The sequence below is a fragment of the Papio anubis genome, chromosome 9 (assembly GCF_008728515.1).
Source record: "Papio anubis isolate 15944 chromosome 9, Panubis1.0, whole genome shotgun sequence".
Classification (NCBI taxonomy): Eukaryota; Metazoa; Chordata; class Mammalia; order Primates; family Cercopithecidae; genus Papio; species Papio anubis.
This window is the reverse complement of record NC_044984.1, coordinates 64,520,741-64,644,107: the sequence shown is the minus strand read 5'-3', so window position 1 is coordinate 64,644,107 and position 123,367 is coordinate 64,520,741. Positions and strand designations below refer to the sequence as shown.

The 123,367-nt window shown below is 34.9% G+C and overlaps 1 protein-coding gene across 7 annotated transcripts; it reads right to left on the bottom strand.

Annotated features, from left to right (window-relative positions):
• Positions 1-10,442: 10,442 nt before the first annotated feature.
• On the bottom strand, positions 10,443-120,194 carry CNOT2 (CCR4-NOT transcription complex subunit 2). 7 transcript variants are annotated; one of them, XM_017946000.3, is made up of 16 exons: positions 119,613-120,194; positions 81,618-81,760; positions 54,661-54,783; positions 46,322-46,388; positions 35,829-35,976; positions 34,936-35,118; positions 32,547-32,626; positions 29,848-29,973; positions 27,895-28,019; positions 26,852-26,972; positions 26,588-26,744; positions 23,262-23,323; positions 23,123-23,172; positions 21,234-21,334; positions 19,139-19,283; positions 10,443-11,592 (listed from the first exon to the last, which is right to left on the bottom strand). In XM_017946000.3, the coding sequence occupies exons 2-16, from the start codon at positions 81,663-81,665 to the stop codon at positions 11,506-11,508; spliced, it is 1,623 nt and encodes a 540-aa protein (XP_017801489.2). In that variant the 5' UTR covers positions 81,666-81,760; positions 119,613-120,194; the 3' UTR covers positions 10,443-11,505. The 7 variants fall into 7 exon arrangements, 5 of the variants coding, with proteins under 5 accessions (XP_017801489.2, XP_021778287.1, XP_021778290.1 ...); XM_021922595.1 differs by lacking the exon at positions 119,613-120,194 and adding an exon at positions 82,291-82,307; XR_002515703.2 differs by having other exon boundaries at positions 11,507-11,592; positions 21,234-21,351; positions 119,613-119,717.
• Between the last annotated feature and the right edge of the window lie 3,173 nt (positions 120,195-123,367).

The following is a 123,367-nucleotide window of genomic DNA, read 5'->3' as shown; positions in this document are numbered from 1 at the left end:
ATAAAATCAAACTTGAGACCTATTTATATCTACATTTCGAAGAATAAAATCAGAATATTGACTTCCTTGCAAACGACATAAACTTTTTGTGTTTGTAAGTCGCAAATGAATAAACTCTTAATTATGTTCCTGATGAATACGGAAACATGGAATCATGGAATTCTTGATTTCTCTTTCCTGGACTTCAAATGTTACTTAACTGGTATTGAGTACCTTTCGACTGCAGTTCTGATACGTTATTTGGAAACACTACATTATGATAGGTAACAAGTATTTCCCAGAAATGGGCAAATTAGTTACAGGAAGATCCTAAGTGTCTTTTTTCTCAATAAATTAAGAAGATGTAGGGTTTGAAAAACTTCCAAATTAGGAAGATGCTTTGTTCTCTAATACCTTTTAGGTTTTGAGAGAGATTTTCTTTTTTTAATTTAAATGTAAGAATTGTATTCTTTTTCTGTTAGCATAAAGACAATTGTGATTACATTACTTAAAAGTGAGTTTAATAGTTGAAATAGCATAACCCAAAATCACAAATCTTCAATCTGAATATTTTTCCTATTGCAGGAAAAATTTAAAAAATAGGAAATTTTTTTTCTATTGTTATAATCTTCTTTTCCAAGAAAGCAAAAGCCATGTCTAAGATCTGAAACAATGATGAACAAACAAGATCCAATTATTCTAGCTCAGTATGATGAGGAACTGAAACTTGAGGCAGAATTAATTCCTATTAATGCATAGCAGTTGGGGGACTACCAATAATTAAATGAATATGATTCATTTTTCAATGATTCCAGAGCTCAAAGTCTTCTGTGAATGAAACCTCTGCCTCAAAACTGAAGTACGGTGGTCTAAGTCTAGGGAACAAAATCAGAAAATTCTATCTTATTTTAACTGAAATTCTTGAAATTTTAAAATCCATTTTCTTTTAGTTCTGCATTTAGTCAATTTCTTTCCTGGCAATTATTCGTAAAGTATTTGAAGAAACTTGTGTCTTCTGTTTTTTAGACATTTTTCTCCTGTTTCCTGTTTTTAATTTAGCTTGTTTTCTCTGAACACATTATCTTCACATCTTTATTGAAAGTCAAACGTATTAAGACTTCACAAATTAAATCAATTTCTATTTTATTCTTAATGAAACACTGGAAATGTTTATTAGTTTTACTTACTTGAAGCGGAGCTGCTTTATCACATTCCCAAGGAAGATTGCATATGTCAGCCCCTCAGTTTCAGAATACAGGTCACCGCTTACTAAGTCAGAATGGTAGTAAGAACTCCCCCAGGAAAGCTCAGAAATGCTAAGCTCTGAGGTCACTTAAAATCTCTGTTCCCTGTGGAAGGTGGAAGTAGCACAGAGAAAGCAGCTAGTCCTTTCTTTGAATAGTGTTCCACCAATTAAGATTAAAAATGTATTTTTTTTTTTTTTTTTTGAGACGGAGTCTCGCTCTGTTGCCCAGGCTGGAGTGCAGTGGCGCGATTTCGGCTCACTGCAAGCTCCGCCTCCCGGGTTCACGCCATTCTCCTGCCTCAGACTCCCGAGTAGCTGGGACTACAGGCGCCGCCACCAAGCCCGGCTAGTTTTTTGTATTTTTTAGTAGAGACGGGGTTTCACCGTGTTAGCCAGGATGATCTTGATCTCCTGACCTCGTGATCCGCCCGTCTCGGCCTCCCAAAGTGCTGGGATTACAGGGTTGAGCCACTGCGCCTGGCCTAAAAATGTATTATTAAGAACCAGACTGACTTATTTGATGTACATCATCTGCAGTAGTTTTTCCAGTACGATCATGGCCAGGTCTTGATAAAGTTCAATTTAAAAGAAAAAGCCTATCTAAACAAGAGCATTTAAAGCTATGTTATTTATAATTTGTTCTCATGATCAATATTCAAAAAGTCCTGTGGCTGATGCTAAAGTTGCAACGTATGATATCATATCATATATATTTTTATTAAAAGATTCTAAAAAGAATTATAAGGCAGGCTTTTGTATCCTAGGAATAGAAGGGAATTTAGAGCAGGTGGGAAATTTTTTTCAAAAATTGGCACATTATGAAGTTTTTTGATAACTGCCACTAAACACTTGAAAAGCTAAAGTACATAGGAAAATAATGTATAATCACCTTTTTTTCTATTAAAATTTACATTCTAGAGTTTAGACCTTTTTAACTAATTAGATATTAAACATGATGAAAGTATGAGTGATCCAACAAAGAAAACCATATAAAACAATTTTATATTTTCTTCTTGATTCAGCAGCTATAATTATAGATTTTGTTAATGTCATAGGAAATTGAGTTCCAGCTTGCCAATACCAAAAAATTAATTTTCTTGCCATGCTCCATTATGAGTGTTAAATATTGGTTATTAGCCTCAGAATTTTAAATTCAAAATACATTTCCTATGTGGTCACTATTTTTTCTGATTGTTTTTTTCCTGGCCATAAACTTCACCTATTAAAATGAGCATATAATTATTACTAAGAACACTACTTACATTTCTATTTCTAATCACAGTAAATTAGAACAGGAAGGGATTTTAACCATTGCCTAGTTCAACATTAATGAAGAAGCTCCCAGACTTTACATTTTGCTTGTAATAGTAATTATTTAAAATATTTTTTAAAAGCTCAAATTTATGTTTCTGTATAGCCTTTATGTTTGCAATTGAGGAAAGCAAAACACAGCTAATTCACATTTTTTCCCATTAAAATTTACATTCTGGATTAGCAAATTTTTCATACCATACTGGTAGTGCTCTAGAGTTCCTAAAATCTCACCAACTGTTGAGTCTTTCATGTTAACTGCAGTAAATCTCTATGGGAGAGATATACACAGGTATGTAATAAAAGGGAAATCAGCTTTGGAACTTGAAACATAGAGGCCAAGAGGTTTTGGTCCTAGCTTTAATAGTAAATAATTTGACATAAGGTAAATAATCCTCTTAGTCTATTTTCTGTTGCTATAACTGAATACCTGAGACTGGGTAATTTATAAAGAAACTTATTTCTTACAATTCTAGATGCTGGGAGGTCCAAGAGCATGACAGTAGCATCTCGTCAGGTTCTTGTGTGCCATAACATGGCAGAAGGCAGTTGCATAGCAAGAGAGCAAGAGTGCCTATTAACTCAGAACACCGTCCATATAACCCATCAGGCCCCACACCCTGATGACCTTATTTAATCCTAATTATCTCCCAAAGGCCCCATCACCAATACCATCAAAAATATGAATTTGGGGAATACGTTCAAACACATTAAATTTGGGGGACACTTTTAAACCATAGCAATAATTTAGTATTAGTTTCCTCCTTGTCATACGAAAAAGGGTTGGTCTAGAAGACAGTTTTAGTATTCCAGTATCTAATTCCCCATTTTTGTTTTGCTATGCACTTTAGAAAATTGGGTATTGCTATATAACAGTATCTAGTGAAGTTAAAAGGTCTTTAACAGAATCCCAAAACATGGAGAGCATGTCCTAGCATGACGGCTAATAGGAAGAGTGTTTGTCTTTCAAGAAATGGACCTACGTCGATGTAACACCTAATATAAGCTAGGTTATTTACAAATGCCCTAATTTAACCCTCCCACGAGAAGAGGGAAAAACATTCAGAGATCAGGTAATTTTTGCAAGGCTGCACACATATTGTGACAGGGCCAGGGGATTTTATATTTGCATTTTATGTAGTATCTTATATTTAAGAAATATTAACCAAAGATAATTACTTAAAACAATTTTTCTACTATACTATGCCACTTCTAAGAAATTTGTTATTTAACAAAAATGAAGTGTAGATAATATAAAAGCATTTACAAATGGATTTAAAATGTGTTTCTATACTTACATTTAAGTAGTTAGGCTTAATCAAAATCTCTCCTGTGAAACCTGATTATGAAGGGGACAGTGAGTAGAGGCTGAAGGAATTAATAATTTAATCTGGTCCCCCTGCTTAATTTTACTCTGAATCACATTTGTGTTGAAAATAGCCTCTTCAGATCCGTAGCAAATAGTAGTAGTACTGTTTTATGTGGAACAGAGAGATTAAGTTAGGTTTCTAGTGGCTTGCTAAAAATTCAAGGTAAATTCAAGGTAGAAGTAAATACACGGAATAATTAGATGTGCAATAGTTATAAGGCAGATGGAAATCCTATCCTCTGCAGACTGAAAAGCATCGAATGCTTCTAATAATAGCTTTTTTTTTTTTGCCTTTGCTTGGACACTTCCAGTGATGGAAAGATCATTCACTCCTAATGATTTCTGGAGCTTCTGAAAAATTATAAAGTGGTACTTTATTACTGTAGATGGAAATTTGCCTTGCCATAACAGCCATGTAATGGTCCTTATTCTGCCATTATGTCCTTATTCTGGCATTATGTAGGATAAACATATTTTTAAGAATAAAGCCTTACAAGAGGCAGGAGAATGGTGTGAACCCGGGAGGCAGAGCTTGCAGTGAGCCGAGATTGCGCCACTGCATTCCAGCCTGGGCAACACAGCGAGACTCCGTCTCAAAAAACGCAAAAAACAAACAAAAAGAATAAAGCCTTACAAATGACTCTACCTCAGATATGAGAAGACAGCCATTTGTCCCTCCTAAGCCTTTTGTTATGCGCATCTTCCAGTTTCTTCAGATTCTCTTTGGATATGATTTAGGAAACTAAGGTTTTACCCTTAGTCCAAAATGCTAAGAATGGTAAGTCAAAGTTGGAAAGGATGCCCCACTTTAACATTTGAAAGTCTGAACTTTGCTTTTCCATGATATCCAATGTACAAACACTCCTAGGATAACGGATTTTGTTGTTCAATTACAGTGTCATTGCAAATGTAGAGAGAATTTAGATTCATAAGTGATATACAAGTCAACTAATATTCAAATTTTAGACCTATATGAAATCATTTAGATTGAACTGAAAAAAATTACACACAACTTTAGATAAAAAAGGGAAATCTGGAAATAACTTTTTGAGCAGAGGAGTAACATGACTTGCATTTTTTAAAACTGAGATATAACTCATGCAATGGAGAGCATGTTATATTTGAAGACTATTAACCACTTGAAGACAATAAATTAAAACATTAAAAATAAACAAATATATCTTTCTCTTAAAAGGGGAAATATTTAACAACTCAAAGACAGCCCATTTTTCATGCACTGTTACATATGGTAATTAAAACTCCATCTTAAAATAAATGTTCAGTATGTAACAGATTTAAAGGTAGCTTTGAAACATTCTGGCTGCCCCAAATCTTTATTTTTATACATAAGAAGATGAAACTATTTATATCATTCCCTCATGTAATGTTTTCTCATTCAGATGTATAATTTTGAAGAATAAATGTTTAATTTAAAATAGTTTTCTCATTATAAATTAGTATCAAGAGGCCTGATTCTAAAAAGAATCAAGCAGACTCAGCGATTTGTGGACATCATACCACCTTTGAAATTTGAAGCATTTCTTCCAAAATGTTTGAAGAACTCATGTATTATCATCAAAATTATCTTCATTATGCACTAGTAAATAGTTTGGTCTGGAAGAAAAAAGCATTTATTGTAAATTTTAAAAGTAAATTATGTGGTCAAAATGTCACTTAGGCCAAAAATAAATGCAAATCACAAAAACATTACATTTCAGGAAACACATACAAATTAGAGACCAGCTCGGATTGATAGTAAAGATTTGTTTTCCTCAGCTAATGCCCCCAATTATTGTCTAAAAGAACTAACACTTTTGGTATAAAGCCAGTTTTATTTCATCTTCTCTAAGAAAAATGTCAAAACATTTTTGTGGTATGGTATGGCTTTCAGGCCTAGAAATGAAAAGTAAGATAAATCTCAAAAAGAATGAAAAATTGGCTTTGCTATGTAGAAGATAATTTAACTGAAGTATTTTAGCTCATGTCAACTGGTTATCATATGCTATTTGACTATGCAATAATCTGGATTTTCAAGATAGGGAATTATGACAATTATGACCTTGTGAATTTTGACACTTTCAAGAAGTCATTTAAATAATTGAGGGAAAACTGTATAATAAACATGGAAATGACTAGCTTTTTAAAAAGCCTTAAAAATCTTGAGTTCTTATGATAAAGAGACACGTCACTAATATCTTGTCACAGTGTTTATACAACTGTTTAACTGTATTTAAAAAACCTTCAATTAATGCACATGTAACTGATAATGCATGTAATTCCCATTACCAGTTTTTATACATACAAACTGAAGAGGAAATCTTAAGATCAGCAGAAATATTCCCAGGAAATAACTGAGATAAAAGCACTTTTGCTGTTTTGTATTTATGTATGGATTCAACTTTCCTCTTGTTTTGCTAACAAATACTATTGTAGTAACATGGTTTCTGCCCTAGAACACTGGATGTTATAGGAAAAAGTAAATGAATGCCCCTGATACACAGGGATTACAAGATTTTGTGGGATTTCATCAGAAATTTAATATTTTATTCTACTTAGTACTTGTACACAGGAGATTGCACACTAATGCAACGTACGTACAATTTCAGACTAAACATTTACGACAAAACTTAAAAACTGTTTTTCCTCTTTCAAATGTAGGACTAAAATATACACATAAATAAATCTGATGAATACACACACATATATATGATTACTATTTGTTGTGCTTTTTTAATGTTTCACATTCCTATTCCTAACATCAAAAGAAAGCAACTCTACAGGTAAGTTCGATTAAAGTTGCCTTTTGTAATTTTTTTGATTTAAATTTCTTTCCAAAGATACAGCAGTGATTTTAAGTATACCTTATCCATGATTCACAGAACAGCATATTCTTATGTACTTAAAGGTCAATGCTTTAATTATATACCTTTTAGCCCTGATGACATCATAGTCTCCAACTTCAAATCAAGAAAAGGGTATCAGCCCCTTAAAGAGCTGAAGAGAGGCCTGGAAGTAATCACATTCGACTTTTTATTTAAAAAGGCAGTCCTGTCAATTGAGTCATTCAGTTTCTGTTTGCACATTGACTGAACCTTTACTTCATGAAGCAGCTAGTACTGTGTAGCACCTTAACATTGAAAAAGTCTGTTTCATTCAACTTCTCCCTATTGGTTTGAGACTTGCTGTGTTCCAGTTCTTCCTGTGTTTGATGACAACTGTCATGCCTCCCCTTAGTATTTTTTAGTTGTCTCTTCTCCAAGCCCTACATCTCATCAATTCTAAGGTGCATGTTCTTTCCTCACATAATAGAAACACTTTGTAATTGGTGGCTTGTCATAGTTGGAGCTTTTTTTTTCTTAGTGGTACATAAAATGGTGTACCTTACAATTGATGGCAATTAGATTTCTGAAATACAGTAATTATATCACTTACTTTAACACTTTTTCCATGAGCCACTGGAACATTAAGACATTCAACTCCTTACCTTATGCACAGAACACCGTCCAGCTTGTCTCTCCTAGGTTATGTTCTATGAGGTTAAATTTAATGTTTTACAAAACAACTGATTTGAAAATCTTAATTAACTCAGTTACTTTTTAATATTGCACTGAAATCTATTATTTGTCCTACTTCTTCTCTTCCAGTCACAAGAATGAGCTTAACTGCCTTTCATTGACAGCTCTTGAATTTGATACCTGAAGACAAATATCATGTTTCCAAAATTTGATTCCTATTTGTTGTTTTGTGTACTTAAAATCTACTCTAAAATGGGAATACTAAATTTCACCTCTTGATGCTATTCTTCAAACAAGATACAACAATGTATATAAAAACACACAGCATTTGCTGGGCAGCTAGAAGGCATGCTACTTCTCCCTCCCCTTCTCCTTCCCCAGGCATGGTAGCTCTTATAATACGGCATTCAAACAGAACGTGACATTTCAGATGCGTGATTACTTCCGGTACAGTGGGCTTCCTATCTTTTCCTGAGTGCTGTATTTTCCTTAATGTAGCTTAAGATTACATTAGTATTTTTGGCAACAGGATCACAGTTCTTATTGATCTATATATGAACCACTCAAATCATTATGATATATTCCACCATCCTTTATTAAGAACCAAAGTGCAAAACTAAGTAATTTTCTTGATTGAATGTATCTTGATTCAACTCTACACACCAAACTCCTGGGTTAGATTTAGGTCCCAATTTTAACCTTCAATGTGTTTATTTGCTTCATCTTCCACATCTGTCACGTATTCATGGTATAATCAAAGTCACTGGTAATGCCAGTGGCAAGGAGACAACCTTGTGACCTGCCATTAAGATCCAACTTTTAGAAAGTAAAGGCATCTTAATGTCTGGCTTAGTTCATTCTCCAGAGACTATCTTAATGGAACCTAGTAGATATTTCTAGATCTTATTAACTACATAGACAAACCATGGTTAACATATTATACAATCCTGTTTCCACACACACGTTTAGGTTTTCAGCAACTTTTTGCAAAATTGAGCTATTAAATCTAAGTTAAATGCCATGTATTTTATGAGCAATGGATGTACCAAAGTGGAAGATCTATGGCTTGTGAATAGAAAAGGATTTATCAACTAGAGAGGCTATAGACTGGAAAAATTTGAAAGATTTAAAAGTTATTGAAAATGCTTAAAAAGATTCTTGTGAAAATGAAATTATAGCAAATGATAATTGAGTAAACTATCTCAAAGCCCAATGCTTTAAATTATACACTTTATTTTCAAATTGAAGTATCAACTTTTATCATTCGATCAACTATTTATCAAGCACCTGCTTTGTCCCAATTTCAGTGTCAAAAAGAAACAGACTAGTTAAGTGGCTGGCTTTATATATACTTTAAGAATTTAGATAAACTTTCAGTTCTTAATATGTATTATATCTAAGGAAAACTATTTGTGAAGTCTCTGAAAATAGAGCTTTAGCATATAAATTATAGTACCACTTAAACAATTATATCTGAAACCAAATAAAGGATTTCCCTTTACAATTAAATACCTTTTATTCCCAGAAAGCCAATCATAGTTTAATCTAAAAAATTTATTTAACATAGTGTACACATCTATTTCACTAACTATATAGGGGGAAATTAACAGAATTAAAGCTTTGAAAGAAAATGTGAAATATAATTAGTTGGGGTCAGTACATGTATAACCACAAGTTATAAAATCAAGGAGTATTATAACTGTTATATTTAAAAAGTTTAAAGTAGTATTTTAAATATTTCAAATAGAGTAATTTGCATTTTGAAGTCCATAGCATGGTAATTTCTGATATTAACAAGTTATAAAAAGTTGGCTAACATGCAAGAGTTTCTTCATTTTGGTAATTCAGGATAAAAATAACTCAGAAAAATGGAAAAGTGTGCATTTAAAACTCTGTATATGGCAGTTAACAAAAAAAGAGAAAAAAGATTAGAGCCAAGACAACAAACCACTTGATATGAGCTATCTTACTTTTCTGAGTCATTCATCAGTACCAGTCATGATCACGCTTCAGTTGAGACTTCAATCTATATTGTTGTTTATATTCATCAGAATAAAGATCCCCTTCCACATTTTTCTTCCTACTTGTTTTTTGTGGTTATGTAGGAAAAGTTACATTTTATTTTACAAAGTGAATTACTAGGAAAAAAATCTACTTTTTTTTTTAGACTCATTTCTATGTTTTGACTCTGGTTTATGTCAAATTAGGTATGGTGTTCTGTGAAGGTTTCTGTACAATAGATAAAATGATAATTACATAGTGCTATCTTACTGAGGAGATGCTTTGGTTTAATTCTGAAAGACAGAAAATCCTGTTTTTTTAAATGTTTCTCATATCTCAAAATGCATAGAAAAAGGTAAATTTTAAGCCACTTTATATTCCTGGTACACAAACACAACAATGTTATAAATGTTTCATTTTCTAAAGATTTGGTTAATGCCAACAGACTTTTATTCTTCATAGAAAAATAGGTTAAAAATGAAAATTTAAAGGATCAAAACTCATTGCCTTTTTTCTACTCTCTAGTTCTGCTTTTGGTAGCTTCAATCTTCAGAGTTTTTAAATGCAGTATTTGTATATAGATGGGAAAAGAATCCATTAACTTGTAAATATGAGGTATCTAGGCCAGCAAACTGAAGGTAAAGTCTACCCATTCCCACCTTATGGCTTACCTTAATTTGCACATTACTTCTTAGAGATAAATTTAAAGGTCTATCAATAAATTTCTAATAAATTTTTCACAGAAGTACTTTGGTTGGGTTCCAAGAGTATTTAGAACGTTTTATTTCTAATGCTGCCACAATCCATTTAAAAAAATAGTTTTCTCTTATTAATACTGTCTACATTTTTAACCTACAAGTGAAATGGTTCACTACATTTCCATTAAATTACTTGTTTGAAGCTGAAAAAGACATTTGAGTCACACCATTCAGTTTGATATCTGTAAAACTTCAGTTTGTTTCCTCTATTTTTCATGTTCAAGAAATAATTTCGCAATTTCAAATCAAAGCCAACACTGCAGTGAGGAGAGCTTTTCTACTTTATTACAAAGAGAAGAAGCCTTTATGTGGTCAGAAAATACAAGATTGATCTTTTTTTCTCTTCCTATGAAACGCTGCTGTTCAAACAGCCAGAGTGAATTGTCTCAGTTCACTTCTTTAAGTCCCATCACATTCACTTGGGTATGGATGTCCTTGGCTGCTGAAAATCTGGCCCTTTTAGTGCACAGGGCGACAAAGTCCCCTGACCAGCAGTTCCAGAATGTCCCATTTTCATATATTGCATCCATGCACACCTCCTAAAAATGAGGTACAGCAGGGCAAACATTTTCCAAAATAGATGTCATATATATAATATATACACATTCGTACATACATACCTTTATTCATGTGATGTCCAAAAATTTAAAAAAAATGTACACATTTATTACAAAATCGTAACAAAGACTGGACAGTGTTTTGCTCATTCTGGAAAGATGAAGCTCAGTAATAACACAACCCTGGAAAACCATCCAGAGATTGTGGCAATATCTTTCTTCTAAACAGTCAGATATTCTTGCATTAAGCTTGGCGAAACTGCCTTTCAAAAACAGAAGGGGAAGTAAAATGAAGGAAGCAGACCTTGCTCATCTTTCCAAATGAAATACGAGAAGGATCCTCACATAAAAATGCACAAACATTTGTTATTTTATTACCAATAGTGCTACAATGAACAATGCAAAATTTGTGGTCTAATTCTGTTGAGTCTTTTGTGGGTTTTCTTTTTTACATTTTAGAAACTATGGTAAACTTCTGTCAGTGTATTTGCTTGTCTTTACAGACTCAAGTCTGTCTGCTGGCAAAAAAAGGAAATAAATGAAAAAATTCAGACCCTGCTCAAACTAGAGAAAAACAAATTACAAATTTAGTTGTTGGGCAGCACATAATTAGTAAGGCAGGACCTCAAATGGTGACCCTTTGCGTAAGCCAATTGCCAGATCCTCAAGGAATTAAAACCAGGGTGCCTGAGCCACATCAGTTCTGCAGTTATGTTGAGTATTGTGCTGAGACAGCCATACCCCAAGAAAAGGGAAGTCTTTTTTTTTTTTAGAAGGCTTGCTGAGCAGGGTTGTAGTTGAAGGTGGATGGCAGGTGAGGCCGTTCTTCTAATTTGTCATACTCCAGATGGAACTCCTATAAAAACAAATTCAAGAATTTAGATATCTTCCCCTTTTCATCTTATTGTCAAAATATATTTACTATACACATAAATAAAATACCCAATATATATGAATCAACGTCAACACAGATATACCAACTCTTTTTCCTGTACATAAAATACAGCTTGAAGAAAAATAATGTGCTGTAGTTTCCAACCGATGAGTACAAAAATACAGACAGGCTCTCTGTGTGTAAGTCAAGAGACTACTAATGGAACATTTGACACTGAAATGTTGTGTATTGTTTTTAACTTAAAAAAAGAGGGGGGCAATTACTATATCTCTAAATCACTGGAAATTACAGGATATTTAAAATAACGCCCCCTTCAATGAAGTATAAAAACTTAACGATTTATTTTGTCCATGAAAAAAGTTTAGAAATAATTTTCCAATTTGTCTTTATTATATTTATATTAAAAAATAAGCAAGGCCGGGTGAGGTGGCTCACGTTTGTAATCCCAGCACTCTGGGAGGCTGAGGCGGGCGGATCACGAGGTCAAGAGATCGAGACCATCCTCGCCAATCAACATGGTGAAACCCCGTCTGTACTAAAAATACAAAAACTAGCTGGGCGTACTGGTGCACGCCTGTAGTCCCAGCTACTCAGAAGGCTGAGGCAGGATAATCGCTTGAACCCGGGAGGTGGAGGTTGCAGTGAGCTGAGATTGCGCCACTGCACTCCAGCCCAGATGATAGAGCGAGACTCCATCTCAAAAATAAAATAAAATAAAATAAATTAAAAAAAAAGCAAACACATAAAATTATTCTAACCTCATTAAAATCTGGGGAAAACAACGAACTTAAAACTCACACATCGCTAGATTTTCATTTCACAAATCCAAAACCCTGTCTCAAATATAAATCAACTGCCACCGAAAACTAGACAATGGTTCTGCTGTAGGAACATTTGAAGACTAACTAGATACCAGGTCATTTTAATCGAACTTTCAAAATACTATATTAACTTCATGAGTTTTAACATTTAAGAATGGTGAAATTAATTTCTTCATACTTCCCACCCAAGATCAAGATAGATAGAGACACAGAATAGCTATGTATATTAGAAAAAAAATGCAAACAACAAAAAATACCTCTGCAACCCCAAAAAGCAAGAGGCTCTAAAAGCCTCTTACCAATTCTACAATCTGAATTAGCACAAATTACTGCACAATTCAACTTAAAGAATTATGAAGCTTAATATGTATTATGTATTAAAGATTAAGCCAACAAGTGACATTAGATACCATGGGTTAACATATTTTGCCTTATCTGTCTGGTTTCAAACTGATTCCATGATGAGTATTTCCATTATTAAATTAAAATGAAAACCTAGACTATAATGATCAAATTTTAAGATGGAACACCAAGTATTTAAAATTTAAAGATATTACATTACATTTAAATAAATTTAAAGATATTACAGACCTAACAGCAGAATTTATTGAAAGCCTAATATGTGCTAAAATTAGAGACACAGCTAATTTTATTCTAATCTTTATAATAATTCTGTAAAGCAGATATCATTATTTTCATTTTGTGCCCGAAGAAAATGAGGCTTACAAGTAACTTGGCCAAGTCATACAGTAAGTGACACACATAGCATTAGGATCCAGACCTATGTGACAAAAAGCCTGTGTCTTTTGTAGTGTAACACATCGTTTTTAATAGTTTCAGTCCAAGATCCAAAACATATTCATTTACTTCATTACACGGCAATCCAGAAATGCTGGAAAAATTCAGTCCCCTTCTCTCTTGGTATAAGGTGAAGAAAAAGGAAAAAAAAAAAAAAAAAAAATTCAGTCTCCTGACAGAAGTTTATAAAGAAGGTACACCTTGGTGACTTTAGCCTGAAAAGATTGACTTCATGTGACTGGTACAGTAATTAAGGCACAGAGGTTATCTGCTTATCAGTAAAAATTAGCAAACACCAGAATCACCACCACAACCACGACATCCTGCCCTAATGCACTGTGTAGCTACTACTCTCCCTCTCCCAGCCCTAGCTAGGAATTAAAATAATTTTATTGCTTGGTTCAAGTTGAGTATCTGAATTCGTGAAGAAGAAAATTTATTCTTATTATTCTTCTGAAATTAAAATTGGCATTTTTGTTTTCAAAATGTGCAGTTACAGGGAAAAAAAGTCTAATTGTAACTTCCACAATGTGGTAAGTGACACTGAATAAGTTAACCAAAATTTTTCACATTGGTGAACTACAATGTATTACTTGGAATTCAAACTAGATTAACTTTATCAATGTACATTTTCCCCTAGAAAAATATAGTTTAAACATAAGGAGCATAAATAATTTTGATATAATTTTAAAAAATCTTCAAAGACTCTAGTGTATCAGAGATTTAGAAATTATATAGGTCAAATTTTGCCTTCCAAATTTTAAAATCTTGTTTTCCACATATTTTTATTCTTCTTGAAATACATAAAAGTTACTTTAACTTGATTACTGGTAACGTCATTTACATGTTTATGTTATACACACACACACACACACACTACACACATGCACATCCTCCTACATTCTGTAGGATCAAGTGTCTATCTACTTTGTATACTACTACCTACAACTTGGAATAATGCCAAGCCCATAGCAGGTGTGTAATTAACATACGATGAATTAATAAACATAAGCTTTCTTTGTTTTAGAAACAAAACATTTAATTTTTCTAATATTATCAAATGATACATTAGAGGGTCTATTATCTATTTGCTTTTAGTGAAAAAAAAGGATTTCTAGATTATAATACAATGATTGCAAAGCCTAGAAAGAGTTCCAAATACTTTTTAGACAACTTTTTAATACCTTAGTTCTTCTATTAATAAAATTAGGTTATGTATTCTCCAAACATTACTTGTTCAATTCAAGCAAAACTGAATGCAATGGATTCATATAGTCAAATATTATAAAAACATTAATGTAATCACTGATCTACTTATGTAGAGAAACATACACCGCAGAAGTGTTTTCTCAAATTCTCATGAAATGTTAGCTTTCTCTTACCTACATGTTGAGTATCTCTTATCTGAGATTTTGCTTATTCTGGGAACAGAACTGTTTGGAATTTTGGAATATTTATACATATAAAATGAGATATCTTGGGGATGGGACCCAAGTCTAAACATGAAATTAATTTGTTTTATATATACTTTATTCACATAGCCTGAGGGCAATTTTATACAATGTTACTAATATTTTGTGCATAAAATGAGGTTTGTTTACACTGTACACTGAACCATCAGAAAGCAAAGGTGTAGGGTATGGAATTTTCCACTTGTGACACCATGTTAGTGTTCAGAAGTTACAGATTTTGGAGTATTCAGGTTTTAAATTTTTGAATCAGAATGCTAAACCTGTATAATAAATCCACATTAACTTAAATTTTACGAAGTAGCATACTATCTTAAATACAGTTATTAGAAATAATCTTTGAAGAAAAGTACGTATTACTAAAGTATAAGGACGTACTAATATGTAACAGTGAAATTAATGAAAAATCACATTTATATCAGACTGACATAAAAAATCTTAATTGTTAGAAATTCCGATAGATCTACGAGGTCAAATTAGGCCAAAAGAATTCTTAAATTTTAAGTCTTTGAGAAAGCTACTAATAATAAGGCAGCCTCTATCACCTAAAAATTCACTGTAGAAGAAATTATTTTAAAAAAATTATGCATGAAGATTATATATACTATCTGAATTACTGCAAATTTAAAATTAGTGAAATATGAGTAATTCCAGCAAAATGACACAGGAGAACATGGCCTGCTAAAAAGTTATGAGTATCTAAAAGGAAAGAATAAGCAAAATACAATGTTAAATTAAAAAAAAAAAATAGAGATAGCATCTGGCTCTGTCACCTAGGCTGGAGTATAGTGATGCAATCACAGCTCACTCACTGCAACCTTGAACTCCTGGGCTCAAGCAATCCTCCCACCTCAGCCTCCCAAGTAGCTAGGACTATAGGAGCACACTACCACACCTGGCTATGTCTCTCTCTCTCTCTCTCTTTTTTGTAGAGACAGAGTCTTGCTATGTTGCCCAGTCTGATCGTGAACTCCCGGCCTCAAGTGATGGTCCTGCCTCATTCTCCCAAAGTGCTGGCATTACAGGCATGAGCCACCATGCCCACCCAATATCAACATTTTAATGTATATATTATTGATTTACAGGCAATTCCGTAAATAAATAATGGATTGGATTCTAGAACTCAGGGTCACAAAATTTTTAGAGGATAAGAAATACTTCTGGTTTAGATTATCTATTCCCTTAATAAATATTACAATTACCTGAAAATAGTAAGTGATTTGGGGAAAATGCTCATACAAAATATTATGAATGGACATAAAGTATTATGAACAGACTCCAGGATTATGGTGTAGAGCAGTTCAGTACCTTTCAAGAACACCATATCAGCTATTATTAAAATATTAATTCATACTGCAGGCTTCTTACAATGAATTGAGGTTATTTAATATACATTCTTTAACTGTGAATAGTAAGGCACACCCACTTTACAGATGGGGACTCAAGTTAATTTGGACATGACATATTAATGGATTTTCTATAATTTGATGAAGGCTGTTAATAAATATACTCATGAACAGGTCCCAGATTTCTTAATTCCTAATCAATATTCTGGGAAAGCACTGAACACATCCTTTAAAAAAATTTTTGAAAAATCTATTCTGTGAATATAATGTAACTTCAAAATGTTAAGTGCATGAATTTGTATTTTAATATAACCAAGAGTGAGCTGCTTATTAATATCTTAGTACCAACAATTCTGCCTGTTTTCATTACTATGAAAATAATTTTAAAGCGTGTCGTGCAAGGGACCAACAAACTATTACCTTGAAAGAGATTTCTGAGGGAGTAACTTGATGATATTATTTCTCACATTTTTCACAGTTAAAACATTTAAAAAGACAAAAGCTTAATTGTACATGAGATAGATAAAACTGAGCTAAATTATGTTTTATATATAATGTATATAAAATATGTAAATCCATTTAGATAGATACAATTTTCTTTAAAATGACATTAACCTGATTGAGGAATTGCTTTTGCGGGAAATTAAAGGGGTCCTACATTAATGTTAACATTGTTTTCTAAATATTTAACATTATGAGGAGAACTTAATTCTGGAAAGCTGACTTTCTCACAAGTTGATTTCCTCACACATATATCTAACTAAAATTTAACTAAAATTAGGTAGCTGTTTACTGCAAATATCCACCCCTTTTTACATATGTAAGTTTGGAATAATTTACAATAATATTGAGCAAAAATGTTCAAATTGAATGGAGAAAACTTCAGTTATTTCCTAATAATTTTTTTTTCTTCTTCCAAAGATGTTTTTGACTCCTGTAGCATCACCTAATCCACAGGTTCTTTAAATATAGTTCTGGACAAGGACCAGCATGTCATCACTGGTGTCACTTAGGAGCTTGTTAGAAATGCATTTCTCAGGCCTCACCCACAGACTCACTAAATCATAAACGATGGAGGTATGGTCCAGAAATTTGCGTTTTAACAAGTTTTCCAGGTAATTCTGATACAAGCTATAGTCTGAGAACCAATGACTTAACCTAATTAACAATCAGCTCTAATTTTTTCATCCTTGCAAGAACAGTAGCTACAATCACGATGATAAAAACAATAGCAGTAAACTTCTACAACTACCAAGATGTATCAGATACCCAACATGTGCCAAGCACTGTACTCAGTATGTGTGTGTGTATATAAATATATACGAAATTTAATCTTCATAAAAACTTAGAGCAAAATCTCACCTCAATTTTACAAAAGAGGAAACAGGCATGAAAAAGAAAATTGTAGAAGGTCAAAGCATAAATAACAGCAACAGGAGTTAAATTCAAATCCATGATATAAATGCTATAGCTTTCTACTATATACTATATATCTTAAAAAGCAGGTAACGTACATAATATCTCAGGCACTATTTTTAATTAATGTGATTATGTAACTAAAAGGTTAACTCATAAATATGCTTTTTGAAAACACAATATTCACATAAATTGGAACTGTTAGAATAATTCAAATATAAAATACAGTATGTGGACTTGGTCTGAGAAGTAAAGACATTTACTACTGAGACACATCTGAAAAAAAATGAAATATTTAATTTCTTATGTGGATCTTATTTGGTGTTGTCTGTTAGGGGACATCTGTTTTTATTTCTTTTTTTGATTTGTTTTTTTTTGAGACAGAGTCTCACTCTGTCACCCAGGCAGTGGTGTGAACTCAATTCACTGCAAGCTCCGCCTCCCGGGTTCACACCATTCTTCTGCCTCAGCCTCCTGAGTAGCTGGGACTACAGGCAGCCTCCACCATGTCCAGCTGATTTTTTTTGTATTTTCAGTAGAGACGGGGTTTCACCATGTTGGCCAGGATGGTCTTGATCTCCTGACCTCGTGATCCACCCGCCTCAGCCTCCCAAAGTGCTGGGATTACAGGTGTGAGCCACCGCGCCCGGCCTTTTTTTGAGTTTTACATGAACTCTTGGGATGTAAAAATTTTTGTGATAAATATCTCTGGTAAGCATTTTACATTGTCTTCTTAAAATGTTTTACCTTTTTTAATAATAATTTTAGTAAAGCAGATTCAAACCTACAAACAAAAAAACAAATCGACAACTAAAAAATTGTCCAAAGAACTGTCAGAAACATTTTTCTTCTGTTTAAATTTATTTAAAACAAACAAATTTAACTCTTTAATTTATAGTCCTAAGAATCATTGATGGAAAATGTATCAGAAAAATCATGGAGTTGTGAAATCAGATAATGTGGGTTATATTCTCTACTAGGCAGACTAAATAAACACAAGGTACTAAATAAACACAAGGTACTAAATAAACACAAATATGAAACATGAATTGACACTGATGAAAATTTTGCACATGGGTCAGTTAGAAAGGTGTTTAAGTGAGGAAAAGTTGCAAAACCAAAATAAAATAATCAACATTTCTCCACATCTGATTTCTCCCCAATATTTAGCAAAACAGTCACAGAAATAGTCATGGTTAACTTTAAGCCTGTAATTTTCTTTCTTAAAATTACTCGCAAATAAACATTCAGATGTATTTCCTGCAATTAGTCCAAGTGTAAAAAGCCTGTTCATATACTGCTTTTAGAAAAATCTCATCCTTGCTTAAAGTTGCAAAAATATAAAAATATATGACTGGGGTTGCAAGAGAGTATCTTTATTTTACAATGCAATAGACACAAAAAATATTTCGAATGTTACCAAGGCTTGTGCAAAATTACAAAATCTCTTACCAAATTCAATAATGGAACTATCAGTGAAATGAACTGTTTTGGGACACTCTTCTAAGAGTGTCAAGCCAAGGAGATGGAGCGAAAGAGTTGGCAAATATGTGGCACATTATTGGAATTGGATGTATTGGTACTTACAAACAGATAAAAGAGGATGCTTCTTTTTTCAAGTTTAGATTTATACATTTGCACATGGAAAAAAATATACCTTAGCTACTTTCCTCCAGTTAAGACAGTCAAAGAAGTAATATGTTCCCCTCTCATAGGTATTGGTTTTCATTGTTGGCTCCATGCCTGGTGCCCTGGTAATCCATACTCGTTCTTCTTTGTGGTATCTCCAATCACGGTTAAAACTTCAATTTTTAAAAGAAAAGATAATTAACTTTTCCCTGTGGCTTACATCAAACATGTTCTACATTTTGTAAAGCTTTCCTCAGGGGGAAAAAAAAATTACACATAAAATAAATAAATATGAATGCTTCCTACTCATTTATTATGTTATTAAATACAACCCTATTGAAATACAGAAAAATTATTTCTTAATTTGTCCAGAAGGCACACTAATTAATACACACACCTTTATTTAACTAAAACTTTTTATACAAACAAGGATTTTAAAAGTTTTATAAGCAATGTGATAAAAGCATAGGCAGACCAAATAAAGACACAATGTTACAAAAACTTCACTCCTTTCTTGCTCTTAACACTCAAAAGAAATTGAGGTATCTCCAACTATTCGCATTATTTGATAAGAAACTAAATACAAAGTATATCTGAATTAACTATGTAAATTCCACATAATTTTTTAAGTAACTTGAAAATAGAGTATTTTGAAAAATTATACTGAATATATTTAATTCAAATTTCAGATTCTAAATTCTCAAAACCTAAGAGAAAATCCATTACAATTCATACAAGAGTCAATGAGAATTTACACTACTTGTAAACTGAGGAAGTAGCATCCAAAGGAGGTAATGTCCCACAAAATAAACCTCCATGTAAAGAAATGCTTTCCTACCAACATAATGAGGTAGTTTTTAAGACATAAATATGAAAACAGAACTGCCAGTGATAGATGAATGAGTGCCTGAATGTATTTATTTACTCATGAACAATGAAAAGGAACAAGTAATAATCTCTATTCTCACAAAAATGAAGGAAAAACATAAAGGAAAAATCCTCTCAGTTGTGAAATGAAACAATTCATTATCAACATAGTGAATTTTATACTTTACACTATTTGATCGAAAGCCATTTATAGAAATGTTATTAGAAATGCTATGAAATACTTAAATTTGAGAAAAGTTCTCCCAATCATAAGGTCATAAATAATTACTAATAATTTACAGTAAACATGATAAACAGAATTGTCTATTGATAACAAAATGTGTTACCAACTATATGTATGAGTAACGACAGAAAACTTATTTTTAGAGCATCAGGTAAATACAGAACTGCTCAGGGAAAAAGTTATCAATGAACCAATTTCTTTACATTAATATTTGTTTATATTGGCCAATAGGCTGCTGATAATGAAAATGTGTACTTTATTTAATCAGCACTTCAAAACATACAACAAATATGCAGTGCCTTGCTTATAAGTAATAATGTTTATGAAATGATGAAATTCAATATCTAATTATTTATACATATGGTTCCACAAGGAGTAAAAACTATAGTCTTGAATCATATCGTATAACTCACATGTTTACAAAAATTAGATTCACCAAACCCATGAGTTATGTCAATTCTATGTTCTTACAAAATCTGGCATTTATTAATTATTTTTAGAGACAGGGTCTTGCACCATCAGCCACACTAGAAAGAGTGCAATGGCACAATCACAGCTCACTGAAACCTCAAACTCCTGGGCTCAAGCAATCCTCCTGTTGTAGCCTCCCAAGTAGCTAGGATTATATAGATGTGTGCCACCACACCTCGCTAATATTTTTCTTTATTTTTTGTAGAGATGTGGTCTTGCTATGCTGCCCAGGCTGTCCCTAACTTCTGGCCTCAAGTGATCTGTCCACCTCAGCCTCCCAAAGTGCTGGGTATTACAAGTGTGAGCCACTGCACCTAGCTTCAGCATTAAGTTTGACATTCTTTTTATGTATATAGATTATGAAGCCATGGTAAGATATGGTTTTAATCTAAATTAAATTCACTTTAATGAATGTAAAAATAAATTTCTTGATGGAGAAATAGTTCCATTTAAAGATAGCCATCAACACTTAAAGAAAGACGTTTTCGGCATAGTCAAGATCCACTATAATACAAAAGTGATTAAAATACTTTGAACATACAGCTCCACTGCTGCTAAAAGTTGTAATACGTCTCCTCCATTCATGTAATAGAGATAGAAGAGAAGGTCTTCACCATATCGGCCAAGTTTTATCGCAGCCAGCTGAAAAAGAAAAATAACTTATTCTGAAATATAAAACAAATCTACAAATCCTAACATATAGTTGCTACTACTGAAGTAAAAATGGAGAGATAAACAGAAACTCCCCACTTTGTAGTTGATAACTGTTATTACATGATTACACAGATAGGTAGTTATGACTCTAAAAGGCAATTTCCTCATTTAAATGACTCAAGTCATTTAAACAATTATTTCTGATACATCTATTTGATATGCTGATTGGAAGAAAAGCTCAATAAAAACTTCCAAGCAAGATCCACTACAAGGATTTAATACCCAATGGGGAAATGATGCTAACAATAGCATTGTGCTCAGAGATCTAGGACTTGTATTCAAGTCCTGGTTTTATTATTCATTAATATGACTGTGTCCTAGTTATTTAACATCTCTTAGCTTTACTTGTCAAATGTGGACAATGACACCTATGAGGGTTACTAAGAAAGTAAATAAAATGAGTGAAGGTAAATGAAAGCACCTTGTAGAGTACCAAATATATAGAAGGCTTATAAAAAATGTTAACTGAATCTATATCTGACAGTGATTCACAAGTCAGTTGTATGCTTCCAGCAAATCACAGATGATGAATACAAAACCCAGAAAGAAATGACTTTTTAGTTTGTTTAAATAGATGCCTGAAAGATAACTGCTTTACATTTCTCTCCACAAGGTAGAAACATAACTGCCTACCAAGAAATTTTCACATTTAAATAAACCTTAAAAGTGTACCAAAACAACATTTTTACCTTGTTATTTGATCCTATATCTAAATACTTATTTGGCTATTACAGATTATCTGAATGTAATTTTTCTTTCCATTCATGCTATCCCTATTCAGGCAGCAGCCCCCACGTGACAAATTCTCCTAAACTAGTATTTCTCGAATTGGCAATAAGAAAAGGTTCTGGAACGCTTAGGTAACTGGAGCAAAAGAGCTCTATAGTGGGGGTGAGAGCAAATCACACAATCCACAAATAGAAAATAGGAGACCTCTCCATCTCATACTTCTTGCCTTCCATCTACTGAAGTATTAAAAGACATTGAGAAAGGTATCCCTTTTACTTGCCTGGCCACAACATCAACATCCACTTGACCACAGAACTGTAAGGCACCCTCAGAATGCTGTCATATATATATACATACACATACATATTTATACACAAATATATAACAAAAATGTATTATTTTTTCACTAAATTGTTGTTTCCCAAGGCTAAAATTTAGATATCATTGTGAATTTTTTTTGGTAATAGAAACACTCAGTTCTAAAGCAAAAAGTGCCACCATTTTCTTTCTTAGATTGAAAAAAGAGAGATTAAGCTGTAATTTGTTGTTAATAATTACTTTAGAATTAGAATTTTAGGTGATTTAAAAAAATGGAAATGAAAAAATACAGAGAAAAGTCAAGGTCATAAATAGTTTTTAAAGATACAGATCATCTCATTAAAAACACTGTATCTGTAATACTTGTAAAGAAAATCTTTTTACTGCTAAGATCATAAAATAAGATTATCAGAAGGAAATTTATCAAATGTTCCAATCTAGTTTATTCCCATCAACTGTGGTTATGGTTGTAACCTGTTGTTAAATATAAGAATTTTTATTTTTTACCAGTCCTAACATTTACCATTTAACAAGTTAACATGGACATATGAAAGCATATCCCTGAGACCATTACTAATTATTTCAAAAAAAGTATGCTGCCTGAACTGAAAAACACGTGAAAAATAGATAAATTCGTGCTGACTGAGTAGAATAATAAACTACACTCACCTTATCCCTAATGTGAATGTTCGTTAAGTACTCAGATGGAACATGGAAGTCTGGATAATAAAATGAAAAAAGCCTTATTAACTGATTCTCAGTTGTAAATTTCTTTTTAAAAGGCCTAAACACAAATAGATTCTCCTACCTATGTCTTGAGGTCGACAAGGTGAAGATGCCCAGGGTGATGCAAATTTGGGGTAGAGATTTCTGAATAAGGAGGAAAAGAAAACATTTTGAAATCCAAAGCAGAAAAACAGATTTCTAATTTTATTTCAGGAAAAACTAAGACTCCAAATGTAAAATGACCATCTTTACTTCTAATTCCCTTACTTGGGTTTACTGACTTATACAGAAGCAGACGAAGAATGCGTGTGTGTGTGTGGGGGGGGAGGTGTGTGTGTGTGTGTAAAATATGATAAGACTCTTTCCCTCAGTATTCTTGCAACACAGTACAAATAACACAACTATCACAATATACAAAACATATGATTAAAAATTTTCTACTTTTACTTGATTTCAACTCAAGATGCTTTAAATTCTTTGATACCATGCTCCCAATTTAAATTACTTTCCCACTTATTTATGTGGCAAGAAGAAAAATGAGTAACTATTTGTAAAAGTTTAAATTCATCAAATATTTACTGAGTGCCTATTATACGCCTGGCACTGTTCCAGGAGCTTATGACATGTCAGTGAACAAAACAAGATCACTAACATGAAACTTACTTTCTGGTTGAGGAATGGTGGATTGGAGGGAGGCAGACAAAAATCAATTAACAGAATAAATAAACAATGGCCCATGTTAGAGGGAACTGGGAGGGGAGACTGGACAGATAATTATTAAATAGGGTGGTCAATTAGGTTTCATTAAGGTGGTCAGATCTGAAGATTTGAAGGCTATGAGGGAGATAATCATATTAATTATCTGGCAGAAGACTCTTCTAGTCTGAGGGAACTGCTAAAGCAACTAAGGCAGGGACATGACTGACATGTCTGAGATACAAGGTGGCCAGTGAAGCTGGAATACAGTGAACAAAGGGAAAAGCTGTTGAGGTGGGGTTAGGGGACAAACAACAATCATGTAAGACCTTGTAGGCCTGTAAAGATTTGGGGTTTCTGGTCAGGTGCAGTGGCTCACACCTGTAATTCTAACACTTTGGAAGGCCAAGGTGGGCAGATCACTTGAAGTGATGAATTTGAGACCAGCCTAGCCAACACGGTGAAACCCTGTCTCTACTAAAAATACAGAAATTAACTGGGCATGGTGGCACATGCCTGTAATCCCAGCTACTCAGGAGGCTGAGGCAGGAGAATCGCTTGGACCTGGGAGGCAGAGGTTGTAGTAAGCCAAGATAGAACCACTGCACTCCAGCCTGAGCAACAAGAGCAAGACCCTGTCTCAAAAAAAAAAAAAAAAAAAAAGATTTGGGGTTTTTAATCATAATGAAACCACAAACTTTTTCTGGGTGTTGAGCAGAGGAGTAATTTATTTAAAAAGGACTCTCTTGGCTGTTATATGAAGAGATTGTATGAGAAGGGGGATAAGGACAATCAGGGACCCCCAGGGACTGGCTAATGGAGTATTCAGGCAAGAGAGAATGATTCAAACAAGGGTGGTAGCAGTTAAAAAGTAGCGAACTTTGGTCAGATTCTGTATATATTTTGGCAAAAGCCTGATTATGGGGTATAAAAGAAAGAGGAGTTAAGAATAATGTCAAGCTTCTGGAAGTACAGAGTTACCACTGACTGAGATTGGAAAGGCTGTAGACAGAGTAAGTTGGGGGGTGATAATTCAAGAAATATTTAATTAGCAATTGAATGTAGAAATCTCACACTCAGAAGTATGGAATGGAAACATATGTTTGGGATTCCTTAATATATATGGTATTTAAAACAATAAGACTAGAAAAGACCATCAAGGATATAAATGCAGAGAAGAGGAATGACACAAAGAGGTCAAGAAGAAAAGGAGGAGGTACCAGCAAAGGAAATTGAAAAAGACCAACCAGTGAGGATGATGTAAAAAATGGTGCTCTCAAATTCAAGGATGAGAATGTGTATTAAGGAGCAAGAGTTCCTCCAAGTGATCACTGAATTTAATAACATAGAGGTCATTTGGTGACCTGAATAAAAGCAGCTTTAGTGAAGTGGCAGGGACAAAATCCTGACTGAAATGGGCTTACCAGAGAATGGAGAAGACCAAGTTGGAGGAATTGAGATGATTCTTTGAAAAGTTTTGCTTCAAAGGGAAATAAAGAAATGGGAAAGTAACTTACAGAGGAGATTGGATCAAAGGAAGATTTTAAGATGAGAGAAGTAACAATGTATTTCTGTGTTGATGAAAATGACCCAACAAAGTGTGAAAATCTGTTGTTAAGTAGAACGCATGGGTCAATTGCAGTAATAGGGTGGAAGACAAGAATAACGTAGATGTAGATGGCTGTAGGTAGTCAGATTTGGTGGCTAGATTGTGCTAAATGTGCTCTTCTAATTGCTTCCAACTTTCTTAGGACAGTAAAAGTAAAAAGCAAGGTCATCATTTGATAGTAAGAACAAGGAGAAAAGGTATTAGGGGTGTGCAGAAGTGTGCGTAATTGCGTAAGAGAGAAAAGAGTAAATGGACTAAGCATGCAAGGTATAATTATCCCTGGTAGAATTAAGAGCCTACTTTTGAGGTTCCTGGGTACGAAAATAAAGGAAGCCCAGGCAGTGATACCATGTGTTTTTCTCTAGCAGGGCTCAGTAGCACAGGTCAGGAATGAAATAGGCAGAAACAACCAGTACTGTAGCTTTGGCCATGCAAGTATAACAACATGAGAAAATGGCAAAGTAGTCATGGGATATGTAAATGAACAATTACGACTGACCACAGAATTTCATGGGTAAGAAGGGAGTTGATTACAGAGGAAGAGAGACAGGGATATGGAAGAACAGTTAAAACACAGAAGAATCAATAGATTGAAGGCCCCGGTGGAGTGAAATGATTACAGGAATTACAGTACCAGAAGAAGATAAACAGAAAATAGAAAGTGGAAATCGGAAAGCATGTGAGCACAGATTTTAAAATTGAGAGACTGCAGTTACTAACAATGACTAGGTCAAAAGGATAACTAAAGGAGTGGCTGAAGGATACTACAGGACAAAAATTCCTGGAGGAAAGAAATTCAAGGAGCTGAGATTTCAGGATTGTGGAAGGTGTGTGTATATATATACACATACATACACACACACATATACATACTTGCACACGCACGCACATGCACACACACACACAGACATATAAAATGCCAAATTATAAAAGGAATACTGCAGAGTGCCAGTGATCTAAGAGCTAATATGAAAGGGAATGACCCAGAGAAAAAACAGATTACAATGAGTAGCAGTAGGTGAGATAATTTGATGACATGATATTAAAAACTGGAAGTCTGAAGAGGTATTATATACAGACATGGAAAAACAGAAAAAACTTACTCAGGAGAGTTCAGATTGAGGCCTAATGTTGTTAAGTCACTTCCTAATGCAAGATGTACCATTCCTGGGTCTGTCTCTGCTGCCCTGATAAATGTTAACAGGCCAATCATTCCAAATTGGTCCGTCACCATCCCTTGAGGAATGTTAGTAACCCGACCTGGGTAGAAAAAACACAGTTGCTTTTATTTTCAAGGAAAAGTTAAAAAAAAAAAAAAAAAAAAAAGCATTCTATAACATCTTTGACATAGATTTCTAGAGTCCCACCATCAGGTAACACCTGGATCCCTTTTTTCTGCTGGTTATTATTTTGTGTTGTTGAACTTTTATCTCCAGGGAATTTGGGTCCATCTGTACTTGAAGTTGTCTTGCCAGATGTATTCAAATTCTAGCATGAAAAAAATTAAATCTGACATTAAAATTTGTTAAGTATACAAATTAAAGTTCACATATTAATACCTTGCTATTCATTATTATATTTAAATTGGTAGTAAATTATTACCTGTTTTTCAAGTTCTATAGAAAATTGTTTCCATCATTGTTCCATGGTATACAAATAAATCCTATATCATCCACATTTGAGTATTTAAAGAAAAAGAAATCAAGGAAAAATATTCTTATTTATCTCAGATCTTCAGTCACAGAAAAAAAAAAATCTATCTCTTTCTCAGGTCTTTATGCTTTGGGATACACTTGAAGTTACACTCCTCAATGCTTTCATGTAAAAGAGAAACTAAATACAGTACATTACCTAAAATCACCAAAGCTACCTCGAAGATAAGTTAGAACATATAAGCTTTAAAACTTTGTACTTATTCTAATTCTTACCAATCTTCTTTATCAATTATTTTAATAATATATAAACTCCCATCACACAGAAAAGCTATTTTCAGTGAAATGTGGAAGAAATAAACATATTTGTTAAGTCAGAAAGAAGAAGCTGAGTTGGCTGAATCAACACAGGTATAAAAATGTGTATAAATTCTTCAAGGAGAAAACTTACTCAAGAAAAACACAGCTCCTTAGAAGGCTATATTATCAAACTTCATGGGATCCAGCTGACAGGGACTACAATAAAAGTCTAAATTAACTCTGAGAAGTTCAACAGAAATTTGCAAACCTATATGAAATAGGAAAAAAATAGGCTATCTTCTAAGTTATAAAGCTTTTCCACATTCTTCAGAAGTTAGATTATTACAGATATCAAGATAAAACAGTTTTGTAACAGTATTTAGTAAGTAACTGTTAATATAAGAGAAATCTGAAGGGAAAAACTACATCACTCACTCACATAGTTCTCAGTTACTTACAGATTTACTGTCATCATTACTTGATGTTGGATCTTTATAGCTGGAGCCTGGTAATGCTGGAAAATCTTCATTGTGTATTGAGAAGTCCTGGGATTGTTCATTTGCTGGTTTTGTTACCATTCCAACTATGTAATGAAAATAATCCGGAGAATTGCAATTGATACTTATGATATTTTGCTACAGATTATAAAGTTAACTTTCCTCATGATAATACACCAAAAGTTTTCTTTTTTTTAATGCTATGAAAGCGTACTTCAAAAAATTAGTATCCAGGGTAACAATGAAGAACTAAATTTTCATTTACTGATTAATAACTCAACATACAAAATAATACAAGGGAAATCAATAGTAATCCTGTACATCTACTGTCATGCGTAGGTGCTTAAAAATTTAATTTGATATTGGATTAATTATTAACAATTTTGGTTTAAAAGCTTGTTTTATTTAAATATTTGACTAGATATAAATACCAGTTAACTGTCAAATACAAATGAACAAAATAAAATTTAAAAGAATATGTCAGTATTCTACTTGAAAGCGACTTACAGAGTGAGCAAATTGCAATCAATTATAAAACAACTCCATATTATTTCAGATTTTCTTGGACTCCATGTTATAGATGTAAAACATGCAAGAACTGGGAAATAATCTTCCCACTATACTTGGCATTAGTCGGGCCCTTATTGGAGAACAATATCCAGTTTGGGGCTCCACAATTCAAGAACGATATGGAGAAACTAGAGATGGTCCAAGGAGAGCAACGGGAATGATTAAAGGGATGAAAAAATGGACCTATGAGGAAAGGTTAAAAACATTAGAGTCTGAACTGAGAATCAAGTAGCTAGGTACTCAACTTCCAGGGCAGATCATTTTTTTTTTAAATTTTGGGGAGACTAATTTGGAAACTTTAGAATATAAACAATACATTTTTCCCTTCTTCATATACTGTTATTTGTATTCATATCTGAATAGCACAGAAATCTTTCTTGGTTGAAAATGTGATCAAATATTAATTCTATCTTAAAATAATGGATGAACTGATTCTTTTAAATTCACCGTTTTGTTACTGGTCTCTATCAGGTTTTCCCAAAAGAAAAAAACTATGTGATAAAAACAGTATAGCCACATTGCTGTCACAGAATTTTCATGCCCAAATTGTTACACTGTTATTGCATATGTTTCCCCTCCTTTATTTCTGTTTATCCCTGATTAGCCAAATCTCTTATCTATTAGAGACAGTGAAAAAGGGTGATGAAGGATATTAATGGAGACCAAGAGTCTGCATAAGCTATACATGACCCATGAGCAATGGTTTTCAACAGGGGACAATTTTTTTTCCCCAGGTGACATCTGTCAATGTCTGAAAACATTTGTGTCTGTCACAATAGAGGCTGTGGGGGTTGGAAACAGAGAGTGCTACTGGCATCTTGTAGGCCCAGGCCAGGAATGTTGCTCAGCATTCTATATAAACACCACAGCCCCCCAGATCTCCTCTCTACAAAGAATTACCTGGCCCAAATGTCAACAGTGTGGAGGTTGAGAAACCTTGGCTCAGAAAAACATCTTCAATGTATAGTCAGTCATTATTAATCACCAGGAATATATTCTTTTGAAAAAATGTGTGATCAATTAAGGAGAGAAAAGGCAGACCATAAAAATAAATCACCTAAGGTAAACTAAGGCAGGGATAACAGAAGAAAATAACTTCTGAATACCAATGAGGACTTCCTCTTGGGTTTTTGTACAAAGTTTTCCCATTTAACTTTGCTACCATGGTATTCTGGGAAGAAAAATCACTTTTAATATATCAATTCTGAAAAAATTACACTAACCTGATTAAAAAATGCAAACATATACGTATACACAAACATATGTATATGTACATGTAAATGCATGTGTGTGTGCACATACAATGGAAACTTCCCACTGGTCATCATTAAAAAGCTTAATTACCATAAGGAGCTCTTCCAGCCAAGGGGTTTATTAATGGAGTTGGGTTACCACTTCCTTCCCTTCTGTTTCGGTCTGCTAATGCTGGGAAATCTGAAAGGTCCAATCCTGTCACATTTTCACTTCCGTCTAAATAATAAGAAAGAACACTGGTTACTGATTCTACAAATATTTTTAAGAGACTATAAAAACCAACTATAATATAATTAGAAATGATTGTGCTTTCTTCCTAAATAATGCACGGCACTGTACAAGGTGTATGTAGCTGCTCAAAAGATACTTGCAGATTGATTTCATGTCAAAGAATTTCATGAACAATTTAGCAAAGCAATACGCAACCAGCAAAATAAAAACCCCCAAATCCTAGAGATATAACAAAGAGAAGAAAAAGCATATATTTCCCCCGTGGAAGATGGTAACCTAAAATTATAGCTAACAAGAGGGAGATTGTTACGATATAACTGGTCTTTTCATTATGCTCAGATGGAGGTTGTATCTAGAATGCTTGAAGCTTCGGTTACACACAAATGGTGACAATGATAGTGCCTCCTGCAAATGGCCAGAAAGATAGCTGAGACACAGGCGGTGACGCAGAAGCCCTGAGGACTTCCACCTGTAATTGACTGCGTTCATATACAAATGTGTGTGCACACGGGTGCGGTACAAAAGGGTAGCAGTAGGGTTCCCATATATGGTAAATGGGTTGGAAATATAGAAATACGATACAAAGCCCAGAAGTTTATATTACCTATTACACAGTAGGCGCTCAATAAATATATATAGAATAAATTAAATGTATTTTTTTTCATTTTAAGTTAAAACAATCAGCTGGCTTCCTTTAAAAATTAAAATTTAACCCAACTTCTCTACTTTGTCTATTTTAAGCATCTCAATTTCTTAACTTTTTAGTATTCTTATAACCTTGTGTTCTTAATTTTTGAAGAAAACTTTCTACCTTCCTTTTAGCCTGCGCTATAGCTTTTCTTTAATTTTTGTTTCACCATTTTCAGTTTATTTTGCCATTTCCCAATTAATTTTTAGTTTTCTCCAAATTTCACAATTGTAAGAATCTCAAACAGCAAATGTTATCTCAAGATTACTTTGTTGACAGAAAAACAACAGACACCATTAATTTATTAACATTCAAAGACAGGTGACAATTTCAAATTACAAGGGTAAAGGATAAATCATTCATACCTGCTGTTTACAAAAACTGCAGTTTATAAATTTATTTCTGCAGTTTAAGAACTTCGAATTAAAAAATTATCATTAAGACAATAGAAATTAACAATTTCTATCCTGCTTCAATTTATAATTTCTCAAATTCTTTGATTATAAATTAATTATACATTTTGAATATATATTAACTTTTAATACATATCTTTAGGTCCTCCAAGATGGAATTTAAATTTGCCATATATTATTTGAGACTATGTTTTAACCTAAAAAAGTTAATCAACCCCCAATCTATATTTTTAGGAAAGAACTGGGCATTTTCCTAGCATAAAATACGCTTAGTTAAAACAGAATTTAAAAAATAATTCTCGTTTTACAGCACTGTATAAAACCATAATGCAGAATCTAAGATGGCACTGTCAGACATCTTTACTTGTTACTTTACGTCACATTTAGGAAAAAAAAACTACAACTAAATTACCATATGCAGATGCAGCCTGATTTCAAAGACATTAAAGTATGAAGAAATGTACATTTTAGAAACAATGGAATATACTATTTCATTCTACATCTTGAACACAAGCTACCACTTACAAATGCTAAAATTTGGAATCTTTTTTCAAAGCTTTTAATCTTGTGTGATTAATCTGTGCTGCTGAGCATACATTAACATTTAGAAATTAAAAGCTCATAGCTACAAATGACATTTCCTTATTAAATCTTCTCTCCCCTCTACAAGCGCTCCATTTCAGTGAGCATTCTTTTACCTTTCACTTCCTTTACACTTAATTCTCTCCCAATTATGCTGTTCATTTTTGCTCCTATGATCATAACATCCTTTATTTCCTTTCTCAGGAAAGGGTCAGTAGGGTGGAGAGGGTAAAACCTAAAGCAAAATAGCAACAAAGCTTCCTGTTCTCTTCTATCTGAAGCAGTTGATAAAAGAAATAAATCAAAAGACTGCAGGAATATTTTACTGTCAAAATCAGAGTTGGTTTTCCATGTAACTAAATTTTATATATAAAACTGGATCAACAATTCATAAAGGTTAAATGCCAACATTAGTATTATTAAAACTATTAAGAAAAAATGTAAGTGTTCTATACAATTTTAAAGGTTCTCTTCAATTTGGATCTCCATAGCCAGAATGTCATACCACCCAACGTAGTCTAAGCTATAGTTCTCACAGTTGCAGGGCTGAGGACAGTAAAAGCTATGAAGCAAAATACTTTGAGGCATAAATACGAACTAAGTTAATGTGTAGGCGCTCTCTAGGTGTTAAGGAAATAATCCTGATGTTATAACACAAATTACTATGTTCCCATGCCAGGTAAAAAATATATATATTTACATATCTCTCAACTATTCACTGTATTGAATTCTATTCCTATTTCTCACTGAATTAAAATCTACCATCTAGCACAATAAAAAATCCTACAGTATTTAAAGACCAGTGTGTTGAATTGTTTTGTATTTCATAAATCTATCATATTTTTTGTAGGGTACTAGCTCCAGAATACGCTTACCTGTTCCATTAAAAATGTTACTTGATAAGGAGTTATTCATTCCAAATGCCTGATTCCTGTTCATTCCAAATCCAGACATACTGGGTACATAGAAAATAGTTTTAGATATACAGTAAGAACACTAACTTTCAGATGAAGAAAAACAGAAGTGTATATTTTTGGTCTCTTCATATAAAATAACAATATGTTTCAAAACCAACACTAGTATTATTTTTCTGAATCTATTCTTTATCTTTACTTGAAAACTTCTCTAAAGTCCTTCCATGAACAAATGAGAACCAGAACATTTTAGGCAGATTAGTTAAAAAACAAAATCTCAAGAATTTATTGAGGAACAGAGAACCTTGAGGAAAACAGATTCAGGGCACATTTTGTGTACTTGAAGAGTCAACTTACTGGATACCTGAAATTACCTAACCTCAAAAATATGCAGGTTAGTGTTAAGATTATTCTTGCTAAATAGTTGTTTTTCTTCTTTATTGGTAAAAGCTTGCAATTATTACTTTTCATAATAGATCTTCTCTCATACAGTATCCATCTTTCCCAACTAGAATATAAACTCCTCATGGACAGAGTTTATGTCATACTCCTCCCATGTCAAACTCCTCCCTGCGTCCTCTGCCCTTTAGTGTTCAGGAAGACATAACAGACATTCAATAAATATATAGTTGACCTGAACAGAATGGTGCGTTTTAAAACTGAATTCAGTGCTCAAAAATACATCATTCTTATCTAAATATAGTTTTATCTTTCATATACTTAAAAGAAAACACAGTCTATGGTGTCCCTAATTTTAAACTAACGCACAACTGGTATTTCGTAAATAGTTACAAATTCCTCCCTCCCTTTTTTGTAAAAGACTAAGCATGTGAAGAAAAAAAAAAATAAGGCTGAACTTGGAGCAAGGCCAAATAATTAAGAGTGTCAATAGGAATTGTTAATGCAGATTCTATAGTGAAACCACATGTCTTTAACGTCATATATTCTTCTGATAAAAGGCACTTAGTGTATCAATGTTGTAAGTGGGGTTAATCTGTATGAAGATGACAGGCGTTTTTGGGTTTTGACTAAATCTATAAACCTATAATGAAACAATTTTTGGATAAAACATGCAGCTGACAAAACAACAAACACTCTAGAGAAGAGCCAGAAAGTCAATGGAAATTTTTGTTTAATAGCATATTAGAATTGCTGATGCTATTACAGGTACCATCAAACATGGAATAAGTGCTCAGAGATGAAAACAATTTATAATAAATACAATCTGCCAATAGTAGAAATAAGCAGGGTTTTAGAGATCCATGTTACATTGACAATTTAAGCAAAGTATATTTTAAAAACAGAATGTGAAACAATACTGAAAGGCAAAATTTTAAATATACATTCAATGCCCAATATTATGAGAATGCACAAAGATAGGATAAAGTTACGATAAAGATATAAGGTTAGAAAGCTATCAAGGAGATGAGAATTTTGATAACCTTTCACAAATAACTTTTTTAAAATTTAAAAGAGCAGTAAAATTATAGATATCTAAATAAAAGCAAAACCCGGAGTTTATGGAATGAAGATTAAACAGTAAATGTGCTAAACCTATTTTAATTCAGATTTTACTAGACAGAAGAAAGTGAACCAAATAGGTATGATAATAACAACTAGATCAAGGTCATTTTGCCCCTACATTTCTCCATTTAAAAAATATACATATACATGTAGGCAATCAAGCTTAAATACCACTTTTGCAAGAAAGTGTTGTATTTCAGACATAATTCTCATACAAATTACCCAAACAGCTTGAAAATCCTAACAAAACGAGTAACTCCTCTTATTTGCAAAGTATATGCAAGACTATGCAAAGAGAAGTGAAAAAGTACAAAACCCATCTTTTTGTTTTGAATCCCTAAACATGATACCGTTTTCAAATACTATAGATGTGATCTTAAAAAGTCTTTGGTTGGTAAGTCTCCAATGCACAAAACCAAATCTTACTTGAGAAGGTATTCAAAGTATAACTAAAGCAAAGTAGTAACAGTCACACATGTCTCCAGTTCTATTCATAAGCCTAGAACTCTTACCACACAGGTAATCAACTTATTTTATAAAGAGAGGACATATCAACTAAAATTTGCCTGGTGGTGAATCCAAGAACAATCCTTTTCTAACAACAACAACAACAACAACAAAAAGTTTTAATGTGCTTTCCAAAATCAACCTGATTTTCAAGAAAACGTATTGTTTTGTGATGGTAACAGAATCTTTGGACATAAATGTATGATGAAACACATTTATTAAAGAGAAGCCACACCTCAAGAACAAAGTGAAAATATGAAAAGGCAAATCTGAGTATACCCAGAAAGACAATTATACACAGTATCAATAAACATCTTACCTGTTCACAGTAAAAGGCTGTCGAGAAGGCTGCTGCTTTGGCATACATATTATGCTTGGCGAGCTTCTGTTGGGGCTACCTAACCCTGAACTGCTCATGCTATTTGTCCTGCTAGGAATTCCAATGCCCTGACCAACCTGGGAGTGGTTCATCATATTCCTAGGATTCATAGGCAAAATACCCCTGAAAAAGAAGTCCATTATACTAAATAAGCTCTCTACAATCACTCATTAAAATTCTCTATAAATAATCAATTGGTCCAACCCTAGAATCTCAAATATACTTTCAAATTGCAGTTCTAATTTTTATTAATTCTTTAGTCATTCTAGCTCTTTGAAAAGAAAAAGTAAATAAACAAGAAAGGGCAAATTATAGTGCAACTGACATGGTATCTAAGATGAGAGAACTACTGGTGTGACTGTGACATAAAATAAAACGTATTTCACACACATATTTAGAATAATTTCATTTCAAAGGCATATCGTTTTATCCTCTGCATACTAAATGTATAGTCTATGTCATCTGTTTTACTTTATGCTCATTAGAGCAATGGATGCGTGGTGAGGGAGCAATGATCACAATCATCTGGGGAGGAATTTTAAATTGCACATATTTCTTTGAGGAAGACAGATGCCTTTTGAAAAAGCTCCCCAGGAAGTGATTAACCCTTGATATCCACCCCACTGACAACCAGTATGAGAGCTGCAGTATAAAAACCACTTGTATTGTACTTAACAATTTGCACTGAAATAAAAAGAGCATAGGTATTTTCTTCCTCAGTGAAAGGCACTGAACCAGAAAATCAAATAATTAATTACCTTATTAAAAAATTAAAAGTTTGCTTACTCTACCAAGACACATTCTGAAAAATATTCTGGTCCATTAATAAATACCTGCTTGGAGATGGAGGCGTATGAAGTGACATTGTTGGTACCCCTGTTGTTGGCGTGACGTGGCTCGGTAACTGAGTGCCTTGTGATAAGCTGCGATTTAACTGAGGGGTATTGTTGCTCATCCCCCTCATTGGAAGGCCTAGTGCACCTAATAAAAAAATTCAGAAGAAGGAAATTCATTGCCATCAGGAATGAAATTGTTATCCATCTTCTGGAGTTGGCAATTTAAGACACTTTTAATGACCTAACATAGTACGCAAATTTTAAATGGATATATTTGATTCATTCCAAATAAACTCTGATTTTAACAAAAAAATATGTTCTAGTCTGAAATTTAATATTATGAATGGATATTTCTTTCATATTCCTATTTTTCATATTTCAATTTCATTATAAAGTATATCAATGACTAACAAATAAGTTACAATATTATGAATAGATATTGCTCTAAAATTTTCTTAAAGGCCTATTTGCACATATGTACATGTGTACATACAAAGAGGCCATTATGAAATTTTGCAATCATGTGTTTTTATGTCTTTATTCACAACTAATGTATACAGAAAGACATTTAACCCCACTTTGCTGAAGTAGTTTTAATTTTATGTGATCCTTTAAAAATATATTTTAGAAAAAGCCAATTTACTATTTATACGTATTTCTCAACATTACTATTTTTACAACCCCAACATAAAATGCCAGCAACTGTTAAAAAAACTCAAACTGATATACCTATAAAAGACAAAATTTTAAAACATTTAAAAAGATGTCAAAATATAATGGCCCTATATTTATCTAGTACCCCTGGAGCCAGGTGTGGTGATGGACTATACATTCTAATAGGTTTATTTATTTTTTTAAAGACTACTAAGAGTTTTATCATTCCAATACAAAACAAAACAAAACAAAACACTTTGGATAAATTATTTTTTAAAAAATGTATATTTCCTGAGTTTTCATTCAGCTTATAGGAATTATATATTTTTTTAATAATCCAGGATAATTATCATAGATAGCATATGTTTATTTTGTTTCCTTTTATGCTTCAAAGTCAAGAAGTACAGCTATCACTTACGCTGTCATATCTGTCTACGAATTCCTCCTCCTTTCCTCTATCTTCCTGACCTACACTTTTTAGTGCTTTCTATTTCTAGTCTGCTTCATCAACCAAACTTATTCTGAACTAGAGATTAGATAAAAGGGATAAGATAGAGTGAGAGCTAATCAGTAAATAGATGACTTCAGTGCTAGGGACTTAAGGTGATTTTATCTTTTGGCATAATAATGTTTCACCTTCTAACCTAGGGATAGGAGTGGTTAGTGAGTATCTCACTGATTGTTATCTTAAATTTGGCAGCCTGTATCTCAGCTTGTAGCCTAACTTTGCCTCTCAACTGAATGAATCCAATCAATCTAATTCAATATAGCTAATATATTCTACGTATATACTTTTCACTCAAGTTTCATGAAGACCCAAGCTTGGTTCTGCCTTTCTGTAAGATACTTTAAGGGAACTGGCTTAGATTACATGTACACTGTTATGTATGTCTACAATCACCGTAAGCTTTGTGACTGTGAGAATGCCACTAGCTGTAGCCACTTTCTCTGCATCTGGGACAAAATAAGGAAGAATAAGAGATTAAAAATCAGCCTGCTTAAGATTTCTTCTGAAGAAATCTGTCTTTTCCCTCCCTAAAGCACACCATTTTTCTTTAAGGCTTTCTAGGTGTGCTCATAACCATCAACATGATACTTTTCACATCATTCATTCAACAAACATTTAATGAATGCCTACTATGTAACAAGCATTGTGCTAGCTGCTGGGGATACAGCAGTGAACACAACAGAAAAGGCCCCTACCCTCAGGGAGCTTACATCCTACTCCCTAAACATGCTGTCCTGAAGTCAGCTATAGCTGCAAATTTTCCTCAGGAATGTTTCTCACAGTTACTGACCACCAAGATAATGTCAAACAATTTTAGAGCCGGAAGAGATCTTAAAGATCACCTAGTTCCCATTTCCCAGACAGATAAGGAAACTGAGCCTCATATAAGTTAACTGACTTCTCCATGGCAACACAAAGAACTAGGACTAGAATTTAGATCTCTTAGCTCCTTAATAGCAGCACTACGGGAGCCCAACAGAACTTCTGATTAGCACCCCTGTGAGTGCCTACTAATTGCAACACCTCTAATGTATTTTCCCGCTGCTTTCAACCTTTTTTCTAAATCTCCACGTCTTGCTCTCTTCCCTCCATTTTCTTTCTCTCTCATCTTTATACCTTTCAGTTTTCTTTCTTGTTTTACTTTTCCTTTACTTTTCACCCTCTCTACACATTCACCACCATAAACAAACATACATTTTTCAAAAATCTAGTGCCCCTTTGGCCCCCTTTTAATAATCGTTGAGCCCTACAAAAGGCTCACTGAGATTTGACTCCTTCAAGTCTCCACATATATATTATTCTATGCTGTATCATAAAAATTTATAATTTCAGGAATATTTTAGAGATTGGAAATTATCTGAACATCAGCAAAAAAAATCTGGAGAAGAAAACAAGAATGGTAAGGCTCTTTGGTCAATTAGGGATTGGCATCCTTGAATTGATTTTAGTGCTAAAACTGGACAGAGACCGTATGGAATAAAGTAACTTACTTTCAGTGTTTAATTTTAGCTTTCGAAAATTAATCTTCACAAAAACAGCTAACAATTTCAAAAAGTCTGTTTCATTTTGTTGAAGTAGTACAAAAAGATCAAAAAAGAGTACATCACTTCAAATTGGATCATCAACCCCTGAATACTCAATAATTGTTATTTTAAATTTATTTTAAAAACTGAATTTCTTTAAAACATAAAGAATTAATGGCACTGGATAGGTATATATAAAGATTTGGTTTTGGGAAACTAAATATACCAAGTCATTAACTTTGAGATGCTTGAGTCAAACTATCACAACTGAATAGGATCAAGGGGAAAAAAAAAAATCTAACCTCTCACTAGTATAATTAGAAACAATCACAGAAAATCATCTCTAAAATATTATGCCAAGAATAGGACATACAGCTGAAAAAAAGAAAAATAGGAAGAACTCAAGGAGTTTCTTGGCATAAAAAAACGAAAACAGGCAAAAATATAAATATGTATAAATGAGTTCTGTATGAGCAGGTGACTGGGGGGACAGTAAAATTAAAATTTATCGGGCACTTCTCAACAAAGCACTATACTACTTCATCTCACCTTCCTTCTTATAATCATCTTATAAAGAGGGTTATCACCTTTTTACAAAGAATAAAAGAACAAATTTTTTTTAAAAGTTTAAAAGGTTATAATTCTGAGTCACATTTTTCTTTCAATCTAACAACTGATAATTACAAATAATACAATATTAGGAGTACTATATGAACACATTCTAAATAGATTCCTGCCTCTTATCTGGCAGGGTGTTAGACAGTCAAAACAAATTCTTTATTGATCATTTTTCAGAAATTCTTAAAAAGAATATGATCTAAGAAATTATTCCATTAATTATTTTCACTGCACAAACTTTTTAACAGTACATCCCTTAAACACTTATGGCAAAATATGTCATTCTTTATTCAATATTTTACTAGAAACAAAAAATACTAAGTTACATAAAAAAAAAAAATCATAGCAACCAAATCCCTGAATATCCATACTTAAAGTCCTCTAAAATCTTTATGGGGGTAGGAGAGAGTAGTCCTTAACTGATGCCTCAAAGTGTCCCCTTTTCCATTTGCAAAGCAGCCAGCTTCCTCTAGGAACTCACTGGCATGCCTATACTAAAAAGGGCAACAGTTCTAAATGGTGCTCTATCTCAATGGCTTCTTACCTTCAACCTGTCTTGCACTTAGCTGGTTAATGATCCCTGTAAAATGATTTCCTTATGCAATTTTCTTCATTAAATTGAAAGTATTTTAGAATAGAAAAGACTCCAGAGATTATCCAAGTAGGTTACAGATCAAGAACTCACTCTTGGCATTAAGTGACTTGCTCAAGATCACAAGTAATGAGGCATAAAGACAATGATCCAATTTCTTGACTCCTATTTCAATGTCCTTTTTGCAACCAATATCATTTTCCATTTTTTAATGGTAGTTAATAATGTTTGCATCATCCAGGGAACTTTTATGTCTGGGTCTCCTCTCCAGCCATTGTGATTTTGGGCAATCATGTCAGTGAAATTTTAAAAATTCCCTAGGTGTTTCTATGGGTGCAGTCAGGGTTGAGAACCACTGTTCTATAGTATTAAAATTCTCTCAAGACCCAAAGATGTTTTCTAACCTTAACGGACATTTTACTGTTTACATACTACATATCTGATTTATAATCTTCTTTCTTCTTTCTCTATTCCTTTCCTCAAATCTGTCCTTTACTACTCATACCTAACTCCTCACCAAGAATACTTTCCCTTCTCTTGTTCTAGAGATACAAAAGACTACTTAAAAATAAATAAGTGCTATGACCAAGGTGTTTACATGCAGTAGACACGAAGTGTTTGAGTGCTTGTAAGAACGAACTCAAGACTTGGGAATAGAGTGAGTCTGGGAGCAGAAAAATTTTCCTGGAGGGGATAGAAGATAGTATATGAATTAAACAACATATGAGACTTAGCCAGGTGTCTGGTGGTGGCAGTGGTGGGGAGCCAGGTAGGTATAAATGTTACAATAGTTCTGTCTGAGAGAATGACAAGATATATGAAAATAAGGACAAGTTATACACCTGAAGGAGGAACACGCTTTGCCTTCTATGTGCTAAGAATGCATGAGACAAGAAACATGGATGGAGCTAAGTGGCTTCAACAGCTATGAGAAGTGGCTGCTGTGCTCAAATCAGCTGAGAGTCTCAACATCTGGCTGGATCTTTAGAGGAGTGCCACAGACTCTTTACCTGTGGAACAGCTGTGTGGATCTCCCAAGTACACTCTACATTCCTCAACCTAAATTTCTGCTCTAGATTAGTGGCACTCATTCACAAAGGTTTGCAGGTCTGAAAGCTTAGAAATCATTCTTGATCCCTTTCTTTCACTCCTACATCATCCAGTCGCATTAGCTCTATCTACAAAATGTCCCAAATCTGATCACTTCTCAACACCTCCACTAGTCCAAGTCATCCTATTTTTTTTTCCCTGGACTACTGCAGGAGTAGTAACATTCCCTCTCTCTCTCGCTCCATAAAAACAGGACATTTGTTATTTGCCATATTCTTACTTATATCTTGAAATAATACCTCATTCATTGTAGGTACCCAATAAATACATAATTATTAGAATGAATACATTCTATCACAATGTCTTAATTCAATAGATTCTTGGCATCTGTGGATTTAACACTTGTAGCTTCTACTACGTACAAATGGCTTTCTAGGGTCATGGCATTCAGGTTTCAAAGAAACTGATGTTTTCAGCTCATGTTCACATAGTTACTCTTACAAAGTAATATAATCCTGGCTCTACTACTTACTATCCGTGTAACCCTGAGCAAATTCCTTAACCTCTTATGGAGCTGTTGTGAAGGTTAAATGAGTTAATTCACATAAATACTTAAAACTGCATCTGATACACAGTAAATAATACTCAATAAATATTAGCTCTCTCTGTGTATGAGACATACCTATGGAAAGAAAGCCAACAGGTGGTACCAAAAGTGAAGATAAAATAAGATAGTCTAATGAAGTGATAGTTTTCGCCAAAAAACCAAAAACAGATGTTTTATGGTGGAAAATGTTACTCTATAGCTGTGTTCTTAAACTTGGAAAGTAGCAATGATCTTGAAATAAATCTCTCAGAAATGTGAAGACTGTACTTCTTGCTGAAATCAGTATTAATAGCCTAACAGGTTTATCCTGTCTTGATATAGTAGGCCATTCCTAAATCTATCCCATGCTGTGGATGTTATTCCCACTGCTAAAATAAGTTTACTCACAGTGTGTTCAATGCCAATCTCAAATATAATCTCATCAGTAAATTCTTTTCCTAATCATTTTCCAAGATACGTGATTACTCCTGCCTTTGAAATATCCAAATAGTCTACAGCTGTACCATCCTGAATGCGCCCTATCTCATCTGAAATATCCAAATAACCTTGAACTTCTTACTCTACTACATAGTAAAATCATTTGTGTACTTATCCTACTAGATTATATGAGACTGCCTCTTGTTGATCATGCATTCAATATTTACTGAGTGCTTGTCATATGCAAAGTACTGAGGATACAAAGGCAATGAAGACATGCAACAAATAATGCAGCAACACCACAGCAGTAGGTACACTATGCAGAGATGGCATAAATGAGATGATCTCTTCTACCACACATCTGCAGTATCTAGCATGGCAGAACATGTATGGTAGGGACCCAATAAGTATTTGTCAACTTTAGTTCCTACCACCTTTTTGAAGCTTTTCCATACCACTATAGATAACTTTTTTTTTTTTTTTTTGGTTCTCCTCAAGGAGAATGGTATAGACAGACTTTGCTCCCTAAAAGTCTGTCTACACCATTCTGCACATGGTATCTTTAATCTATGTGTTAGCATGATAGGCAGTTATTTAATATTTTACATATAAATATGTCCTATCTTCCCCAACTATAAAACACGTGTTCGAGAGAGCAAGAAATCCCAGAGCACTCCGTACTTATTACTAAGCATTTAGTATCTGTTCAATGGTCCTACAATTTCCTAAAGCAACCAAAATATGTCATGCACCTATTTAAATAGCTGAGAGCATCACTTCTGAACCACCCCACCTGTGCTCTGGGTTCTCTATGAAGCAAACAGCTTTCACATAGGTGTTCTTAAAGCAGGAGGCTAAAGAAATGTCTGCTGGAAGCATGAGACTATGTCATTGTTCTCAAGCTAGGAGTCCGGAACTTAGAAAGACAGATTTAGTTCCTCTTCCAACTAAACACCTGGGTCCTCTGAGAATTCAGATACAAATTTGTATAATGAATTCACCCAGATATTTTGCTAAGCTATGTGCCTATAAGATAACATGCACATAGAAAGCACTCAGTAAATGACAGTTTCCTTTTTCTCCAATCTTACAAGGCCCTAGATCCTGTTGGTAACTAAGAAAAGGTAAATGCAACTATCAACCACTTAATTCCAATGCTTTGACTATCCAGAAGAAATTAATTCCTGGTTCCCTGTTGATTCTAATCTAGGAGACAGCTTAAGGGAGCTCATGGGACTTGAAGCCTGTAAGGTGTACAGGAAGTCCTCACTTAATGCCATTCATCGCTCTTGCAAACTGTGATTTTAGGCAAAAAAACATACAGCAGGTCCTTGAATAATGTTGTTTCATTCAACATCATTCCATTGTAATGATGATGAGAACAAAAAATTGATTTTGTTATATGTAGTTTTGCTTCAAGTCGCAGTTTCAAAAAACTTTCAAATGTTAAGTGAGGACTTAATTCACCTAAAAGCTTATCACACACTCAAATATAACAAATAGGAAACATTATGCAACTTGAATACAAGAGCATGCCCACTGGTTTCTATAGTTATCATTCCATGCACAGTATTCACATGAATTCTTGGATGAAAAGTCTCTTACATATTTGGATACCATCATACTATACTAGAACCGAAGACCATACGAGTCTAGTATAGCCAGCATTCTCTGGCTACCTCATGGCACTGCATAATCACTTCCACCCAAATCTAGCCAAATCCAGGTTTAAGCACTTCTGTATCTATTCCAAGATGAACTCCCTTTCTTGTTTAATCTCAGTGACTCTTACTTCTAGAGAGGGCACTCTTCCTTCTGTATCTCTTCCACTGCTAGCCTTTCTAACCATCAAGAACACACAATAGATAGTAGATCTCACATTTTAATGGCACGAATTACAATTAAAGTTTGCCAACTGAATAGAATTAATAGTGGTACTCAATGCACTTGGGAAACAAAAGAACTTTTAGTTACACCAATGTCAATGTGCAATTACTATAAGTGGCCATAAGAATAACATCTCTAGGCCGGGCGCGGTGGCTCAAGCCTGTAATCCCAGCACTTTGGGAGGACCAGAAGGGCGGATCACAAGGTCAGGAGATTGAGACCATCCTGGCTAACATGGTGAAACCCCGTCTCTACTAAAAAATACAAAAAAACTAGCCGGGTGAGGTGGCGGACGCCTGTAGTCCCAGCTACTCGGGAGGCTGAGGCAGGAGAATGGCATAAACCCGGGAGGCAGAGCTTGCAGTGAGCCGAGATCCGGCCACTGCATTCCAGCCTGGGCAACAGAGTGAGACTCCATCTCAAAAAAAAAAAAAAAAATAATAATAATAATATCTCTAATCTACACTCACCTACTAATTCCTTCTCTCTCCATCTTTCATTCAAGTCAGTCCCTTAAGTTTTGTCATTCTGACTTAAATTATTAAAACCTTAACCCTCAAGCCCCACATGGTAGCTTGTGTTCTGCTGTCTGACAAGGTATTTGTTCAGATTACCTACCAGCTGAATGACCTATTTGGCCTTCCTGGGTCTGTCCTAACAGACAGAAATTGGCAACCTAGACTCTTTCTTTCTCCACTAGTTATAGCTTCTAGCTTGACATCTTGGAAAGTTGATCTAAGGTTCAATTTTTCTGTACTCTATCTAACATTTAAAATGTCATTTTAAAAGAGTAAGCCATACATTCAAAATGTTGCTTCACCAATGTGACAGGAATATAGTGATTTAATATATTGAACTCCAATGGAAAATGTTTGCCATACATGGCTTCTTTTTAAACTAATAAGTACCTTAAAATTCTTTTTCTAATGAAAATAAATTTGCTCATGTATTAATCTTTGTATGTCCTTAAAAACAAAAACATAAATATCTATCATACCAATGACATAACTGCATTTCACACCTAACCCATTCCATATCTTAGCCTAGTTACAATTTCACATTTGTAGGTTAAAAAAATTAGACTAGAATTTTTAAAAATCCAGATAGCTAATTATAACTATAGTAATTGCCATTATCCTTTACAAAATAACCTTAGTTTCTCAAATACAATTTTTCTCCAATCCATATCTACTTTCTGCTGTGATAAATGGTGGTCTTCCAAAAGATAAAGTAAGTTCCTTGCAGTTGCTCTAAAGAAATAAAAGGTAGCAAAAGGTAGCTTTAAAATAGCTAGGTATTTCTATAGTAAGGGTTACCAGAAGGGTGAAAATCATACTAAAACACAGGGTAAGCAGAATAAATTACTAGCTAATAATAGTCCTTCAACCACTAGGATAAATATTTGTAGATAAACAACAATATTTTTTATGTAATAAGCTATGAAAATGTTTCTTGGTTTGACTGGAGAAAAACTGTTAATACAGAATAACTTTTATCTACTAATTCCACATTAACAAAATTGTCTTCCATAGCAAAAAAAGAGAAAAGCCACAAAAGATAGACAGAAAAAGTAAATGGAAACCATGCTTGTATACAAAATAAGTTTCATCCTCCCACTTTGAATCAATTTGAAAGGTAAAGTGGTATGACAAACTATTCTGATACCTATCAAAACTTTGCTTTTCATTATACTGGGAGAGTTCCAAATCAAATTATTGATTTTATTTGAAACTGGTTAAGATAGTCAGTCATCGGATGTCTTCATCAGTTATTCAATTATCCTATAATGTCTGATGGGAATTTATAACACTTTTAATTCCCTTCTATTAACAGAGATTACATTAACAGAAATGAGAGATCAACAGATCTGACATTAACAGAGATAAAATCACACTAATATTTAACAATTTGGGAAGTTAATTTGATAAAATATAAAGATATTTTATTGTTTAGTTTTATAAAAATTTTATGTGATAATAGCTAACATTTATTGAGCACTTACTATGCACTAGGTTCTGTGCTAAGCGCTTTAAAAGTATTACAGCGCTTTAAAAGAAATAGAAGCCTGCAAAATGGAACAAGCATTAAACTGTTTGAGTCAAAAATCTAGATTCTATATCCAGATTGAGCTAAAGCAAAAGAAGAAATATTTCAGAAATATTTGTGAAACAAAGAACATTTTACAAACCGCTAAGTAATGAGCTTACTTAAACAGGCGCGCACGCGCGCACACAAACACACGCCCACAAACACACGCCCACACACACACACACAGAGTAGCCAATCAAATAAACTAAAAAAAGCTTTTAACTTTCTTTAATTGAAAACAGAGAATGTCTATTTTTAGTTTGTTTAGCAAATTCTTCAAAAATACTGCAAAAAAATTACAGATATAAAAGATGTTGAAATAAATTTCATTCTATGCTATATCCAAAGTAATAGCAACCTTAGGATCAATAAGGTCTGAAATAATGAGATTTTGCTATGTAAGTAAAATAAAACTCTGAAAATTAAACATTTTTCCTTTTAAATCATACAATAAACCCACAAAGGAAGTACTGGTTGTTCTTTATTTGGTAGTTACTTATTTTTCTCTTTGAATAAAGTATCCCAGAATAAACACAAAATTCTTACTTTGTTGCCCGTATAAACTTGCCCCAAACTGAGACAGCTGACCTGATGTAGATGGTGATGCCAGCATCTAGAAACAAATTAATTATATTAGAGCATAAAGAAAACAGAGCATTGCAATTATACTCTACAAATCTGTGAATCATACCATAAATGTGAAAATCTAACACCTTTTCTCATTCTTCAGAAAAACATAAAACAAACATTCTATAATAGATTCCATGCTTCTTAAGAGAATATCACAATTGGATAAAACCAAACTGTGCAAATGAAATTAATATTTAATACTGTAAGTTTTCTAAAAGTCACACTAACTTCAGCTATAGCAACACTACTATTTCACTTAGCAAGTTAAAAAAATAAAATTATATAGATATGGTATATAATTTATATATTTGTGATATGAACTTCATGGCGCTTGTACAATGCCTTTGAATTTACTTCATCAATTTTTTTTCCTTGTAGATGTAAATTATTTGAAGATATATTATGTTCACAGAACATACATTCATTTTATATTCCTCATAGAAATGAAGGTAGCAGTGCTATATACTCAAATACTGAAGCTGAGTAAATGAAAATATGTGTGTGTGCATATTTGTGTATTTCCTGTCTTATATTAGACAACCATCAAAACATCCTAATTAAATAAGACATGAGCCATGTCATCAAGGGGCTTACAATCTAGTGGGGAAAGAGAATGAATTATACAACTCATTATATTTTAAGGCACAGTGTGGTAAATGCTCTAAAGGAAACATGAAACATCACTGGAGCTACACAAAGGTATCAGGAATACACAGAGTGGTAACATTTAGGTACATACAATGAAGGGGTCTTCCCTCAAGAATATGCAGTGTAACAAGTGTAATAAAGGTTAGTAATGTAACCAGAAACCACCTGTACCCCCAAAACTATTGAAATTCAAAAAAATTGAACAAAAATTTAAAAATTGAACACAAAAACCCAGTATCCAGTTGTTAAAAAAAAAATAAAGGTTTGTAATATTATTAGAGAACATAAACAGTGGTGACAGGATAACTATGAAAGGAGATAAAGTTCACCTCTATTCGGAGATAAAGCTCACCCATGTTAGGGCATAGAAGAATGCAAAATAAATGCCATACAAGAATGGCTACCAACTATAGCAATAAAAAGAAAAATAATATTAAGCAAGAAAGTGGCAATCAAAATGGGCTTTGGGAAGATAACTCTAATAGCAGAAATGGGTTATGTTGAGATGCTAAATGACAACAGCAGAAGTGGAACTAAAAATAAGAGGCATTCTGGTGGTAGAAGTAAGAGTTATTTTATGTCCTGTTGACTAGCTGGGGTATAATCGGAAAAGGAGGAGAATGGAGACTCATAAAAGAGAGAACTATCAGAGGCTGATGTGTGGTTTCCAGGGATGGGAAATCATGCTGACACTGACACAGTTAGAAAAACCAAGAAGTGAAACAAGTATTTTTGTTTGTTTTTTCTATTTTCTCATCCTGTCTTGTGGTGCTGCAAGGTGAAACATTTAAATGGTAGAGGTTTTACAATATACATTTCATACTTTTTTCATGTCAAAATTCTAAGTTGTTTTAATTATACTAAAGTTTGCAAAATTTTTTATACAACTATAGTTTTAGACCAATGATAAACATCAGACACTCCTGAGGTAGGGCTGAGTTATACACCACTCTAAAAAAAAAAAAAGCAGTAATATTAATAAGACAGTAGTGATTATTCTAAAAAACAAAACAAAACAAAACAAACAAACAAAAAAGCATCAAACCTTACAAATATTCCCTCCCAAATCCAGAGGATGTGTAACCTAGACAATTAAACTAACATTCTTTATCTATACAACTAAACTGTATATTCTTTCCCAAGTATAACCCAACAGATCAAAAGATGCCTAATAAGTTCTTTTCTTAGGTATTATAGATTACTGTTACTGCATTAACTGAAAATATTTTGTTAAGTATATTAAAAGTTCATTTCTAAATTGCAAGAACAAGAACATATAATAAAGCTTTAGTCGATCACACAAGGGAAAAGGTTTATGGCACATGTATATCCATGTAACAAACCTGCACGTTCTGCGCACGTATCCTAGAACTTAAAGTAAAATTAAAAAAAAAAAAAAAAAAAAAAAGAAAGGAAGTTTTATCCTTTTTAGTAAGTTTTATTTTATGATTATGTAGTGGCCTTCTTTATTCCAAATAATGCTTGATATCTTAAAATCTGGTTTTCCTAATAGTAATACAAATCAACCATCAAAAAAGGGAGGTAAAAGATTTATATAAAATTCATAAGAATCATGATTTTCTATCATTATAAGCTATAAATAAAAAAGTATAGTTGTTTCTAAAGGCTGCAAATATAAGGTGTTGGCCAACATAAACGCATGACTTAAAACAATCCATAATGTGAATATTGTCAAAACACTTAAAACATTTTTCATCAGATATTTATGTTTATTGAATAGTTAACTCCAGACAACACACATTTTAGTCTACTTTCTCACACTGATTACACATCCATGAGTTACAAGTATGCCTGAGTATCTGCCCTCTCAAAATGGGAGGAGGGAGTAAGTAGGGAGGGGAAGCAGAGCATGAAGGTAAAGAGGCGGTGGGTCCCCAGGCCAACTACTTGACATCGAGAGCGGTAGGGTGGTTCACTTACCACAGTGTGTAATATTAAATATAATTTTCTCTATGTGCCACTACATGAAAGCGGTTAGTAAACACAGCTTTACAGGAATAATAAAAGTAGTTTAACGTTAAATTTAAGAGTTTATAACCTTCAACACATTCATGTAAAATAAGCATCAATCAGCTATACAGACATATGTTAAAATTACTGCCTCAAAATGTTTCAAAAATGCAAATATCTAATTTCTTATAAAGTCTATCCCTAAGAATCTGTACTTTTAAATTCTGAAGGCAATATTTCATGAAATAAATTGGTGCTAAAAATGGATTTAACACACAGTGAAGAAATGTGAATGTCACAGAAATGCTTTTTATGAGTATAGAAAACGCACAAGAAATATACTGACAGAACAGTAAGTACTATTAACAGAAAACAAAATTTATATATTTTTTAAATTCTGAAAGTTAATAATATAAAGGTAAATTTCTTAGAAAAGTATAAAACTTTAGATCAAGAAACACATTACAGTAGGGGATGCAGCACAAATAGAAAGAGCCTAGTTTTGGAGTCAGAAATAATCTGCGTTTGAATCTTGGTTCTGCCACTTACCTATGGAACAGCCAATACTCGGTTTCTCCTATAAAATGAAAATGACTACCTACCTCACAGAGCTGAAGTGAAGGTTAAATGAAATAAAATACGACATATAGTATGTGCTCAATAAATGGTAGCAGCAGCTGCTAATAATCTAACCTTCCCCTCAGTTGCAGAACTATCATTAACAGGAGTGAGGGCGGGTATTCAGACTCTGAGAAATTTATTAAATAATACCCTTAATTTATATAACTTTTTGCCCAGGGTGCTAAAGAAAAGTTTATCTTTACAAATTCCAGGTAAAATAAGGCATAGAACTTGTGTTCTCAAGAGTGGCAAAAGGTAGAAAAAGATTAATAGAAAGGTGAAAACAACAAGTTAAAGCACACTCTAAAATCATCAAAATAATCAGGTCTTCCAAATCTCTCAGAAATCTATAATGCACACAGCAGTCAAACAACAATAAAAAGCAGGAAGCAACTAGAAGAAATAGTAATGTGATTCTGGTTATTTCCCTAACCCATCACAGAGCTTCTTTATCCTTTAATACACAGAATGTCAAAGAAATCCACAAATTGTTGCAAGGAAATACAAAAAAATTTTGTTACATAAAAATTCCCTGACCATGACAGCAATTAAAAAATAATATTTAAGTTTTAAAATATTATTTTTAAAAGACTATATAATATACTCAAAATTATGGTGATAACATAATTCCTAGCACTATGTTATTATTCCAGGACAAAAACCACAAATGAATTATGACTTTAACTGTATCATATCCACAAAGAGAAAAAGAGACAAAGAAAAAGGAAGAAAGCATATGCATGCACACACATAGAGTTCCAGATCTAGAGAGAAGCTAAAGAACCTTTAAAATTGGAAAACGAATGACTTAAAACATGAAACTAATGAAATGTAGCAAACAGGCACAAAAAAAGGAAAGACTATGAGAAGGTAATACATTAAAAAGAACAAGGCCGGGCGCGGTGGCTCATGCCTGTAATCCCAGCCCTTTGGGAGGCTGAGGCAGGCAGATCCCCTGAGGTCGGGAGTTTGTGACCAGCCTGACCAACAAGGAGAAACCCTGTTTCTACTAAAAATACAAAAATTAGCTGGGCATGTTGGCACACACCTGTAATCCCAGCTACTTGGGAGGCTGAAGCAGGAGAATCGCTTGAACCCAGGAGGCGGAGGTAGCAGTGAGCCAAGATCCTGCCATTGCACTCCAGCCTAGGCAACAAGAGCGAAACTCTGACTAAAAAAATCCCCAAAAACAAACAAACAAAAAAGAACAAAAGGGAAAAGGGGCAAGGGAGGACGCAGGCAGTAAAACAAAACAGTCATTAAGTCACAGAACAGGGTAGCTTACAAATCAGATAACTGACGATATGCATCTACTAGGTATTTCAAACAATTTTCATTAAACTATTCTTAAGCTTACATAAGGAACATTTGAAAAATAGTGTAATACTCAATGTAGTTAATTCCTTAGTGTTAAACACTTGAGATCCAAATTTTTTATTTAAAAAAAAAGTATGGCATTATATTATATTGTCTGAATGTCAGGTTAGAGCTGAAGTACAAATTTACAGAAAGACATATGACTGACTCAAGGAATGTTTACATTTTAAAGGTTTTTAATATTAACTGCTAACCTATTTTCTACAGTCTGTCTTAATTATAGCAGTCACTTCAGTGCCCCCCTCACAAACACTAACTATTCTCCCACTTAAAAAAAAACATCCTCCATAAGCTATGTACTATAGTTCCTATTTTACAGATGAGAAAACTGAGACACGCAGAGACAGATGTCCTAAGACATATAGCTAGCAAATCAGGTAGCTGACATAAAAATTCATACAGTAGGATTTCCAGGGCCTACATTCTCAATCACCAAAAACTAATAAAAGAGTTTTACATGGCAGTTTGTTATAAAAGAAATGCACAAAGTATTCCATAGGTCAGTAAAAACCAATCTGAAAAATGCAATGAAAATGGCAACTGTAAAACCCTATTAAAAGGCATAAAGAACAAGATTAAAGGGAGAAATATCCTTCTGAAAAACCATCTACATTGGTATTAATGTGCAATAACCAAAACCATTTTTTTAAAAAAAGGATGTGGAAGATTCTTACCCAAGACGTTAAAATGGTCTACAAAGCTATGGCAATTCAATGACGTAGTTCTGACACAGAATCAGTATGGTAAACAGAACAAGATCTTAGAAACAGGCCTAAGAATGTATGAGACACTAGCACATATAATAAAGGGATATTTTAATTAGCCATAAATGAATGATCTAACCCAGGAGTGGGCAAATTATTGTCTGCAGGACAAATCCAGCACACTGCCTGTTTTTGTAAGATACGTGAACTAAGAAAAGTTTTCACATTACAGATGGTTATATAAAGACCTATTATACAAAATAGGTTATGATTTTATGTATATCCTTGATTTTGCTTCTTGGTCCACAAAGCCTAAAATAGTTACTATTTGGTTCTTTAAGGGAAAGTTTTCTGACCCATGATTTAAAGCATAAATGCTGTCGGGGCAACTGGATAAGCTTGTAGAAAAAAAAGTATTTGGAACCCTGCAATTCACAGGTTAAACCAAAACACATTTCTAATGGACATAAATTATATGTGAAGAACAAAGTATGATAAGAAAGTAATTGGGAAATATCTTCCTAAGTATGATCTCAAAAACAGAAGCCATTTAAAAATAAGACTGGTGGATCACATTTAATTAAAATGATACATATACGTATACTACAAATACCATTAATTAAAGGTAAAAACTGGGAAAATATTTGTAATGAATGACAAGAGGTTATTATCCTCAATACATGGAGAATGCAAACGAGTAAGACTTAAGATCTCACTAGAGAAATAGAAAATGGCACAAAAAAGGTACACAAAGGAAGAAATACAAACGACCAATAACTATGTGGAAAAGACACATTACACTGTGTGTGTGTGTAAAATTAATGATGTTTTACAGTATGTACATGAAAACAATAAGCTTTTCTATTAGCAAAGACTTAAATGTAATTGCTGGTATTCTTGTTGGCATGGAGAGTGGTGATTAGAGTAAAAACTGGTACAAACTTTTTGACGGAAAATATGTCTGTATGACCCAGAAGATTTAAATAATCGTATATTTTTCAATAAAAATATTTTAAACATAAAATCAGAATTTTAGCAATTAATTATTTCTGAGAGCATTATAGGTAATTTTTCTTCAAGTGTATTTTTAAAAATTTGTATAATTTCCCTGTGCTATTTTGTAATTTTAAAAAAGTAACAGCAACAGCAGCCAATTTATGAGGAATATATTATTACTCCCATTTTTACAGAAAAGGAAACTGAGACTTGTTGAAGTTCTGGCTAACAGGCAAAGTCAGGATCCAAACACACATATTTGTATTGCTTTAGAGTCCAAGTTCTTAATTCCTATGCCATACTATGTTGTTAATTAATGTTTTTTTAAAAAAGGTTTTGTGGAGCAAATCATTCTGTTACTTCTGTGACAACCAACTGGATCAGAATGGTGGCCAACATTTGTGAGTATGTGTGTAAGTATATATACTAATTCTGATTTTAAAATTTAGACATATAGTATTTCTGCTTTTGAGAAGACATATATCTCTTTGTCATTCATTCTCTTTATATACTTTATTTTAGTTTCAATCTGAAAGCTTCCTATCTTCCTAATTAGAATAAATGCATTCATCAGTAATAAATATTTCATTAACATTTTACAAGCAAACTTAACTTTCATTATATAATCACAGCAATACACACAAATTGTAGGTTTTTGTTTTTGTAGCTGTACTATCAAAAATATATCCCAAATTCTTTATTTACAAGGTCAACACTTAAAATAGAAACCTGTGTACATAATAATTCAATTATAACTTACATAGCACATAGCTAAAAGGGCAGTAAGATAACAGAAAATTAGATGGCATTATTCCACAAGCTGTTAAACTACACACTAATTATGAACAAAGCCACAACACACATTAGTTGAAAAAAGCCCAATAATGCCATTGATAGTTTGTTTCCAAAATGACACAAAAATGTTCAAATCAAAATAAAAAAGGAAAATACCAAAACAGAATAACAAATGTCCTAGCATAAACCTAGTAGGTTAAGCCGATTTGTAAAATTCTGCAAAGACAAAGGAAGTGATTTACTAATGACCAACTTCAAAGAAAAACGAGGGCATTTGTTACATATCTTAGAACTTTATAAATACTTCAAACATCAGTAAAAATCTCATTAGGTTAATAACTACAGTAGATTGTTTTATACATAAGGAAATTAGACATAGCAAGTTTATAAAGGTGTGAAAGGTAAAAAAGTTGGGCAGGTGTACGAAGTATAAGAACGCAACTGGTGTGACTAGAGTGTATAGTGTATAAAGTAGCTTAACAGAATTTTAATAATTACATTCCTTTTAAAATATTTTATAAATTTGCTAATTATGACTTGGTTACATTCTAAATCCTTTTATCTCAAATGGGATTATTGAACTATTAGCCTTCCAAAGCATTTAATTCATATCTCTATATCATCCATCACATTTTGAATACAGTTCTTCCAAATTTTTGCTACTGTAGTATCCTTATGGCTGAACAGAGGAGAGATACACCTGAGGTCTAGAATTACAGCTAGATGACACAGTAAGCATAAAGTTTTATTGCAGCTTGCCATTGTATCTTCAAGTCTGCATAAATCTGCTTTCTGTTCTATATCTGCATTTGTTTTAATATCAAATTATTTCCCATATTGAACAAACAAAAAAAAAATCAGTGATCTATAAGTTATACCATGTTTACTCCATGTCTTTGAGTACTTCTGCCACATTATCACCATATCCCAACTTGAGAATCATGGGATATTTATTTTCCCCATTAGAATACAAGTTCATTGTCTTTGTATCCCAAAAGGATACAAGCACCAAAGGGACTAGCACTGTGCCGAAAAGATTGTCACTCAACCACAGACAGTATTCTGCGTTTGATACGCTGTTTTTCAGGAACTCAGACACAGACTTACATTGCTGAAAAAATACAACACAACTGATTAACTTACATCTTTTTCTGACCGATGTGGAAACATAGAAGACTGGCTGTAGTACATGTTTTCGTCATGGTAGTCACTGTCGACCCCCTCTACGAACTTCTTTCTTGAAGCACCAAACATGCTGTTTGTCACCTAAACAAAAATATTACTTTTATCAAGGGTAATAGTTTGGAAAATGTTCAGTTTTACCTTACTCCTACATGGAAAACAGAACATGAAGGGAGCATTGTTAAGGTACAGAAATTGATCAACTAATGGCTAGTGGGGCATATGATAAAGTCATAAATCTGATTATAACAATAAAGTGTTAGATGTTTATTTCCAGACCCTAAAAGTAGGAGAATCACATAAAGCCTATCTTAACAATTCCACTTCCTTTAAAAAAACTAAGTATCACTTACTCTTCAAAAATGGCAACCCCAAATATCATTTTCCCATACATAGATTTTTTTTAAAAATTAAGTTTAGGTTTAATTATTCAAAATCTTCACATGCATCTTCCACCTTTGTGTATTTGCCATCACCTTATTTTCACAGTTAATCTGTTTTCCCAAGCATTCATCTTTCCTTACAATCTAAATTTATTAAAATATACCATTTTTTGAATCAGTGTATATATAGTGGCATACTAGAATTTTATCTCAAGCAAGTACCTACTAACATAACTGGAGTACAAACTTTCATTGATCATACTGGTGTAAAATTATTTCAATGATATAATCTGTGTATTTGTTTGCTTTTCCAGTCTTTGTAACATCCAACGTTGGCAATTTTGAGCTCACACCAACATAAATTGTTGTTGTTTGTTATCTGTGGAGAAATGGTTCTAGGACCTCTTCCCTCATGGATTAAAAAAATCCACGGATGCTCAAGTCTGTCACATAAAATGGCTTATAATATTTCCATATAACCTACACACATCCTTTCATATACTTTAAATCATCTCTAGATTACTTATAATATCTAATACAATGTAAATACTATATAAATAGTCATTGTATTGTTCAGGGAATAATTACAGGAAAAAACAGACTGTACATGTTCAGTAGAGACACAACCATCCATTATTTTTCCCCAAATATTTTCAATCTGCAGCTGGTTGACCCACAGATGCAGAACCCATGGGTATGAACGGCCAACTGTAATTATTAAACTCTGTGCTAATTTTTATTTTTAATCATTTTTAAAACGTGACCTCTATAAAATTACCAAAACTATTAACTGACTAAAGTTATTGAAGGTCAATGTGTCTTTCTCCTAACAGTACTTTGAAAATCAAGGTAAACCAATGTTAATGAGAGGAGAGATTTTAAAGACTTGAATACAAGGTGACTATGTCTTTTCACAAGTACATTTTTGGGGAAAACTCATCTCAAATTTGGTATCTGTCTTGTACATTCATTATGACAAAGAATATTTTCTTCCATTATAAATAAGTGAACAATTTCCATGTCTCATTTCAAAAAATGCTGTAGTCACTATTATATATCAGTAGACGTGGTGAACTATGTTGCAGACTTTAAAGGCCAAACTTTGTATTTAACTCTGTTGAAAGCACCTATGATGTGTAACATTTGTTATATATTTTAAGTTCCCTGTTAAATATGTAGGAAATTTAATTATTTGACTGACCTCATCCTAACAAGGTCTGAAAACCTATTCAGTCAGGGATAAATAAAGTACTTTGCTATATGTTTTTAGGCGAGTAACTGCTGGAGGTGTGAAATAAACAAAGATATTTTTTAAGGGTCTAACAATTTATTAGAACACAGGTAGTTAATCTTTTTTTGTGAAGCAGACTCCTGGTGAATTACAGAAGGCTATTCTGTAACTCTGTTATTTCAGACTAGGATCCCACATGCCTATCCACCAGCTCCCTAAGTAGCCCCTGCTAGAGGGAAAATAGATGTTTCTTAGTGAGTAATTTCAAAAAGCAAACAGTGGCAAAAAATCACTTTAGAGCTTGCAAATTAAGATTCAATACACGTAAGATTTTAGAAGTTTGTTTTGTGAAAGTTGAAGATACATTTAATTATCTTTACAGAACTTTTACTACTGAGCTCTAATTCTAAGAAAGAATAAACATGGAAAATGCATAAAACGTACATAATTCAATAAAGTTTCAGGTGAATGTCAAGGCCTCTCTCATCAAATTTTACACACATAAATAAGCTCAAATTGATAAACTCTTCTTTTGACACTGCTTGTATAACACTTATCATCAAGACCATTAGACTCCTAGAATTCTCAAACTGAAGTTAATTGTATAGAATTAACTTTTATGCTTAATACCTTGCAAAAAGGTTTGAAGGCAAAATTAAACATATGTTCCAGATGAAAGAAAATGAAGAAATGTCGGTGGCTCACGCCTGTAATCCCAGCACTGGGAGGCCGAGGCAGAAGTGGGATCACAAGATCAGGAGATGAGACCATGGTAAAACCAAATCTCTACTAAAAATAGAAAAAAAATTAAGCTGAGAGCGCCCAGTGGCTGAGCCTGTAGTCCCAGCTGGGAAGGCAGAGGCAGGAGAATGTCAAAGCGTGAACCGGAGGGAGCTACAGTGAGCCGAGATTCGCCCACTACACTCCAGCCTGAAGCTGACAGAGCAAACTCCGTCTCAAAAAAAAAAAAAAAAAAAAAAAGAAAATGAAGAAATGTTCCTTTTCCATCAATAGCAGATTTTCTCAAGAGTCACTTTGTGTGCGCACATGTGTGCGTGCGTGTGTGTTAGAGAGAGAGAGAGAGAGAAGAAAGAAAATATGCTATAACTTAATTTCCGTTTTGTGTGCCTTGGCACAGAAATTACACGTCAGTGACAATACTAATTATTTTTACATGACTTTGGCAAATAATTAAAAAACAAAACAAAACAAGAGAGAGACAGAGAGAGAGACAGATGGAGGGAAGGAGAAGTAAGGGTGTTTTACTTCTCCCCAATGAATGCAAGCCCCCATCCAGAGATGGGTACTGGTATGAGACAAAGAATTCTAATCCATGGCAAAATCACAAGGGAAAAGACAACACGGATTATTCATAAAGCTAGATTTATTTAAAGTGCCTGTCCTTTATTCTACATAGAATGATGGAACAAGGTAGAAGTATTTTAAAATAATCAGGGAACATAAGACTGGGATGAAAACAAGCAGAGAAGTAACTGACCAGGCAAATGCTTGAAGGAAAAGCAGTCAGTTCACAGGGTCCGTAAGCCCCTCACTGGTATGGCTCAAGCAGCATGAACTTAGGTGGTGAAGGGTAGGAACTGATGTTAAGAGAGGCTGGTTGTGGCTAGAACATATAGTGCACCTTGCAAGCCTGAGAAACTCTGGATTTTATTCTTTGTCAGATGGGAAATCAAGAGAGGATTTAGGGGAAGCTTAAGAGTAATTTAATTTTTCTTTTTTTTTAAAGGTCCTAGCTACTCCATGAGGAATGGGCTAAAGAGGGTACAAAACGAAAGCAGGAAAATAGGGTGATGAGTAGTAGTTGGACAAAGGATATACTCTGAGGCAGAAATAGTATGAATGGATGGATGGATGATATGAAAGGGTTAAACTATACCCATCTTCTCCCTGGAAGAGAAGTTAGCGTACATAGAAATCAATTTCTATACATTTCAAAGAGGATATGTCAATATTGTATCAAAATACATTGAAATTACTGGTTATAACGTATGCTAAAAAGTTAATTTGGTAAACAAAAATTTTAATAAATGACAGTCATGTGCTGCATGACATTTCAGTCAATGGTGGACCATATATATGACGGTGGTTCCACAAGATTATAAACAAGCTGAAAAATTCCTATTGCCTAGTGATGTCTTAATAGACCTAAGCAAATTTAAGAGTGTGTATATCAGTTTTTAACAAAACAAAAACATTTAAAAAGTAAAAAAACAAAAAAATTCAAATAGAAAAAAGCTAAGTATGAATATAAGGGAAGAAAATATTTTTGTACAGCTGTACATGTTTAAGTCAAGTGTTAAGAGTCCAAAAGATTAAATAAAAAAGTTACAGTAAGCTAAGGTTAATTCATTGTTCAGGAATGAAAATTTTTAAATAAATTTAGTGTAGCTTAAGTGTCAGTGTTTCCAATGTCCACAGTAGTATACTGTAATGTCCTAAGCCTTCACATTCACACACCACTTACTGAATTACCCAGAACAACTTTCAGTTCTGCAAGCTCCATTTATAAGTGCCCTATATAGGTGTAACCTTTTTTAAAAAAATGTTTTCTATCTTAATTTCACTGTGTCCTTTCTGTGTTTAGGTATGTTTAGATACACAAATACCAATGTGTTACAACTGTCTACAGAATGCGTATAGTAATATGCTGTACAGGTTTACAGCCTAGGAGCAAGAGGTTATGTCACCCAGGTTTGTGTAAGTATGGTCCACATTCGCAAAATTGCCTGACGCATTTCTCAGAATGTACTCCCATTGTTAAGTGACATATGGCTGTAGTTTAAAATTTAATCAGACTTCATCATATATTAGATATACAGCATTAGAATCTTTAGTGTGTACAATTTGTCAGCTTTATTCAAGCAAACAAGTCAAGTGCTTGTATCTACTTTGTTAAGTGACCACCTTTTTACTTGACACTCACACCAGACTTTCTAAGAACAAGCAGCAGCACAAATTGAGATTTTACCACGAAAGAATATATGCATGTAGCAAAATCAAAGTTCCTTAAACGTTTTTTGAACACAGATCTAAAACGTTTAATCAAGACATTTAATCTTTCCTTTGATTTCATAAGAACTAAGCAGCACATTCTAAAAAGTACACAGAGGTCAGGAATGGTGGCTCGGTGCCTGTAATCTCAGCACTTTGGGAGGCCAAGGCAGGCGGTTCACTTGAGGTCAGGAGTTCAAGACCAGTCTGGTCAACATCGTGAAACCCTGTCTCTACTAAAAATACAAAAAAATTAGCCAGGCATAGTGGTGTGTACCTGTAATCCCAGCTACTCAGGAAGCTGAGGTAGGATAATTGCTTGAACCCAGGAGGTGGAGGTGGAGGCTGCAGTGAGCCAAGATCATTGTGCCACTGTACTCTAGCCTGGCTGACACTGCGAGACTCCGCATTTAAAATAAAATAAAAAATACAGAGATAAATAAGCTAATCCTCTGTACCAAACCGAATCCCCAAAAAGAACTGGCCTCAGAAAGTAACAGAGAAAGAATTAAACTGGAAGATGTAATGGAGGCACTTAAGTTGGCTGGATTTTCCCAGTATATTCCTCCTCCATTATTTAGTTTAGACTAGCTATGAATTCCTAAGGCATGACATTCCTAACATTTAAATACAGTATTTCAAAGCCAAATGTGGTAAATCAGAATAATCATAGAAATTTACCAAAAAAAACCATAAACTTCAGATAATCTAACCAAGAACTTTAGAGAAGACAGTAAAGTGGTCCCTGATACAGGCAGGATGAATGGCAATTAGGGAACCCACGAAGTAAGAGGCAAGGCCTGAAGCTAAATAGAGGATACAGCTCAAAATCCCTGAGATCATCACCTCAACATGACTTTGCAGCACTAGTTATCTTAGAACCCAACACAAATCTTATGTTTCAGCTTAATTTTTGCTATTCACAGTTGTTACTGTTCATGATAATCTCTGAAAAAGGTCACTTTAACTCTTAAAAATGCTGTCTGTAACCTTCGTGATCTTCAACAATTAAAATTCAAGTTGATCAAACCAATCCTACCTATTTATTGAAATTATTTATATCATCAGTATCTTTTCATCTCTACTGTCATTTCCTAGCTGATATGGTTTGGCTCTGTGTCCGAACCCAAATATCACCTTGAACTGTAATAATCCCCACGTGTCTTGGGGGGAACCCCATGGGAGGTGACTGAATCATGAAGGCGGGTTTTTCCTGTGCCGTTCTCATGATAGTGAATAAGTCTCATAAGATCTGATGGTTTTATACAGGAGGGTTCCCCTGCACACATTCACTCTTGCCTGCCACCATGTAAGACGTGACTGCTCCTCATGTGCCTTCTGCCACGATTGTGAGACCTCCCCAGTCATGTTAGTCAATTAAAACTCTTTCCTTTATAAATTACCCAGTCTCGGGTATGTCTATATTAGCAGCGTGAGAACAGACTAATACACTAGAACAAGCCACTCCAGTAGCCTCCAAACAGGTCTTTATTAATCTATTCTTCTTCCCCTCAATTCTACTCTCCCATATCAAAGTGATTTTTTAAAGTAAAAATTTCTTATCTTCATGGACTTGCTGATAAAAATTCTTCAACAGCACTCCCAAATCAATAAGGCTTATAAGATGTTTGCAACCTCTGACTTCTCTCCTAAGTCCCCTGACACCACAAACCCTTGCCATACCTTCAGTTACTCAGAACACAAGGTAGTTTCCATGTCATGGTCTTTGCATATGCTGATACGGCTACTTAAAATGCCCTTTCTCCCATTCTTTGAAACTTTCACACTAAGTTAGGACTCTTGTTTTATACAGTCACTGAAAACACTTTATCATAACTGTAACTATAAAATAATAAATTATTGCACCAGGCAATATTTTAAGTGCTTTAAATTTTATTTTTTTATGTAATTATCAAGATAATGCTATAAAGTAAGAAAAATTAACTATCCCTATTTTGTAGCTAAGGACCAGAGAAGTTAGGTTAACTTCCTATGGTTATATATCTGATAAATGCGGAGATGGGTTTTGAACCCAGATCAATTTGCTAGAGTCCCCCTTTTTAACCATGATAGTACACTGACTCTCAAATATACAATTAATAGTTTAATGCGTGTTTTGTTCTTGAATTTGTAAAGGGAAAAAAGGTAAGGAACAAATAAAAAGTTGGTTGGAGGAGGGAGGTCCTTATGCTGTGAACAATGGTAAGTAGGGTATACCGCAATTTGAATATTTATGTGTGTCAAAAAGATCACTTTAGCACGAGAACAAGAATGGACTGATTATGACTGACTATAGACATGTGAGACAAAAGCCAGTCTCTACAAGACTAATCACATGTATTTTACAGAAAGTTGCATTAATTTGAGAATGAAGTTACACTTAAAAGAAATTATACCAATTACAAATTATTATCCGCCAGGCGCAGTGGCTCATGCCTGTAATCCCAACACTTTGGGAGGTTGAGGTGGGTGGATCACCTGAGGTCAGATATTCAAGACCAGCCTGGCCAACATGGCGAAACCCCATATCTACTAAAAATATAAAAATTAGCTGGGAGTGGTGGTGCACACCTGTAGTCCCAGCTACTTGGAGGCCGAGGCAGGAGAATCACTTGAACCTGGGAGGTGGAGGTTGCAGTGAGCCAAGATGATGCCACTGCACTCCAGCCTGGGTGACAGAGTGAGACCACATCTCAAATAAAAATCCAAGGAGGGCTTCACATAAGTAGAAATAACTATTAAAAGTTATATATACCCGGTTTCTATGTTCCCAAAGAACTAACATTTTTAGGTACTTAAATATAGTGAACACAATTTAACCCTTCAAGGAATTAGGATAATTATAACCAAACTCTTAATTTCATTATAAAAGGTCTAATGTAGACATTATAGCATTACATATAGAGGACACATTTAGAACTTGTGTTAAAACAAAAACAATTCCCTAGTAGCAACTTTTTATTGTAGATTCTCTAATGCAGGGAGGAGTTTTACTGCTAACATGTTGATACAGGTGTCACATGGTAAAATCAATTGTCTCCTTCACCGCTTCATACTGAGTACCACATTTTCACTCCCAGCTGCAGAGTTTGTACTCGTTTTGCATTATACAAGATGAAGAGTGCGAACTGCAAGATATACAGTACCTGAGAACAGGGAAAAAGTGTTCCTTTCTCAGGCACTGTTTTCCTAATGGAGATCTGAGTAATTTAGAATTTGCCTTCTTTCTTTCTCTCTGAATTCCATATTCAGTATCAACAAACACTTAATATACAAATATGCACAAGTTCTTGTCTATAAAATAGGCAGAAACTTAATAGAAAATCACAGCCAACTGCCATTAACACTCAGCTGCCTTTTATCAAGGTGTAACCAATCAACATCTGAAACCAATCATGAGGAATCCTAATACCTGAAGACAATCTGGTGTTTTTATAATTGCCCTTTAGAGGGAAAATATGATAGGTAAAAATCTCACAGACTGCCCAAATTCTATGGAAGTAGAATATTCCTATATCAAATATTATATTGTTACAACCTGGAAATATTTGTTAAGAAAGATATTTTTGTTTTAGTAGTATTTTTCGCGATAGGATTTTAAACTGCTTATCCTGCTTCACAACTACTATAAATAATTCTAATTATATTTTAATTTTTGAAAAAGAATTTTAAAAAGGGGAGTGCTTAAGTAAAGGACAGAAAGGCACCTACACTGCACAAAATAAATTCTAGCTTCTTAAAGAACAAAGACATTAATACCTGGAAATCTTTACCAAAACAAAACAAAACTCTCTCTTCACGTGAGAAACAAATTCAAGTCCTCCTAGTTCTGGAATACTGTGGTCTCATATTTTTAATATGATATATGCATAATGAAAAGTTTATGAATTTGCTTAGGATGGATCTAAGAAAAGCGAAGATTCAGATAAATTTTAAAGTCTAGAATTACAAATCATCAAATCAATAGCATGGAAACAAATAAGAGCAACTCATTTCATATTTTTAGCCAATGCAGAATGACCATAAAGAAGCAATAAAGGCCTTAATGAATACCAAAGATAGTTAACATGTAGAAACACACACAAAAATCTATGACTGGTTGGAAACAGGCTTTAGTAGAAAAGTATGGACCTATACAAACATTTCCACAATCATTATTTTGGAGAGTAGATAAATATCCTGGCAGAGTCCTTTCCAAGGTTTACAGAAATATTTAGCATTATTTCTGTGTATTTTTGGGGGGCTCATCCAATAAAATAAGATGGCCTATATCTGAAAGATGGGGAGGGGGTGTGTGTGTGTTGGTGGGGAGAGGGGAGGGTGGAAAAAACACATCGCTCTTTCCCAACCCGAAAACTAGAATTTGGTGTCTGAAGCTGATTATTCAGAAAATAATCCGAAAAGCCATGTACGTTATCCCTTAATATGCACTCCCAAAGTCTGCAAATTCTCTAGGGAGTGTTACCAAAATGCTACAAATGCCTCCACAAGTTTGACTCTGATCTAGAGAGAATAAGTTCTGTATGTTTCAACATGAATAAACTACTTTGTGGTTTTCTAGAATCTTAAAATGTGCTGCACCAATATGCTTTATATACATTCACACTTCAACAATCAATACATAAGCTTTAAAAGCTAAGTGCATCATCCTAAAACCAAAATTCTAATTATTCAAAAAGTGCTAATCCACAGGAAAAAAGTACACATATACCAAACTAAAAAACTAAATATAATTGGTACCTCTTATGAGCAATAAGAAGTTAAAAGTTGAGAACTCAGCCGGCACGGTGGCTCACGCCTGTAATCCCAGCACTTTGGGAGGCTGAGGCGGGCGGATCACGAGGTCAGGAGATCGAGACCAACCTGGCGAACACAGGGAAACCCCGTCTCTACTGAAAATACAAAAAAATTAGCTGGGCGTGGTGGCAGGCACCTGTAGTCCCAGCTTCTAGGGAGGCTGAGGCAGGAGAATGGCGTTAATCCAGGAGGCGGCGGAGCTTGCAGTGAGCGGAGATCGTGCCACTGCACTCCAGCCTGGGTGACAGAGCAAGACTCCATCTCAAAAAAAAAAAAAAAAAAGAGTTGAGAACTCACACAATAGAGCCTGAAATTAAAGTAGTACTTTATCTTTAAATATTAGGATGTAAAACTATAAAATACAAATGGAATGACATATAGCAGTAGAAAATTTCTACATTTAGAATACAAAACAAATCCTCTATGCATAAAGAAGGAAAATATTCTAATGAGAATATTTTAAATCCTTAAAAGAGGGTAGGCAAAGATGGGTCTGATAAAGAGGGAGGAAGGAAGGGAATATGACTATATATTGAGAAAAAAACGGGATGTACTTTGCTGAGGGAGATGTGTTTGTATAGAGCTCCCAGTTATCTAAAAAAACTCAAGAAAAAAAGGGAGATAAATTGCTGAGAAGTATTTTGAAGACTTGTTTTGAGATCTGAAATACCAAATACACTAGTACCCCAATCTCTTTTAACCCTCACATACTTTCTCTCAAGAAATTTAGCAACCATAGGCCATCTTAAGAGTCCGTTTTTCTTGGGTTTAATGTGAATGTCTTGTATGTGCAAAAATCTATAAATCACACGAACATGAATTATATGGAATAGATGTAGGAGAACAAAAGAAACAAGTTTTGAAAGCTTTCTGAGAAGAAGCTCAAAAGTTTGGTAGTGAAGACCCAGAGCTACATCCCTACAAAATTAAATCTGTAATGTTTAGATCATGATTTCCAGTGCAAGGCAGAGAAGGAGAAAATGCCAGGAGTGTTGACCTCTCCCTCTCTCTCTCTCTCTCTCTCACAGACACACACACACACACACACACACACACACACGCATGCACGCAGAGGACACAGGATGTGATGAGTTTATTCATTCGTTCAACAAATATTTGCTGAATTATGTACCAGGTATCTATACTTATTTTTGTTAACTTCAAACCTAGAGATTGGTAGAAATGTTCCAGTCCTCCTGTCAAGACTTCAAGGAAGAAGATGTTTGAAGTCTGTATTTTTGTAAAGATTAAAAACATAGCTACCTGCCTAACACCTCGGGAAAAAATAGCACATCTAAAGCTAGTGGAAGAAAACCAAAACTTGCCTCCTTCTGAGACCAAGTTACATATGGCAAAATTATAGCCTATGGACTTACGCCTTGCCCAACTTTTTTTTTAGCTTCTTTTTTGAACATGGGTTTTCTGGACCTGTTATATAAACTGTGGAGAATATAAAGTTTAAAAAAATTTAAGAACCTTCCTTTGCATTATAATATTAATAGTTTATTAAGGTTTTTTCCTATTTCACATCTAACAAGAATTAAAATTATTTTTTCTACACTATTTTTTTAAACTATGAGTTTTATGAGAAAAATAATTTATAACAAACTTTGTATTTCTAAACTAATAAAATGACTCATTGATAAAATGGCCCAACATTCACCCTCAAAATACTGATGACAGTACCATTTTTCCCCCGGCTTTCCCCACCACATACTTACCTGTGCAACTTCTTTCAACATTTGCTACTCTGGGGATTGGAAAGCTCAGAGCTGGAGGCTGAAGTGAAGAAGGAAAGGTTGGAGGGTGAGCCATGGTACCAGCCCCACACTAGGAGCTCCCCTGAGATATTACAGGAGGGTTGACACCATAGCTCTTAAGTTCAACTCCAGCAAACAGTAAGAAAGGAGTCCAACCAGAACATGATAAACGACGGGATTCTTCCGCTCTTTGAAAAATAAGGAAATCATGCTAGAAAGTTCTGAATGTCCAGTTTCAACATTATGACTCCCTGTTCACCTCTTCATTATTCCTGAAACCCAGGTTCATCTTTTAGACTAATTCAAAGTACTAAGTTTACAAAAAAAAAATAAAATAAAATAAAAAAACCAGTGCTCATTATAACCTTACACACTTTTCCAGAAAATGCAAAGACAGAGCTTACCTGGCCATCATGAAAACATGTAAGACAATGTGTTCAAATACTTTGTGCCTATCCACTCCTTGTACACTCTCTTGCTCTCTCGAGTACTCAACATTAAATCTAAGGCTCTCATACACATTAACACCATCAACAAGCAGAATTAAAGTTGCACTATGTGGATGTACTTAAAATTCCTAAAGGTGGGCCAGTGAACTTGTAAAAACTACACATAACTCTGATATAAGTACATTCCTTGGGAAAAAGTGAATTTCTTAACTGTTCCATGCTGATAAAAACAAATAAGGACCCCTCCAATTAAAAAAAAAAAAAAACTTGGCACTTTAACCAAATGAGATAACAAAGAGAAAAATTTTAAGATTTTAAAACAAAACAATCTGAATATAGGATTTAAATAAGATATGAAATCCAGGCCAGACACAGTGGCTCATGCCTATAACCCCAGCACTTTGGGAGGCTGAGGTGGGCAGATCACCTGAGGTTGGGAGTTCGAGAACAGCATGACCAACAAGGAGAAACCCTGTCTCTACTAAAAATACAAAATTAGCCAGGCATGGTGGCGCATGCCTGTAACACCAACTACTCGGGAGGCTGAGGCAGGAGAATCGCTTGAACCCAGGAGGCAGAGGGTGTAGTGAGTTAAGATCGCACCATTGCACTCCAGCCTGGGCAATAAGAGCAAAACTCCATCTCGAAAAAAAAAAAAGGAAAAGAAAAAGATACTAAATTGATTCACTTTTACAAAAATGTTGAATCTTTGAAAATATAAAAAGTGAGTTATTAGAGAAAAATAGACTCTAAAACGAATAAAAATAGAAGCTTATTTAAGACATCTATTCAATAGCATAAATAGGTATTACTGAAGGTGACGAATTATTTTAAAACCTTTACATTTTAAAAATATAAAGAGGTATCAGAATCCTAATTTATGTTATAGGAAGTAATTAAAAATGAAAAGTATTCCTTTAGCAAGGGAAGACATGATCTTTAAAATGTTTCTAAACATCTAGCCATGTACACTAATTCAATAATCATTGAGTGAGCATCTACTACACCCAGTGCTAGATGTTAGGTATTACCTTTTATACTCATATACTTTATCCCCTTCATGCTCAGAATAAAAGAACGTCAGAAATCAAAGGGAACAGAGGTGAAACACATTTACAATGGACTCCTGCACCAATACCAAGGCCTCCAAGGCCTTCACATGACCTTACTCTGTTATCTCTAGTCTCCTCTGTTAGCATTCTCCCCGTCTCTTCATGTGCTCCTGCCATACTGGCCTCCTTGCTATTCCTCAAACACATCAGACATACTCCTGTCTCTAAGCCCTTGCATTTGTTATCCTCCAGGAATGCTCTTTCTCTAGAAATCCAGATGGCTTCCTATTCACCTACTTCAGCTATGAAGTCATCTCAGTAAGGAATTCCTTGTCTATTTAAACTTACAATACTTTGTCCCCCAACTCCTTACATTTAGTTTTACATTTCCTTAGTCTTCTCCAATCCGAGACTTATTCCAGTCTTTCCTCTCATCTTTCCCAATATTGATGTTATATCACACACACTGCAGAATGTCCCACAATTTGGGTCAGATATTTTCTCATAATTAGATTGAAGCTGTGCATTCTGAAAGCCACATCACCACAGAGGTGATGTAGTCTTCTCAAGTGTATCATATGTGATGCATGTATTCCAATATATGAGTGCATATGATGTTAATATGTCTTATTACAGGTGAAGTTAACCTTGATCATGGTTAACGTGGTATATCTGGAAGTTTTCTCCACTGTAAATTACTAGTTTTCTCTTTTTAAATAAGAAATGTTTTGGAGAAGTACTGTGAGAACATGCAAATACCTGTCTGTCCTTACATTTCTGTCCACTCATTATAGCATTCATCCATGAATATTGCTTGCAGTAACTATTCCGTGGTTTGTTTGTTTGTTTGTTTGAGACGGAGTCTTGCTTGTCGCCCAGGCTGGAGTGCGGTGGCACGATCTCGGCTCACTGCAAACTCTGCCTCCCGGGTTCACACCATTCTCCTGCCTCAACCTCCTGAGTAGCTGGGACTACAGGTGCCCGTCACCACGCCCAGCTAATTTTTTGTATTTTTAGTAGAGATGGGGTTTCACCATGTTAGCCAGGCTAGTCTCAATCTCCTGACATTGTGATCTGCCCGCCTCAGCCTCCCAAAGTGCTGGAATTACAGGCATGAGCCACCGTGCCAGGCCTACCGTGGTGTTCTAATGGTAATTTTCTACTTTCCTTCTCTATTTAACAGAAATGCTTTAACAAAGCAAACCAAATCTTTTAAAGATTTCACTGTTAACTATGCCCACAGTGTCAAACACTTTACATAAATGGACCCAAGTGATTCAGGTAGAAGATGAAGACTAGTGGCTCAAACTAAAGGCTCTTCACTCCACCAAGCACATTTGTTTTAGCTTTATCACAGTGCCTTTAGAAAAGTGCCTTGGTAGAAAAGAATAGGTGTAAAATTTCATGTGCTCTTAGCATTTTTGGCCCTAATAAGGGTGTTTCCTTTTTCCTTGAAAACATCTTCAAAAATTGAAGATGTTTTCTTCACATTTTCAAAAATCCTTGAAAACATCTTCAAAAATCATATAAAAATTAGCACATTTGTTATACTGTCTTTAATTTACTGATCCAGATAAAATAATACAGAGATAATATACTATTTTATGCTATACAACACAGATTTTTTAAAGAAACGCTAATTAGTAAAATTTTTACCTTACAGCTGAGAAAATGAATGACCACTGTATCTATGAGCCTCCTGGATTCTTAAGGGAATCAGGAAATTCAGGGCAAACAGTTCAACTTTTAAGTTAAATTGACTCAGGACTGTGACAATTCTACGTAAGAACTGGAATTCATTTACTGACCTGTACTGTTTTATATTTCTTTCTAAATGACCTTAAGTGCTGAGAAATGGTCCGAAATTTGTGTATATTGCACACTATATAGTATTTTATACAACAGAAAGTTTCCAAGCCTTGTCTGAATATTGACACAAAAGCTTATTCTCTTTATCAGGAATGGTTTTCATTCATCTTCTCCACCAAAATACAGTTTTTAAAAATGAAATAGGGGTGCAGTGGCTCACACCTGTAATCCCAGCATCTTGAGAGGCTAAGGTGGGAGGATCACTTGACACCAGGAATTTAAGACAAGTCTGACATAGTGAGACCTTGTCTCTATAAAAAATTTAAGATATAGTGAGACCTTGTCTCTATAAAAAAATTTTTAATAAGAAAAAATACTTCAAAAAAATGAAACATTAAGATTTTCACTTCCAACCAAGAGAGAGTAGTGGTAGTACTAGTTGTAGCAGTAGCCCACCTAAAACAACTTGGAAATGGACAAAATATATTAAACAATGGATTTTAGACACAGGATATTAGGCCGTGCAGGACAACAATCCCTGAGACAAGAGAAAGAATCAATGAAGGCTCAACAACTACCCTTGCTTATAAGACCGGAAGAGTTTTCAGTCTGCAGTAAGGGAGAAGGATTCCAGATTGGTGGAGCCCAGCAATCTTTGTGAACTGAGGAAGTGGAGAAGAGAGTCTGGGTAATTAAAGGCAGCCAGAAAGAACAGGCTGGGACACTAGACGAGAGACAGTGGCACAGAGAAACAGTTCTGAAAATATGCAGAGGGTCCCTCTGAGTCTTCAGCTAAGTACTGATTAGCACATGCATGTAAGGAAACTACCAGAAACTAAAAAAAAAAAAAAGCCACCTGAAAGAAACAGAAAACAATCCCCACGGCCCAGACAGGGCTGGAAATCATTTATTTTCCTACCAGCCAGAGTAGAAAAACATAATTTACATAATTCAGAAAAGAATTGTTTAAGTAGTTGAAAGAAAATTAACCCTAAAGACTACTCTGGTTCTGTTAAACAAGACCTAAAAAAAAAAAAAAAAAAAGAAACGGATGTCTCAAAGATCAAATGGTTTCTATTATTAGTAACTGCAACCACAAGAAATCTAAGGAATATTAACACAAATACAAACATTATATAGCAGTCAACAAGATAAAGTTTCCAAAGACTGGCATCTAAGCAAAAATCACCAGCCATACAAAGAAGCAGTAAAAGAGAACAGGCAATGAGGAGGGAAAAAAAAACCAACACTCAATAGAAACAGACATAGTTTCTACCAGGAAACATGAGTAACAGAATTAGTACACAATGATATTCAAAGAGTTATAATTACATTTTGTATGTAAAAGAAGGCAGAATAATTGGCATGCCGAAGAAAAGATTAGCAAACTTAAAAACATAGTAATATTTTATCCTAACTAAAACACGGTGAGAAAAAAAGAAAAAAAAATGAACAAAGCATCAGTAAGCTATGGGACAACTCCAGGCAAGTTGATATATGTGTAATTGGAGTCCTCAAAGGACACTGAAGACGGATAATATATTCAAATAAATAATGGATGAAAAAAATTCCTAAATTTGTATAAACATACAAATTCAAGATGCTCAACAAATCCCATGCATAAGACTCACGAAAAAATTATACCGACATAGACCTTAACAAAGCTGTGTAAAATAAGTGACAAATTTAAAAATCTTAGTATTAGCCAGAGAGAAAAAGGTATATTATATACAAAAGACTAAAGATAAGAATGACAGCAGACTTTTCATGGAAATAAGATAGTGAAGCACCATTTAAAAAATTCTAAAAGCAAAAAACCTGTCAATTTTGAACTTCAGACTCAGTGAAAGTATATTTACAAATAAAGGTGAAATAAAGACTTTTCAAACAAAACCTAAAAGAATTCATTACCACTAGAAATGCCTTAGGAAAACAATTTTTAATCCTTTAGGCAGAAGAAAAATATTATGAAGAAGGGAAGAAAAAAAGAAGAGAAGTGAGCAAGAAAATAAAGAAAGCAGGGCAAGGGAGGGAATTAAACAAAAGAAGGGAAACGAGAGAAGAAAGGGATAAGAAGTAAAAAGAGAAAGGAAAAGATGGGAAGAAAATGAGTCAACAAACCTATTCAATTATGAATGATAATAAAAAGCAGAAATAACATTACCACCACCCCTAAAATTACCATGAACCACGAGAAAATATAACAGAAGTCTAAGCAGAAAATGTTTCCCTTAGAAAGTGAGATTTCAGCTGAGATCTAAAGAATAATTAAAATAGATGTTTTTTGGTAGTACTACTAAGAACCCAGAACGCTCCACTAAATAACAACTAAAATTGCTTCATAAAATATTAACTTTATCCAATCAACAATACTTACTACATGCCAGACACTATTCTCAGGCGAGGATATAGTAATGAACAAAATAAACACTAACAGAGGTTACATTTTTAAGTGTACAGCTGAACCTGGAAGGGAGGAAGGGAAATTCAGCACCCTGAAACAAGAGTAAAAGCTAGAATTCCAGAGAAGCCACAAGCTTATATCCCCCTAAAGGAGAAGCTATTTAAAAAATCTTTTTATAAATCAGGTACCTTAAAATGTTACACCATGGCTGGGAGCAGTGGCTCATGCCTGTAATCCCAGCACTGTAATCCCAGGCCGAGGTGGATGGATCACCTGAGGTCAGGAGTTCGAGACTAGCCTGGCCAATGTGGTGAAACCCCATCTATACTAAAAATACAAAAAAAATTAGCCGGATGTGGTGGCAGGCGCCTGTAATCCCAGCTACTCGGGAGGCTGAGGCAGGAGAATCACTTGAACCAGGGAGGCAGAGGTTGCAGTGAGCCAAGATTGCACCATTGCACTCCAGCCTGGGCGACAAGAGTGAAACTCTACCTCAAAAAAAAAAAAAAAAAAAAAAAGAGCTACACCGTATTTGTAATAACCCCTTAATGAAGAATACAGCAAAAATCTTGATGTTCCTGGTATTTATGGCAAGCAAAAAGTGGTGACGGAATGCTCTGAAAATTTATAGCCACAAGCAAGCATGAATTCACATTACCTATGTGGACTGCAACCTCAAACAAATATTTTATTTGGAATTGGTTCTGCATTGGTAGTGCCTTAGGGGCTTAGCAAAAAAAAGTGAAAATCCCCTTGGGAGAAATGTCCCCTTCTACCTAGTCCTCAAAGAATTCCCAGAGTTCTAAGAAACATGAAATGATAGCTTAATACACATACAAGGAAACAAAGCACAATGAGAACCAGCAGAAACAAAAACATCAGCATAATCTGTGACAACTTCCAATTGTTGGATTTATCACATGCTAAACACAAAAATGTATAAAATAATTAAAGAAATAAGATATACTGGAATCCAGATCTAAACAAAGGGATAAATGATTATATGGATACGTAAGATATACATAGTAAGATTAACAAAGTTGATCTAATGGAGAGAAGCAAAGCAATACACCTGCCAATTTGGTTAATATACATTTTGTTCGAACACATAAACAAATAATTGTATCATACAGACCACGTTCTTGAACCAAAATGAAATTACATGAGAAACCAGCAACAAAAAGATAACTAGATGAACCTGGTAAGTTAATTACCCGGAAAATTAAAAACATAAGATTAAAGAACAGTATAACAAACTCTAAGAAGTGAAAGGAAAACATTAAAGAACACTGATGAATAAAAAACAAAACTAAATTTTAGAAATAAAAAAGGCTAAAATTTGACTCCTAGTAAAACTGACAAATCACTAGCAAGTCTGACCAAATAAGGGGAAAAGGCACATAGTAAACAACCTTAAGAAGAAAAAAGATGCTACAGAGGAAAAATTTATAAGGTAGCATCATGAACAATTTCTTTACCCTGACAAAGTATATCTATTAAAAAAATCCTGTATCAAACATTATTTAATGATGACAACTTCAAAACCGGTGACAATTTCAAAACTGTCATTTCCTAATGATGTGTTTAATTACATGAACCCCCCCAAAGCCTACACATAAATTATAAAAATTAAAATGTTTAGCAACATTGATACAAAAATCAATTTTAAAAATCAACTATATTTCAATAACACCTATAACTAAAAATATTTTTTAAATTTACAACCAAGAAAAGCAACAAAAGTAGTCATAAATCAGACTAAAGATTTCTAAGTCCCTTATGAAAAAAATATAAAACTTTGAGAGAAAATACGAAAGAACTCAATATATAAATTCCGGGTTAGGAAGAATATCATATACTTATCGATTCTTCCGCAAAGAAAACTAAAGTCAATGCAATTCCACTTACAAACTCAATACTTCTTTTTGTTGTTGGAGGGGAGCATTTTCATGAATATTTTAAATTTGTCATAGAGTAAAAGACCAAGTCAAGACTCTTATGAAGAAAAGGGTAGACAGACAGACACGAAGATTTAACACAAAGCTTTAGTATTTAAGAAAACATGATATTGGTACAGGCACAGACAAACACATCAAGGTAACAGAAACATAAGAAATCCATGCATATAAAGAGAAACTTGATTTACAACAGAGCTAGCACTGCTGAATAGTTAAGGAGGGTAGAACGAATTGGTACACAATGCTAATATGATAATTTAGGTGCAGGGGAAAGGAAACTGTACTCCTATCACCATGTACAAAAATCAATTTCAGGTAGACTAAATATGGAAGACAAAACAAAAAATCTTTTTTAAAAGACTATCTCAATATATTGAAGAATATCTCAATATATCAAACACAACCTCAACAGATGGAAAAAATTTTAATTCTGAAATTATCAAACGTCAGATGAATATGAGTACTGAGGAGGTTCAAAATTGGTATAAACACTCCCAAACATATTTCTAGAACACCTCTTAGGAATTGAATCTTCCTGAATTTTTAGAATACTGCTTTGTTCAGATAAACTTTTCTAACTTCATAAAGTTCTCTCCTCTGTTATTTTCACATAGTGTTTGAAAACACGATCGCTTATTTACTGAGATTTCCTGGTTCTGTTCCCCTCTCCCATTTTTGTCTGGACCTTCTCTTTCCAATGTCTCTGTTGTCCCCTTCCTGCACAATTTTAATTCCTCTCCTCAGTGGAATCCTAGAAGGACACACTGGTGGGTCATTCTCAGGAGGTCACAGAGCTAAGCTGCTCCAATCACTAGCCTTACCATGGGTCCCTCACACTCACCTTATGAAGCTGACAAAATCTCTCCCAATTTCAAACTGGCTAATCGTACTTACCAGTGAATACTTGTTGACTACTTTGGGTGCTTCCATTCTCAGGTCCATCAGACATTCCAATGTTTCTCTTTTTTATACATAAAAACTGGTAACTGTACGTCTTTTTCTTAGTTCTCACCTGCTTGTATTGGGGTTCATGGGGACACTTAGTCAACAAGTTTTGTTATAAATGTTTTCATGAGTTTTAGTTTTGCTGTCTAGTTGGTTCTATTTTTATGTGGAAATTCAGAAAGATTAAAAAAAAAACTAAACCTGCCACCATCAATGCTATCATCCTAGACTCCACACAAGACCTAAGAATTACCTCTTAAAAGATAACTTTGCTTGCTTCTGTATTTTCTCTGATTCACAGAAATATCTGCATTAATGCCTTAACTTTTGATTTAATGAGTACACATTTCATATTTACGATTAAGGCAAACCACTTAAATGTATTTTTTTGAAAGAGAACATTTCATATTTCATATACAAAGTCTAAGGCATACATTGCCAAAAGGAACACCAGAGTGAACACACAGGGGTGCTACTAGATATTTTATATCTTCTTAGGAAATACAGCAATATCTATCAGATAATCATGTGAATATAAGTGATTTGGACCTAATTACTTACTTAGCAGAGTTTCTTTTGGCCCAAGGGCACTATGAAAAAATTACCAATTCACTAAGGGTGCCATAAACCAGGTGTCTTAGTGAAACTTACGTTTTGGAAAACAAATGTCACCTTATTTGATGATTTCAGATGATAATAAAAAAAGTATCAGAATATATAATAAATTCAAAGAAAGGTTAACACTTAGCATCACACAGCAATGAGCCAACCAATGAGGAACTTGGGAATTCATTTAACTTGATTTGACATTACTGGTTGGCCTGAGAAAGAGGACAAAGAGAAGCCATGAACACCAGGAAAAAAAAAAAAGGTCAAATTAAAAAATTTAGATTAGGCCAGTACAGTGGCTCATGCCTATAATCCCAACACTTTGGGGAGGCCAAGACAGGCAGATCACCTGAGGTCAGGAGTTCGAGACTAGCGTGGCCCACATGGTGAAATCCTGTATCTACTGAAAATACAAAAATTAGTCGGACATGGTGGTGCGTGTAGGTAGTTCTAACTACTTGGGAGGTTGAGGCATGAAAATTGCTTGAACTCAGGTGGCAGAGGCTGCAGTGAGTGAAGACGGTGCCACTGTACTCCAGCCTGGGTGAGAGAGACCCTGTCTCAAAAAAAAAAAAAAAAAAAAAAGGTGGGTGCAGTGGCTCACACCTGTAAACCCAGCAATTTGGGAGGCCGAGGCAGATGGATCCCCTGAGGTCAGGAGTTCAAGACCAGCCTGACCAATATGGAGAAACCCTGTCTCTACTAAAAAAAAAAAAAAGCAAAATTAGCTGGGCGTGGTGGCACATGCCTGTAATCCCAGCTACTCAGGAGGCTGAGGCAGGAGAATCACTTGAACCTGGGAGGCGGAGGTTGCGGTGAGCACTCAAGCGATCACGCCATTGCACTCCAGCCTGAGCAACAAGAGAGAAACTCCATTTCAAAAAAAAAAATGTTTACATCACGGAGTCAAAGTGACTTCTGTTGCTAATCATGTGATCATGACATGAACAGAGCTTTCACAATCAAAAATTTAATTATAAGAGCAACTTCATCTTAAGCAGCTGTACAAATGCAAGTAAAGGGCACATAAAAAGCCATCCATGTGAGTTTTTTCTATCCCTTTCTCTGGCTAGTGATAACATATCACAGCCATCTGGTTGCAAGACTTTCAAGAGCAAAGAAGAGAAAACTGAACCAATTCACTGGATTCAGGCTTTTTTCCTTTTTTTAAACTCATTCTGTCATTAGGTTGCTCTTATTCATCTTCACTCAACACCAAGCGGCAGTAATAACTAAAAACTCAATTTTTCTTCTCTGGGTACCAGATCTGACAAATTTTCAATTAAGTATTAATTTAATAAAATTCTATCCATCTATCGATCCATCAATCGACTGATCGATCGACCAACTGACTGAGAAGGTTTTGCTCTGTCACACAGGCTGGAGTGCAGTGGTGTGATGATAGCCTACCGCAGCCTCAAACTCTGGGGCTCAAGCTATTATTCTCCCACATCACCCTCTCCAGTAGCTAGGACTACAGGTGCACAGCACTACACTCAGCTATGATTTTATTTCATTAAGTGTTCTTTACATTCATTATATATCTCTAATATACTATATATCATAGATTCTAAGATGCTTTGGTGCTGGTACTGTTTGTCACAACCATGACTCAAAGTCACCATAAGGTGTAAGATGCATCCTGAACTTCAGGGAGAAAAAAAAGTTCAATAATGTGCCACTCACAATAAAAGAAAGGAAATACATTTAATTGTTTATTTACAATTACATTTTTATTGCAGTATAAAAGAAAAATGATCTGAATACAGCACATACTAAATGGAAATATACTTAGTGATTCATTTGTTTCTGTTTATATTAAGTAGCTTGTATTTTAAATACTCTGTATTATGGAGAAATCCTTGGTGAATTGTCAAGTAGGTGTTGAGTACTTTAGCTATATCTAGGAAATTGTTTAGGGTCTTGAGTGGGCTGAAAATTCATTATGATTTTTCCTACTCAAAATAATAAAATATGGGGCACCACTTTCCAAAAAATTGCCACACAATACATAAAAAGATGTACCTCAATATACTGAAACACATATATGTAATAAAGTTATAAAAATATAAAGAATGAAACACAAAATTAAAACTGCTGATTACTTCTGGGGAAGAGGGCAGAGGAAAGAATGGGAAACGGAAACAGCTCCATTAAGTACAATGCAGGAAAATACACATTTGTTAAAGACAAAGACGATGAATCACAGCTACACTATGTAGTCACTAGTAAAGATCTGAAAAGGTACACAACAAACTCTTAAGAGTAAAGTTGTCAAGGCAAACTTTCTCATTGTTACTTTATATTCCGTATTTTTCTTCAACGTTTTGGTAATAGGCATCTGTGATTTTTAAAGTTAATAAAAAGGAAGTAAGGTATTTAATGTTGGGGAAGAAAACGGCAATACAATCATTGTTACAGTTCTCTGACATACTATAGTCCACAAAAATACAGTGTTTTAGGTTATGAATCATTCTTCAGAAACCTATGGACTAGGATGCATTAGACCCAGTTTGTAGATAATGCACTGAATGAGCTAGCATATGATGTGACCAATGACCTCATATTGAAAAGTTCCACTCAAAGTAACATCTAAATATCTTGAAAATACCTCTATTTTTCCATACCACTTACAATGGTTATGTTACCCAGTATACTTTCCATTTCTTCCTTTCCCTTCTTTCACTGTTTTGTTTAATTTTATTGGAACAACATGCACTGAACACCTATCTACATACCAGGCACCAAGCTAGGTATTGGCAGTACCAAAATAAATAGATACGGTCCCAGTTTTCAAGAAGCTTATTAGATACAGCAGTATTATCGAATTCGATTTTCTGCAATGATGGAAATGTTCTGTACCTGCACTGTTCAATACAGTAGCCATTAGCAGCATGTAGCCACTGAGCATTTGAAATGTGGTTAATGTGACCAATGAACTTTCAAGTTTATTTAATTTAAATGAGTTTAAATTTAAATAGCTACTTGTGACTAGTGCCTATGGCACTGGACTGCACAAGTCTACAGGAAGACAAGGACAAATAACCACAACTACAATGTATTATGGTAAACTCTGAACTAGAAGTATGTTAAAGGCTATGAAAGAAAGGGAAAGGAACACTGAGTCTACCATAGCGTGACGTCTGGAAAAACTGACACTTAATTCTTGAATCATGTGAACAAAGGTGAGGCATTACATGAAAATAACCAATATAAGTAAACCCTTGTGGATTTAAAACTGCATGGCAGGGAGATTAAAAGTAGTGTTGTATCACTAAATGGGAAAATCTACTACAAAGAGTAACAGGACAGATACTGGAAAGGTAAATGTATGTTAAGAAGGCCAGAATGTGGGAAGTCTAAATGTAATGTTTAGAAGCTTGAATATGCTACCTAACAAAGGGAAAGCAGGGTCGGGCAGGGAGGCTCACACCTGTAATCCCAGCACTTCCAGAGGCCGAGGCGGACAGATTACGAGGTCAGGAGTTCGAAGCCAGCCTGACCAACATGGTGAAACTCCATCTCTACTAAAAATACAAAAATTAGCTGGGCGTGGTGGCGCGCACCTGTAATCCAGCTACTCAGGAGGCTGAGGCAGGAGAATAGCTTGAACCCGGGAGGCGGAGGTTGCAGTGAGTGCACCACTGCACTCCAGCCTGGGCGACAGAGTGAGAGTCCGTCTCAAAACAACAACAACCTCCCCCCAAAAAAAAACAAAAAAGGGAAAGCCATTGATTAGTTACATTGGTAATTAAGATGGTTTATATTTGTGCATGCGCATGCTCATAGTTAGGGTAAGTTAGTCTAAATTAGAGGAAGATAAGAAAATGCTTACAAAAACTGAAGGTGCATTTCCTTGGAAAAACCTTGACAATCCAAAAATGAACCGTGAGCCATATAAATTGTTTTATCTGAACTAATATGCAAGTCTATCTCTGCAAATAAACTTCAACTACTGTATTCAAACTCTGAATACCTAACTGGGCTTAAATTTATAGTAAGAAAGGAAACACACAAAGTAGATACCACCATAAAAATCAATACTTCAAACCATGCCCATTTAAAAGTCACTGTCTTTAGCACATAGCCGAGGGAATGTACCTTCCTAAACTAAATTCCTAAGGCTTTAATCAGGTCCATAAGGAAATGAGACCTGGAGAAATGTTACAAAAATTCTTGTTAAACTCTGGAGTATTAGCCTATTATCAGAATGTTCGAATAAATACAAAGTATCTCTCAAAAGCAAAAGCCCTCAAAGATAAATGAAAATGGTTATAAACATAGACACAACAAAATTCTACTTTATCCTTGGAAAATAAATACATTTCCTCCAAAATAGAATTTTTAAAAATCCAAAATCATTTTTATCAATTCGGAAGATTTAAGTTCTCTCTTCTAGCTATTTTGAAATATACAATACCTTGTTAATTATAGTCACCCTACTCTGCTAAGGAACACTAGAATTTATCCCTCTATGTCGTCCCTTTTCTCTTTTGTTTTTACTTAGTGATGCTAAATGCATATTGAAGTATCCTTGGAAACAGCTGTTTAAAGCTGGATTGTAAAATTATTTTATTTTTGAACCCTACTCTGAAAAGCACATGTATAGAAACAGAATTTCCTGTTAGGTATTATGATGAATATATTAAGAATATAAAAATTCTTAGACTACCAGTACAAATACAAATGTTACTTTAGTGATGAACATTCCTTTGAATTTCCCATACATTCTTATATACACATTCTATACATGTGACAAAATACCACACGTACCTCATAAATATGTACAACTATGTATCAATAAACGAAGAGAGAAAAGGGACGACATTTTGAGGCAGCAAAACCATAACCAAAAATGTGTTTTCCAGGTATGCTAAAAAACCTGGATTATTTGTAAATAATGTGACTGGAACAATGGAGTATTTTTAGTGTAGAATGAGCAAGAATAAGCAGATGTCTTCATGTATAAAACCTAATTCTGTTTTCTTTCTTAACTATAAATTTTGGAATTCTATATTAATATGGTTCCATGAGACAAATTAACTACAGTGTGTAATTACATAAAAATTCTACATTCACACTTTACAAACTGGATTATGAGCACTGAAAAGCTACATAATTCAGAATCACAAAATTCTTAAAATAATTTGGCAGAACCTACCAAAAGATGCAGAAGTCCAAGAAGTGTGACCAATTAAAATCTTATGAGTCAAGGTAATTGGAAGCGGTTGGGAAGCAGGAGCTACACCTGAGTACAAATAATTAGCAAAGGCTATGTTGGTCAAGTCTATGAGGACGACTCAGAAGAAAGCTTACAGAGAAAACTGATTCAGCATAGCCTCAGTTTTCTCTGGCTTATTAAAATCATAAAGATCTGGCAAGAAACTTTAGACACCAAGTTAGAAAAAAATTCTAGAAAGGTTAAATATGACATTATTTTTAATTAGGAACAGTGCCTAAACCAGAACCCAGATCTTATAGTCAAAGGCTCTTTGTTATACGATACACCAAAAAGACTAATTTACAATTTGCTCCACTGCTCACTTTTCCAATTTGAGGGAAGGAAAGATTAGCTGGGCTAAAATAAATGGTTAGCAGATAAACGGTTAACCAAAGCTGCTGCTATCATACTAGTTGCCTTCACAACCTAGAGAGAATGAACTGATGAGTGAAAGGAAGTGTGGGAGGTCGAGACGTTGGACACATATCTGCGCAGGAAGCCTAAAAGTTTATTTGTACTCAAGCTTTAAAGTATTCTGTATTCCGGATAACTAAATAAATGTGATAACAGATCACTATCAAATGAATAAAGGATATTTCCTTTAAAAAACTAAATTCAAATATGTTGGTTTTCTTTAAACCACTGTCTAATAGCACAATCTTTAAAATTCACCTTCTTTTCAAAGTTCAGAAATAGCAACGTTACATTTCCACTATTCTTTCAGCCTTCCTACACACTGAATAAGCAATGGATATGATTAACCACTTTATTAAATGAGAAAACAAGAATCTAGCATTTTAAGGACAGCAAACTAATAACAAATTCAATAGAATTTGGGTCTCTGAGCACCCTGGGTTTCTCATTTCTATTTCTTCTATACTCACTTTTGTCTACATTTCTGGGACATATACTTTGTTATCCAAAATATAGCACAAGACTTAGGGTTTAGTCTTCCAGGAATAATAGGAAATCAACACTTTCGTTTTTACTAGCTTTGAATCCAGTTATGAAGTCATAACTTGTATATGATATAATCTAAGTTTTGACAAACATCTCAGAAAACCTGATTTGACACACTAAAAGAATATACATTATGAATATGCTTTATTTTGAAAAGTGTTGCCAACTGTTTCAACTATCAAATCCAGTACTTAATTTAAAATTATAAACCCAAATTTTCAAATTGAGGTGTATCGAATTTGCTGGTTCCAATTACATATAACACATTTAAACAGTTTCAAAATAGCTACAAGACCAATAGAGAAAAAAGAAAAAAGACTGGTCTTACCTGGTAGTTTCTTTTCTCAGATAATGTATGTCCATCAGTCCTCACCATAGAGTCGTGTCCTTTCCTCACAGTACCGGAGGCAATCAAATAGAACTGTCACTCAAGGGTCGTGTCACAGGAAGGACCGCCCACCACTTCTCCCTCTAGAGTGGAATTATCCAAAAGCCGTCAAAATTACTAACACATAAATATATCAACAGCAGCAAAAATATTCAATATGATACACAGAAAACAAAAAAAAGTAATTATTCTATACTCCAACCAGTCTTCCTCATAATCATTTTCGTGGGCTAGACTAGCATACTTTATTTGCAACAGAAATTATTAAATATGAAACATTCTTCCTACCCACTTCTACTTTCTTCAGTTAAGACTGTCTGCCAGACATCATACACAAGGGAGAAATTTACAGTGAATAAAAAATGAAATGGACAAAAAAGTTTACCCCTCCCACAAGTGATATTTTTTTCTTTTACATTTATCTTCTCCAGTTATCTCAAAAACATACAATTCATATTCAGTCATTTAACGACAAATCCTTCCCCTCCAAATGATTACATATATGGTGATAGATAGAAAATATAAGTTACTCACACAGCTACTGATTCATTCTGTGTAGGTTTATTCCCATACAACAAAATGGGAATGCAACATATATTCAAGAGATACAAACCTAACTCAATATTCTATTAAGCTTTACTCCAAAAAGAAGAGCAAAAAATGTCAACTTCCATTGATGCTTTCGTCTTTCAGTCATCCAATTTCACGCATACTCCAATAGGGAATTCACTTTTTTTACACTGGGCGAAAAAATGATGGGGCTAATTTCTTAAACTGTAGAGATATAAATAAGTTCAAAATGACTTGCACTCGAGGTACCACCTCCCACAAAAAAAAAAAAAAAAAAAAATCACTGAAGCTGAGGTGACAGCCACAAGAAATGCTATCTTTAAAATGAATATTGAAAATGAGAGTTCAAATATTCAAAGATGGGTATACAAACAATTTGTAAATATGCATTTTCAAGACAGACATCTCTTAGCTAAGTTTGGTTAAACATTCTCCCTAAGGAAGTAGTATGTATACCTACTGAACTAATAATCTTGCTAGCCACTAAAGATTATATTCAAATTCAGAACAATTATTTAATATCAACAAACATATTTTGTGAAGAGGTAACATATAATCTATAATTTATAAGGAGAGTGAATCAGTATTATTAAAACCAACAAACACACATGTACATATATACATGGAGTACCTCTAAAAAGTAATCTATACAGGCAGAACATTTTTTGTTTTAAAAAAACAAATCATTAAAAATGAATATTACTAAATTTAAGTTTTAAAAAGAACCCAGGTGACAAAAACCTATCTTCTGGCTCCTCTTTTATGTTTGATCACAAAGGTAGTGGGAGGTGTATTTTTACTTAAGTCTGACTATCTTACAGTGTACGTTTAGCTGAAATACTTCAAGATGTCAGGCTGTATGACAAAATTGTAATTGCTGATTACCAAATTTATAAGTACCTTTGGAATTAAATATGTCTCTTTCAAAAACAACAAAGGAGTAAAGTTTTAAAAGCATATTTACTACTATAAATGTAATCTTTATCATTTAGCAAGCAATGAGGTTTTCATAAGGAAAAGTTACCAAGTGAATTGGATATTCAGGAATTGTTAAATGATGCACATTTGGCTCCAACTCAAATTTTCACGATTGTCACAAAAAGAGAGCAAGATTATTTTATTATGCATCTTCCAAATATTAACTGTTTTAATATTAGTATTTTATAATATTAAATTGTAAAGTAGTACTTGCTTTACCATTAATACATACATGGTGACTCTGAATTCAGCGGATAATAACGCAAAATTTCAGTCAGTACTTACAGAATAAAATGTTTTCCTTCTTATATAATATTTAGGGCCTATGAATTACCTTCAATTATATTAATGTCAGCAAAAGAATGTTGGAAATCTACAATCAGGTAAGGTAATTTTCAATACGCTAATGCTGTATACATCTTTAACATAACCTAATTATATACCAAAGATAAGGACTGAATTTTATATGCTAATACCATAACAATACATATTAATATTTAATCTGTAAGAATTTATCAGATAAAAGTTCACTTTGAAGAATTATGGATTTTCATATAAAGGGAAAATCTGTTTATTATTTGCTTTGTTTCCTCTTCTGGGGATAATTGGAAATATTTCATGGCCTGGAGTTTCAATCCATAGCCACCATACTCTAATCAATGTGGGAGCTAATATTCTATACTGAAATAAGAATCATTATCTCCTTTTAATACAGAGAAAAATGACTGAAGACACTGTATTTTCTTCCAAATAAACATGAAAAGTTAACATCTATCACCACTATCTTCATCGTACTATATTAAATAAAAATATTCAGCAATAAATTATGTTGATAACCTTCATATTGGAAATGAAAGGATGTACAATAAGTCAAAGAGACAGACTGTGAAAAGGAACAAACATGAGAGAGAGCATGCACCCTAGGTGCCAAAATTTATTAAGGTTTATACACTGTTCTCCCACTAAGTCCTATAAATATTCAAGAATTCAGAAAAGACAAATATTTGCAAAACTACGATGAAATTTTCTATAAGGCAAGGGTGTATTTCATGATGAAAAAAAGAGGCTATGTTTACCCTTCTACCTTAAATAAACAGAAAACTAGACAAAATATACGAAACAATGGTTTCCAGACATCACACAACAATCTTCTCAGGACAGAGATCATCAAGAAAAAGGAACAAATACAGTGCACCCAGCTCACTGCCTGTAGAGTTTTGAGGCTGAAGCACAAGGAGGGGAAACTGGAACTAATTCTTTTTAATATATTTGATGAGCACTATAAACTCACAGATCCAAATTCACCACCTCTAAAGAGAATAACAACAACAAAACCACATGATCATAACATCTCAGAGTAAAACTGCTACAAAACAGCAATAAACAAGAATCTTAAAGCAGGGGAAAAAATACATAGAGTAACAAAGGTAGGAATGACATCAGACTTCTCATCAGAAACAATGCAAATCAGAGGACAGTGGTTCAATATATTTAAAGTATAGAAAAAAGAAAACTATCAACAAAGAATTCTAAGCCCAGCTAAAATATCTTTCAAAAATGAAGGTAAGTACAGCCATGTTAGAAGGAGGTTAGGCAATTTCTTATAAAGGTAAACAAAAGCTTATCATACAACTCAGCAACTATACCCCTAAGTATTTACCAGTACAAACTGAAAACAGGTTCACACCAAAACCAGTACATGTATGAAGATGTATGTATGTTCACACCAAAACCAGTACATGTATCTTCATTTCAGTGAAGATGTGATGTCCTTTAATAGGTGAATGGATAAACAGAGTATCTACACAACAGAATACTCTCAACAACAAAATGGAAGAAGTTGTTAATTCATGCAAGATGGATGAATCTTAAGTGCATTTTTGCTACAGGAAAGAAACCAGACCCCAAAGGCCACAAGTTGAACAATTCCATTAATATGACATTGCGGAAAAGGCAAAATTATAAACACAAAAAATAGACCAATTACTTCTCTCTGGCCTTAGTTTCCTAAGCTATAAAATAAAATGATTTAGATGAATCTTAACTTTTCCTTTCTTTAAACATTTTAAAAAACTTTTCCCATGTTCCCCTCAACCCACTTCATTACTCAATAGTATTTAAACAATGGCCAAATATTTTAAAGGTTGAAAATAGTATCTAAAATATCTGTAATTGGGTAGTCATTACCACACTCAAAGTTAAAATATGAATTTCGTCAGGTTAAGACAGCTGAACCAGCTGAACAGGTTTTCTTTTTTTTAACAGAAGACATTACATTCTAGGGTAGCTATTAATTAGGACAAACTACAAGATGTGACCAATTTCACTGGAGCTCAATAAAATGTGCAGTAAATGCACTTAGCCATTATTTTTAAAATAAGGGTTCCTCAAATTCTAGAACTATGTCAAGCAACATTTTCTCAATAGGTCGACTGCAGTCACATAAATATTTCCTTGCCCTTATGAACTAATTTTTTGCTTGATCACATGGATAAATGTTTTTAAAATTCTAAGTTGATGGGCAGATGAAATAAATATAAATAAAACTCAAGAATTTCAGTAAAATAAAAATAAATAAAACTCAAGAATACCATACCCGGTCTAGGAAAATTGCCATATTAACTAAGAACAGTTTCTCTATTTTAGTAATATAGGTTTCATAGACCTATAATTAGCATGTAAAATGAAAAGCTGCCTATATCTACAAAGAAAAACAAATACAACTTAACAATATTCTATTGAAATGAATTTGCTCTCTGGTTGTCATAATACTCTATAACAATGTTGTATGTGTCTTCCATTTTCTATAGTGGTACTACTTTTAACCCAACTGTATAGTTCTCTCATCCATACTCCAAGGAGGATTCTACACATCTGATACACAGAATTTACTCTAAGTAGAGAGTCAGGTCTATCTAAAAGGCCCACCATCTTGAGACATAGAAATTTTCTTCTACTGCAGCTTAAAAGTTTCAAATGAAGTGAATACTATAAAGGGAATCCTACTGATCTTAAACGACAAAAGTTCAATAATTTCTGAACCACAGGCTTGAAAATTAAAAGCTCTTCATTTGATTTAGGCTTAAATAAAACTGGGGTCTGAAATTCAGACAATAGGGGTTGTTTCTAGTCTTCCTGCTGCCCGAAATGTACGTATGTTTACACAAGTTGCTTAGCTTCTGTCTGATTTAATTTCCTCCTATTATAAATGGAAATAACATGGTCTAGTTCATGGTTTAGAGAAGGAGCAGCCAGCGAGGGAGATGAAAACCAAAGAGAGTATGGTAGACATCTTGAAAGTTAACTGGAATAAGTGATTCAAGGAAGAATGTAATCAACTGTTTCAAAAAGCTGTTGATTAAAAAAGGAAAAAAAAAAAAGATGAGAATTAATCTTTGGATTTAGCAGCATGGAGATCACCGACTTGGTAAACTTCACAAGATAGCTTTGGTGAAATAAATGTACTAACTAGACTGGATTCACAAGAGAACAGGAAGAGAGAAACTGGAGACAAAGTACAGACATCATTTTCAAGAAGTTTTGCCATAAAAGTGAAAAATGGTAATAGCTGAAAAAATATAGCATTGACAGAAGGCTTTTTTTAAACACAGGAAAAATTATGGCACAGAGGAAAATGCAGATGATACAAGATGGAGAGAGAGAAATTACTGGAGAGATGACTTTGAGCAGAGAGTGGCCTTAGATAGGCACAAAGATGTATCATTAATAGAAACAGAAAAAAAGTAAATAGGAATAGATTCAGGTAGGCCACAGTAATAAAAGCTATGGAAGTTCTCATGCAGCTGTTTCTGTTTTCTTCGTAAAATAAGAAATGAAGTTATCGGGTGAGCCTAAGAATATGGGAGGAAGTGTTAGAGGTCTGAGGAGAGAGGAAAAGGTCTTCTAAGAAAGTGAGAGTGAAGGGATTAGAGGAATGACAGTAGGTAGAATTGCCAAGTATCACTAAGGACCCATGGGAGGTTGGTGTTCTCCAGCCACACACAACTGCAGGCATGCAAGAACAGTATAGGTAGAAGCAGACTTAACCAAAAGTCTTGAGTATTAAGAAGCATGAGAGAAGCAATAGAATTAAGGGTATAAGCAATATAGTGATTACTAATGATGGGTAAGAAAACAGAGAGTAAGAAAAGAAGTGAGAATATCTCAGTAAGTACTAGCCATATTGCCTTTCTTCGTGTTTTTCAAACACATCCATTCAGTTCTCAATTTAGGGTCTTTACATTTGAGGCTCCTTTTCAATGATCTTACCCCAAATCTCCAAATGCCAAGAGGTTAACATGTCTGCTTGACTATCTCTTTTCAGAAAGGCTTTCACTGAACACCCAACAGTCTGAATTTTGTTCTCATTTGTTTTCTGTTTGTATCCCTTATGTTCCTTAAGCAGAAGAACCTTGTCTATTAAGCTTATCACTGTTATCACAAGTACCTACAATAAGTGATACATAACAGATACATTTTACTGAATAAATGAAACACAAGAAATATACTAAATCCATTATTAACTTTAATTTTATGAAAACATCATTTTCCTTACAAGGACTGCAGCAGAAGCATCTTGTCTAGTAAGAAAAAGACCAGCAACCAGAAGGTTAATCTTAAAAGTTAGTTCCTACCAAATCAAATACTTTTAAAATATAAATGTACATTTATTCCCCCTTGAGAGTCTGATGTAGGACAAGCTTTTTCTTTGAGTGTAGGATTAGTAATTAACTTTTCACACAATGTTTTGTATAATGCACTTCTATAATGCATCTTTTAAGATGTCCAGTTTCAATTTTGTTTAAAGTTGAACAAGACCTTAAGACAACTAAATAGCAGAATCTTTCTGAAATTTTACAAACACTTTCTACTTTTTTAATAGCTGTCTCCGCATAGCAAACACTCATGGTTGATATTCTAAAAGCCCTTTTATCTGTGACCACCATAGTTGTCCAAATATTCAAACTTTCCCACATGGTTCAAGAGTAAATGCTGGTTGGGCACAGTGGCTCATGCCTGTAATCCCAGCACTCTGGGAGCCAAGGCAGGCAGATCACCTGAGGTCAGGAGTTCAAGACCAGCCTGGCCAACATGGCAAAACCCCATCTCTACTAAAAATACAAAAATTAGCCAGGCTTGGTGGTAGGCGCCTGCAATCACAGCTGCTCAGGAGGCAGAAGCAGTAGAATCGCTTGAACCCAGGAGATGGAGGTTGCAGTGAGCTGAGATTGTGCCACTGCACTCCAGCCTAGCCAAGAGACCCTGTCTCAAAAAAAAAAAAAGCGTAAATGCGATCAGTCTAAGTCAATATGGTAATCCTATCCCCCTTGTCAGTAATTGATTTATGAAAGGACATTTGAACCAATCCTGGTTGGTGAGACATAAGGGAAAAACTGATGGTAGGATCTTAGGAAAGGAAGAAAACCAGTCCGTCTTTCCCCAATAGCTGTTATATCAGAACAGGACAACTAGAGCTACTATATCCATCTTGTAACCATAAAGAGAGATAGCCTGTGGACAAGCTGACACTCTGACAATGGTAGAACAAACAAAAATAATCTAACCTTGAAATTAATTATTAAACAACCACACAAAACCTTCCATTCCTCCAGATATGTGAGAAAATAGTTTTCCATACTGTTTAGTCAGTTGAACCAAAAGCTTCCTAAACCTCTGGGCTTATCCACACCTAATCCTTTAGCAATTTGTAAAGAACTTTATATAAAGTCCTTCCAAACCATTCACCGTGCTTTTCATTAAAACAACAGCTCTATTTTTCTACGCTCATATTTTATTCACTTAGATCACATTTAAAGTAAAAGTTACATTAACACTCACATAAAAACAGATTCTTGTTAAGCATATAACTAACCTGGTGGAGAAAAGGGTACAAGGGTAAACTAGAGAATAGTTTACTAACTATAAATGTTCAGAATACTCAGGACTAAGAATCTAAAATAATGGTTTGTTTAAAAGAGGTCAGTTAAGTGTAGGTTTAAGAATACTGGTTACAAACATATTTCTGTATATATTAATATCTTTATTTAACAAATGGATATTTTCCTATGAGGAGGAAGAAGGCAGCTAAAAGGCCCCATAAAAATTTAGAACTTACATTTCCAGGAGAAACATTAAAATTAGAGTTAACCTAGAATCAAAGAAGTAGGGGTATGAGTCTACTCTAAGAACAGTGGAAGTATACTATTAATGTAAAGAACTTTTACTTCAATATGTGTTGTTTCACTGCTACTGAATTGAGAATATTTGAAAAATTGTGCAATTCAAAATTTTCAGGCAGTGCAGACAAAGGTATTGTTTGCTTTACTAACAACTATGTTCCAGTTTATCATGTGTTATACTAAGGATAACCACAGCAGCTTGCCATTTATAGGTGATACCAGTATTCCCTGTTAAGAAATACTAGAGTAACTAAACAAATTGTTTCACACAGAAATTTACCAGAGATTTTGAAACAAGTATTTAATAATAAAATGGTCAAAAATCTTTGATATTAATAATCAGAGACTCTTCTAACTTCCTTCCAAAAATACTGAGCCCTACTATATGCCAGGTAGTAAATAAAACTCTGTGTTTGCCAATTGTTCTCTATGGATTTATAAAGCACTAATTATAATGAACACAAGGTCACAAATGGCAATAATATTCAAACTTTTATTAGCAATACTTTTTCACTAAGGAATGTATTTCCTATGTATTACACATAACTTACGTTCACCTAATATATAGTAGGCACTAAGCTAAATGTCTCATGGGCTGGAAAAGACAGAATTCTTAAACAGGTTCTATAAATCTTCAGTCTTTTGACTGAATGCAGAGGGTACATAAACTTGGCTGGGGTAAAAAAGTTAGATCTTTAATTTTACAAACCTCTAACTGAAATTTAGTGTTTCCTTAATTTAAAATGTAGGTAACAAGCCACAGTGGTGCTAGAGGCACCTGTGATGATTTTTGTTACCACTAGAAACCATAGATATTTTCATATCACTTTAGTTGCTTCAAATCTCAAATTATCATTTATATTCATCTCAAGTCTAAAAGTTATTAATACCATATACCAGTAGACTTCCTGTTGATATGCATGATACTGAGTTTGTTTAGTCAATATTTTAAAAACTGTACTTCAATATAACTGGTGCCCTCATAAGCATATGTATTTAATTTTGCACATGTAAAATATTTTTGAGAAGGGGTCTACATTCTTCACCAGAGAGCCAAAAACGTTCATGGAACAAAAAAATATTAATAAACTCTGGATGAGAATATCACAGCATGAACAAGGTTGTTGGCAGAGAATAACTTAGAACAGTAAAGAGCTTTAAAAAAAAATAATAATAAGCCTCAGAGCAAAATTGAGTTGAAACATCTTGTTTCAGAGATACATTGTAGTCTGGTAGGCTTAACCTTGTTTAAGGTCTCATACACACACCTAATTAGTGGCAGAGTGAGAGAAAACAGAATCCGGAATTTCTGATTCACAACCCAGGGCTAAGTCAACTTTGATGTGACTTGGTTGTAAGAAAGCAAGACAGGGCAAAGACACTGAAAATACATGCCAAAAAGTTATTAGGGAAAGACATAAATTATACAGGAAAAAGAGCTAGTTTGAAAAAGAAAATGATGGGTGAGATGTTAAAGCATTTTGAAAATACATGTTGCAGCATAAGACGCCAACTCAAATGTTTAAAAAGACTAGTCTGAAAACAGGTATGATCCTTTTTGCCTACTGGACATGTATAAACATTCCAAATGCCATTAAAAATTATTGTTTCTCCCACATTTCTTGAAACATGGACTTATTCTTTTGTTTTCCCACTACATAGAAACACGAGTACAGTAAAAATTTTACTTGTGGCTGGGTGTGGTGACTCACACCTGTAATCCCAGCACTTTGGGAAGCCAAGGTAGGAAAAATCGCTTGAGCCTAGAGTTCGAGGCCAGATCAGGCAACATAGTGAGACCCCATCACTACAAAAAAAAATTGTTTTTTTAAATAAGCTGAGCGTGGTGGCACACGCACCCTGTAGTCCCACCTACTTGGATCACTTGAGCCCAGAAGTTCAAGGCTGCAGTGAGCTCTGATTGCACCACTGCACTCCAGCCTGGGAAAAAGAACAAGACCCTGTCTCAGAAAATAACAAATAAATTTTACTTCCTTCTGATCCTTTGATAAGAAAAACCACCACATAGGCACAACAGTAAATAACAAATGGCAGTGGGTATCAATGTCAAAGAGACAAGAGAAAGTAGCAAAAACTATGGCAAACCAGAAAGTCCACAGACCACCTAAAGAAGGTAGTTGCTGCTACTCTACTCTAGCTAATTGCTACCAAGAGAACTGTCCACCCAGAATTCTATATGGATCAAAAGCATCCTTCAAAAATGAAGGTGAAATAAAGATGTTTTCAGATGAAAGAAACTAAGAGAATTCATTGCTAGCAGACCTGCTATAAAGAAAAGAAGATTCTTTGGACAAAATGAAAATAATATCAGTAGAAAACTTAGAGTTTTATGAATGAAAGGGAAAAAAATGGAAAATATGCATGTATACATGTTAGACCAGGAGTTGGCAAACTTTTTTGTAAAGGGTCAGATAGTAAATACTATGTAAAGGGTCAGATAGAATATATTTCAACTCTCGCAAGCCTAACAGTCTCTGGTGTAACTAATCAATTCTGCACTGTAGTGCAAAAGCAGCCAGGGACAATATATAAACTAACAAATGTGGCTGCATTCCAACAAAACTTTATTTACAAAAAGCAGATGTTAGGCTAGACTTGGCCTGCAGTCATAGTTTGCAATCCCTGTGATAGACTATTCTTTTCCTCTTAAATCCTTTAAAACATGCATGATAGTTTAAAGCAAGTGACCTCACTGTGTGAAGAGTATCTGAAGTATACAAATGTAATACATATGAAACTACAACATAAAAGGGGATGAGTAAAGGGAACTACATGCTGACAAGGTTTCCACATTCCACTTGAAGTGATGTAAGTGCAAAGGAATGAGCTGTGTACTCAAAAAAGACGTGTTCAAGACTTAACTCCCAGGACCTCTGAATTTCACCTTATTTGGCAACAGAGTCATTGCAAATCTCACCAAATTAATAGGAAGTCATACCGGATTTACGAAGGCCCAAATCCAATGACTTGTGTCTTCAGAAAACAAAGGAGCGATTTAAGTACAGAAACACGGTGGGAAGAGAAAGAAGACCATGTGAAAACAGAGGCATAGACTGGAGTGACGCAGGGATAAGCTAAGGAACATGAAAGATTGCTGGCAATCACCAAAACTAGAAGGAAGGATTCTTCCCTATACCCTTCAAAGGATTCACGGCCTTGATGACACCTTGAGATCTGGGGCTTCCAACCTCCAGAACCATGAGAGAATAAATTTCTGGTATTTTAAGCTACACAGTTTGTGGCAATATATTACAGGAGCCCTAGGAAACTAACATAATAAGTAAATTCTGGAAAGTTAAGAATGTGCATTGTAATCCCTAAAGTAATCTCTAAAAAACTACACAAAGAATATACTAAAAAATTCAATAAGTAAAATGCAATATTAAAAGTAGTCAGATAATCCAAAAGATGGCAGGAAAGAAGCATCAATTACATGAGTGAAAAAGCAAATGGAGCAAACAGAAAATTTAAAACTGCAAATGGTTTACCTAAATCCACATAGATCAATAATTGTATTAGACATAGTCCAAAAGAGACTGTCAAAATGGTTAAAAAAAAAAAAAAAAAAAAACACAATATGCTGTCTACAGGAAACATGCTTTAAATAGAATAAGAGGTAAGTAAACAGGTGAAAAAAGATATACCATGCAAAAAGTAAACAAAGATAAGCTGGAGTGGCTACCTTAACATCAGAATAAGTACATTTCACAGCAATAAAAAATACTACCAGGGCTAAGAAACATATGTTAAATAATGATAAAAAGGCCAACTCACCAGGAAGACATAATACCCCCTAAATGTGTATGCACTTACAACAGAGCTTCAAGTTAAAAATAGCAAAAACTGATAAGACTGAAAGAAATTAACCATTCCAGCATTACATTTGGAAATTTCAATACTCCTCTAAGTAATTATAAAGCAAGTAAACAAAAGTCAGCAAGGATACAGAAAAACAGAACACCATCATTAACCAACTAGATCTAATTGACATTTATAGAATACAATTTCAACGGCTGGGCGCTGTGGCTCACGCCTGTAATCCCAGCACATTGGGAGTCCAAGGCGGGCAGATCACCTGAGGTCAGGAGTTCGAGGCAAGCCTGACCAACATGGAGAAACCCTGTGTCTACTAAAAATACAAAATTAGCCGGGCACGGCAGTGCATGCCTATAATTCTAGCTACTGGGGGGGTTGAGGCAGGAGAACCGCTTGAACTTGGGAGGTGGAGGTTGAGGTGAGCCAAGATGGTGCCACAGCACTCCAGCCTGGGCAACAAGAGAGAAACTCCAGTTCAAAAAAAAAAAAAAAAAAAAAAAAGAATACATCATCAACAACAGTAGATTACAAATTCCTAAAAGGGGAAAATGAAACATTCATCGAATTAATTGCATCTTAGATCATTAAAAAAAAAAAAAAAAGTTAAAAGAACTGAATTTATACAAATGATATTCTCTGACTATAAGAGAATTATACTACAAAATGACATGAGAAACTGGAAAGTATCTCCAAATACATAAAAATTGAACTGTGCATATCTAAGTAATCCATGGTCATAGAGGTATTATAAAGGGAAATTTAGAAATATTTTGAACTGATTGGAAATAAAACATATAATTTGTAGGATGTAACCAAATTAGTACTCAATGGGAAATTTAGAATTTCATGTGCTTATCTTTGAAAAGATCTCAAGTCAATCACCTAAGCTTACATCTGAAAAACCTTGAAAAAGGGCACAAAATAAGCCAAAAGTAAACAAAAATAATAAAGATGACATGAAAAAACACAGAAATTGAAAAAAAGAACTAAAGAAAACAGAAAATCTAATTCTTTAAAAGGAAAATCACCAAAACTGATGCACCTCTTAAGGCAGACTGACAAAGAAAAAAGTCAGAAACTACCAGTATCAGGATTAATACAGAAAATATATAACCCACAGGCATTAAAAGGATAATAATACCAGAATAACTCTATAAAAATAAATTCAGCAACTTAGATGAAATGCACCTATTCCTCAAAAACTTCAAACTACTAAAACTTACTCAGAAAAAACCTCAAAAAACCTGAAAAATCTTATACCTACAGAAAAAAACGAACTCACAGTTGAAACAAAGAAACGGAAAGGAAAGGTAAGATAAAGAAAAGAAAAGAAAAGAAAAGGCAGACAGAAAGACAGACAAACTCTCCAGGTTTGGTAGTTTTACTAGTCAACTCTACCAAAACATTTAAAGAAGAAATAATACCAACTTGACATAACGTTTTCCAGAAAATGGGACACAAAACACTTAAGTCATTTTTGAGGCATTACTGATACCAAAACTAAAAACAAGAAAACAGTAACAAACAAACAAAAATTAAAGACCAATATGCCTCATATATACAAAGGCAAAAATTCTCAACAAAATATTAGCAAATCAAATTCAATAAAATGCCCAAAGATCTATGAACAAGTAAGGTTTATCCAGAGAAAATAAGACTGACTTAATTGTCAAAATTCAATCAATGAAAAAAACATAATTGGAGAAAACTATTTGAAAAGAAAACAAAAACTCAGTGCTCTGGGGAGTGTTCTAAGGGAATACAGCAAATGAAAAACTATTTTATTTTAAATAATCTACTAAATCTCAATAGAAATAGCAAGAATCTATAGTATCTGAGCCACAGTGCCCCTTTCTTCCCTCTGCCAGCTCAGCATAATGAAATTTCTACTCCTGGCAGATGGAGTCAGGACAGGGCTCTCTCCCCGCTGAGTTTCCAGTCAAGGGTTAGAGTATCTTTCCAGGACACACAAGCCAACAGAATTTCTTATACTCAACTCCCTCACTTCCGCCACCAGCCTCAAAACACAGGCAGAGACTCTAACATGACAGGCCTAGAACACAGGGGCCCCATTTGCCTTCAATCCATCTCATTCGTAAGACAGTGGTTACACACAGGGATAGGCAAGCCAAACAGACTAGAAGTTACCACCCTGCCCAGTGGTAGTGGCTCAGAGATTCTGCTGCAGAGGAGTAGACCTAAGAGCAGAAACTCTAAAAGCCTCCCCAAAAGAAAAGACTTTATTTCCAGATTCAAGTCCAAGGGTACCCTCAAAAATATGGAGATTTGGGCAGTAAGCAACTAAAAGGAAGCTGGTAGCTCTAAGGCAGGAGAACAAGTTAAACCACAGGTCAGCTAATGTACCAAAGAGAACTGGGAAGAGAGACAGCTAGGAAGAGACCTCCTCGGTTCATAAAAAACACTGAAGACTAGCCTCAAAAAATGCCCCTACAAAGGGGCCAAAATTTAATTTGATCTGACTGTGGAGAAATTTATGATCCAGAGAACTGCTAATAACAAAAGAGTAGTCACCAGCAGTTAGTAAAGGCTATCACATCTGGGTGTGACACCAACAGAAGCAGAGGTTTTAACAGATACATATAAATGAAAGAGACAATCGTAAACAGTCCTACTAAAATCACTGTCATCCCAATATAACTGCCCATGTCCAAGGCTGTACCCTCTAATGGGTGACAACAGGCACTTCACAGTGCAAGAAATATAAAACTTCATTGAAATAGCCCGGCCAAGCCATTAAACAAGCAAACAATAAGCACAAAGGATAGGAAGAATCAGTGTCCAGAGATGCTGCAAAATTTATGTAAAACGTCCAGCCTCTCGCCCACAAATTATGACATACAAATAAATAGAAGTAATTTATACACAGGGTACAAAAAGCAGTCAACAGAAACTGCCTGTTTAAGAGCCACGATGTCAGACTTAGTAAGACTTCAAAGTAGTCACTAAAAATATATTCAATAATTTCAGGAAATCACGATCAAAGTAGTAAAGGAAGGTATGATGACAATGTCTTACCTTTAAGAAAGAGATAAGAAAAAAGATATTATGTAGTTAACAAGTAAAATGACTGAACTGAAATATTCAGAGGCTCAAAAATAAGAGGGGCTCAACAGTATATGTGAACCAGGAGAACAAGGAGAACGCAAATTTGACGACAGACTCATAGGGTTGTGCAATTCAGAGAAAAATTAATAAAGAAATGTGAACATAGCCTCAGGGGAAAAAAAAGCATAGGACACTATTAAGTGAATCAACATATGTGTAATGGGAGCATGAAGAAAGGAAAGAGAGAAAAGAACAGAAAAATAGTTCAGGAAATAATGGCTGAAAACCTCAGAAATTGAAGAAAAACACTAATCAACACATCCAAGAAGCTCAATGAACTCCAACTAGGATAAACAAAACAATTCATGCCCAGAAACATCATAGCACAAAATGCTGGAAGCCAATGACAAAGAGAGACTCTTGAAATCAGCAAGAGAAAAGTGATTTGTCACAACTAACTTCTCATCAGAAATGATGATGGCTAGAATGATGTAGGATGACATATTCAAAATGATGAAAGAAAAAACTGTCAATAAAGAATTTTATATCCAGCAAAACTATCCTTCAAAAAAGGCAAAATAGGCCAGGTGCGGTGGCTCATGCCTGTAATCCCAGCACTTTGGGAGGGCGAGATAGACAGATTACCTGAGGTCGGGAATTCAAGACCAGCCTGGCCAACATGGCAAAACCCCATCTCTACTAAAAATACATAAAATTAGCTAAGCATGGTGGCAGGCACCCGTAATCCCAGGACTCTGTACTCTGGAGGCTGAGGCAGGGGAATTGCTTGAACCCAGGAGGCAGAGGTTGCAGTAAGCTGATATCACACCACTGCACTCCAGCCTGGGTGACAGAGAAAGACTCCATCTCAAAAAACACAAATAACAAAAAACAAAAACAAAAAGGCAAAATAAACATGGAGATTAAGATGCATTGGTAGAATTCACTGCTAGCAAACCTGACTGATAAAAATAATTATGTAATTATAAAAGACAGTATAAATACAAACTTTCTCTCCTTTTACATGATAAAAAGAAATTACACAAGCAATATGTATATAAGTGTATTGTTGGGTCTATAACAAATAGAAATGTACTATACTTGACTATAATAGCACAAAGAAGGTTGTTGAAAGGTAAGCTATTTTGGAGTAAGGGAAAGAAACAAGATGGTAACCCAAGTCCACAGGAAAATTGGAGAGAACCAGAAATATCAAATAAGAAAGTTAATGTAAGAAATTCTATAAAATTATACTTGGTCTCCTCCTTTCTCTCAGATCCATTAACCCTTTTCTCCTTTGCCCCAAGAATACTCACTGTCAGCACTTGTGGCTGCAACATTTACCCCAAGATAACTTTGTATGAAATACTTCGCTTTTATTTTATTTTTGTATTGCTCTAGCATATCAACTTTGTAAACAAAGGACATCATTGTATTTATAGCAATCTGTTTTTAGTGGTAGTATTTCCATTTACAAACTATAGTAATTCTTGATTGCTGAAAATGTCAAATCCTCGAAAATGTGGCATTCCTACATGTGATGCTAACATCATTCTCAAACAATTGTTGGCCAAAGATTCATTTGATGAATCCAAATTTTCTGAAATAATTATAATGATTCAGATGATTCTGATGTTAGTTTTGTTTAGAAATAACTCCAAGAGCCGGGTGTGGTGGCTCACGCCTGTAATTCCAGCACTTTGGGAGGTTGAGGTGGGCAGATCATGAGGTCAGGAGTTCGAGACCAGCCTGGCCAACACGGTGAAACCCTGTCTCTATTAAAAATACAAAAATTAGCTGAGCGTAGTGGCGGGTGCCTGTAATCCCAGCTACTTGTGAGGCTGAGGCAGGAGAATCCTTTGAACCTGGGAGACAGAGGTTGCAGTGAGCCAAGATTGCGCCACTGCACTCCAGCCTGGGCAACAGAGCGAGACTCTGTCTCAAAAAAAAAAAAAAAAAAAAAAAGAACAGAACAGAACTCCAAGAAGAGTTTTTTAATATTTTATTTTCACATTGAGTATCTGTCAGATTTGCTTCGGCCTCAATAAGTATATTTATGTAAAATTAAATGAGCACTGGCAGCAAGCTACACTTTTTTTTTCTAAATGGGAAAAGGGTTAAATGACACAAAATTATGTAAAGTAGTAACAATAACAATACATTGTTGGGTTTGTAAACTATAATAACTGCAATATGTATAACAACAATAGCACAAAAAGAAAGAAAAAGGAACAGACCTATATATGAGTGAGATTTCTATATCTAGCTAGAATTAAGTTAGTACAAGTCCAAAGTAGCTTTTGATAAGGTAAGATGTGTATAATAAGCAGTAGTAAGCACTAACAAGAAAAAAAAAAAAGAAATAATATTGTGAAAATATCATTAAAGGAATTATTTATTTATTTTTTTATTTTATTTTATTTTATTTTATTTTATTTTTTTTTTTTTTGAGACGGAGTCTCGCTCTGTCGCCCGGGCTGGAGTGCAGTGGCCGGATCTCAGCTCACTGCAAGCTCCGCCTCCCGGGTTCCCGCCATTCTCCTGCCTCAGCCTCCCGAGTAGCTGGGACTACAGGCGCCCGCCACCTCGCCCGGCTAATTTTTTTTTTATTTTTTAGTAGAGACGGGGTTTCACCGTGTTAGCCAGGATGGTCTCGATCTCCTGACCTCGTGATCCGCCCGTCTCGGCCTCCCAAAGTGCTGGGATTACAGGCTTGAGCCACCGCGCCCGGCCCCATTAAAGGAATTAAATTAAAATGTTACACTACAAGTCAACTAACACAAAAGACAGGAGCAAAGAAAGACGAGAAGAACAAAAAAGACGTGAAACATACAGAAAATGAAACAAAATGGCAGACATATATTCAACTATATAATTAACAACATTAAATATAAATGATTAAATAATCCAATTGAAAGGCAGAGACTGACAAACTACAAAAAAATCCAACAATCTACTATAGGAGACACACTTTAAAAATGCAAATATAACATCAGACAAAATAAACTTTAAAATAATTATTAAAGATAAAGAGAAAAAAACTTACTAGGATAAATTGGCCAATCATCAGAGAAATACATCAATTATAAACAAATGAACCTAACGAGAGCCCCAAAATAAATGAAGCAAAACCTGACAGAACCGAAGAGAGAAATAGCCAATTCAACAACAGTAGTTGGGAGACTTTAATACCCCATTTCAATAATGGATGCAACAACCAGATACAAGGTAAGTCAACAGACTTGAAAATATAAAATAACTACACCTGACAGACATCTATTCTCTAAGATGATCATATGCTAGGTCATAATCAAGCATTAATTTAAAAGGACTGAAATAATACAAAGTATGTTCTGTAGACACAATGGAATGAAATTAGAGATAATGACAAAATAAAATCTGTGAAGTTCACAAGTACACAGAAATTAAACAACACTTCTAAATAAGTAATGGGTAAAAGAAAAAAATCACAAAGGAAACTAGAAAATACTTTGGGAGGAATAAATTCAAAAATACAAGATACCAAAACTTATGTGACACAGTGAAAACAGTGCTAGGGGGCAAATTTATAGCTGTAAGTGCCTACATTTTTAAAAAGATCTCAAATCAATAACCTAATCTTCCACCTTGAAAAAAAAAAAAAAAAAAAAAAACTAGAAAAAGGGCCGGGTGTGGTGGCTCATACCTATAAATCCCAGCACTCTGGGAGGCCAAGGAGGGTGGATCACCTGAGGTCAGGAGTTCGAGACCAGGCTGTCCAAGGTGGAAACTCCATCTCTACTAAAAACTGAAAAATCAGCTGGACGTGGTGGCACACACCTGTGGTCCCAACTACCCGGGAGGCTGAGGCAGGAGAACTGCTCCAACTCGGGAGGCGGAGGTTGCAGTGAGCCGAGATTGTGGCACTGCACTCCAGCCTGGGCAACACAGTGAGACTTCACTCATTTAAAAAAAAAAAAGGCCGGGTGCGGTGGGTCACGCCTGTAATCCCAGCACTTTGGGAGGCTGACGCAGGCGGATTACGAGGTCAGAAGATCAAGACCATCCTGGCTAACACGGTGAAACCCAATCTCGACTAAAAAAATACAAAAAAATTAGCCGGGCGTGGTGGCACGCGCCTGTAGTCCCAGCTACACAGGAGGCTGAGGCAGGAGAATGGCGTGAACCCAGGAGGCGGGGCTTGCAGTCAGCCGAGATCGCGCCACTGCACTACAGCCTGGGTGACAGAGCGAGACTCCGTCTCCGAGGCGGGTGGATCACGAGGTCACGAGATGGAGATCATCCTGGCTAACACCCACGAGATAGAGACCATCCTGGCTAACATGGTGAAACCCCGTCTCTACTAAAAATACAAAAAACTTAGCTGGGCGCGGTGGCTGGCGCCTGTAGTCCCAGCTACTCGGAAGGCTCAGGCAGGAGAATGCATGAACCCGGGAGGCGGAGCTTGCAGTGAGCTGAGATGGCACCACTGCACTCCAGCCTGGTGACAGAGTGAGACTCCGTCTCAAAACAAACAACAACAAAAACAAAACCTAGAAAGAGATGAGCAAACTAAACCAAAAGCAAACAATGGATATAATAAAGATGAGAGCTGATACAAGTGAACTAGAGAATAAAAAAATGAGAAATACTTTTTAAAGTTTATTATCTAAAAAGATAAACAGATTGACAAACTTTGAGCTAAACTGACCAAGAAAAGAAAAAAAAAAAAAGAAAAAGAAGACTCAAAGTACTAAAAACAGGAAAGAAACAGAGTACATTACTACAACTTTGTAGGGTAGGCATAGCAAGGATCGTAAAGAAATAATGTGAACTGAATACTAACAAATTAAATAACTAAAGGAAAGGGACAAATTCTTACAAAGTCACAGACTATCAAAATTGACTTAGGATGAAACAGACAATCTGAATAGACCTATAACAAGTGAAGAGATTGCATTAGTAATTTTAAAACTTCCCATTAAACAAACAAACAAACAAAAATCTCAGGCCCAGGCAGCTTCACTGGTGAGTTGTACCAATTATAAGAAAAGCTGATATCAATTCTTCACAAACTCTTCCAAAACAGAGAAGAGTTTTGGAACCTGGAACATTTCCTGACTCATTTTACAAGACCATTGTTATCCAGATAACAACATCAAAGAAATCTCAAGAAATGAAAACCATAGACTGATATATCTTATGAAAATAGGCGGAAAACCTAGTCAGGCGTGGTGGCTCATGCCTGTAATCCCAGCTTTGGGAGGCTGAGGCAGGAGGATCATGACGTCAGGAGATCGAGACCATCCTGGCTAAGACGATGAAACCCGGTCTCTACTAAAAAATACAAAAAAATTAGCCAGGAGTGGTGGTGGGTGCCTGTAGTCCCAGCTACTCGGGAGGGTGAGGCAGGAGAATAGTGTGAACCTGGCAGGCGGAACTTGCAGTGAGCCAACATCGTGCCACTGCACTCCAGTCTGGACGACTGAACGAGACTCCGTCTCAAAAAATAATAAAAGAAAAGAAAATAGGCACAAACGCCCCCAACAAAATACCAGAAAACAAATACAGCAAAATAGGGATTATACGACATGACCAGTGGATTTATCCCAGAAATTCAAGAATTGTTCAATATCATAAAAACAAAAAATGTAATACAACATATTAGAAGAAACAACCACATGATCATCTCAAAAGATGCACCAAAAAAAGCATCTGAAAAAATCTAACAGCCTTTCATAATAAAAGCACTCAACAAACTAGAAATAGAAGGGAACATCCTCAAACTGATAAAAGGTATCCATGCGGGAAAAAAAAACAAAAACAAACAAACCAAAAAAACACACACAGATATGTACTTAAAGATTAAAGTCTGAATGCTTTCCTAATAAGATCAGGGATAATACAAGGTTGTCCACTAAACAGAATTGCCATTTCTATTTCATACTGTACTGAAGATTCTAGCCAGAACAATTAGGCAAAAAAAATAAAATAGAATGCATTCAGATTGGAAAAGAAGAAGTGAAACTACCTCTAATTGCAGATTACCTGATGTCATAGACAAGAAAATCCTAAAGAAGCCGCTAAAAAGATTATCATAAACACATGAACCTTACAAGAGAGCACCAAAATGAATGAAGCAAAAACTGACAGCTGAAGAGAGAAAAAGCCAATTCAACAACAGTGGTTGGGAGACTTTTAATACTCCATGTCAGCAATGAATGCCAACAACTAGATACAAGGTAAGCCAACAGGAGACCTGAAAATATAGAACAGTTTACATAGCAGTTTAATACTGAAGATTTTATTAATAGTAATGTTTTATAATAAGTAAACAAGTTCAACAAAGTTGCAGCGTACAAAATCAATATGCAAAAATTAATTGCATTTCTATACAATAACAATGAACAATACAAAAACGAAATTAAGAAAATAACTCCATTTCTGAAGCATCCAAGAGAATAAAATCCTTAAGTTTAACAAAAGTAATACAAAACATACCATAAAAACTACAAAACATTATTAAAAGAAATTAAAGTCTATTCCGGTCCTCAATTGATTTTAAAAAAAGAAAGAAATTAAATAACTATATAAATAGAAAGATATCCCATGTTCAGTTTCAACACAATTCTATCAATATTCCCCCTGGCTTCTTTGGAGAAATTAGCAAGCTAATTCTAAAATTCATATGGAAATTCATGGAGCACATACTAATAACATAATCTCGAAAAAGAATAGAGTTGGAGGATTCTCAAAAATTCCTGTTTTCAAAATTGCAGACTGTAATCAAGGGATACTGGCATAAGGATAGGCATATCAATCAATGAAACAGAATTGAGAGTCCAGAAATAAAGCTTCATATATACAGTCAGTTCATTTTTGATAAGAGTACTAAGATAAATGAATAGAGAAAACAGTCTTTTTAACAAATACTGAGCTCCAAATCATGCACATTTTCCACTATTATCTCTTCACATATTCTATATACAAATTTAAATCTAGTAACATACAAAATCTAGAGAGATTTTAGCAGTCTCATCATAAAGGAAAGCAGTAAAACTGGAGGAAGAGGGTATTTATTACATGCATTCATTCAACAAACATGTTTCAGGCACCAGTGAGAAAAGCACTAGCCAACAAAACAACATCCAACAGAAGTGAACAACTGATACATGCAACATAAATAAGTCATAAAATTACGTTAAGCAAAAGAAGACACAAAACAATGTAGTACCTACAAATCCATTTGTTCGAATCTCTAGAAAAAATCTCAAATATACTGACAGAAAGCAGATCTGTGGTTGCCAGGGCCATGACTGGGGTCTCCCTGCAATCAGTGAACTTCAGTGGTGACAGGAATGTTCTGTATCTGAATGATGGTGATGGTTAAACGGGTATATAAGTTTGTGAAAACTCATTTAAAAAGGACACTTAAATGGGTACCTTGTATTATGTGTAAACTTCCTTGGCAAGGTTGATTTAAAAATAAAAATGGAATTAGTTCCTATGGATATTAAAAAATAATAAGCCCTGCATGAAAACTTGCCCTAGATCAACACTAAAAACTAAGCCTGGTCTGAATTTCACTATAAAAGTGAAAGCCTCTAGAAGTATGCTTGAACAAGAACAGTACAACGAAAAAATCAGGAGGTTATGAAGTCAAAGACCTGACTCTGGATCTTACTGGGTAGCTTATATGACCTGGAAGAACTTAATTACCAGTTATGTGGTAGAACCTACCTTATTTACTCAACTGTAAAATGGGAAAAACTCAGCTAACCTCATGTAACAACTGTGAAGAGTATATACAAGGTATATTTTACTCTAAGTAAAAATGTCCTTACGGTAGCTTAGCAAAATCTTGCCTCATTTGCCTCTGACCTTTTCTGTACCCATCTACCATTCTCTTCCTTTCCCACTACATTCTAGGCACACAGACTTCTTTGCAATTTTTTAATCATAAGATATCAAGCATACATCTCTCTCAGGTTTTTTCTTCTTTGTTGTTGTCCCTTCCTGAAAGCCCTTTCTCCTGAATAAGCGCAGGATTGCTCCCTCACCACAGGCTCACTCCTTGAGGGAAAATCAGTGGGAAAGGACTTCCCTGACCAGCTTATTTAAATCTGCACCTCATACACACTCCACACTTTCTCTTAGTTTCTTTTCCTCCTTATCCTTACCACCATCTGTCAGACTATATGTATCTATATAGATTTTATTTTGTACACTGCTATATTCTTTTGGAATAGTACTTGGGGCACATAGTAGGAGTTAAATAAATATTTGCCAAATTAATGAATAAATGAGTAATATAAAGAAAGTATCTAATACAATACCTAAATGTTGTCTTTGCCTACTTCCCACAAGCAAAATACTATTTTCAAATACATCCACAGATATCAAAATGATTTTGAAGCCCTCCAGAAAACATAAGCTTAACAAAATACTGAAAATACAATCTGATTTTAGCATTTAACATAACGTCTTAACCTACATTTTCAGTGTTGATACAGTAAATTAAATTAGGCAAAAATTCTTTTAAACTTTTTCACTGTAAGTTTATCCAGTTTAAACCTCTTGGAGATCAATTTTGATATGGTACTTCTGTATATTAACCCTGTCTCATAATTGTGTGATATACTATTTGCTTTTTTTTCCCAGGAAGTACGGAATAATGCTTGGGAGGGGACCACAGACAGGACTATAACATATTACTCTTATTTTGTCTTTATGCTTATTAGTAAGAATGAAAAACAAAAACAGAAAACGTGAAAATAGAAGTGAATATAAAATATTCCCTCTTCAGAGAAAAAGCCAAAAAATACAAGTTTTAAAATTATCAGTTTATAACTTTGAAATTTAGAACTTTTTTTAAACACAACCATACGCAGTGTCAGTGACAGTAAATTAAAAAACACAATTCACACAGAGTTGGAGAGAACGTAAACTGGCACAGCTTTGCTGTAAGAAAAAAAGCAACTGAATATTAAAAGCTTTGGAAGATAACCTTTCATACACCCAACATATTTATATTTGTTAGGCCCTGTATGAGGTTGCAAATATACATTAATGAACTAGACTGAACTTGTCCCTACTCATGATCTAGTGGGGGAATGAAAGACAAAATTGTTTAGCATAATAGTTAATTACAATAGATGCTAGGTGAGAAGAGTTTACTTAAGAAAAGGGTAGTTGGGGAAAGACTCTGAGTATCCTGTATACTATCGGATGTGCTAAATGCTGTAAATATGTTGTCATTTACTCCTTCCAACCTCTGAGGTAAGTATTATTATACCTGTTCTTATGGGAAGAATACTAAGGCTTGAAAAGTAATCTGACTAAGGACACAGCAATTGGCTAAGCATTGGACCTGCTTACCTCCAAAATTCATATATTTTGAAATGATTGTACTTACAGTAATTTATTCTAAAGAAATAAATGTACAAACGATTCAGGTACAAGAATGTTCATCACAGTGCTATTTGTAAAAGTAAAAAGTCTGGCCACTGCACTCCAGCCTGGGCGACAGAGCGAGACTCCGTCTCAAAAAAAAAAAAAAAAAAAAAAAAGTAAAAAGTCAAAATAAAATGTTCAATCATACACAATCACTAAATCAGTTATGCTCTGGCCATTAAGAATCTAATTTTGGATAAATATATGACACTGGAAAATGCTTATGGTGTCAGTTTTGTTTTTTGTTTTCAATACAGGTTCCAAATTAGCATGTATACTCCAATTTCTTCATCACAAAAATGCAAACTTTCGTGGATATCTCTGAGGGACTTTTTCTCCCCTCTTTATTACAACTCTCCAGCATTTTCACATCCCCCTATACTACCTTAATAATCAGAGAGAAAAATGAGAGACTGTAGAGCTTACAAACACATGTATACAAAGGAAATGACAATGTTTGCATCAGTTAACAATGGTTCTCTAGGTTGTAGGCTTGGAAGTGATTTTTATTTTCTTCTCTCACTAATCTTTCCTTTCTACTTTTTCTATAATAAGCATATGCTATTACTACTTTTTTTTTTTAAAAAAAACCACAGGTCTCCTTCAGCAGAACCTCACACTTAATTCACTCCATATAAAAATTTTAAAACCAGTAAATAACAGTATTACTTCCTTGGTATGCTGTAATAATACATATCAATATACAAGAATCTAAAATTATAAAATAGGTAAGTTATAGAGAAATTTTCTATTACAAAAGAATCTTCTCTTTAAAAAAATTTACCCCAGAATCCCAAGTTGAAGTTCCCAAAGTAAATAAAAACTTCTCAAATCATTAATTTGAATCAGATGTTCAAAATCCAAGGAATTAAATACTCTTTTTCTGAGCCAATTGATAAATCCGAAACTATTCTGAAATAGTATTAAGTGACAGAAAAGCAAAAATAATCTTTGCCTTGTCTTGATATTTTAGCATGTACATTTTTGGTACAAAGCTGGAATATATAATTAAAAATAAAAGCCTTCTTCATCATATAGCTTAGGATATAAATTATTCTGAGGAATGAATTCCCTACTTTTAGTTAATTCCAGTGAAATAAGCAAAGAGCCTTAGATATTGAAAACTTTATTCTAAAGTGTGGTAATAATCTTCTAATAGTAAACCTAACAGTTAACTGAGTATCTGATGCCCAAGTATTTTGCTGTGCCTGACAATTATTATTAAAACTATCAAAATTATAAGGGGGCATATCTTGACCAGAATCTGTAGATCTTTTAGAAGTTCATATGTTTTATATCACAAGGATAAGTTTTATAAATAAGTTTTAGATATGAGTCCTTTGCTCAATTTTAAATTATTTGCCTTAGTTAATATGAAAGAATGGAAGAGCAAACTAACTGAGTAAAGATTTAGGGTAGCTGTATTCCAGTTTCTAAAGTTTTAATATATGTTTTTAGAAGAAAAAAGTATTTTGCTTGTAAGTGGCTTTATTACGGTACACGATTAAATAATCAGCACACCTAACAAATATTTAATGTCAGTAACTAGATTTTACAAGGATGATAGTAAAAGCAATGCCTTTTCCTACAATGCACAACAGTCATTTTCCAAATTCATTACTCTGTGATTCACTTTCCTTGCTTTGCTACTGCAGCTATTTAGTACTACTCTGCTTGCCTTATATGGTCTTTACTTTTAATGTTTCAAAAGGCTCAGTACCCAAGAGATCTTACAGATTTAACGGACAAAGAACAGTGTAAGTTATTCATACACATTATATGCACAAGAATACACAAGAGTTTCCAACTACTGCACTGACATTCTCAATGCTCTAATTATAAATTACAAATGATTTTCAAAAAATAGACATGATGTTCACGAAAAATATGCTTGGCTAACAATGATAAAGGACACAAATACAGTTACAAAAATGGGAATACCCCAAAGATTATCATGATGTTTTACCCTAATGATACAGGAGTTAAGATGAAGTAAATTTCCTGCTATAGATACATACAGAAAGCATCAGGACCTCAGCATGCAAAAATATTCAATTAACTGGCCTGCTCTGATGAACACAGCAGAATCATTCTTTACCACTCCCACAATCTTTCCAAACTCCTTTCTCCCAACCTCCAATAAGCCAGTTGTCTTTTTCTTTTTTCTGAGATGGAGTCTAGCTCTGTCACCCAGGCTGGTGCACACTGGCATGATGTCAACTCATTGCAACCTCCACCTCCCAGGTTCAAGCGATTCTCTCGCCACAGCCTCCCAAGTATCTGGGATTAGACACGTGTGCCACCACGCCTGGCTAATTTTTTGTATTTTTAGTAGAGACAGGGTTTTCCATTTTGGCCAGGCTGATCTTGAACTTCTGACCTAAGTGATCCACCTGCCTCGGCCTCCCAAAGTGCTGGGATTACAGGCATGAGCTACTGCACCTGGCCTAATAAGCCAGGTATCTACTTAAATAAAAATGCATAAAGGGCAAAGCACCCAAATGCAGCAGCATCACAAAATAAAAATGAATGAATCATTCAATCAATCATACAACTTAAGAAACTACAGTAGTTCTCCCCTTATCCGCGGTTTCTTCTTCCTCAGTTTCAGTTATTCATGGTGAAACACAGTCCAAAAATATTACACGGAAAATTCCAGAAATAATTCATATATTTTAAATTAGGCACCATTCTGAGGAGTGTGATGAAATTTTGTGGCATCCCGCTCCACACCACCTGGGACATGATATCCTTGCTACATATGCTACCCACCCCTTAGTCACGTTAGTAACTATCTTGGTTATCAGACTGACAGATCACAAATAATACAAGTACAGTACAAGAGGTGTTTTGAGAGACAGATCACATTTGCTTAACTTTTTTACAGTATATAATTATTCTTTTTTTTTTTTTTGAGACAGAGTCTCGCTGTGTCCCCCAGGCTGGAGTGCAGTGGCTCGATCTTGGCTCACTGCAAACTCCGCCTCCCAGGTTCAAGCGATTCTCCTGCCTCCGCCTCCCAAGTAGCTGGGACTACAGGCGCGTGCCACCAATCCTGGTTAATTTTTGTATTTTAGTAGAGGCGGGGTTTCATCGTGCTAGCCAGGATGGTCTTGATCTCCTGACCTTGTGATCCACCCACCTTGGCCTCCCAAAGTGCTGGGACTACAGGCGTGAGCCACTGCGCCCGGCCTATTTTATTATTAGCTATTGTTGCTCATCTCTTATTGTACCTAATGTACAAGTTAAACTTTATCATAGGTATGTATGCAGGGGGAATAGTACATATAAGGTTCAGTGCTATCCGTAGTTTCAGGCATCCACTGGGGTCTTAGAACATATTTCCCCTTGAATTAAGGGGAGACTACTATACTAGTTTATACTAGTTTCACTACAATGATTAATAATCAGGAATAATTATCATGATACTTTTTTGACATGCTCTACAGTTAAAACACTTTTGCTTTCATTATCTGAGTTGTCATCAGCAACACTGGGAGGTATAAATTATCAAACAGCTGAGGCTCTTCAATACTAATTGATTTTACCAGGCACACAGCTAGTAAGTTCATAGAGCCCAGACTGGAACCCATCATCTGAATCCAAGTATGAAGTCTTTCCAAAATAATGTATTATCTGCTCATTAAAGATGAGCACATACTCAATGGTACATTTATCAACTTTCAAAAAAATAAATGGTACGTGCTGTTTCTTCTGAACTTCCAGAATTTTTGCAATATTTGCTCTACATAAAGGAAATGGCATGGGAACTAACACCAGTAAATACCTACTGTCAGGAGTTTTACAGGATCTTATTAAAACCCACTTAAATACACTTAAGCGAAGAAGATATTTTATTAATTTTAAGGAAGAAAACAGGCATAGAGGAAAAACTGCTACAGGTAACTATCTCTGCATTATTCAGGTTGTAAAAGGTAGACACTGTCTGTCTGAATCCTAACCCATTAGATTTATCCCACTTAACAAACGAATTATTAAATGCCTATTATGTGCCCTGTGCTTTGCCAAGTGCTGCAGACAATGTGAAGATTTATTTATGTTACTCAAAATATTACACATCTTACTTCACAGAAGGTCATTTAAACAAAATTCCTGGTAGGAAAAACATGTTTAGACTCTAAAAGCAAGACTGCATTCTTGTTTACATTTACAAATCTGATACAAAAAAGAGTATAGTGCACTCTGTGAAATAAATTGTGGCTAATTCTCATACGTCTCAGAAGCTCCTCTTTAACCTAACAAGTCCCACTCCAAAACGAAAACAAACAAAAAACTCACAAAAACCTTTAATCCTTACATCAGTCCTACTGGGTAAGTATTGTTATTTATCTACATTTTTCTTTGTTTTTATTTATTTATTTTTAATCTACATTTTTCAAATGAGAAAACTGAAGTATAGGGAAGGATAAGTCACATAGCCAATTGAAAACAGTACAATGGTGATTCCATTTCAGGCTGGTTAGTTCCAGACATGGACATCATGTAAAATTTCAGAATATAACTCTTTTTAACAGCGGATAGATCAGCTCCATTTTATTCAGTCAAAAGTGAACTAAATAGACAATTAGGCTACGTGGGCAGCTCTACATGCCATAGTTGAACCATTAACTTTTGCTATGATAAAATAGTATATAATGCATACAATAAAAGCAGCAATTTAGGTCAGTAATCCCAGCACTTTGGGAAGACGAGGCAGGCAGATGGCTTGAGCGCAGGAGCTCAAGACCACCCTGGGCAACATGGAGGAACCCTGTCTCTACAAAAGATGCAAAAATTAGCCGGGCATGGTGGCGTGCGTCTGTAGTCCCAGCTACTCGGGAGGCTTAGGTGGGAGGATTGATTAAGCCCAGGAGGTCAAGGCTGCAGTGCACTGTGATCATGCTGCTGCATTCCAGCCTGGGTGACAAAGTGAGACCTGTCTCAAAAATAAAAATAAAAATAAAATTAATAATTTGCTGAAACTACATTCTCAGAGAAGCAATTCTTTTTCTTTAAAAATATTAATTTAGGATTTGTTTTTGCACGTCAATTAACAACTAATGCTAGCAACCTAATACAACCAAGTGCTATATGTATAGTATTTTGAGAAACACACAAACAAGTATATATAAAATAATCACTTCTAGTAATATAATATAAATATCAGCTCCTATGTAGGGATTTTATCACCGATTCAGATTTTCTTTTTTTTTTTTTTTTTTTGAGACGGAGTCTCGCGCTGTGTCACCCAGGCTGGAGTGCAGTGGCGCGATCTCGGCTCACTGCAAGCTCCGCCTCCCAGGTTCAGGCCATTCTCCTGCCTCAGCCTCCGAGTAGCTGGGACTACAGGCGCCCGCCACCACGCCCGGCTAGTTTTTTGTAGTTTTAGTAGAGACGGGGTTTCACCATGTTAGCCAGGATGGTCTCGATCTCCTGACCTCGTGATCCGCCCGCCTCGGCCTCCCAAAGTGCTGGGATTACAGGCTTGAGCCACCGCGCCCGGCCCGATTCAGATTTTCTTCATATTTTTCCAATTTATCTAAGAATGTTAAATCTCCTGTCTAACACATTACATCAGATGATAATACTCAAACTTTGCCTGCTCCAAAACGTTTGTAAAAATTCCATCCCAGTAATGGAAAAACCTTGAACAGTAGGCATTCATTTATATGTATAACAAACAAGTTCTCTAAAAGAAACTACAGAGTTTCAAAGTCATATAGTTCTTAACAAATAAAAATCCTGCTTATATGAATACAAAGTACTCAATTTGTTTAATGGAGAGAAAATAATCTTTCAAAAATGTCACAAATACACACCATTAAGCTATAATTTTCATTGTAAATCGACTGTGGAATCTAAACTTTCCCCTGAAACACAAATCTGTTTATCAATCTCACTGGCTATTTTTTTTTCCAATGGTTAATGGTTCCCTCATCACATAAAAGATAAGACCTCTCATACTGTGGCTACTTCATTCCTTCAACTAACATCTCCTATGAGGTCCCAGAATTCTGTCAAGGGCTATGGAGGATTACCTTGCCATTCTCCAAATCCAGAATATTTTCCCAAGATTTGTGCATTTACAAGGCTGATACCCTCCCCTCCTCCACCTAGTTAACTACAAAGCACCCTTCAGAACCCAGTTCACTTATCACCTCCTTGAAGCCAACTCATTAACTCCCTGAAACAAGGTTACTGTACTCTAGGATGTTTCTACAGTATGACAAAAATTTAACTTGAGGAATTATGCAGTGCAACTATAATAGTGCACAGCACATAGTAACATTTATTGGACTGTACAAGGAAATCTAATTAAACATGAAAATCATTACTAATTTATGAGAAAAGTATAGGTTTGATTATTCTACATAAACACATGAATTAAGGAAAGTTTTCAGTTTGCTTTCCCATGTCATTTTCCAGTACTCCAGACAGACCACCCCCCAACCCCCACAATTCATCTGATGTAGAAAACAATTTCAAGGCACCTTAATAAAAAATAATCCCTCCTCCCTATTGCTCTTTATAAAACTTATTACAGATTACTGGGTCCACCATGGTATTTTCAGAAGTTGAAAGACACAGATTATTATGCTTTAATCATCTCTTCTCCCCTTTAGAGATTACCCCCATTTATGCAGAAAGCACTAAGTAATTGTTGATGAAATTTCTTATCTTCAAACATGCAAAACTTGACCCTATCTCAGGGCCTTCTATTCCTTCTGTCTGGAAAAGCATTCAACCACATTTCTGCATGGCTTACACCTTTCTCTGTTTCTGCTCAAATGATACCTCCACAGAAGTCTTCTCTCATCACCCTACTTAATCTCTTTTTTTCCATTTCTAATCAAGTGCTGTACTTTTATCCCCCTTTATTTTTTCCTAAGTTACCACTAGCTGAAATTATATTTATTTGTTTACTGTCTGTCTCCTCCTCCAGAATGTTAGGTTAATGAAGGTGGAGACTTGTCTGAATCACCATCATATATCCAATAACAATGTCGAGCAGAGACTAAACACTTAAATTACTACAGGATTTACTTGAAAACATCTAGAGTGCTAACATATAACCAGCAGAGCCTAAACTTTAAATTTAATTTAATAAACAATTTCTATCCAAACTCTACTAAAAAACAGCTAAATTACACGAGTTTCGCATGTGCAGGGAATAGAAAAAGAACTTTTAAAATACACAGAATTTTACTGTTGGAAGTGAGTTTGGCAATCAAGCACAGAGATTTGCAAACTATGATATGAAACACCTTAGTGTTTCACTAATTTGTGCTTCACAAATTCATTTAAGCATTGGATTACAATTTTTTTACACACATACATCCATTTTAGGATGAGTGATATACACACACAAGTGCATTGTATACCAAACTTAAACAGTTTAAAGACTATCTCAGATGTCAGGTTAACCAGTTTGGCTGTATTAAAGTTTGGCCTGACATACTTATAAATATACCTAGAATTTCTCATAAGCATAGATTAGAAAGATTATGGCTCCAATTTTTTGTCTAATTTCAGGCCAGACATGTTCACTCCCATAAAAACTACACCCCTAAAGCATTACTTTGTCCAGTAATCTGTTCAGCATATGACTACCTCAGAATAATGGTGCAATAGTATGTAAAATGTAGCATCAATGATATGTTATAACCTATTCTCATAACAAACGATTTGCTTTCAAGTTTTTAATGTTTCTCAATGAATGTTTATAATTTTTAAAAATGAGCAGCTGTTGTATATTGCCAGAAAGTCAAGCTTGAAACAAAAATTTCCTACTGCTGCTTGTCTTTCAAACTTCTGTATCAATTCGATTAAATACCTAGGATCTGCAAGATGATCAGATGCAAACAAAAATAAATCTTCCATCAATACCTATTTTATTTAATAAATCACGATTTTCTCTATAAAGTAGCGTTAAAATAAACGAGAAAGAAATTAGACTCTAAGTACAGTCTGAAGATGAAAATGGCCTTCATAATCCCCAACTTCTAATTTTCTTATTGACCAAAATAGCTTGTTTATAAACATAAATGTTAAGTTTTAAACTTATTTTAAATAATATATATAAAATTAAGATAATGAAAGTCCTCTCTGCAAGCTGTAAAACATTTTTTAAATATTAAGTAGCAAAGCCAAAAGCAGTCAGGTGCTTGGAATGGCACAGTAAACCTAATATTTTATTTTACTGACCTATGAAAGATTCTTACAAGCAGAAAACTAAATACAAAATTTACATGCAGGATAGGCATTATAATTTACAAAGTAGAAAATAATACAAAAGCACATTCTTGCCAGATATGACACAAAACCAAATGTTCCTCTCTCAAACACATTGTATTACATAATCAGTCATTACGTTTTGTCCAGATGCTAATACAAACTGGAGCTGTTACAACATCTGAATACACAAATGGAAAAATAGTGTATCAATATGTTTGAAAAACAAGCAAGTCTACTCACTGTTACCTAAATTGCCAGGACACACAATTTTCTCTCACTCATTTTATCACTTTTACTAAGTTTTAGTAAAAACTTAGTAAAAACTTACTAAATGTGCATTTTCATCTACTCACATATAAGGAAAGACATTCCCATTCAGAAAAGGCAGAGAAAGGATTGGTGTCTTGAGTACTGGATCATATTCCCTTTTTAAAAATATATACTCTGTATCTTTAGCAGCTCTTAGTCACTAAAAGGTCTCTGGAACATGTACAGGCAATTAAGACATAATATTCCTAAAATCATTATCAATATTAGCATATCTACTAAAATGATATTCTGGAAGTCATCTATCCTGTTTTGATTTCGACATCTCTAAAATGGGCACAAAACTGGCTCACAAGCTCTTAAACAAACCTGTAAAGGCCAGATGTTTCTCAAAATTGCCGTTTCAGATTTGAGAAAGGTAAAATGTTGTATGTATCATATATGACATAACATCTGCCAATGGCAACACCTGCAGTCAAACACGTGAACATTTCCATATGAAAAAGTGGGAAAATCAGATTAAGAAAGATGATAATCAGATTCACAGGTATAATTCCAGTTGATATTTTCTCACCTTACTTATTCAAAACAAAACTAAACAAATGATCAACTTTCAGAGCTTTTTAAATTTTGGACCTCCAATAAGACACATCTCACCTTATTTCCATAAGGGCAATTTTATTCAAACTAGAGAAATCCTGCTTTCTACTAACCAATGGGCCAGGCATTAAGAGGAAAAAGGTGAGAAAAACAGAATCTAACTTCAGAAGCCCCAAATCTAATAGGAGCTCATGGGTAAGTACTGGTAAACATGTTACCTTGTAAAGACAAATACAAAACATCTCCTTCAAATAATGGCCATAACCACACATAATACAGCAAGAAATACAGACCTAAACATCCTGCCAGAAGCAAAACAGGGTATTAATCACTCTATTACTAACATCCTCCCCTAATTCCATACTAACTCAACACACAGTTCTGTAAGAAGCTAGTTATCTATTTTTCCATATGTAATTAAGAAGCAAAACTGTAAGACAGGATTCAAGAAAGTGAAGGAATACAGGATGCCATTCTCCCCACCACTTTTCCAATCTGTTGCTTCAGATCTGTGGATTGTGAAACAGTACTGACAAATGACAATCTAGCAACAGTTCAGTTTAATAGATACGTATTGAGAACCTACTAAGTATTATGCACTATAGAGGCATTCGAAACATGAACATAAACAAATCAAAGCCCTACCTCTCAGGTGCTCCCAGTCCAGATGAACAGTAAATTACAATACAGTGTGACATTCTATAATAGAAGTTTGAAGACTAAAAAGCAATACAGCAGAAAGATTTGAGGAGTCAGGAAAGATTTATGAAGAAAGTGATACCAAAGAGGAGTATAGAAGAAGTTCATCAAACAACAGAGAAGTGAAAGATACATAAAATATGCACCACCACCCTCCCCGACACACATACATGCAATAACATACACATGAATAAAAGGAATAGGATGGGCGTGGTGGCTCACACCTGTAATCCCAGCACTTTGGGAGGCTGAGGCAGGCAGGTTGTCTGAGGTCAGGAGTTTGAGGCAAGCCTGACCAACATGGTAAAACCCTGTCTCTACTAAAAATACAAAATTAGCCGGGCACATGCCTGTAATCCTAGCTACTCAGGAGGCTGAGGCAGGAGAATCACTTGAACCTGGGAGGTGGAGGTAGTAGTGAGCCAAGATCGCGCCATTGCACTCCAGCCTGGGCGAGGAGCAAAACTCCGTCTCAAAGAAGAAGGAAAAAAAAAAGAATAAGGAAAGGAAAATGTTCAGGGTTAAGTGGCAAATAGTCCAAATTATCTAACTATATATCTAAGTGGACTTAGATCCTGAGTCTAAGCATATACAAAGCACTAAAGTGCCCAGAAAACGAAAAATTTCCCTTTTTTTCTAAATAATTCACCTTTTTTGTATTTCCATATTATATATCATGAGCTCTTGACCAAAAGTAAACATCGTAAACTGTTTTATTACTTTATAATGCAGCACACCCCCAAGTGATATACCAACGGATACCAACAGATTTGCAACTGTATTTCAGAGAACAAGCTGTCAGAAAACACACTATGAATTCTATTTCCAGGACATTCCTAATAGTATAGACAAAGTAAATAAATGAACAAGCCACATCAGCATGATTAGTCATAACAGTTGAATTCTAAAATAGAAATCAAAGGATGTTAAACAGAAAAACTAAAGAAATAAAACCCTAACTTTCATTCCACTTCAAGGCAAACTTTCTACAACGACATCAACTTTAGCACAGCTCTTTTCAAAATATCTAGTATAAGTCACAGTGAAATTCAATCCCTTTAAGTATCACAGGTAGAAACTGCTCTTAGTAAGGAAGAACAGTCACCTGTATCATCAAGCAGAATAAGTTCTACCATAGCACTAGATCCCTTGATTAACACTGTATGTAATTCCACTCAAACATTACAGTACACCTCATATTAACTCTGCCCCTAAACTGCCCTACCTGGTACCTTGGATCTTTTGCCTCTTTGTGTTACAAAATCCCCTACAGATCCAGGTAACAAATAACATCATAAATGTTTGGTTGTATATTTTCCTGAAATCTCAGGAAAATTTTAGCAAATTTTAACAACAAAAAACAGCTATTGTTTAACATTGCTTTTAAAGAGCAAAAAAATAAATTGTAAGCTAAGTGTCTTTCACTAGTCTATTAATGCTTACTCATTATTTCACATATATATGTGAAGCATACATTCTATTTATATTATCAGAAAATTTTATGAAGTCTGTCACTAGAAAACATAAAACTATAACTTATACAGGTTGTAAAAAATTCTGTAATGGTCTTTCAAAATATAGGTACTTTTAATACCAGTATCTACTAAAGGAATACAAATGAGAACTGGGTTAGAAGCACTTCTAAGAAAATCTATTCATACACCTGAAAATTTTATTCACTTTTGAACAAATAATTTTCAGGTTATAATAACTGTAAAGCATCTCTGAAAAATCAAAAAGTGCAACACCCAAAGTTATAAAGGAAAAACAAAGGTAATTAGTCCTTGTAGAGAGGTATATGGGAAGTTGTATCATTCTGAATTTTTTTGTTTTTGTTTTTTGCCCAGCATCAGAAGATAAGCCACATTCTGAGTTTTATCTTCAAGATCAGGTACTTGGGGATATAAATCACTCACACACAAGCATTTTGCCCTCCTTTTTCACCATATAAATTAAAGTATTATAGAAACTGAAAAATTGTATAGGCTGTATGTGTTGCTTGGTTAAACAAACAGGCAATTCTCATTCCCTGAGCTCAGATTAGGTTACAGATATCTCTACATTGTATACTTAAAAAAAGATTCCTGCCAACAAATGTTTACATTAACTTATTTGTATTGATGAAGTACTAATTCAGATACAAAAAAAAAAACTTTAGCAGAGTTTCTCACTTCCTCTCTAAAATACAAAGTATTCACAAAAGTTATTACAATTCAAGCTCTCAGAAAATATGAGAGAAAGATACCTTTTCTACAATAAGGATCTTACAAAGTCAAGAAATAAGTGAGTAGAGTGGAACATGTTTTGTCTTTAAGTGTATTTTGTATTTCTTTTTCTTTAGATTTAACATTATAAAAGAACTACAAACTAAACAAATTCAACATACAGAGCTTACTAATTATCTTGGTCCATTATAAAACATGTCAATGAACTGGGCTCTGAATATAGACAACCATTTCAGCCCACTATGGTTCTTAACCCTTTCAATTCGCAATCTTACAAAATTATGAGAGACATATTCATTGACGTTTGGAAAGAACTGTTGTCAATTACGCCAAGCATTCCCAAACTCAACATAAACCTTGTATGTAAATGGATACTTCAAAATTTCTATCTCATCCCTCACCCCATACTTTATTCTTTCCACTTATCTTGCTTCAAAAGGGAAATCAAGAGTCACACTTATGATTCCGAGCTCTAAAAATTCCTAATATCAAGCATGAAGTATGTTCAACTTTGGAACCTTAAATTTAAGTTGGCCTCCCTCGTGAACTGACTTTGAGTACTTTTTACCATTTCGCCAAGAATCTAAGGGTTCAAATCAGTGTACTTAATTACGAAGAACTGCCCAAACGATTTTAAAAGGAGTGGGATTCTCTGACCAAGAGTTTTATGAAAATGAAACAAAATATGTTGCACTCAGTCTTCCGGATGTTGAAAAGTGAAGATGTCTCCAAGGATTCGAAGGAAGTTGATGTTTAGGTTCCTTCTGAGAGGGTGGTACCCTTATGTAAGACTTTGGTGGTGGTAATACCGTACCTACAGGCCTGGAATAAATATAAAGTCTAAAACCTTGGAAATACTTTGTATAAAAGAAAACTACAATTCACTTTTGCTAAGGACCACAGTCACCAAGTCATCAGCTTTCTCCCGGACAGACAACAGTCCCTCAATTAAGAACTACAAAGGCCTCTTTTAACCCTACTCTTTTCTTCTGTGAAACTTTTAAGTGAGACCTACAGCAGCAAAAGGTGGAGGGGCCCCTGCGGAAGTAGAAACCCAGGGCTTGCAACTTCACAGACAGAAGCATCTGTGGTTCCTCCGCCGCCCCAGGACCATCCGGACTCAGTCTACGACACTACGGAAGCTTCACCTTCCTGGTGCGGTGGCAGAGGCAGCATCGCAGTTGCATTCCTTCTCCCTCCACCATGCACAGCCTTCGGTATCCCAGGGCCTGCAGGCTCCTGACACCCGTTAGCCAGTCCAGTGTCTCCCATCTGACACTTACACACACACTAACAGAAATACACATAACTGGCAGATGATATACGTGTATTGAGAATGTAAGGAGCCAGAGACAGCACCAGCTGCTGGGAAGGCGGCAGAGCCGTCTAAAGCGGGCTCGAGCTCCTCAGCCACGGCCGCAGCCGCCTTCTCTTCTCCCCCAGGAAGCAGCGCGGCGGTAGCGGCTCCTCCGCGCTGGCGGGAGCCTAGGGGAGTGGAGTCTGGGGAAGCCCCGCCACTCGCGGATGGGACCGGGCCTAGGATCTGGAGCTGCTGCTGCAGCGGCCCGAGTACAGCGACGCTTTACGTCCCGTCCACCACCACCCCCATACACACCCCATCCCTCCCTCCACCGCCGCCACCCCCCCTCCCCGCCCGCTCCGCTCTCCCTCTCTCGATTGGAGCCGAGACAAAAGCAACGGGAAGCGGCGGGCCGGGACGCTACCGGCGGACCCCGGGCGCGGCCGGACCGGCCCCGGGGCATTCCCCCGCCTTGCGGGGACCCCGAATCCGCCGCCCCCGCCGCGCGCCCCGCTGCCAGACTTCCGAAAATTTGCCAAAAACTCACCGCATGAATTTTCTTGTCCCGCGGATCCAAGATGGCGACGTATCCACCGCGGAGGCTGCTGGGAGCAAGACCTTTACCCTCTGACCGCCGCCGTGACCCCCGTCGCTCCGGCTTCCCTCCGGGTGGCGGCGGAAGGTGGGAGCGGCGACTGCAAAGCAGCAGCGATGGGGTGGGTAGGCCGCTTCCAGCGCGCCTCTAACAAGGTGGAGAGAGGCGCTTCACTCCCCTACCGCCCTCACCGCTGCTCCGTCTTGTCTCCCATCGACTCACAGGGAGGCTTGCTGCTCCTCCGCGGCCGTTACAGAGAGCGGGGCTTCTGCGGCCGCTACCGTTTTCCTGGGGCCAGGTTGCTTCGCAGAGGGCTCTGGCCCTAAGTCCGAGGGGGACCGCAGGGTCCAGGGGCGATGAATAGTGAGGTGGCTTCAGTCCGCCCTCCCCGGGGATGCTGAGCGTGTTCGTGTTTGTGTTTGTGTTGGTGTTGGACACCCCGCCCCCGCACGTCCGCCTCCTCACTCCTCCCCTCCTCACTCCCGCCACCTGGGCGAATTTAACCGTGTCCCCGTTTCCTCCCTTAGCTCCCGCAACCTCCGGAGCTTGTGCGCGTACTTCAGGGACCGGCACCACGTCACCGTCACCTTCTGAGTAGTGAGTTCCCCTCTGATGAAACTACTGGTGTATTTACTCACCATTCTCACCTTTTTTTTTTTTCCCCCCCAACCTGGTGGAAGGAAGTACATAATGGAGAGCAAGTTTTTAAAGCACGGTCGTGTCGTGTGAACTTGCTCTAGCCAAATTAGGTTTATAGCACTTTTTCTGACTCTCATTCCCCCCAGTCTCCACATAAACAAGAGTGACCAGCTGGGTCATCCGCAAGACCATTTGAAATTATTGTGGCTTGGGTGGAAACTTAAAGGAGTGAAGTATCTGCTTTCCGGAAAAATCGTTGTCGTTCAAAGTGAAATTAAACTTTTCTTTGCAATAATTCCCCTTTATTTCTTTGTATGTCTGTAAACTCTTCACTTTTTTTGTAATTACTAGACATTTCGTTCTTAAGAGCCTCTGCATGTGTGTTTTGGAATTGTGTAGCTTCATAATGTGAAAATTGTCCTTTTCTATTTGAGTAATTAGTTAATTTGAAGTAAATAAAATTTCTACTTCACTTGGTTGTTTCTTTTAAAAATTCACCTTTTCCTTACAAAAGAATCACTGTAATCCAATTTAAATTTATCATTGAAGGTCAAAAATAAGAAATAGCAAGAAACGCAACATACTATAAAATAAAAGGTAACTGTCATGTTTTTGAAGGTAAGGTGTTTTGACATAGCAGACATTGTGTGAATTTATTTCAACTCCTAGTGGTACTGGTGTAGACAGAAAATGTTTTACTTGGTTATTCATTTCATCATTCTACTTCTTTTTTTTTTTTTTTTTTTTCACTTCAGGAAAATTCGAGGAGGAACAACACATTGGTGTCTTTCCTTCTTTTCTCCCCGTCTTCTCCAAATAGTCCCTTCCTCTTTCTGCTTTCTCCTCCTCTCATGTTAACATCTTCAACCATAAGATGGTGTGTTAAAAGATTGGTTATACCTCTATAGAATGACTTCCAGAGGGTGTAAGTCTGATTTGAGAGTTTTTTTACCTTGAGTATTTTACTGGAAGAGATAGAACAACAAACATTTTTATAATAAACGTGTGGGTTAGGAGTGTTAGGAGAAAATACACTGATACTATTACTTTCAATATTTGATACTACTTACTTTGACTCACTGAACACTATTTGTTTAGGATGAATTCACTTTAAGCCATGTTGAAGAACAAGCCTTTAATTGTCCTATTATTTGTGACAAATCTATTATAAATTTGTTAAAATTGTTTTAATACCTACCTTAGAGGGTACTCTAGGTATTTAATGACCTAGCATTTGTTAAAGACTTGTGTAGTAAGAATTCTTACTATAAGAGTTACTATTCTTACTATAAGAATAGATGCTACATTTTTTGAATTATCCTGTTGCATCAAAAAGTTCATCTTCATTGGTAATGTTAATCAAGTTTGCCCATTTGGTAGTTTGGTTTTCTTTTGACTATCTTAATAGATTTTCTTTCTTTTACCTGAAAAGTAGTCCATACTAATAGGCACATGTTTTGTGTATTTCCAAAATATGTGTTATGTTAAATTCTCTGTACACTTCATTTAAAAATTACAGACTTTGAGGGAAAAAAATACCCTATTAAGGGAAGAATGAGTTTGTGTATAACTTGTAGAAGAAGGCGGCCACCCATTTTTAGAAAACTATGGATGGTATTGAAAATTTTGCCATGGCAAGGGATAAAAAGCACAGGCTTCTCTAATGTGTCTAAAACAACATTTGAATCCCCTTTGTTCATTCCCTAAATCTCCTGCTCCTTTAGAATTCCTGATTTTCATAAATAGTACCACCATTCACTTATTTGCTCAAGCATAAAACTTGGAATTTTCTGTGATTCTTCATACTCATACAGCTCATCAGACAGTACCATCAATTCTGCCTGACAAATACATTCTGAATTTAGCTACTTGTCACCTCCCCCACTACAGCCCTTGGAAGCCACCATCATCTCTTGCTGGACCACGGCAATATCCATACTAGCTGCTTTCACTTTCTATCTGTACCCTCATGAAAATTTTCCCATTCAAACCATTCTCTATATACCAACCAAAGCAATCATTTTAAAAATGTTATTAGGTTATGTCACTCCCTTGTTTAAAACCCTCCAGTAGCTTCCTTATGCACACAGAATGAAATCGGAATTCCTTACCATAGCCTTCAAGACTGCATAATCTGGCTCCTGCCCACTTCTCCATCTTCCCAGGAAGCAGTACGGTAAGTTGTTCTCACCCTTCTTACTGCCTCCTTTCTGTCGTGGGCTGAGCTCTTTGTAGTCTGTAGCAGAGCCTGTTGTCCCCAAAATTTCCATTTTTTTCATAGTAGTAGACATGGATACATGGCTACCCAGAACAAAGACTGTATTTTGCAGCCTTCCTTGTAGCCATGTAATAGTGCTGGCTGATGGGATATGAGCATTGTATCATGTGGCACACTTGTAAAACCATCCTTAAAAGATAGTTGGTGTAAACCTTCAATGCGGCTTTTCCTGTATCCTGTACCGTGGACTATAGATGTGATCTTGGAACTCTAGCTGCCAATTTGTGTCTCATGCAGGTTCTCTCATTCTAGGGATGGCAAAACTGGTGGAAACCAGGGTCCCTGAGGACTTTGTGGATGAGAGCACCGTGCCAGCCCTGCACTCGTAAATGTCTATATTATTACACCCGCTATTTTGGGGTCTCTTGTTCTCAACTGAATTTAATCTTACCTGATACTCTGTCTCAGGGACTTTGCACTTGCTTTTTATTTTTTATTTTTTTTTTCAGCCTGGGATGTGGTTTTACTGTCTTGAATATGGCTCATTCATTCTCTTCCTTCAGGTTAACCCAAATGTATCTGACAGGCCTTCCATGGCCACCCTATCTAAAATAGCTCCCATTCCCATTTATTGTCTATCAATCATGTGCCCCTCTATTTTCCTAATAGCATTTATAATTTATCATTATCTTCTTTATTCACTGTTTATTTCATACCTCCCTTCACCCTACAAAAATATAAACTACACCTGTTTTGTTCACTACTTTATCCTTCACACATGGTGGGCGTTAGATAAGTGCTGTTAAATTAGTGAGTCAGTGAATGAAGCAACAAAATTCTTATCCAAGAT

What these genes read in the sequence shown, in the direction of transcription:
- CNOT2 (XM_017946000.3), bottom strand. Translation starts at nt 81,665, where the DNA reads ATGGTGAGGACTGATGGACATACATTATCTGAGAAAAGAAACTACCAG. An exon ending in TAACATTTTTAATGGAACAG is followed by an intron (nt 29,974 to 32,546) that starts GTAAGCGTATTC and finishes CTTATTATTTAG; the next exon opens with ACGGAAGTGAAAATGTGACA. An exon ending in CTTTTAGCAGCAGTGGAGCT is followed by an intron (nt 19,284 to 21,233) that starts GTATGTTCAAAG and finishes TAAAAATTGAAG; the next exon opens with TTTTAACCGTGATTGGAGAT.